The sequence below is a fragment of the Eubalaena glacialis genome, chromosome 13 (assembly GCF_028564815.1).
Source record: "Eubalaena glacialis isolate mEubGla1 chromosome 13, mEubGla1.1.hap2.+ XY, whole genome shotgun sequence".
NCBI lineage: Eukaryota > Metazoa > Chordata > Mammalia > Artiodactyla > Balaenidae > Eubalaena > Eubalaena glacialis.
The window spans coordinates 90,313,248-90,448,593 of NC_083728.1; the positions used below are offsets into that span (position 1 = coordinate 90,313,248).

The 135,346-nt window shown below is 48.6% G+C and overlaps 4 protein-coding genes across 13 annotated transcripts; 2 read left to right on the forward strand and 2 right to left on the reverse strand.

The window, feature by feature from the left end:
- Window positions 1-2,395: 2,395 nt before the first annotated feature.
- Window positions 2,396-19,345, reverse strand: KDELR2 (KDEL endoplasmic reticulum protein retention receptor 2). Its single transcript, XM_061207851.1, has 5 exons — window positions 19,117-19,345; window positions 10,227-10,327; window positions 6,867-7,025; window positions 5,533-5,785; window positions 2,396-4,469 (listed from the first exon to the last, which is right to left on the reverse strand). Exons 1-5 carry the CDS (start codon window positions 19,205-19,207, stop codon window positions 4,435-4,437), a joined length of 639 nt encoding a protein of 212 aa, XP_061063834.1. The 5' UTR covers window positions 19,208-19,345; the 3' UTR covers window positions 2,396-4,434.
- Window positions 19,346-37,972: 18,627 nt separating this feature from the next.
- GRID2IP (Grid2 interacting protein) lies at window positions 37,973-72,045 on the reverse strand. Of its 3 annotated transcripts, XM_061209462.1 has the most exons (22): window positions 71,629-72,045; window positions 63,421-63,575; window positions 55,139-55,387; window positions 54,824-54,909; window positions 52,118-52,187; window positions 51,530-51,624; window positions 51,027-51,210; window positions 48,586-48,740; window positions 47,424-47,573; window positions 47,071-47,168; window positions 46,774-46,891; window positions 45,646-46,001; window positions 44,815-45,231; window positions 42,957-43,044; window positions 42,090-42,167; window positions 41,355-41,551; window positions 40,873-41,028; window positions 40,662-40,748; window positions 39,338-39,467; window positions 39,130-39,248; window positions 38,282-38,446; window positions 37,973-38,044 (listed from the first exon to the last, which is right to left on the reverse strand). In XM_061209462.1, the coding sequence occupies exons 1-22, from the start codon at window positions 72,040-72,042 to the stop codon at window positions 37,973-37,975; spliced, it is 3,639 nt and encodes a 1,212-aa protein (XP_061065445.1). In that variant the 5' UTR covers window positions 72,043-72,045. The 3 variants fall into 3 exon arrangements, with proteins under 3 accessions (XP_061065445.1, XP_061065444.1, XP_061065443.1); XM_061209461.1 differs by lacking the exons at window positions 63,421-63,575; window positions 71,629-72,045 and adding an exon at window positions 62,319-62,332 and having other exon boundaries at window positions 47,424-47,570; XM_061209460.1 differs by lacking the exons at window positions 63,421-63,575; window positions 71,629-72,045 and adding an exon at window positions 58,044-58,078.
- Window positions 72,046-94,241: 22,196 nt separating this feature from the next.
- On the forward strand, window positions 94,242-106,976 carry ZDHHC4 (zinc finger DHHC-type palmitoyltransferase 4). 6 transcript variants are annotated; one of them, XM_061208417.1, is made up of 8 exons: window positions 94,242-94,304; window positions 94,790-94,957; window positions 95,602-95,725; window positions 96,897-96,970; window positions 97,472-97,650; window positions 99,729-99,854; window positions 101,399-101,643; window positions 106,630-106,973. In XM_061208417.1, exons 2-8 carry the CDS (start codon window positions 94,899-94,901, stop codon window positions 106,918-106,920), a joined length of 1,098 nt encoding a protein of 365 aa, XP_061064400.1. In that variant the 5' UTR covers window positions 94,242-94,304; window positions 94,790-94,898; the 3' UTR covers window positions 106,921-106,973. The 6 variants fall into 6 exon arrangements, with proteins under 6 accessions (XP_061064400.1, XP_061064403.1, XP_061064401.1 ...); XM_061208420.1 differs by having other exon boundaries at window positions 94,790-94,983; window positions 106,630-106,972; XM_061208418.1 differs by having other exon boundaries at window positions 94,243-94,304; window positions 94,828-94,957.
- Window positions 106,977-108,432: 1,456 nt separating this feature from the next.
- INTS15 (integrator complex subunit 15) lies at window positions 108,433-120,369 on the forward strand. 3 transcript variants are annotated; one of them, XM_061209478.1, is made up of 6 exons: window positions 108,433-108,917; window positions 109,362-109,583; window positions 111,638-111,803; window positions 114,488-115,012; window positions 115,806-115,845; window positions 119,544-120,369. In XM_061209478.1, exons 1-6 carry the CDS (start codon window positions 108,726-108,728, stop codon window positions 119,743-119,745), a joined length of 1,347 nt encoding a protein of 448 aa, XP_061065461.1. In that variant the 5' UTR covers window positions 108,433-108,725; the 3' UTR covers window positions 119,746-120,369. The 3 variants fall into 3 exon arrangements, with proteins under 3 accessions (XP_061065461.1, XP_061065463.1, XP_061065462.1); XM_061209480.1 differs by having other exon boundaries at window positions 120,062-120,369; XM_061209479.1 differs by lacking the exon at window positions 108,433-108,917 and adding an exon at window positions 108,939-109,158.
- The last annotated feature ends 14,977 nt before the right edge of the window (window positions 120,370-135,346 follow it).

Genomic DNA, 135,346 nt, shown 5'->3' on the forward strand with positions numbered 1-135,346 from the left:
TGCATTGGCAGGCGGATTCTTAACCACTGTGCCACCAGGGAAGACCCAGCGCTATTGTATTTTATTTATTTATTTTTAAATATTTGTTTTATTTGGTTGCACCAGGTCTTAGTTGCAGAAGGCAGGCTCCTTAGTTGCGGCACGTGGGCTCCTTAGTTGTGGCATGTGAACTCTTAGTTGCGGCATGCACGCGGGATCTAGTTCCCTGACCAGGGATCGAACCCAGGCCCCCTGCATCAGGAGCATAGAGTCTTATCCACTGTGCCACCAGGGAAGTCCTGAATTGGAGCTATTTTAAAACAATATATTGTGCCATCATGTGGGTATGTCATACAAATCATAGGCAGCCCCTTATTTTACACAGGTTTTTTTCAATTTTCTATTAAAAATAGCTAGTTTAAAAGTTTAAAAAAATAAAAAAATAACTTTTTTGTTACTTCCAAAATGAGATATCCAAGTCAAAGCATAGCTCTTGAAAAGGTGAATGACCCATCGTGACTTCTAAATGATGAAAATTTTCAAATACAGAGATGTCTGATACCTAAGGACCCACCATCCGATTTAACAAGGGATAACATCCTGCCATATTTGCTTCATCTTGAATTTGGTGGTGGTGGGGGGGAGATCTTTGATATCCTTCCCTGCTTGTTCTTTCAGGTTAATTTCACTATGTAGTTGCAAATAACAGCAGGTATTCTTCAGCGATTTCTTGGCATTTCATTTTATCTTCATATTAACTTGAAGAAACTGATCTTTATTCTGTGTTTCAAACTGATTCACATCTTCCTCTATTTCTCCCTTTAGGACTGGATTTTCTTTGAGTAAATCCCTATGTTTTGAATAGGATTAATATCCTTGGATTTAATGTTTGCTGCTATTGTCTGTGTCAGATGGGGGTTGGGATGGGGAGTTTCAGCCGGGTGATCTTTCCGTCAGTTGGATAGTTGTTTCTCTGAGCATTCTTTAAAGTCCTGAGATCTTCAGTTCTCAGAACTTGAAGTAAACACATCACTTAGTTTTAGGGCACACCAGTTTTCCTATTACAGAACTATTTATTGTCTTAGAAAACTTATGAGTAAATAGGTTCTGTGTTTCCATTCCGTTTTGGTAATGGAGTCAGTGTATAGTGTTTGCCTGAAGACTCACTTTTTAAGTACCCAAGGTCACACTAGGTCGGAAATCTGGAGTATTATGCTCTGGTAGTATAAAAAAGTATCCTTGTCATTGTTTAAAAGGACTAGTGCTATATTATGCTGCAACTTGCTTTTAAATTGCAGGGACAAAAGAGGGAATTGTTTCAGAACTGGAAGAGAATGCTCCGGCCAGCACCTGCACAAGACTCCACACTGCAAAGGCTAACCCAGATCAGCTGGCAGGGGAGGGAGCGGTGGTTACTGGGCAGAGTGCAGGTTCCTTGAAGATTCTACATTCAGCCACTAGATGGTGAAGCACACAGGAGAAAAACCCACATGGAGCCCCAATCCAATCAGCCCTCATCAGACCTCACTGACAGCAAGTTTTGCCAAGGTACCTGGGAGTCAGTTTCTGAAGATGCAAGCTCTCTAACAAGGGCAAAACTACTAAAGTTGTCAAATGGGTCAAAGGAACTCTGGCTGAACTGGTTCCAGCCAGCTTTCAAGGCAGCTGTCCCAAGTTAAGCACAAAGAAAGGGAGGGGAACGAGGGCCCCTCAGGTCCTGAGCACTTGATGTACCCCAAGCTCTGTGTTGTGAGCTTCAGGACATGGGCTCATCTACACCTCACAGAAATCCTATGGCAGGAGTCTCTGCTGGTAACTGAGCGGGAACAAGGCTCATGTTAAATCCAAGGTCAGAGCTAGAGTGTGGGGAGCCAAGACTCAACACAAGTCTGACCCCAAAGCTTTTTGTGCTTTTCCTAGCGTTCCCACAGATCACTTACGATTTCTATTGAAATGGAATCTTTGCTTGATCTTTCCAGGAAACTGTCCAACCAATTGGTATCTTTGGAAAGGCTGGGCTGGATCTTCCCTAGCAAGGCCTTCCACCTGCAACTTCTTTTTCTCCAGCCATTTCTCTCTTTGACCAGACTATAAGGAAGCAGGAAACCTTCCTCTTCTTCTTCTTCTTTTTTTTGGCCATGCTGAGCAGCTTTGAGGATCTTGGTTCCCCAGCCAGGGATTGAACCCGGGCCACCACAAGTGAAGCACCGAGTCCTAACCACTGGACCGCCAGGGAACTCCCTGGGAAACGTTCTTCAAACCCTGTGATTGAACTGGACAGGGAATGGATTGGTGTCTGTAAGCAGCCAACGGCCAGCAGCTTTACAGAGTTACTTAGTGGGCAAATTTGTTAACTTTGCTTTATTTCTCTGTATGTTTACATTAAAAAAAAATTCACACAAATAAAACAGCTCGATAAAAAGTATGAATTACCTGATAACCTTTATTCGGGAAGTGAGAGTAATTCTGAAACAGTGCTTCGTGAGGTGCATCAGACAATGCCTTTGTTTCCAGCGTGTGCAAGGATGCTGCCCAGTCCTGCGCTCCCCTAAGGCACCTGTTAAGATGTCACCCTGTTGGGCCACAAGATGGTGGCAGCATCTTAGCCAGCTTTACAGTTACGTGGGCAGAACGACTGAAGGAGGCACTGACACTTCATGAATCAGGTGGCGTGCTGAAGTCCCAGATCCTCGCTCTATGCACTGTGCTCTCCAGCGAATGATCCCAGCCTGTGTTTGATTTACATGCACAAAAACAAGCGTGAGACCCCCCCCACCCAGCCCCAGCTTGGGCAGCAAGGAGTCCGCTCCACTTAGGACACGCTTTCCCACCCTTCCTCCACACTATCAGAATCTTCCAAGGAGGATGAAAACAGAAACAAAACTAGGATGCCAGAAAGAAAGAAACTCTGATACACAAAAGCAAAGACATGCGGGGGGTCGGGGGGTGGGAATGAGAGAGAGAAAGACAGGAGGTTAAACTATGCAGTTACACTGCTTATTTAGAAAGATGTTACGAGACACACTAGATAAAAGTAAAACCCATCCAGCTCCCTTCCTCCACAAGATATTTTAATGCAGCAAGCAAGACTACATCCGTCTTGTAGTAAGCACTGTTAGTATTCAACACTTTAACATTTATGGTGCATCACATAAAAACAAAGTCAAATGCTTTTGCATAAATCAAAAAAACACAGCAAACCAATACAATGGCAAAATCAGGAGGAAAATTCCAAATTTTCTAAAAAATACAGAGGGTTTTAGATTATTAAGTGGAGAACAAATGTTTGCAGCCCTATGTAGAGCTTTTGTTGCCAATCGAAAAACAAAAAAACCCATCCTGACATAGGATGTTCCAAAAGCCTAATTCAGAAAAAAGACAATTTATCCTATGCTTAGTAAAATGTTTATTTAGGATGGTAACACAAGATAAATCATGCAAGAGCTCAGTAAAAAGAAAACAAAAAACAAAAAAAAGTAAGAGTAAAAGGAATGGCAATTGGTGCTGCCAGTTAAAAAAAAAAAGTAAATCATTTTGCTATCCAAAAGTGATATCAAAAATCGGTTGAATCTGAGCATAGACATGGTTGTAGTAATCTTTTGCAACTATAAATTAAAGTGATAGGTAACTACTTGTGTTCCATTTCTCAGAGGAGTCCTAAATCCAAAATAATCACAAATGCTTCTTGCACCTCACGCTCAGACGGCAGGCAGCCCACAGCCCCTGCCCACCAAGTTCTTTGACAGCCTTGGGACAGTCTCAAACTGACACTTCTTAGCAGGGGAGGAGGGCAGGCACCTTTGGTGACTCTTAAATGAGACTCCATCGACATTCAGAATCTTAAAATTTTGGTAATGAAAACCTTAAGACTTGCAAGTCACCCCTACCAGCCTTAAATATAGTGTTGTGACGTCCAAGGAAGGATTTCCACATCAGCTGGGAAGTGATTTGAACAGATGTACCAAACTGGACATAGTGTCTCAGATTTCAAACAAAGATAACTCATCTTTTGGCAAAAAAATAAATATAGTGGAATGCAAGTTTGATAGATGGAGGAATATATAATCTACCAACTGTCAAGGAGTACGATTTCATTGCAGACACAAAGAATCAACAATTTCAAAGAATTTTAAAAAAGTTTGCACTTATTCCTCACAAAATCTTCACTTTTGCAACTACCCCAATTGAAGCTACACACTGACTTTATTAATACAGCATTAAGTTTCTTTGTGTAAAAAAATCTTTGTACATAGTAATAAAAAAAGATAAGGCAAGATGCATTGAACAGAAACCTTCTGGTTCTTTCCCTCTGGGTTCTTACAGAGCCATAGATGACTATCTGCAACAAAAGAGTTAAGTTTCTGATTTTCCATATGAAGCATCTTGTGCCTTTGCTGTGATAAGAATTCTGTCCGAGCACCCTGAAGGACAGATGCTGGTCATGGTCTTTGGCACTTACGCTGGCAGACTGAGCTTCTTTCCCTTGAGTACTAGAATTTTCAAGAGAGGGAGAAAAAACAAAAGGTTACTGATCCTGACAAGCTTACAGTTTCCTCCTTCCCATTCCCAGAAGTCTGTCATACAAGATACTACATAGTAAGGTACAAGGAAATAAGCTTCTGACAACCAACAGGCATCTGATTTTGGTGTCAATAAACAAAGCCCTCTGGACTATGAAAATGTCATGCACACACAGACTGGAATTTTCTCCATGTATCTGGATGCCACAGCAATTGAATTTAAAAATAGTAATTCAATTGAAATTGTCACTAAATTCATAGCAGCTTTTTTTAATCATGACTTTCTTCCCTAATTAACATGTACTGAAATATAACTGTTATGATATTTTATCATATTCCACCATTAGGAGTTTCATTGTATAGCCAGGATTCTTAGCCTGGGATCTGTGGTTGGGTTTCAGAAGCTCCTGAATTCCCTAAAACTATACGCATACATTTGTGTGAATATGTCTAACTGTGCATTTTTTTCTCAGCAAGGACCATGGCTTTCATCAGATTTTTGTGACGTTCACATGTCCTCTATTCATACAAATGCAAAAATATACACATACAAGGATGCTGATTTAAGCACTGGATTTTTAAGCCCAAACACCCATGAACAGGGGGCTGAGTAAGTAAATTATGGTAATCCACATAATACTCTATCGCTATTAAAAATTATGTAGACGTCTGGGAAAAAGAGCAGATTATAGAATAACATGTTTAGTTGAAATCATGTATCATTAAATCATTACACTTACTGAAGCATTAACAATGATTATCTCTGAGTGGTAGGATTCTGGGTGATTGTTTTCAGAATTATTAGTTCTGACTGATTTTACAATGAAAATGTGTCATTGTAGAAAACAATAAAGTTACAGAAAAGAAAAAAAAAAAAAGACTGAAAACCCTGACCCAGAATTTAACTTGACAGTCATTAAAATGTTTTTCTGAAGCCAGTTCTGCTTTCTGGCTTAGGAGCATGCTAGGCAAGGGAGCCCCTAGAAGAACACACGGCCGTAGAACAAAGCTGGCAGGACGCAGCCTAATGTACCTTTTGTAATGTACAAGTAGAAGAAGTCGCAGTATAGGATGGTCTGGACAACGCCGGCCACCACAGCGATGAGGTCAAAGAAGCCCTCAAAGTAGAAGCGCCAGATCCAGTTGACAAGATACAAAGCACGATAGAGGCCCAGGAAGAACAGGTAGTGGGTGGTGATGGTCTCAGCCTCCCCGGTCTTGCTGATCATGAAGAGCTGTGGTAGGATAGCCACTGACTCAAGGTAAATGGAGAAGGTCCACAAAATCTGTAAGAGAAACAGCACGCTTTGGTCAGCATCCAGTGCCCGCCATGAGTTCACAGGAAACGCTCTTGCTTTACTGCGAAGTAGCACAAACAGAGTAGGGAGTCTAGCATCAGAGCCCAGGACAGAGCAGCTTTGCAATTTAATAAGTCACAGAAACTTCAGCCACAGATAAAAGGCATGGACACTCCCAGTGACAAGCTGGATAACCCGGACACCTCTGCCTCTTTGGACTTTCATCACCCTGTCTCTCCAGTGTTGCATTCTTCAATTTTCTGGGACTCTACATATATGTTGTTTCTCCTGCATCAGCTTATCCCACTCTGAATCTAGGGTCCCTAATTTCTGCTTTCTGCCAGGGTTGACAAGACTGATGACTGGGTCCTTCCACTCCCTCACTGCTGTTTTTCCTCACCAACTGGGTCTCCTTTCCAGACTATTTAAATCGTCTCACTATTTTTCTTATCCTTCAGGCTTTTTTAGCATGGTTAAATCAAAGGGGTAACAAGTCAGAGTGGTAATCATGCAAACTCTCTGCCCAACACAGCACTTTATTCACGCTGACGAAAGGAGGACTTGTGAGTAGTCCCTGGAGTGTTTCAAAACCCAGGAGCTCCCTGCACCATCAGATGACCACCATCAGTGCGGTGAGTGAATCAACCCCAGGACGCTCAGGGGTGGACGGAGCGCCGGGGCACCATGCAGACTGCGCTTCCTAAAGACGAGGACTGAAGCAACGCTGCTTAGGTGGTTCACAGACGGCATCAATGAGCGAAGCCTGCACACCAAGAGTGGGAGTGGGGAGAAGACCGTGTGCTTCAGACACTCGGACAGGCAGCGCACTGCGCTTGGAATCACAGAAGCCAAGTTTATATTCTAAAGGAGAGTCAGAGACACCCAAAGCAGTGTCTAACCTGGGTGCGTAATTCCTGCCCACGATTTATTTACACCAAACCATGTATGTCTGCCAACCCACCTCCCTGCCCCCCAAAAAAACCCAAACCAAAACAGAATCCCATTATCTGCAAATGGGTCTATTTCCCTAGGGAACCAGACAGGACTACTAAATAGCCTCTTAACTAACCTCAAGAGGAGAGAAATCATGATTGACTAGAAACGAGAGGCCTCCCACAGGGACCACCAGAAACTCCACTCGGAAAGTATCATGATTTCCATCGTAGGTTGCCTTAAATTTCATGTAGATCAGGTACACCGTGGCATAGGAGCAGGCAATGTAGATAAGCTACAAAGAAAAAAAATACTGGGTCATCAATATCTTAAAATTGTTCAAACTCTCTTGGCTGTCTACATCATCCATATGTATACACACACACACACACATATATGTGTATATATATATTTTTTTTTTTTTAAATTTAAAATATATACTTTTTCGGGATATACAGTTCTATAAGTCATAGAACCACAACCACAATCAAGACACAGACCAGTCCTAACACCCCCGCCGCCCCAAATTCCCTCATGCTGCCCCTGCAGAGTCAAGCCTTTCCCCCAGCCTAACCTCTGGCAATCACTGATGTGTTCTTGGCCCCTGCAGTTTTTGCCTTTTCTAGAATTCCATTCCATAAATAGAATCATAACTATATGTCAACTTTAAGATCAGCTTCTTTCAGTTAGCATAACGATTTGAGATCCAAATGTGTTGTCGTGTGTATTAAGAACGGGTCCCCCCATATTTCAAAGCAACAGCCCATGTCTGGGTGCCACAGCTGTTCATCCACCCAGCAGTTAAAGGACAGGTGGGCTGTTCCCAGCTTGGGGGATGCTGGGTAGAGCTGCCGTGAACATTTGTGTACAGGCTTTTGTGTGAATGTAAGTTTTCATTTCTCTTGGGTAAATACCTAGGAGTGGGATTGCTGGATCATATATTAAGTGTTAAGTTTAACTTTACATAAGAGACTGCAAAGAATGTATTTTTAATCTCATTTTAAACTATTAGATAGTAGCTTTAGAAAAAAAGTGAACGGGAAGTTCAATACAGTTCAAAACCAAGGCACTTCCTTACAGCATGAAGATATTTCTGAGCTAGTGCTTTTTCTAAAGATAAGATAAACAGTGTAACTCATGTTAAACTTTGCAATGATGGTTTTAACTTATATATTGCTGCTATGAAATTTTGCCTGGTAACATAACAAAAGCAAAACCAAAACTAAGTGGTAATTTGTAAAACACTGCTGCCTACATGTTCACCTTTCACATTCAAAAGGTAAAACACTATATATTCATCTGAACCCAAGGAGAAGTCTGATATTCTGAAATTACACCAATTTTCAGACTGCACAATTTTAGGCTCAAGAAGCAAATGGCAATTCCAGCCTATAAACATAGACAACCAGGATGTCAGCCGCGTGGCCTGGTGCTACTTCTCTCCAGGAAAGGCAACCTGTGAAACCTGATTAGGAAAACATTTGGGCAAAACAACTTCAGAGGAAAATGGGAGCAACCATTCAGTCCACATACGCTTAAAAACAAAACAAAACAAAGACCTAAACTGTCCCTGGCATCTTATCATGAAGTTATATTTACAAATAAATAGTCAACACAATATCAGTATTAAAATTGTTGATCATACCCATACACCAAGAAGTAACCCACACACTCCCCTCCCCAATGCAAAGTCAAAGAAGATCAATATCTTATACCGTTAGAGGAGTTCTCTCCACATGAAAATATATGCATATATGTATATGAATAAAATAACATATAATCCACATGTATAAACAAAATACACACACATCTATGTACAGAGGGCCCCCCCACCCGCAGAACATCCTGTGAAGGCACACGGTGGCCGGGGGTCCCTCCCCAGCCCCACTCCTGCAGTCAGCCCAGACTGCACCCATAAAGGCTTAGCAGCCACTGGGAAAAGCAGCTGCTTTTCTCCTCTCACCAGTGCTTGGCATTTAAAGTAAAAAGCTATGAGCACATAAAACTTGGCTCTCACTGCCCTGATTTTCAGGATATTATGTTTGGAAGCAACAATTAAGCAAGTAAGGATTCCTCTGAAAGCTAGGCGTCCTGGGGTGAAGGGGACTCTCACTCATACACTTCCAGTATCTACAGTTTTAACTCGCCTGCACAGCAAGCAAAGACCTAGGCTTTCTGTTTTGGGCAGCGCCATGCAGCTTGTGGGACCTTAGTCCCCCAGCAGGGATCGAACCCGGGCCCCTGGCAGTTTGGCAGTGAAAGCGCAGAGTCCTAGCCACTGGACTGCCGGGAATTCCCGGACCTAGCCATTTTTAAGGAAGCTAATTATTTCCTGATAATGAGGCTCCCATCACTTAGTAATAAAGAATGGAATGATTACAGGTAACTCAAATTTGCTTCTTAGTAAAGACCACAGGCTCAAATATTGGTTTGTCTACTTTGACCTGTGCTTATAAAAATGCTTTTGAACACAAAGTGTTGGGGGGAGTTGCTTTAAATACCATACCCATGGCTTTAGCTTAAACGTTGCTTCCCTGGGTACCAATAACCAAGTGCCTACCACAGTGCCCAGCATGCAGGTGCGGCTAAGCATTTGAAGAATGAATGAATGAAACCAGACATCCTTTACACATGCTGAGAGCCCCATACTTTTCCTTCATGGCACCAATCACAAACTGCAGTCATCCATTTAGTACTGCTATGATTGTCTGCTCTCCGCTGCCAGACCGAGTGCTGCTTGCTGTCTGCCCCGCCCTCACTGCGCCCTGGCGGTCCTCACCAAGTGTGAGGTCAGTGCCTGTGGGAAAGAACTGAGGCTGCCCGAAGCGTGGAGCGCGTACCACCAGTGGCACACAAGAGGCTAGGTGGTATACAAACATTTTGTATTTAGAGAGTTATACATTTGTTTTCATGCGGGATATATGACACCAAAGGTGTCATGGATACTAATACTTAGGACAAGTTAAAAGGTTTAAAATCCATATTAAGTAAATTATGGTGCAGATGTTGCTTAAGCACAGCAAAAGTAACACCCAGATGGCAGGCCCAGGCCCTCACAGGGCAGCAGGACAGGCCCGTGTGGCGAGGAGCCCCGGCTTTCGTTTCTTGTTCTGAACCAACTTGCTGGGTTTCCCAGGGAGTCTGTAATTTCCCACTGCTTGAAAACATAATAGTCACCCCTCTTTCTTATAGGGTTTTCAAGAGCTTTAGAAGTTTATCATAGTTGAGGAACTTAAGATTAAGAAATATCTTAATCTTAAGTGTGAAGCACTTTCATTAAATAGATACTGCTTTGATATAGAAAAAAATTATGCTTAATGATAACTATTCCTAGTTATATGTACTAGGTGGTCTAAAAGTGCTTACGTCAAGAACAGCATATTTAGACATTATTCTTGAAGATGTTTAATTAAGTGCACAGGTGACATAAATTTAACAGTTTCCAGAGGTCTGTGAATTATGGATAAAATACATTCCATTGGATGCCACACCATACCTTCATAGACGTATTATATAATGAAATAAATGAAGTAAAAAGATCCAGGTAACGAGTTGTGAAGACCAGTGCAAACAGAAGCTGGCTTTTCCCAGAAATACCTAAAGAAACAAAAGGAAAGCATTAGAAATGCCTCCAAGAGCTTTATGATTCTTGTAGACAACACCGTGCAGGAAACGCAGGAAAGTGGGACACCAGGGGTCAAGGCTGATGGTCGGGATGACTCTAAATAAATGACAGCAGTTTCAGTTTTTCTTTCCCTTAACATTCTTGAACATAATCATTTGGGAAGGTTCTAACAACCTTTCTGTCTTACTATGATGGGTGACCATAGGAAAGTGACTTAATTATGCCAGCTCCAATATACCAGGATGTGCATTGTTCAAAGGGACATTAAACTTCTCAAATATCTCTAAGCAGGAAGAAATTTATTTCAAAAACCCTGCTGTTACTTAGTGTTGTAACTTGTCTGTTACCTTTAGCATCTTTCCATTTTAAAACAATATCTCATGGTGACAAATCTTTCGAGGATGGAGCTGGAATCTACCTGGATTAAGGAACCATGTGGTGGACACCGCTTCCGGGCAGAGTTTGAGCAGTAATCCTCCTGGATTGGCCTCCCAAGGTGACTTCTTTTGTGAGGGCAGCATTTACTTGGACAGGTTAAAAACTTAAAAATAAGTTCTCTTAGATGAATCACACAACCAATCTCAGACTCACATAAAAATGCTCCTGGATGCTATGGCAACAAGAGGGTGGGAACCTGCTCGTCTTCCAAAGCAGCAGTCTTTTATTGTTTTAACATCTTGAAACTGTTTCTCCCTCCAGTCGCCACCCCCCTCCAGAGCACTGTTGTGGCACATGGAGACACAGCTGGGGACGTCTAGTAGGTCAGGTGGCGTGTACCCGACATCTGGATTTGGCCAAGTATTTGTGTGACAATAGACTGTGAACTGTGGGTTTCAGAGTTGGAGAAAGAGTGAATTCATTAAGGAAACTGAGTCTTATTAGGTGTCAGAACCGGCCCAACCTCACCTACATTGCAAACTTCACACCATTAGACGTTTAAGCAAGTTTGTATTTAGCAGAAATGTCACTGCACCCAAATCATTAGCAATATTCTTCCAGAATGTGAAAATCACATTGTTTTAAATGATATTTTACAAACAGCACTACTTTACAAAACAATTTTATAGCCTGTTGAAGCGAAAAGCCTGGATCTAAAAATGTTACTTTCTACGTATGCGTAACTGCAGTTCCAACCTATTCACAAAAATACCTAAATAGAAACCGAAGAAAAAGTTGACTCTATCCTTCTGGATCCATCAGTAGTAACCAATTTCAAGGGCCAAAGGTGGAGATACAGATAGTCAGCCTGCCCCTTCTAGTCTTTTCTCCAGTAATAGGGAACTTTTTTTTCTTATCAAAGATCAGTGTTCCAAAGGAGAAACAATGAGGCTGCCATTGACATAGAGAACATGGGAGAGAGAAGACAAGATGGGGGAAAAGGACAGGGAGCATGCAGTTCAGGTTTGGTGACTGCTGAAGCCTTGAGTGAGAAATTTCCAGTTCATTTTCTATATGGTTCTTTCCAATATTTTAAATAAAAAATTATGGAATACACATGGGCCAATTTTGTTGTAAAAGGTTTATTCTAATGGAGCTTTGGAAGCCAGGCAAATTTGAAATTTGTCCTCATTTTCAGCATTCCTATACTAAACATGAGGGACTATCATATTGCTTTTACCACTCCCCTTTGCGACCCAATTCACATCACTTCCTCTGGGAAGTCGTCTTTGAAGACACCCTCCCTCATTGCTGTTTATTCATTCAGCAAGTGTATACTGGGAACTACTTCATGCCAGCTGCTGCCCTAGCTCCTGCTACAGTGCTTATAAAACACACTGTGATTACCTGGTTGCCTGTCTCCCTCTCCCCCAAACCCCCACCACACACAGAGACCTCCGAAGGCCGGGGCCATGCCTGACTCCACTTTGTGTTCTCTGTGCTGAGCACTGGGCCTGACGCACAGCAGGGCCCAGAAAATACTTGCTGAATGAATGAACAAATGGAAAAAAGAAAATGTAATTTATTTTATTTTCATGTCATGGGGGTAAACTCTCATTTTATGGTATTTGGGGATAACATTTCCAAAGAGTTTCTAAGTCATACTGTGTCTCTATGACTGTAAATAGGCGACATGCTCTGGGCTCTGCCCTAATTTACTGCCAGCCAGAGGGTGGGGCAGAGGAGCAGGGGACAGGCAGCGAGTGGCCTGCAGCTTGTCCCGTGGTGCAGAATCCATGCAGGAACTGCCATGCTGGAAACCTGAGTATGCTTACAGTTTTACCCTATTCTTCCTGGCCTGGGATCCTGATTAGCAGGTAGCAGCTTTTCCCTTTAAAACAGAAAAACTGTTCTGTCTCCCCAGGAAGGCAGGGATCCCAGCTGAAGACAGATCAGGCAGGGGCAGGAATCTCCTTCCAGGGGGAATACTTGCTATAAGCCAGAGGGGCTCCCACGGTCAGTTTCTGTGTTGAGACCAAAGCACGCGAAGGCTATCGGTAACAAGCTCTCAAGAACACTCACTCTAAATGCTTCTGTAACAGCCATCCCAATACCAAATGCACCAAATATCCAGAGTAAGGAGTATAGCTTGTAAAATGGAAACCAGTCATTAAACTTAACACCATTCCTGTCTTTTCCCACTAGGCCAAGTTAAGTTTAATAAAAGCCTACAACTAAATACTCCACTGTATGTTACTTTAAATCAAGCTGGTTAAAAGCTGCACTTCTCATATTCCCATTGTTTATAAAACAAAGCCCTCAACCAAACAGAAAAGCATTCAATGAATTATTTTTGTCCTGGCAACAGCTGGGATGCAACCAAGCACTGTAGGTCAGACTACCAGGATAATCTGCATGGCAGCATTCAACAAGGGTCCCAGGCACCATGCTCTGACCCACTGTCTCAAAGGATCCAGATGCTCTCCTAAAGGCCATTAACCTACCCTGGAACCAGCAGCCCGACAGTCAGCACCTGACTCATAACACAGCTCTTGGGACTTGGGGAAAGAGAGGCTTTGGAGCCAGAAGGTTTGGGTTCAAGCTCAGCCCCTGAATGCACCAGGTAAGTCAGGGCCCATTACATTCTTGCCCCCCTAAACCTCACTTTCTGCATCTGTCAAATGGGAACAAATTATGCCAAATTGTGGGACTACTGGAAAAAGTGTTTTTGACTATACCTGCCATGCTGCAAATGCTCAGTAAATGACAGCTATTACTATGTATCGCTTTGCCATCTTTTCTTGTTTTCAGAGAAATCCATGCTATTTTACTAAAAATACCAACTGGATTAACATACATGGAATAAAAATCAAAAGGACCTTTTTAACACCCCTCCCACCTCCATTTTAAGTGCAATGTTCCAGGCTTTTTGTTAAAGCCGCTTTCTATATGTGTATTTATATGTGTACCCACACGTTTGCCCCTTAAAATGGGGCCATACAATCTCTTGCTTTACAATGTGCTGTTCACTCAGTGTTGCAGATATACCTTCTCCTGTTAATACTTCTAGCTCATTCTTTTTAATGGCTGCATAGTGCTCCACAGTGTGCAGCTACCGGCATCTGTGTGACCCTTCCACTAATGGACATTTGGGTTGTGTACAATTTTTGTTCTTATAAATACTGCATGAATATCTTTGTATCTATAAACAGTGTTTTGTATTTATCTATGTACAACAAACATCTTTATACCTATATATAGTTTGTTCACATATATGACAATTTCTGTAGTTCAAATTCCCTAGAAATGCTGGGATAAAATACTTTGTTTTGAAATACTGTCAAATTTCCTCTACATAGGCTGTGCCAATTTACATATTCCTTAACACCAGATGAGAATACACCTTACTTCACACCCTTGCCTACATCAGATCTTGTAAACCTCTGACTTTTTCCCACCCGGCGGCAAATGATGGCATGCACTGCTATTTTAATATCCAAGTTCCTAACTACTAGTGAGGCAAGGCATTCCTTCATGTTTAACTGGCCTTCTGTTATTCGTCTGTGAACTGCCAACATTGCCCATTTATCTATCAGGTTGGTTTTTTTAATTTGTAGGGGTATTTTATTATGGATATTAACCTTTTGTCACTTAGATATATTGCAGATTATTTCTCTCAGTTTATTATCTTTTAACTTTGATGATATTCTGAATTAGTAAGTTAATTTGGGAGACAAATCATCTTGCTTCCTCACCAGCCTGCCTGGTCCTATCCAGGACACTGGTATGAATACATTCAAGGTCACCTTCTATGTCCATTAGCAAAGTTTCATACTTTTCCTCATAGAGGTCTTATACCCTCCTTGTTGGGAAATTAAGGGAGCCTTCCCTAGGGTCCTTCTTGCCACTTCACATCCATAGGATTTACTGCCTATATGGTTTGATACCCTGTGTTTTTATCTTTTTATGTATGTCTTATTATTTCAACTAAATTGCAGCTTTCTTGAGAGCATAAACTTTGACAGCAACCAGCTGCTGCTCTGGACTGTGTCCCCGGTGCCTTGCACATGGTGGGTGGTCAGTAAGTGAGAGCAATGATTACTCACGAGACTGGCACTCAAAAGAACAAAGGTGACAGCTGCTACCAAGAGGAAGCTGGCACTGTGAGGCAAAAGCTTCCTGAAGTTCTCAGTGACAATAAAAGAGGAGGTCTTTTCCATGTACTTCAAAAATATAAAGTGTCACAAGGACATAATGTATAGCACAGGGAACTATGCTCAATATCTCGTAATAATCTATAAGGGAAAAGATTCTTAAAAAGAATATATATATATATACGCATACACACACATATATATATTTATCTGAATCACTTTGCTGTACACCTGAAACTAACATAACACCGTAAACCAACCACACTTCAATAAACAAAAAAAAACAAAAAAAAAGAGGGAAAAAAACTCCCCACATCTGGAAAAGCAACTACAAAAATCAATCAATCAAAATACCAGACACTGCATACCACTTAAGACAATTTAAGACGAAATATATTAAAACCTAAAACTTCAACACATTTAAGAGCCAAGAAAATGGCTGCTTTTTGTAAATTAGATACATTCATTGCAAAAAAACTATCTCCTAATAAATTCAAAATATAAAGGCAAATATATGTATAAATATATATATACACACACATATATACACACACACACACATATATATATATATAAAAACTGTCCAATTACAAGAAATACAGGGACACTGTACATTACTGTCATCTTCAGGAGAATGAAAAGTCTGCAACTTACATGACAACAGCTAACAACAATCTAAGCAATAGGTGGAGGAGGGAAGGGGAGGACTAGGGGAGGATGGCTGGGAGCCTTGGAGCTCAGAAGAACTCCACCAGTACTTTAAGCACAATAGATACAGTACTGATAATAACTATCAGCCGACAGGAAAATGTAGATGGGAACTCCTTCACCTACAAACCAAGGCTTGCTCTCCCAACACTACCCAGGTCAGTGGTGAAGACAACAAAGTGACAACCTGAGCATACTGCGGCTCCAGCTGCAGTCATAGTTCAGGAAGATGAGGAACTCACACTTCATTTGGGTGCCCCTCTGTCACGACAACGGCGGACGCCGGAGAATGCCAGTTCAAACTCAACCAAGATCAACTCCCCTGCCCTCACTTTAAAATAGGTCCTTTAAGGCAGTTGTTCAAGAAAACAGAATCTTCCTCACTCACCTGTCTCATCCCTTACCATAAGGAGAAAAAGCCCCGTGGTTCTATAGCTGCAGCTATGTTTCTATTTATTTGTTTGTTTGTTTATTTGTTTATTTATGGCTGTGTTGGGTCTTCATTGCTGCACACGGGCTTTCTCTAGTTGCGGCAAGCGGGGGCTACGCTTCGTTGTGGTGCGCAGGCTTCTCACTGCAGTGCCTTCTCTTGTTGTGGAGCACAGGCTCTAGGTGCGCGGGCTTCAGTAGTTATGGCATGTGCGCTCAGTAGTTGTGGCGCGCGGGCTCAGTAGTTGTGGCACGCAGGCTCTAGAGCACAGGCTCAGTAGTTGTGGTGCACGGGCTTAGTTGCTCTGCAGCATGTGGGATCTTCCCAGACCAGGGCTCGAACCTGTGTCCCCTGCATTGGCAGGCGGATTCTTAACCACTGCGCCACCAGGGAAGTCCCAGCTGCAGCTGTGTTCAAAACAAATGCCAAAATCCTAAAATGAACCCCAATACCAGTATTTTCAAAGTGAGAAATACAACCTGAATGTACACGTCTCGTATTTTAGTTGAGAAACTCATATCAAATTCTTACTCTTTCAAAAGTCTCTAAACAACTTTAAATTAGGATGGAAAAACAAGGCAGCTAGTCAAATTCATAATTTAATTCTGAATAAATGATCTTGGTGATTTTGATTTTTACAAGGCCAGGAAATCTCACATATAAGAACTAAAACGATCCTAAGTCTGATAAAGAGAATAGTTCAATAACTATTGGAATACCGGGCAAACGCACACAAACTTAACTCACTTATTTACCTTCCTTATTATTTTGGCTGAAGTATTTTATATTTTCCTAAATGCTCCTAAATCTCCCAAATGAGAACATTTAAAAATGTTCTAAATGAATATTTAAAAACAAACAAAACAGCAAACCTCCTTACTTTCTCCTATTACTCAAGGTTCCCTTAAGAATTCTATATTCAGCATTGCACTAACTTCTCTCCAACATCTTAGTTTAGATACACATTTAGGAGATCGCGTGCTTCAACATTTAATGATTTGACAGAGGAGGGGATTCTGAGGAACATATGAAGGATAAAGAGATTCATACAAAGATTTTGGAGCAAAAATAAAGATTAACAGTAACATTTTCTGGTGGGGGGATGGGCAAAATGGGTGAAGGTAGTCAGGTAAATCCTGGGGATGTAACATACAGTGGTTAACTGTAGTTAGCAACACTGTATCGTATGTTTGAAAGTTGCTAAGAGAGTAGATCTTAAAAGTTCTCATCGCAAGAAAAAAAAAAAATGTAGCTATGTGTGGTGATGGGTGTTAACTAAACTTACTGTGGTAATCATTTCACAATACACATATCAAATTTTTACGTTGTACACCTAAAACTAATATAATGTTATATGTCAATTACAGCTCGATAAAGCAGGGATAAAAAATAACATTTCCTGAGTGCAACAGAAAATGACCTAAACTACTCACCTGAATAATTTTGAATAATTTAAAACAAAATTATTCAGGCCAAACAGATATTTATTCAAATCCTTAATTGTGAGTTACTGATCACCTGTGTTCCAACCCTGGCACTAATTTTCTCACCTCCCTGAGCCTCAGTTCCCTGGTCCACGGAATGGGGGCAACAGCACTCACCTCATAAGGTTATTTCAAGGACTACGTGGGATAAGCCATATAAGGTACTTAGCTCACTACTTAATACATAGCAAGCGCTTAAATGTCAGCTATCACAATCGCAGAAATTACTTTGCTGTCATTGGAAATCATACAACTGAACCTCTCAGAGCTATACATAAATTGAGAGATCACCTCCAAGCCAAACACACCAGCTTCAGTACATGGACTTTGCAACATCCACTTTGATTGCTCAAAGGTCTTTTTTGGTTTTGCTTACTTCCTGGATTCCAGCTATGTTCCAGGGAGATAGGTGAGGCCTGAAGACAGCAGCCAAAGATGTGGTGTTCCTTGACAGGTGAAAATATTTAGAAATCAGTCAGGTAAATGGAATCTCTGCCACCCACGTCCTTTGGGACCCCATCTTTTACTGCCTCTGCAAAAATTAAGCTCTTTAATTCATCAAACATTATTATACTGAGGCCATGGCATCAAAAATATGTTTAAGGAAGACGCTGTAATTTTAAAAAATCATTTAAAATTCGTCATTCTTAAGCTTTTAGGGTTAATGAAATGCAAAACCCCGCAACTACTGGCCGGGAAAGATTTGTCTCACTGCCTCCCAGCAGTGTGAGCATGAAATGTGTACTCCCGAGGAGCGAACCGCCAACTCACTGGTGACGTGGAGTGAGGAATTACAGGAGACCACCCTAGACCTCGGCGGTACCCGGCGCCGCGCCGCAGGTTGAAGAGAACCCGGTATTAGATGGAAGCACTCGGAGTTTGACAAACTAGATCGTCCCTCAAAGCAGCATTAACTGCCCCAAGAAATTCGCTTAGAGCCCTCCGCATACCCCCTCCCGTGGCAGGCATGATCCTGGACCCGAGAGCTGGGGTGAAACCCACAGGACACGGGGGTTTGCATTCAAAACAGGGACAGGCCTGCCCGGACACCCTAACCTAAAGGCCAGTCCTCGAAGGAGCAGGGTGGGGAGCAGGGTGACCTCTCCCCGCACCAGCCCCACCTACCGGGCTGGGTAGTCTGCCACGTCAGGCCGAGCCGCCGCCGTCCTGCCCATCCTCCTCCCGCGCGTCCCATTGATTCGCGGGCTCCCCGCACCTCGGGACCCCCAGCACAGGCCCTCGGAGAAGCGCCCACTAAAGCCGCGGGCGGAGGCCGCGCCTGCCGGACCCCCGCCCCCCCCATCCAAACTTTTCAGGCAGAACAAGGCCCCGCGCTGTCCAGTTGGCGCCTCCCCCGCCCCGACGGCTCAAGTTCGCGAGCCGACCAAGTGCAGAGCTGGGCCCAGCGCCGCGACACCTCGCCCCGGCCTGAGCTTCCACCCCGAGGGGCCGCAGGCTCCCCCCGGGCCCCGCCGCCCGCCAGGCCGGCCGAGGGGGTGTGTCGGGCCGGCGCAGGCCCGCGGGCCGTGGGGCAGCCGAGGTCGCCTGGTCCTCCCAGAGACCCAGCCCCACGCCCGAGCCTCTCCCGGGCCTCGCCCGCCGCTTACCGGCGCAGGAGCGCGTCTTCCAGATCTTCAGCAGCAGGATGACGATGGCCGCCAGGTGGGACAGGTCCCCGGTCAGCCGGAAGATGTTCATGGCGGCGGCGGTCTGCGCGGCGGCCCCAGGCTCCGCGGCTCAGGCAGCGGCGGCGGCGGCGGCGGCCACAGACAGGAAGCTGCGAAAATGGCGAGAGCGGGCGCGACGTGGCCAGGGACGTGGCCGAACTGCCGGCGCGCGCGCGGGGAAGCTTGGGAGAGCGGGCGGCCGCCAGGCCCCGCCCCTGCCCCGCCCCTTAAAGGGGACGCTCCGGGAGCAGGCCGGGAGGGAGGGCAGGCTCCGGGGGTCCCCTCCCCGGGACTCCGACTGCTTGCGAACTTCCCCCTGCCGGGTTTCCGGCTTCCCCTCGGGTGCCAGCGATTTCCTTTAATTTCTGAAATGACACTCTCTTGGGGATTCTTTTTCCCCTCCCACTGATCTTAAGAGCGCTATAGGCTTACTGTATGAAAAAGTATGAGGGGGGGGGAAATTAATGTGATTGCATCACTCAAGATAAGGTGGATATTGGGGTGTCGGGGAGGGTGCGGCTTATGCGGGGATCTGAAGATTTTACCATTCTGGGGACTCTCTTTGACAAAGAGTGTGCAAAATTAGGTAGAAAACGAACATTTCTGTAGGATGTGAAAATAAATCACAAGAAATTACTAACGGAACGAAGCTGACAAACAGGATACGCTGCATAATTTGCGGGGCCCAGTGCAAAATGAAAACGTGGGTTCCCTGATTGTTCAAAAGCAGGAAAAAAAAAACTGCTGCTAAAGGTTCTAAAATATAAACCTTTTCCCTTTATTTTGCAGTCTCTTTCGACTTGCTTCCTGTTCTCTATTTCGTGTCATTCTAAGTAAAGAAAAAAGAAAATGTTAAACTATGATCATGAATTTTACCGTTTGTCTTTATATTGAGCCATGTCAGTTTTGAATGCAAATATCAGAGCATTTAACACGGGTGCGGAATCGCTGAAAGTGTAATTTGTATTTTATGGCTTGTGCATGGAGGGTGCCTGGAGTTGGCCAGAAGAGATGAACACAGGCCAGACCCAGGAAGGTCGGAAGGAGGAAAAAGGGGTCCCCAGGCACAGTGGAGGCCAAAGGAGCACATCTTTGGGCGTGGGATAATGGATGGGCCAGTGCCGCTGCTCCAGTGAGCCAGGGTCTGCCCTGGACTTGGCTGGAGGACCAGCATGGGCCTGATGGCTGCTGGTTCCCTCGCCCTCCAGCTGAGCCTGCTGGGGCAGCGAGGTGCAACCTGGCACCTCCCCTTACCATCCTCTACCACCTCAACCCATGGCAGAGGGCAACACTCAAGCGTATTGCAACCTTGGTGCCAGGACACATGAGGTACCTGGATCAGGGGTGGGCACGAGGCTTGCCCCTGCCAGGTTGGCCGCTAAAAGGTGGGACAGCCATCACCATGTCCTGCTCAGAGAAGCCGCAGGGCACACGAGCTCAACCCCACCCACTCTGACCCACGTTGCACCTGCACCCTGGCCCCCACGTAAGCAGAGGATGCAGCAGTCACTGGGCAGGAGAGAGAGGAGGAGGCCAGGCTCCCAGGGCACAGGGCAGCAGGCACCCTGAGGGAGCAAGGAGCAGGAGCCAAGACTCCAAGTTTCCGTTGCATGTGCCATTGTCTCATGGGACCTCACTTGCAAAACATAAATCCAAAGGTAAAATTATTAAGAGTTTGAAGAAGGTGATGGTAGAGCATTATGCCTTGATTACGGGACCTTCTGTCCCTGTGAAAATGCATGAAGTCAGCCCTGCCAACAGATACCACAAACAACACTAAATCCTGAAAATGAAACATGCTTTTATTAATTAACTCACTGGCGCACTTCTGTAATGCTCATTTTTCCTACATTTTTTTCATTGAACACTCTTCAGCCACCTCTTCATAGGACGATGATTTTTTTGTATGTCTGTGTGTTGGGATTAACAACCTTAATAATGCAGAACATTGCCATTTTCTTCTATTTTTTATTGAGATGTAATTGACATATAACATTAGTTTCAGGTGTACGATGTAATGATTCAATATTTGTATATATTGCAAACGATCACCACAATAAATCTAGTTAACATCCATCACCATGCATAGTTACACATTTTTTTTCTTGTGATGAGAACTTTTAAGATCTACTCTCTCAGCAACTTTCAAATATACAAGACTCTATTATTATAAACGATAGTCACCGTGTTGTACATTACATCTTCAGGACTTATTTATTTTATAACTGGAAATTTGACCTTTTGACCACCTTTATCCATTTTGCCTAGTCTCACCCCAACAATGATTTTGAAGTATTTTCTATAGAGAGAATAGAAAAATTATGTTTTGTCCAGCATGGTTAATTGAAAAATGTTTTTGATAGTTTGGAAACATTTCTTTCATCTTCTCAACTTGTTATTGGTAATATCATGGACATTATTAGGACAGTTGTCACATTCAGAAAACCTCAATCAAGTTATTTCATATAAAAGCTGCAAGTTTGGGGCTTCCCTGGTGGCGCAGTGGTTAAGAATCCGCCTGCCAATGCAGGGGACACGGGTTCGAGCCCTGGTCCTGGAAGATCCCACATGCACAGGAGCAACTAAGCTCATGCGCCACAACTACTGAGCCTGAGCTCTAGAGCCCGTGAGCCACAACTATTGAAGCCCACGAGCCAAGAGCCTGTACTCTGCAACTAGAGAAGCCACCGCAATGAGAAGCCCGAGCACTGCAACAAAGAGTAGCCCCTGCTTGCCACAACTAGAGAAACCCCACGTGCAGCAAGGAAGACCCAATGCAGCCAAAAATAAATAAACATATTTATTAAAAAAGAAAAAAGCTCCAAGTTTTCAGGGCGTTTTCTAGTTTTCTTGTGCAAGGACTAATATAATACTTTTTGGATTGATGACACTAATTAACTAGCTTGTTGGCACTTCTTGTTGTATTTCATGGTTTTCATACACAAATTCATTGACACTTCCCTTGAGAGGGAAGCTTAATCCCCTCCCCCAACCTTGAATGTGAGCTGGATGTAGAGACTCACTTCTAACAAATAGAATACGACAGAGACGATGTCATATCACTTCCGAAACTAGGTCATAAAAGTTCTTCTTGCTTCCTCCTTTCTCTCTCATCACTCACTCTGAGAGAAGCCAGCTATAGGCCAGGAGGACACGCAAGCAGACGTGCGGAGAGGATCACATGGTAAGAAACTGAGTCTCCTTGTAAACAGCCAGCAAGGAACTGGGGCCTGTTGCCAACAGCCGTGTGAGTGAACCATCTTGGAAGCAGTATCCCAGCCCCAGTCAAGCCTTTGGATGAATGCAACCTCGACTGATGTCTTAAATGTAACTATTGGGGAAATGTAATTAAAAATAAAATCTCCTGCCAACCCAGTAAAACCTCTGCTCAAAATATAGCAAAGAATACAATAGTTTTGTTACTGAATAAGGATCAAACCAAACTGTGATGTGCATCACAGACAATCCACTAAAGAGATTTCGGACAGAAAGAAATCTTACCCTTTTATTAATACATAGCCAGGCAGACACAACTTGTTACATACATATGAATTGTCCTTGTCCAAAAGAAAAGAGAAAACTTATCTTTTCAACAAGCAAGAAGTTATAACTGTGAGCCAGGCACAGCGGCTAAACTCCCACGCAGACGGGAAGACTTGGTGTTTGCATTTCAAAGAGACAGCTCCAAGACCCCCCAAGAAGGACAGTGCTAGGACGCAAAACTGGCAAGAGGCTTATTTAGCTTTTAAAAAGATTTACGTGCCTGAAAGAGACAGAGAAAGGAGTTAAGATGACAAGTTTTCTAAAAGAAATGCTGAAAAAAAAGGTGTGTTGGGGGGAGGGTGTTTTTCCCTTTTGGCACCAGGAAAATTGTAAACTTTTTAGATTTTTATTTACCTAATCTCATGATATTTCCTGAGCCTGAGGCACCCAGCTAAGCCACTCCCAAATTTCTGGCCTTGCAAAACACATATTCATTCCAAAATGAATATTTGCTGTTTTAAGATGCTAAGTTTTGGGGTAATTCGTTGCCCAGTCACAGAAGACCAATGCTGGAGTGATACGTAAGGCATGCAACTTCATCCAAAGACCCACGCGATGTTCGAGTTCCACCAGGGTTTGTGCTTCACACAGAGGTACAGAGGAACTGTGATCATTCTATTTCACTGGATTTCCATAAACGCAAAAATGAATCATGTGTCCATAACTGTATACACTGGGTTATTGAATCTATTGACACAGGAGAGATTTTCCATTTTTATGGAGCATCACTGAGAACCCAATCATCCACTTACCATTTTACACTCTTACTGGTTGGAAGAACTTTTTGCACACTAGCTTCTGGCCCTCTATACTGCACACACTGTCTGTGCCCCACTAGACACAGAGATGCATCCCCAGCTGCAGAAGTGTGGTCAGGATCCAGCTGGCAGCTACAGAGAGCCTCCTCATCCAAGGTCACACCTCACCCAAGCCCATACCTGCTGCCGGAGAGTGAGATGGGGTGTCAAGGCCTGGCCACTTCACTTTGAAGAGGGACATGCTAGTGGACCACACTCAGTCTCAAACTCCCCATCACGTGGCCGTGACTTTGTTGGGCCTGTGTAACCACTGACTTCTCCATCTTCCCAATCCTGCTTCCTCTCCTGCCCTCCATAGGTTCAGATTCCTAATAAACATCTCGTACCCCAAACCGTCTTGGTGGCATCTGCTTCTGGAGAACCCATCCCATGACAGTTGGAGGTGGGGGTCCAAGAAAGCAGGTGATTAGATCCTGGTTGGAAAACTAAGATCCCACAAGCTGCGTGGCACGGCACGGCCAAAAATAAAAAAAAACACACACAAAAAACCCAAAGACAAAAAACAAAACAAATGTGGTGTTCCAAGGGGCCAAAGGGATGGGTCTCTAACAAGGATGCCAATCAGCTTACACCTGCCTTTCCTGCATGCAGAGCTTTGTTGACACCACATGCTGAGAGCTTACTGAGTGCTTGATCTACCAGCATGGGATCCCACGTAATACTACAACCCACCGGAGGATCCACTCCTCAGCAAAGGAAGTAGGAAGTGGGCCCATGACCCCTTGAACCGCTGGTGATATCACACGCCACACCACCCAGAAGCTGCCATCTAGGGGTGATGTGATGGCACAGCCTGTGGAAGGTGCAGCTGAAATGCCAGCTCAAAGGCAGTGCTCGACAAGATGGGGTGCCATCCCCCAGGATGGTGCGTGCCCTAAACCTCTGCCTGGCACTGTGTCCTCACAAGGAAGAATGCATGGACTTGGACACCAAGGGGTGGAAGCAGGGGTGGTCCCATGTATCACATCTGTTGCTGGGTAACACATCACCCCCAAACTTAGCAGCTGAAAACAATGCACATTCATTACCTCACTGTTTCCGTGGGTCAGGAATCTGGTTGCAGCTTGGCTGGGGGCCTCTGGTTCAGGAGCTCTGCAATCAAGGCATTGACCAGGGCTGTGGTCATCTCGAGGCTTGAGTGGAGGATGACTGGGGACGATCAGCTTTCAGGCTCACTGATGTGGTTGTTGGTAGGCCTTGGGCCCTCTCTGGCTGTTGGCAGGAGACATCTGTCCTTTGCCACGTGGGCCTCATCCTACTGCAGCTATACCATGGCAGCTGGCTTCCCTTAGAGCAAGTAGGCAAGAAAGCAAGAGAAGATGCTCAAGGCGGAAGCCACAGTCTTTTTATAACCTGATCTTGGAAGGGATATCCCATCACTTCTGCTGCCGCAACTCTGGGCTCTGCAGGGCTAGAGTCCTGGTCCCCAAAGGGGGACACTTCCACCAAAGGACACAAAAGAGTCTGATGGGATGGTAAGCCACAGCTGCTGCCTGGGCACTTTGGGCTTCTTATGTGCAGAGACCAACTGGCAAGAAGACCCCCCACTTTGACAGGGAAACTGACCCTAATACCAAGAGGAGGTAGGGCTGCTGCTACTCCATAAAATTCGGGTGATCTACTTGGAGCCTCCTGATAGTCCCTTGCACAATTATGACCATAAATCAATGGGTACAGCAACCCCAGCCTGAGAAGGGCATGTCCCTGGGAGATGAAGGTCTGGGTCATGCCCCCAGGTAAGCCATCAAAGCCAGCAGAGGTAGTAACTAAAGGTGAGGGGAGTCTAGAATGGAGGAGGGAGAGGATGGGTATCCCTTGCAGCTTTGAGGCTGCCTACAGTGACAATGGCTACAGTTCATCCTACTAACTTCCCTCTTCTAAGGAAAGCAAGAAGAAAGGCTGACTGAAATCCTGGAGGATCAGAACCCCCAAAATATGAGAGAGAGGGAGAGAGATGTGTGCATACGAACAGCATGGGCTATGAAACCCAACGATGCACCACCAGGATCCCCTTGGAGGAGGAACTTCCCATGTAGCTGTGGAGAGCTTGGTCAGCCGAGCAGAGTGAGGTCAGGGTACAGCATCTGTAACTTCAGTCTGTCCATCCACTGGGAGCTGCTTCATCCAAGGTCATGCCCTTCCCAAGGCAGCCATACCCAGCCACTGAGCATAAAGGCCCTGCCCCTCAGCTCACAGAGGACACCCCCGTGGACAAACCTTGCTCCAGAGCTTCCACCTGGTCGGCTGAGGCTGTGTCAGGCCTGTGTTGAAGTTCACGTTCTCACTCCTTCCCCTCCCAGGCTTCGATCCCCAGTAAACTTCTTGCACCACAGACTCTATCTCAATATCTGCCTCCAAAGAGCCCAACCTTTGACACGTGCTATGGGACGTGTCTGTGTCATGATCTGACCTCTGGTCTTACACCTGCCCCAGGTGAATTGGCACAGGTATTCCTGGAAGCCATGCAGACACCGGGACAGCTAGCAGTCACATAACTGGATGTGTACAGGATTGTGGGTCCTCTAAATGTGTCCCACTAAACCTAAACCGAATATGTCCCCAGTGCAACTTCCCCGTAGCCAGACCACAAAAATGCCTGGGGGCGGGTAGAGTGGAGTCAGTGATCTTAACCAATTGTGGTTCAAGTATCTCACTTTTGCAAAATTTGCAAAAACACATGACCCTGGGAATGCATAGTTAGAGCCCCTCCCAAGGCCTTCAAAGTAGCCTGTGCAAGTGAGGGGCCCTGGAGCTTAAGCTTCATTCACTTCATGGTAAGTAGCCTGCCAACGTGTATTTTGTCCTGTCATTTAAAAAATATGTACTAGGGGCTTCCCTGGTGGCGCAGTGGTTAAGAATCTGCCTGCCAATGCAGGGGACACGGGTTTGAGCCCTGGTCCGGGAAGATCCCACATGCCGCAGAGCAACTGGGCATGTGCGCCACAACTACTGAGCCTGTGCTCTAGAGCCCGCGAGCCACAACTACTGAAGCCCATGGGCCTAGAGCCCGTGCTCCGCAACAAGAGAAGCCAGAGCAATGAGAAGCCCACCACAATGAAGAGCAGCCCCCGCTTGACACAACTAGAGAAAGCCCGTGTGCAGCAACAAAGACCCAACACAGCCAAAAATAAATAAAATAAATAAATTTATTTTTTTAAATGTACTATATATATGTATATATAGTAAAAGGTAAAATTGCACCTTGTTTTTGAATAATTAAAAATTATAACCATTCTTCCACATCATTAACTCTTTCTGAACATCATCTTTCCATGGTACTTCTTAAACTTTTTTTTTTTTTTTTTTTTGGCCGTGTCACAAGGCTTGTGGGATCCTAGTTCCCTGACCAGGGACCAAACCTGTGCCCTCGGCAGTCCCAACCAGTGGACCGCCAGGGAATTCCCTTCTTAAATGTTTTTTAATATCCTTTTTGTAGTAAAAAGGAGTCCATGCTCATTATAGGAAGTTTGAAAATATAAAAAGGTAAAAATAAGGGGGGGAAGTCACCCATAAGTCCAAACTCTAGAGCTGAAGCTCAGAGCAGATGTGGTATCGAGTAGGGGGGCCTCCCCACAATGATTCCCCAATTCCCAGGGGAGATTTGGAGTTGCAGAGTCTTGCTGATTATGGGGCAAGATGGGGGAGGATTTGAACAATGTCTGAATTGCGGTGTCAGCAAATATAGACTTGTCTGGGAAGTCTGGAGGGGAAGTAATGGAAGCCCAGCTCCAGACAATCCTGTGAGCCCATGAGGGGACTCCCTGTATGTGAAGAGTGAGTGGGGTTTGGCTGGTACTGGAACAGCCTCGTCATCATGTTGGAAGGTCTAGGTTGAGGGCCTGGGACAGCTGGACCACTGGAGTCTGTAATTGGGGTTCTAGATATTTTGCTCTGAGGTTGCATTGAAGGAGCAAAATCTGGGGAAGGGGTAGAGAAAGAAGCTCTCCACCTCTTTCCTTCACAATAGCCTGCCAAGGATGGTGTCCATGTGTGGTAACCCCCATGAGCCACGCCACCTGGCATGCATGTGTGTGTGTAGTCTCTCCCACCCAGAGTCTGGGCTGGGCCTGTGACTCACCTTAACCCATAGAATGAAGCAGAGTGATGCTGTGCTGGCTTCACACTATACTACAAACCTACAGTAATCAAAACAGTATGGTAGTGGCACAAAAATAGAAAAATAGATCAACGGAACAGGATACAGAGCCCAGAAATAAACCCACCACCTATGGCCAATCAATCTACGACAAAGGAGGCAAGAGTATACAATGGAGAAAAGACAGTCTCTTCAGTAAGTAATGCTGGGAAAATTGGACAGCTACATGTGAAAGAATTAAATTAGAACATTCTCTAACACCACATACAAAACTAAACTCAAAATGTATTAAAGACCTAAATGTAAGATTGGTTACTATAAACTTCTAGAGGAAAACATAGGCAGAACATTCTTTGACATAAATCACAGCAATATTTTTCCAGATCCATCTCCAAAAGTAAAGGAAATAAAATAAAAAATAAGCAAGTGGGACCTAATTAAACTTAAAATCTTTTGCACAGCAAAGGAAACCATTGACAAAACAAAGAAAACAACCTACTGAATGGGAGAAAATATTTGCAAATGATATGACTGATAAGGGATTAATATCCAACATACATAAACAGCTCATACAACTCAACATCAAAAAAACAAGCAACAAGGAACTTCCCTGGTGGTCCAGTGGTTAAGACTTTGCCTTCCAATGCAGGGAGTGTGGGTTTGATCCCTGGTCAGGGAGCTAAGATCCCACATGTCTCATGGCCAGAAAACCCAAAAAACGTGAAATAGAAGCAATACTGTAACAAATTCAATAAAGACTTTAAAAATGGTCCACGTCAAAAAAATCTTAAAAACAAACAAATGAACAAAACAAGCAATCCAATTTAAAAATGGGCAGAAGAACTGAACAGACATTTTTCCAAAGAGGAAATGCAGATGGCCAACAGTCACATGAAAAGATGTTCAACATTGTTAATCATCAGGGAAATACAAATCAAAACCAGAGTTAGATATCACCTCACACATATCAGAATGGCTATCATCAAACAAAACACAAATAACAAATGTTGGAGAGGAAGGGGAGAAACGGGAACCCTCTAACACTGTTTGTGCGTATGTAACTTGGTGCAGCCACTGTGGAAAACAGTATGGAGGTTTCCCCAAAAAGTGAAAATAGAACTACCATATGACCCAGCAATTCCACTCCTGGGCATATATCAGAAAGAAAAAACAAAAACACTAATTCAAAAAGATACATGCACCCCAGTGTTCACAGAAGCATTATTTACAATTGCCAAGATACGGAAGCAACCTGTGTCCATCAACAGATGAATGAACAAAGAAGATGTGTCATATATACACAATGGAATACTATTCAGCCATAAAAAAGAATGAAATTTTGCCATTTGCAGCAACATGGATGGACGTGGAGGACATTATGCTAAGTGAAATAAGTCAGACAGGGAATTCCCTGGTGGTCCAGTGGTTAGGACTCAGCACTTTCACTGCCAGCGTCCAGGTTCAATCCCTGGTCGAGGAACTAAGATCCCACAAACTGTGTGGCATGGCAAAAAAAAAAGCCAGACAGATAAAGACAAATACTGTATGATATCACCTATATATGGAATCTAAAAACCGCAACAAACTAGTGAATATAACAAAAAAAGAAGCAGACTCACAGATATAGAGAACAAACTAGTGGTTACCAGTGGGGAGAGGAGGTGAGGGACAATATAGAGGTAGGGGAGTGGGAGGTCCAAATTATTGGGTGTAAGATAGGCTCAGGGATCTATTGAACAACATGGGGAATATAGCCAATATTTTGTAATAACTGTAAATGGAAAGTAAACTTTAAACACTGTATAAAAATTTTAAAATTAAAAACAAATAAATAAATAAAAGAGAATGAAATATCTTTCTAGACACAGAAGAATGTCAAGAGCAATGAGAAAGCTTTGAAATCAAGCACAGATGTTTTTCTGTGTATCTGATATATTCATGGTGGAGACATAACCTACTGTACTGGGTCAAATAATGCTCCCTCCCCTACTGCAAATTCTTGTCTACCTGGAACCACAGAGTGTGACATTATTTGGAAATAAGATCTTTGCAGATGTAATTAGTTAAGGTGAGGTCATATTGGATTAGGGTGGGTCCTAATCCAATGACTGGTGTTCTTATAAGAGAAAACAGAGATGCAGACACATACACACACACACACACATACCCTATCATGTGAAGACACTGACAGGCAGGGAAAACACTACATGATGGTGGAGGATAGAGTGGGGCATCTATAAGCCAGGGAATGCCAAGGATTGCTGGTAACCTAATGACCACCAGAGGCTAGAAGGGAGGCAATGCTGCTCACGTGAGTTTGGACCTCTGGTCTTCCAAACTGTGAGAGATTACACCTCTGTTATTTTAAGGCACCCAGTTTGTGGTAGTTTGTTACAGCAGTCCTAGTAAATGAATACACCTACCTTTTACAACAGAATGCTTATTAGACTTACTGCTGACTTCTCAATATAAAAAATGGAAGTCAGAAACCAGTGGAATAACATCTTCAAATTGATGAGAAAATATAACTGTCAACCCAGAACTGTATATTCACTAAAACTGTCTTTCAAGAACGTGGGTAGTTACAAAGATATTTTCAGATGCAAAAACTGAAAGAATTTACTACCGACAGACCCTCACTACAAAAAAAATTCTAAAGTAAAAAATGTACTTGAGGAAGGATGAAAATGATCCCAAAAAGAAGGCGCAAGAAGCAAGACAGAATCACAATTCAGGATGTGAAGATAAGAATTCTGCAGGGGTGGAAACTTTGGAAGCCCCAGGGAAACACAAGAACTCAGCTGCCAGCCTTTCAGTAGGCAGAAGCTCTACAGCAAGGGGACAATGGGCCTGATTGTTTCCCAGGATGGAGTTTTCCACGAAGCATGAGAAGAAACTGACAAAAAAATGTCTCCTATACCAGCGATCCCTTACGACTCAGTAATTCATCTCCTGAACCAGCATTATTAGTGTCCATTTACACAGCATTTTTCAGAAATATCACTTGGTGCTTAGTGTAAGGAAAGGCTAATCAAGATTTTGCGATGAATTTCTTTTTTTTTTGCGATGAATTTCTTGAGCAAATGAGAAATGGCTCTATATTCTTGATACAGGTGTAAATCTTCCAATTTATTTTTGAGATTCTTAGATGGTTTTGGGTAACTAATATGTAACTTATGAAAACTGCAAGTATTTTGTATTTCAAATACTTCAACCTACTCATGAGTGTAAAAATCAGACTACTCAATATTTGGGACCACTTATTGGCAACCGTCACAAAACAAATTGATTTGTATAGTGAGATGTTGCCAAACTGTGTAAATATTTACATACAGCATATACCTGTGTATTTTAGCAATGACTGGGGTCCTGTCACTTCCTTTTTTTCTTCCGTAAGTGAAAAAGATTCAGAGCACATGACCACTTTTCATTCTTAGAAACAAATGCATAAAACGATCTTCTATCAGAGCAGTAGAAAGTTAAACACTGGAAGTACCCAAATACTTTGAAAAAGCTGTCCTCTTTTCATCTCTCCCTCCATTTTGGGTATAGTATGTGTGTATCTTTATTGGTACACACAGACTAGGCTTTGTGAGCTGTTTTTTTTTTGGTTAAAAAATCATGGCTTGGTGGCTCATAATGACATAGTCATACCTAAGAGATTTGTAATTTCTTTTCACTCTTTTCTTGAGCTTATGAGATAGAGTTTCAGTTCTAAGTAAGCATCATCCAAACCTTCTGTACACATTTCAGTTTGCTGTGTAATATAATGACATGAAATCGTACTCCTTTTTCTCTTCCTGTTTCTTTTTGCATGTAAGTTTGTTGTGAAAATGTAAATCTCTGAATGGGTGTGAGGTTAGATCTGAGATTTATTTCTGCACATTATGTATCTGAGTCCATGATTTCTCAGAAGGACTATGTGTGTATATATACACACATGCACATATACACTTTTGAATAATATGAAATTATTTGAAGAGAACAACTTTCTGCAAATGCCTTCACCAGTCAGGATTAATGATTGCTTAAAGACCCTGACGACCTGAGGATAACTTTCTCATGAAGTAGATTCAGTGGCTGATAACAGACCCTTAGAAACAAACAGATGAAATGGCTCAAACTGGCAGGAAGTCTGGTCTTTCTCCTGGGGTTCCCCTCCTCAAGGAGCTTCTGTGGGAATCCCTGAAGGATGTGGCCATGTGCTGGAAATCTGTTCTGGTAGCAGCCTGACACCTCGGCCCAGCTTTTACACTCAGAGCCACTACTTCTGCCCAGGCTATCTGTGTTCTCTGAATCAATTCCCTCCTGACACATACAAGTCCTGCCAACACAAATAAGGTCACCTGATGGTGGTGTCTGCCTAAAGCTCAGAGGGGGAGGGCAGTGCTTCCAGGTTGACGCTCTAATCCCACATCAGGGCCTCTCCCCGCAGGGCCCAGCTTACCTCCTGCTACTGGGGGAGTTCCCAGCTCCTCCCTCGAGGGCTCTCCTCTTCCTCAACTTCCAATCCTTCCAGCTCCTACATGTTGGACTTTGGGGTCATCCATTTCCTTCTGCGGAAACCCCCCACTAACCCCACATGGTCCAAGAACACACCATCAGTGCTTTTATTCAGTGCTGGGGACATCAGGAATCCAGTTAACATCTCTTTAGAGAAAATATTTTCCCTCCCTTTTAGGGCACTATCAAGATAAAGATTTTGCTAATTTGCACAACCAACAGACCCTTAAGCCAATGGTCTATGCCATAGCACTTGGTTTCCTCGTGACGTCACAGTTTCCCCACAGAACACTGCGTGGGTCCTGCCTGCCTGTGACTAAATGGCCCATCATCTGGGTGAATTTCCTAAAACAAAGAGCATCTTCAAAATAAGGTAATCAGCATCTTTCCATCCAGAAACCAGAACGGCCAACTAGCTTCAAACACAGCTCCCTTGCTAACATCTAAAAGTGAATCAAGTCCCCTTTTAGGGGGTACCCCACTATACCCCAGGGTAGTCTGAATGAGTGAACTGGCAGAAATGTTTCATTTCAGGGGCTGCAAACTCACAGCTGGGCTCCATCTGGCTCACAGAAATGTTTTCTTTGGCTCATAATTGATCATCTTCCTTAAAGTTTTGAATTGGTTGCCAACATTTCATTAGGACATTTGAAATAGAAATCTGGATTTCTAGCTTCCTTTGCGAAAGCCTGAAGATCAGGCATCCCAAGGTGTGCCTTCTCACATGGAGGTCCACTGACTGGAGGGTGCAGCGGCGCCCCCGCAGACAGGGCATCCGCTCTCCAGCCCTCCCTATTGTCTCTCCCTGTCCCTCCATGTCAGTTACCTGTCATCCTTGGTCCTGTGTAGTTGTTTTCTTACACCACCCTCTTCATAAGTCTGCATTCCTTGTCCAGCCTCTGTGGACATTCCATCTGCAACCCTTGCCTTAGGGCTTTGGATACACGTGGCCAAACTGTTTCATAGAAAGGAGCCATTCATTTTCTTGAGCAACTTGGTTGCCCTCACCTTTGTGTTATTTGTTTGATTTAATAGGCAATTATTGAACCTTGCTGTATGCAAACGCTAGAAGCAGATGGGTCAATGGGAAATCAGGCTGATGGTAGTAGCCTGATTACTACCTACTAGAGTAGAGTAGACACCTACTAGCTGAAGCCTGGGTGTGTGAGAATTTGCCAAAGGAGGGCAAACAGTGCCCAGCGCTGCTTAAATAAAGGTCAATGAAGATAAGGACAACTAGAGCTTCCTGTGGTTTCCTGTCGGGGCGATAGCAGGTCCAGGGGAGTGACAGGAGAGAAAGCCAGGCTGCTGTGTGCTGAGAGGTGAGTGGATGGTGAGGATGCAGAGGCAGCAAGTGTAGACAACAGCTCTGAAAAATTTGGTCTAAAGGAGGGAGTGAGACGGCACGAGCCACTGGGGTCTAGACCGTTCTTTGAGGGTTGCAGGTAGAGGGATGTTTATTGGTGAAGGGGAAAGAGCCAGTGGAAAATGATTTGTGGTCACAGGTGCATTGGGACCCCTGGGAGCTTGGGGAGGTGGGGATATGGGACAAAGAATTAGCTCAGAATTGCAGTTGAGAGCAATGCCTGAACATCATGGGATGAAGATGAGGGCAGGTACATAGAAGTTGCGGGGGAGAAGGTGAGTAAATCCTGCTTGATTGAAGCCTTTCTCTTTGGAACATCAGCTGAATCCAGAGATCTCTGAGGCCTCCTTGGAACTAGCACTATTATATCCTTGGCACCTGGTAAGAAGGTGGTATGAGCTGAATTGTGTCCCCCTCCCCAAATTCATATGCAGAAGTCCCAGCCCTCAGTACCTCAGAAGGTGACTGCATTTGGAGATGGGGTCTTTGAGGAGGTATTTAAGGTTAAATGATGTCATAAGGATGGGGCTCTAATCCAATAGGACTGGTGTCATTACAAGAAGAGACGCCAGTGATGCACAGAGAAAAGGCAACGTGAGGACACAGCAAGAAGCGGCCGTCTGCAAGCCAAGGAGAGCAGCCTCAGGAGGAACCCAACCCGCTGACACATTGATCTTGGACTTCCAGCCTCCAGGGTTGTGAGGGAATAAATTCCTGTTGTTTAAGCCACTTAGTCTATGGTATTTTGTTATGGTAGCCTAAGCAGATTAACACAGGGAGGAATAGAAGGGGGTGAGAAAAGAGGTAAGGGGTTTCTTTATGTCGAAGTCACCAGCATCTGTGGCCCTTGGAATGCTGATAGACGTTTTTAAAAATCATGTTAAGCAAAACATAGAAGATATTTCCACTAAGAGGATGGGCTTTGGATTTAGACACACTTGATTTTCCATCAAGCAAGTCACATAACCTTCCTGAGTTTTAGACTTTTTATTTGTAAAAAGGAGATAACAAAACCCACCTCAGAGGGTCACTGTGAAAGTAAAATGAAATATGTAAAAACATGGAGCACACTACCTAGTAAACATTAACTGATTGTTAGGAAAGGCAGTGTGTAATTGGGCTATGCTATTTTATTAGTATCATTGAGAGAGAAATACATTCCTGCTTGTCACACCCTGTCATTTGGTGAGGAATGGGGGTGGAGGGTATGGCGCACATATTGGCTCATATATAGGGTTTCATACTGACTTGGGTGTAGAATCACCATGAAATAGAACCCTGGGAAACCAAACTCAGAGAGGCTGACCCATACGATTATCTGCACCCAGCACTGTGCCTGGCACATGGTAGGCGGTCAAATAGTATTGGCAAATGCATTTATGAATGAAGAGAATGCACTGAGAATGTTAAAAGACTGAACATCTATAACGATCTGTTGATGAGCGTGTTAGTCAACCCTTTTCATGTTGCAAGTGACAGAAACCCATTCAAACCAGCCTAAGCCAAAAAATTAAAAGAAATTAAAAAAAATTCACAAGTGGTGGCGGAATTTGTTCGCTTGGAAACTGAAAAGTTGGGATGTCTGCTTCAGGCACAGTTGGATCCAGGGACAAAGAGATGGATGGAGTGGTCTTCTCTCCTTTTCTTCTGTATTGCTTTTACACCCAGGCAGATGCCCTCCACGTGGTAGTCCTGGCAGCTCCTTCCAGAATTCCACCCTCTTTACACCCAACAATTCATCCAGAAGTAAGGAGACTCCTTTTCCACCCAGGCAGATGCCCTCCACGTGGTAGTCCTGGCAGCTCCTTCCAGAATTCCACCCTCTTTACACCCAACAATTCATCCAGAAGTAAGGAGCCTCCTTTTCCAAACACTTCAAACTTGAGTCTTGAATTGACTCTGAGCCACCCAACCAGAATCACAAGATCATCCTTAATCCAATCAGCAACACTCCAAGGCCTGGGAGCAGAGGAGGGATAATTTCCCAAAGGAAAAACAGGGAGCTTTCCTCAGCAGAAGGGAGACTGGTTGCTAGGCAGGCACAAGCACAGACCACTGCTGCCCCTGGACTTAGTGTATCTGGAGAGAAGTCAGGTAACTCATGGGTGACTAGGTAAGAGAGAATGAAAAGCATGGCACCTGCAGGACACATGAAGATGAGTAATCAGAGCTGTGCTGGGTCCAGGGAGGACCGGGGCCACTGAGGATTTTAAGGAGGCTGGGATGTGCACCAGGGTGCCTGGCCACGGAGGTACGTGGTACACTGATGGCAACAATGGCCCTGACTCTCTACCTGACCCTGAATCCACACCCTCTGCCATGTAGTTTTGCAGCATCTCTCATCAAGAGGGGAGCCTATTTCCCCTCTCCTAGAATCTGGGCTGGACTTGTCACTTGCTTTGACAATATAATGTGGTGGAAGGGATGGTGTGACAGTTCTGAGGTTAGGCTTCCAGGGGTCTTCTGTGTCTTTGCTTGTTCTCTTAGGCCCCTGACCTTACCATGTGAACTGTTCTGGCTATTTGGCTGGAGGATGAGAAACCACATGAAGCCATCTCAACTGTCCCAGCCAAGGCCCCAGACATGGAAAGAGCCCTGCATGACTAGCAAAGCTGCCCAGCTGACCCACAGAAGACTATAGTCACACAGGTGAGTCCACTGAACCCAGCTCGGATCAGAACTGCCCAGCAGGACCCATGGACTCAAGAGCAGTAGTGGCTGCTGTTTTAAGTCACTGAGTTTTGGGACAGTTTGTTACACAGCATTGTGTGGGAAATAGGTAACAGTTACAAGGCATTATAGGGCGAAAACCCAGCTAGCGATTGGCTTGCCAACCTGAGTCCCCTGGCGTGGGGCTGGATCTACCTGGAGAGGGTGTGTGTTTCTAAATTGCGGGAAAATGCCATACAGGACACCTGGGCCTGGAGGGTCGTGCCTGTTCATAGCCTGGTGGAGTCTACAGTCTCTACGGATCTCATACCAGGATTTTAATGGACCTTCTGACATGTTTCTCATAGACGAAGGCTTTGGGAAGTTATGGACATTATCCGGCTTGAGCTGCTGGGGAGAAATGCCCTCCACTAGCCAAATCTGGGTTCATTTCCCCCACCTGAATTACACAATTTGGTTTAGCTATTTTTATATGGTGGCTGTGAGTGGGGAACAAAGGAAGAACATACATGGCCTCAGCGAGGGGCCTGTGGGAGACTGGGTAGAACTGGATGGGTCCCGAATACTGTCCAGGAGAACACCAGCTTTCAATAATAGTGGGGGGAGAAAAATCCAAAAGATGGTTTCTAAAGCCCATTTCAGACTTCTCTGGAAGAAAGTTAAGGGAAGAGATAACGGGAAGCTGCCTGATCCAGGATTTGTCGATTGGAGAATGGAAAGGATGAAACAAAGAAAGGAAAGGATGTCCCAGGTGGTGTTACTGCCTCTAAGCCTGCTCTGCTCACATGGCCTGTTCCAGGGAACATCATCATCGCCACCCACCCAGGTGAGAAACCTGGCAGCCGGCCACCAAGTCCTGCTCATCCATCACCTGAACATCTCTCTGTTCTCTCTGCCCCACCGCGACATCCCCCCTCCCACTCCCAGACTCCTCACTTCCAAGTGACCACTTCTAAACTGGATTTAAGTTTGTCTGCTGGGTGAAAACTTCAATTCTGCAGTCTGACATAGTCTTCCTAATGCTTTCCTGTATCTCTGCCCAGCTTCTCTCCTGCCTGCCTCCTCTGCAGCCAGCTGAGGTTTCTTCTGGCTTCCAAGACCCAGGCTAGGTGCGCACCCACCCCCCTCCCCCAGGTCCCTGTACTTGGGGCTCTCCTTCCAGCCTGCCTGCCTTCTTCCAAGCAGCCCAGGAGGCCCTGGGCTGGGTGAGAGACCTCCAGGCCTTATCGTGCTCACTGGTGTGGCATGTTCAAGGGCGTCTGCCTCCTTCTCCACAGTCTAAGGTCTGCGGGGTCCGTGCTCCGCGAGGGCGTCCCCTGGGCCCACTCGGAGCAGGCTCAGGAAAGGTTCAGACGGCCTTCCTTGGGGCCGGGCACCCTCTGGCCAAGACGCCCCCCTAGTGCCGCAGCCATTTCGGAATCCACCGGCTGGTGGCAGCGGCCCCTCCCCGGGACCCCGATGTCCTGAGGGCGTGCACAGCCAGCCCTTGCTGGAAGGCCCGGGAGCGGGGCGGGGGCGGGAGTGGGGCGGAGAAGGGGGGGCGGACAAGGCGCGGGAAGCCGGCGGGACCTGGCGGCGGGTGGTTCACGCGTCCCGGGGCGTCGGCGTCCCAACCCTCGGAGCCCCGGGCTCGGCCCCGAGAAGGGATCCCCGCACCTTCGAGGGCGGCCGGAGCTCGACCGCTGAGCTAGCTGGAGATGCGCGCGTGGCTGGGCCCCACTCCCGCACCCGAGCCGCTCCGAGCCACGCCAGCGGCGTCCGCTCCGCGCTCGGGCCGCCGAGGACACGAGGCCGCCGCCGTCACCAGGAGAGGGGCGAAACCATCCCAGAGCCGCGCGTGCCCTCCCCAGCCTGCAGGTCGCCGAGCGCTCGCTGGGGAGGGAGGAGCACGTGGGGACGGGGGTTGGTCAGTGGTCCCGGGACCCCCCCCCCTCCCTGCGTCGTCTCCCCCCACCCCCTCCCTCGCCGGGGCAGAGACCTACTGGCTCCGCCCCACTGGGGGAGCGTGTCACTCACTAGGCGCCCTTTCCCACCCCGGGCTTCACAGAGGAACCCCCTCGCTGGACCTATGGTCCTGCCCTCTCCTCAGGGCCTCCCACCGTGGCCCACCTCGAACTTGCTCATGAACTCCGCAAAGATGCCGAAAAAGGCCTCAGAAGTGGTGGCTTTGGAATCTTCACCGAAGAAAGCCAGCGCCTTGCCCAGCTCCTCCATGGCCTCCCGCTGCAGCCCGTCCAGCGCCCGCAGCACCGGCTGGGCTGTCTCCAGGAAGGACTGATGGGCCTCTGTTAAGGAAACTGCCCCAGGTCCCTGGGGCAGGTCCCCGGGCAGTGACCCAAACAGCGACCGCTCCAGTCTACCCCAGGCCCTTTGCTCACCTGGGCACCATGCCCTGGTCAGAGGCTCCAGTCCCTTTGCCCACTGCCCTCCAAGCTCGTCCTGACACCTGCCACATCCAGTCCAGCCTCAGGCCTTTCACTTGCTCCTCTCTCTGTGGGGCAGCTCTCTCTTCCCTCCTGGCTCTGCTCAGATGCTACCACCCTCTCTTCCCCAACCATCCACTTAGAGTGGCCCCCTTTCTCTGTCTCTCTCTTTTTCTATAGCATTTGTCACTGTCTGTGCTCAGTCGGAATATTCCCCTCTCCTGACTGCCTTTGGCTGGCCAGGCCTGACAAGTCTGACAAGCCTCTCCCTGTATCTTGTGACTTAAGCCTGGACTCTGCCACCCCCGAGGACAGAGGGGCAATGTAGCCAATCAAAAGAGCTCCTTCTCAGTTACACACAGACTTGACATAAGCACTTAGATTCTAAATGACCTAAGACGGACCCCCTTCCAGAACCCCTGGACCCACAGCAACCTCTGCCCAGAATCTCTGCTGGCCACTGGAGCTACAGCCAGCTCTACCTGACGCACCCCCCCCCCAACCAGGGTCCACTGTGGCACTGGGACAGGATACCGCCATGACCACGGCAAACTTGTCCTCGCTGGCGGGGGACATGCTCTGGCAGGTGGCCTGTATCTCACTGATGGTACCGTGGAGGTCAGCCAGGTCACTGGTCAGGGCCCGTTGGTTCACTGTAGGGAAGGCAACAGAGCCTCGTGGGGCTGCCCTCCCAGCCCAGGACAGCAGTGCCTCTGCCTCCCCACCCATCCACCCAGCCTACCTTTGGCAGCCAGGGGCACGGTGGGCAGGTCCTGAGCAAAGCCCAGGAGTTCGGGGAAGTGCTGGCTCAGCGATTTGGCAAGGATGTGCAGGAAGGTGGACTTCCCATCCACCGTCTTGGTGGAGTTCAGCTGCAAGTGACCCCAACATATATCTTCCTCAAGGACCCCATCAGATTCCTGATCGCACGGGCTCAAGTGCTCTTCCCCCTGCTTCCCCTGGGCTGTGGCGTCAGTTCCCGGACCCTGACACTCTCCAACTCCAAAGCTCCTAAGCTGATGGCTAGTAATCCTTACTCTGAAGCTCTCATCTGCTGGGATGCCACAGGCCTGTTTCCTGGCCCAGATCTTTGAGACCCCCAGGAACCAGGCCCCCAGCCTCCAGCTACGGGAGGACCCTAGGTTTTTCTGTCCTTGTGAGTTTGCCCTTGTCAAAAGATAGAGCCCAAGGGGCTTCCCTGGTGGCGCAGTGGTTGAGAATCTGCCTGCCAATGCAGGGGACACGGGTTCGAGCCCTGGTCTGGGAAGATCCCACGTGCCGCGGAGCACCTGGGCCCGTGAGCCACAACTACTGAGCCTGCGCGTCTGGAGCCTGTGCTCCTCAACAAGAGAGGCCGCGACAGTGAAGAGGCCCGCGCACCGCGATGAAGAGTGGCCCCCGCTTGCCGCAACTAGAGAAAGCCCTCGCACAGAAACGAAGACCTAACACAGCCAAAAATAAATATAAAAATAAATAAATAAATAGAAGATTACTATTTAAAAAAAAAAAAAAAAAATAGAGCCCAAGATTCTCTAACCCCAGGGAAAGCAGGGAGCATCACTCACAGTTCTTCCCTTTTGTGGTTTTCTGGAACCATCTGTGGCCCATCTGAGCCTCAGACACCCTAAACCATTCATATCTATAAAGGGAGTTTTTCTTCCTCTTTTTGGAAACAACCAAAGGCGTCATGGGGAAAAGTCCCAGAAACACAGGGGAAAGGCTGGATATTTGAGCTGTCCCTTCTCTGATCCTAGATCTTTCTGGGGTAGGACTGGCCTGATGGTGGTGGTGGTGTTGAGGGCACAGAATCCACCAGGTGGGACTCTCCCCTTCCTCCTGGAGCCTTCTCTCCCTGCCCTTCTCCTCTCCCACCACTCCATTTTTCCAGATCCTGAGGCTTGGCTTGGAGACTCCACCTTGTCCCCCCCTCCCCTCAACCCCCAAACTTTGCTTCTGTTACATCCTGGCCTGCGGGCAGCCAGCTCTTCCTCCGGGGGTGATGGGGGTGGGGAAGGGCCTCAAAGGTAGAGCAAACAAATCAGTGACTGTCTGACAGGCCCCCTCACCTCTGTCAGGAAGTTGATCTTGAAGCCCGTGGTCTTGTTGGTTTGGGGCTGTCCATCGTTGAGATAGTTGCCCATAGCCAACACAAACTGTAGAGAGAAAGGTGGACAGGTCCTACCCCACGCCCTGGCCCCTCTCAGGATGAACCTCCAGGCTGGAAGTCCCAGGGGACAGAGGGGCAGGTAGAGTGATCTGAGAAGGGGAGGTTCTGACCTCCAGGATCTTGGCGAGCTTCCGGCTGTTCTTGAGCTCGAGGGAGGCCTGGCGCAAGCACTCCAGGCTGCCCCGGATCTCTTCTGTCTTCTCCTGTAGGGTGGCCTGGAAGTGGAGGCTGCGCAGGCGGGTCTTGTACTCGGGAACCGACAGCATCTGACAGGAAGGCAGGGCCAGGATTCATCCATCCCGCCGGGAGACCCGCTGCCCCGGGGCAGCCTGGGGTGGGGGTCAGCGGGCTGCCCGGTATTCCCTTAGGAAAACAAGCACAACCTCTAGGGGGCACCCTCATCCCATCCACCTTGGACCCTGAGTGAGAACTGGCTGTTACAGGTGTAAAACCGGGACTCAGAGGCGTGAACGCGGTGGCGGGAGGGGAGCGAGACCCACGCACAAAGGCACAAAGCGAGAGCCGCGATAGAGGAGGCCGAGGCCGCTGGGCAGCCGCCCCTGACCCCGGGCGGGGGTCACGGCCACAGCACCTGCAGGACGAACTGGTCGGGCTCGCTGAGGCGGCCGGGCGCCTCGCGGAAGGCCTGGTAGCGCTGCTCCTCGTCGGCGTCGGGCGCGAAGAGCAGCAGTTGCGCCAGGTGCGCGGGCTCCAGGCGCCGGGGCTCCATGCTCATTAGCACCTGACGCAGCTCGGCCGGGCTCAGCTTCAGGTGCGCCAGCAGGATGGCTGCGGGCGGGGCCGCGAGGGTGAGCCGGGGCGGGGCCCGGGCGGGGAGTGGGCGGGGCTTCAAGATCCACCCTGGCTCCTGGGTGTGTCGGGGGACGGGGGGCAAGGAACCGGGACGGAGCAGGAGCCTGCCCAGAGGAGGGGAGGGTCCTTCCCGCGACCGACTGAGGGGCGAGGGCGGGGTTCTCGAAGAGATAGACCTGGAATTGAGCGGGGCCGGCGGAGTTGGGGCCACAGAACTAGGGAGGGTCCTGAGACGGGGAGAGTAGGGGATGCCTCTGGAGGCGGGGCCGGAACTGGGGAGCCGATTACAGGATGAGGGCGGGGCCTATGGGGGTGGAGCCAAGGCCGGTACCTGCGCCCGGTGGGATCGGGCTGGCAGTGGGACCTGGGAGAGGGTCTTCACCGCGCGGGAGGCAGGTGTTGGGGCCGCCACGGCCTAATCTCGATCATCCACCGGGGTGGATCCGAGGCTCTGTGGCCCGGAGGGGGGTCGCGTCCTGCCCCCCACAACCACCCGGCACCCCCAGCCCCTCACAGGTGTTGTAGGCCTTCTTGTGGGACAGGATCTCCACCACCTCCTTCTTCCTGAAGGGCTCAGGCCCGGGCACCGGCTCTGGAAGGGAAACTGATGGTTTAATGAGGGGACGCTAGGCTGAGGCTGCTGTGCGAGGGCCCAGGAGGGGTGTGGCCACACTCCACAGCCCAGACGCCCCCGACCATGGACTTGACTGACTCAGCTCCAGGTGTCCACACTCCCCTCACTCATGGACTCTGGGGTCCAGTCTAACACAGTGTGCGTGATGTGGCGTGTGTCCGCCCCCCGCCCCCCATCCTCTCTCCCCTGGGCCCTTGGGACTGAGCTGGCCCCATAAGGAGAACCAATCACCTCTCGACCTTGCAGATGCTTCCTGGACGGACAACAGCCTTTCTCTTCAATCCCGGGACCACTTTCCACACACAGTATCCCTGGCTGCCTGGAGCCCCACCCAACAACTACAGGGAGATACCCTGAGAGGGGTAAGGGGAGAGAGAGACTTGGAAGGGCTATCTGTCTACCTTATTCTGACTGTGTGACTTTGAGCAAATTACCTAGCCTCTTTGTGCTTCCTCATCAGGAGGTTGGGGCGAGGTCCCTACCTTACAGAATTGTCACAGGATTAATTTAGAAACAAGGGTGTCTGACATTCTGTAAGCATGCAATACATGTCAGCTCTTATTATCTCCATTTTGAGGTAGGAAACCTGAGGCTCTGAGAAGTTCAATAACTCAGGGACACAGTAAATAAATGGCGGTCCGTGCAGACCTTGGGGACTCTAAGCCCTGGGACGCCACAGAAGGTAGTGGGTGGGCTGCCACAGAGGACCTGGTATCTGGGTTCCCCTAGGGCCCTCAGGCCACTCACTAGCAGGTTTCTGGGTGCCAAAGTGGAGCTCCAGGTCGAGGTACTTCACCATGTCGCTCAGCTTATCATAGTCAGAGTCTTCCCCGAGCTGCGAGGGAGGGGGAGGTTCAGAGCGAGGAAGAACTGCCGCCCTCCACCGCCCCCACCCTCTAAGGGCTGCCTTGTGAGCTCCCAGAGGGAGAGCCTCCATCAAGCCCTGGGACAAACCCGGCGGCAGGAGGAGACTGCAGGAGAAGCTAAATCATCCAAGTTATCAGGCGGTGAGCCGGCTCCTCTTGCGGTCAACAACCCTCACACCTGGAGCACTCTCCAGGCAGAAGCCAGCAAGTTGCGCTGGAGCAGCGGGTAGAGGGGCTCTAAAGGGGCTGGAGCCGACCAAGGAGGCTTAAGGGGTCTGGGTCTGATTTGAGTGAGTTCACCAGAGCTGCTCTGGGTTCCCGATTCTGGGGAAACTGAAGCAGGGAAATGCCAGGAGCTAGGAACTGGACAGGTGGTTGTAACAAATGACCTGGGTGAGAGGTGACAGTCTAGAAGGGCCATGGCTGCAGGCCAGGGACAGCTGGCGTGGATTTGGACTTGGCCATGTGCATGACCTCTGTCCCTGTGTCCACCTTCAGCATCCAGTGGAAAGACCACTCTTCAGAGCAAGGCTTCATGGACCATCTGAGGCTGGTAGGAGTGAGGTCTCCAGGGGACCCAGTAGGTCCCAGTTTGTGACTTTGTCCTGCCGAGCATCCTTATCAGCAACATGGAAAGCTTCCCTGGAGGTGTGGGCTGATGCCAACTTGGCTGGGAAGGCAGGAGACAGAACTGGGACCCAGGAAGTGGCAATGGGAAAAAATGACAAGCATGCCCCAATGGAGTGTGGCTGCATGTAAGGACATGCTGTTGGTCCCAAGAAGAGGAAGGGACTAGGGTTGAGGAGGATGGTGGGAATGAGCACTGCGATGGGGCAGCCCCAGAAGCTGGAGGGTTCCCAGGCCATGTTACAAGGTGTATGATGTCCAGGTCAAAGGAGATGAGAGCACTGTTTTCTCCTCTGAACTGGTGAAGCTCCATTAGGAGTTCCATCTGGGACCTGCCCTTTGACAGACTATGGGGCTAGAAACCACATTCTAGGGGAATGACCTAAAGAACAGGGATGGGGTGAGCCTTGCTCATGGGAAAGGCTGGTTGGTCTGTGGATAAGGAAATATACTTGCTCTGCCTGATTTCAAAGGGCAGGACAGAAAGCAGGACATGGGAATCTTGGTGAGACAAAATTTCAGAGCAATACAAGGATGGATGGTGAAAACTGTCCAGCAAGGAAAGGGATGCCTTTACAGGTAGTGAGTTCCCCATCACTAAAGGTGTTCAAGTATATATTGGCAGTGTTGTTTGGGAGGAAATTCAAGCATCAGAGTGAAAGGGTGGAGGCTGGTGTGCAGGGGTTTGGAACAGCTGCCCTTTTAAGAATCCTTCAGTCTTGGCTCCTGTGAATAAACTACTGATTGTAGACTGGCAGACAGTTCGAAGGTCTGTGACTCTCTAACCAGATGTCCTTCTCTTGGCTCTAAGAGCCAAAGGGAACTATTCAAATCTCAAGTGATAGGTTTCAAGGGTGAGTGTGGTGCCATTTCTGGATGTCCCCAGTGTGTCATTGGCTTAGGGACGCAGATTGAGCTTCGGTGCCTGTGTCAACCACCAAGGGTGGGCGTGTTCATGGGCTGGGCCTTCATTCATCCTCTGCTCAGGATGGGGACGACCAGAGGATGTTCAGCTGACGCTGGAAGAGGCCTGGAGATGGGTCTTGCCTTCACTGCTGCTGCCCAGACCACCTCCCCTGGTGCAGAGCACTCCTGGTCCCCAGGTCGCCTACCTGTCCCCAGATGGTGCCTTCTGAGTTCTCCACCTGCTCCCACCGCAGGCGCTTGACGCTCATGTGGCTGGTCTCACTGCGGCGGTGGCCCAGGCCCCGGGACAGCATGGGGGGCGCACAGGGGACAGGGGGGGGCAGGGGTGGCGGGGGTGGTGGAGGGGCTGGGTGGCTGAGTTGGGTGAGGGGCTTGGCCAGCGTCGGAGCGGGGCCCCAGGGGCCATCAGGGGTGCGGGAGCTGGGCTTGGGGTCATGGAAGGGCAGGGGTGGCGGTGGCGGGGGGCTGAGTGGGGGCGGGGGGATGTGGTCGGAGATGGAGGAGTAGGTCAGGGAGCTGCCGTCCTCACTGCTGCTGACGCACTCGCTGGCACTGCTCCTCTCATTGGTGACGAAGCTGCCCTGGTCGTCGTGGAAGCTCATCTGGGGGCAAAGAGCAAGGCAAGGGGAGGGTCAGGCTGGGCCCAGGGAGACTGGAGCCTGGGCCAAGGTGAGGGAGAGTGGAGTAGTCTGGGGCAGGGGGTGGCATGGCCCGGGGGTGGGACAGGAGAGTCTGGGGGGTTAGCCTGAGGCTGTGGTGGGACAGCCCGACGGAGTGTAGGGAACCTGAGACAGGGTATATGGGGTGGCCTTGGACAAAGAGTGTCCTAGCTTGAGCCAAGGGTGGGATAGCTCCAGCCAGGGAGTGGGGTGTCCTGGGACAGATTCTAGGATGGACTGGGGCAGGGAGAGGGGGAGCCTGGGGCACGTCCCCAGGGCAGCAGGCCTCTCGCAGGAGCCTGTGGACGCTGTCCCCGTATAGGCCCCCGTACCCTGCACGTCTGCCCGCGTGCTCACCTCTTCGTAGTCATTCTCAGGGCTCAGGAAATCATCCACGATGGTGACCCGGGGCCCCAGCTGCTCACTCAGCGCATCCAGGAAGCGGTCAGTATCCCGGCTTGGCACAGGGCGGGCGAAGGTGAAGAGCTTCCTGCGGCTGGGCGGGCGGCCGGGGTCCGGACTGGGGGTGCTGCTGGAGCAGAGGGGCCCGGGGCCCAGCTGTGGGGAGGGCGCCCTGCTGCTGTCCAAGCTGGCGTAGGGGTGGGACTCACAGCTGCTGGGGGAGGCCAGGCCCTCTGAGCACAGCGGGTAGTAGCAGGGGGAGGGCAGGAGCCGCTCGCTGGGCCACGAGACGCTGGACAGGGTCCTGGGCCCTAGGGTGGGGGATGGAACGTGAGGACCCCTCTTGGGTCAGTACCTGGGTTCCAGGTGCGGGCTGGAGGGGAGGGGCCCCAGGGCGGGTTGGCTCTGTGTCCCTGGGCACCTTCCTTTCCCCTCTGGACACAGTGCAGGAAGACCCTGGATGACGCTGCGTCCCCAGGCTTCCCTTAGGGTGATCAAAGGCCGGAGTGGGCAGGGGGAGCACTGCTTGGCCCCAGGACAGGCAGACCCCAGCTCATCTGGCACAGGATCCCAGGGTCCCACCTGGAACCCACTGAACACAAGTCAAGGGTGAGGGGGTCTCCAGACCAAAGGTCATGGGGCACCTCCCGCACCCAGCAAGCCCTTGGCTCACAGAAACATCACCCAGGGGTCCCGCCTTCTGAACTGCCGAGAAACCATCATGTGTGTCTGTGAACAACCATCTTCCCAGCTGTGCCACTCACAGAGCAAAATGCATGCATTTCATAGTCTATCCGACAGTCACATGCGAACTTGGGGACTCCTATGGGGGCAGCCCTCTGCTTTTCTAGATCCATAGCGGAGGTGAGGATCAGAGGGGACATGGGAGGGGCCAGGACAACGCGGACCTTGATGGCCCCTAGCTATGGAGGTTGCCAGGGTTCCCCAGCATTCAGTCCCATAGCCATGGAGCAAAGAGGGAGGTCCAGGGATATGCCTGGAGGTGGGGGTAACACCCAGCCAGCCAGCCAGGAGGCCGGAGGCCAGAGCTGCCCTCGGGAGCCGGGGCTGGCGAGCCCCTACCTGCTGTGCCTGCCGTGCTGGGCACTGGTGGGGAGGCACGGGATCTGGAGGTGGTCCCCATCTTCCCTTTGAAGCTGCTGCTCAGCCGGGACTCAAGCTCTGCGTAGACAGCCGACATCTTTGGGGAGAGGAGGTGGGGATGGGTCCAGCCTGCCCTTACCTCCCCCACGTGGCCCTAACATGGCCTCAGAGGCCAGGCCTGGGTGGTCTGGGAGGCCAGGGTCTGCCCCAGCTCCGTGGGCCACCCATTCCCAGCTCCCCACTGACACCAAAAGCAGGGCAGAGAGAAGGTCTCACCATCTTGGGGTTGGGGGTCTCGGGGAGGGATGTGCCATCGCCCGCCTGGCGCTCGCCTGGGATCAGAGGAAGAGGCATCTCCGGGCAGTCGCTGGGCCCTGCCGGGGAATCAGGAGGGCCAAGTCCACAACACGGGGGTCTAGTGACCACCTCTGAGCTCTAAGACTCAGGCCCCAGCCCAGACCCAGCGAGGGCCTCTGGAGAAAGAACCGCCAAGCCCTGCAGGCCCAGAGGGGCCACTGCTCAGCCCATTCCCAGGGATGTCTCATCTCGCCAAGCCCATTTTGCAGGTGGGAAAACCGAGCCCTGACGCGCCCTCTCACCCACTCCAGTCTTTTGGTCCGGGGCCTCACCACAGCTGAGGCTGGCCTCCAGGCCCTGGGACCGGAGGCTGCGGCGGCACATGGAGGAGGCCCTCAGGGAGCTCCGCGGCTGGGGCTCGGGCTCTGGCTCCGGCTCTGGCTCCGGCTCGGGCTCCAGGTCCAGTGTGGACTCTGGCTCTGCTGTGGGACCAAAGGGGAGACAGGCCCCTTGTCCTCTCAGCCTGACAAGGAGCCTCCAAACACAGGGAGGGTGAGGGCACCCACCTGTGAGCCCGGGCCTGCTCGGCTCCAGGACAGCTGGGAAGCTTAGGGTGAGAGGCGGGGCACTGGGCACAGGAGGTACCTGGGGGTGGTGCCAGCCTGAGGACAGAGGCTGGGCGGAGGTGGCCACAGCCCACCCTCAGGGCCCCTTCTCATGCCGAGGGCCTAGCACCCCCTGATTCCCAGGTGTCAACATGCAGGCGCTGCTGCCCCTAGGGGCTTGCAGAGTGAAATGGAAGGTTCCAGGTCAGGGCAGATGTGTGGGACGTCTGCTGCCCAGCCTGCACCTGAGCTCAAACCCTCAACCTCCCAACAAACTCTGGGTCCCCAGGACTAGGGTTAGTGGGTGCACAAGGGCCAGCACATAGGAGACGTGCAGGCGAGCAGCAGGTGCCCAGGGTTTAGCCTACTTTCGATGCCCGCGGCCGAGTGATGAAGTGCACGCGTGGTGTGGGCACGGGGGCACCCGGTGACGGGGCAGCAGCGGGGAGCTGAGGCTGCACGGGGCCCCGTAGGCCCTTGTGTGAGTCTGTGGGCTCCAGAGCCCACTAGGCAGGTGTGACCTGGCCGTGTACTCACGATCCAGGTCTGTAAACAGTGTCCACGTGAACTTCTTGATCAGTGCCACACTTCCCAGGGTGCAAAGCACAGCCACTGTGGTCACCCTCATTTTGTGGGTGAGCAACCTGAGACCCCGGGCGTTAGGTAGGGTGTCTAAAGTCTAAGGTTATGCTGCTTTAAGGGTCAAGTTGGGAAAGCACATCCGTGGGGCAAAGCGTGGACCAGCCCCGTGTGCTGGGTGTGTATCTCCAGGACAAGTGGGTGCATCTGTGTGTGGGAGGAGCCCGGGTTGGCTGTAATACCTCACAGGTGAGAACAGCAGGTGTCTGGCCTTTACCTGGCGGGCTGGGCAGGGGGAGGGGCTGCTTACCTGTCATGGCCGTGTAGCCCAGAAAGCATGCGATTTTCTCCTGGCAGAGCTCCTGTTCCTCGTAAGTCAGCAGCTGGTAGATGAACTGCCAAAGGACCTGCTTGGCGGGTGTGTCCAGCACCGGGTAGACATCGACGATCAGGGTGTCGATGTTCCTGGGGGTGGGGTGCAGGAGCAAGGGGTTCATGACTCAGGGGCTCAACAGAGGGGGCAGGGTGGGGGACAAGGGGGCACTTCCAGGCCACAGAATTCAGCCTCATGCCCTTCCCTTCCTCCCCAAGACAGAGAAGTCGGCAGGAAGGTAGGCTATGCGGACAGGCTGCCCAGATTCAAATCCCAGCTCTGCCACTTACCAGCCAAGTGACCTTTCTCGCTACTAATTTCTCTGTCTCAGTTTCCTCCTCTGTAAAATGGGAGATAAAAATAGCATCTACCGGGGAGTTCCCTGGTGGCCTAGTGGTTAGGATTCTGGACTCACTGCTGTGGCCTGAGTTCAATCCCTGGTCGGGGAATGGAGATCCCACAAGGTGTGCTGCACGGCCAAAAAAAAAAAGCATCTACCGCACAGAGCTGTTGTGAAGATTAAAACATATAGAATGTATTAGGAAAGCTGACTCACTATATCAGGGACTGGCAAATGATGGCCCAAGGCCCAAAATTTGGCCTGCCACCTGTTTTTGTAAAGCAAGTTTTATTGGAACATGGTTTATATAAGCCTATGGTTTATATTTTGTCTATGGCTGTTCTCAGGTTACAACAGAAGAGATGAATGGTTTCAATGGAGACTATATGGCCTGCAAAGCCTAAAATATTTGCTATCTGGACCTTTCTAGAAATAGTTTGCTGATCGCTGCATTGTACGGAAAAAATAAAACTGATCCTCACATAACACCACACATAAAGGTGAACTCCAGGTGGATAAAAGACCAAAGTGTGGAAGGTGTAATTATAAAATTAATAGAAGATAACGCAGGAGATATCTTTTGACCAAGGGGCAGGGAAGGATTTCTTAAACAAAAATTCAAAAGCCAAAGCCATAAGGCCCCAAATGTATTGAATGTGATGATACAAAATCAAGAACACTTGTTCAAAGAAGCACAACTTGGACCTGTTAATATTAGACATAATGGAAGTAACAACAGAGTAACAAATGGGGGAAGTTATTCACAATGTCTAAAATCAACAAGGAATTGGTATCTAAGACTCACAGAGAGAAACTTCCCTGGTGGCTCAGTGGTTAAGAATCCGCCTGCCAATGCAAGGGACACGGGTTCGAGCCCTGGTCCAGGAAGATCCCACATGCCGCGGAGCAACTAAGCCCGTGAGCCACAACTACGGAAGCCCACGTGCCTAGAGCCCATGCTCCGCAACAACAGAAGCCACTGCAATGAGAAGCCCGCGCACCGCAATGAAGAGTAGCCCCCGCTTGCCACAACTAGAGAAAGCCCACGTGCAGCAACGAAGACCCAATGCAGCCAAAAATAAATAAGTAAAATAAATAAATTTATAAAAAAATAAATAAAAAATAAAACAAACAGGGAACTCTGGCAAATTTAAGTTTTGCCATTTGGAACTTTCTGGAATTTTTTCCAAATATATTTGTTCAGTGGTTGGTTGAATCTATGGATGCAGAACCCATGGATATAAGGAGCGACTGTGGGTGTTATAACTTGGATGAATGTTGAAAACATGCTAAATGAAAGAAGCCAGACATGAAAGTCCACATATTGTATGATTCCATCATATGAAATGTCCAGAACAGGGAAATCTACAGAGATAGAAAGTAGATTAGTGGTTATTTAAGGTGAAGGAGGAGTGGCAGGGGGTGAGAGCAATAGTGAAAGGGTTGGGGCTTTCTTGTTGATGAAAGTGTTCTAAAATTGAGTATGATGATGGTTACACATATTTGTGAATATACTAAGAACCAGGGCATTGTACATTCAAATGGATGAATTGTATGATATGTGGATTATATTTCAACAAATATACATTTTTGTTTAAACAAAAAAAGGGAATGAACAAGTGATTGGCTTTGCAGGGACTATGAAACGACCCTCTGGGCTGAGGCGTGTGAGAAACACTTCTGCTGCTGCTGAGGTACAAAAAGAAAGATGCTAAACCAAACCTAACAGGGCGGGGCTGGTGGCAAGTGCCCACAGCGGGGTGTTGTGAGGGTCCCACCAACAACTCTGCAGGGGGTCGCTCCCTGCCTCACTTTACAGAGAAGGCTGTGACTTGCCCAGGGCACGTGGCTAGGAGGTTTCAGAGTCAGGGTTTGTTCTAGGGCAGCCCCGGTGGTCCCCACCCCCACTCGGGATCTTTGAGCCTCCCTCAGGAGAAGGGGGCTTAGGAAGCTCAGGCAGGGAGACCCCGATGGTGAGCCCGGGCAGGAATCGGGGTCTACCCAGGGCAGGTCCCCACCACCACCCTGGCCCAGCCACCTGTGCTGGAAGAAGCTCTCGAGGGCCCGGCAGACCCCATAGTGCTCGGGGGGCGTGAGCAGGTGCTCCAGCTGCTGGCTGAAGGTCCTCCCCTGCACCCGGATGCTGGACGGCAGGATCTCCGCCACCCACTGCAGGGAGGTGAGCGCCGACGACGGGTTGGGAGAATCCATCGAGTCGGAGTCTGCAGGGGCCACGGGAAGGAGAGGCCCGGGTGACCCAGCGTCCCCAGGCCAGGCACGGTTTTCCTGGCAGCTGGGGCCAGGGGACCTCCCGAACTGGGGTGAGCGCCATGCATTGGGAGGCACACCTGGGGATGTGCCCCACTGGGGGAGGAGGGAGAGCCCCTGAGGCCACCCCACTGGGTTTTACAGCACCACCTGGAGAGGGAAGCTGCAGAGATGGGGGACAAGCAGAGTCCTCTGTAGACTCATAAATCCCACCCATGGCGACCCCAGCAGGGTATGTGGGCCAAGGCGGCCAAGGGCCAGTGGGGGTCTCACCGCTGGCGAACGGGACGAGCCCCTCCTCCACCACCAGCGTGGGCATTGCACCACTGCCCTGCAGCATGGACACCACCTTGTCGTGGGAGCAGTTCCTGCCGAGCAGAGATGGCCCAGGAGGGCCTGCCCAGGATGAGCCCTGCCCAAAGCCACCCGCCAGACCTCCCTGTACTGCCAGTGGAGGCCACACAGCAAGCCCACAGCTGGGCCAGGACCAGAAGCCAGGGCCCTGCCTCTCCTGCTTGTTAATCTCCTCTGCAGGAGAAGCTCCAGGCCCAGGGCCAGCTGGACACTTCTGGGTACAGAAGGGGTCATGCCCACGCCACCCTTGGGCAGGGTCCCCCCTTAAGGGTAAGACACACATAATCCATTCAACTCTGTGCCCCCTGCATGGAGCTGGGGTGTTTCCTGGTTGGAAGGACGATTTGACATCCTGGAGAGGGTGGGAGGGTGGATTCAAGACTTCCTGTGAGAAGAGGGACAAACTGGGGACCAACTGGTCAGAGGCCCATGGCCGGGGTATCCCAAGAGTCAGGAGTCCTGGGGACTGTTTGCCACCAAGCTCCGGTGACCCCAATAGCCTCTGACCTCATGTCTAGTCCGTTGAGGAAGAGGATCCGGTCGCCCGATTTGAGGGAAGCATTGTCAGCCGGGCTCCCTGGAAGCAAGGAGAGAGGGTGCGGTCAGCTGAGCAGTGACCCACTCGGGGATCCCTGTGTCGTCCTCCTGTTTTACAGGCGAGAGGTGGGATGGGTGGCAGAGGAGAGCCAAATTCAGGCCAGCAGTCCCACATTAGAGCCAGCGCCCCTCCCAGCTGCTCGAAGCAGGGAGTGATCGCCTGGCGAGGGTGCAAGTGCTCGGGACCCGGCGTGGACCACTGGTCAGCTCTGGGCTGGGGGAGGAGAGCAGAAAAGGAAGGTGTGCACACCTGCAGAGGACCCTACTCTATACTCTATTCTCGACCCCTCGTACAAAGGTCCACATCATAAATTCCTCTGTGCCTTTGTCACTAGGAGAAGATGTGTCTAGAGGGAGGCTCCTCCCTCAGGCTGGGAAACATGAAGAATTAATCGTGTTTCGACATCTTGGGACCTTGCTGACACTGGAGGGACTGTCCCTCCAGGGCTAGCCAATCCCTAGAGATGGTACATGACTGGTCTGCAAGTGAATCTTTCCCGTGCACACCAACCAATCCTTAGCCCATCCCCCCACCCTTCCTCTATGGGACTCGCACAGTCCGGGCCACTATCCCCCTGCCCTCATCACCCCATGGCCAGGTGCCAGACAACTAGGGACAGCCCTTATGCCTCAGAGTCCTCTGAACTTATTCAAACTAGTTGATCGTAAACCTGCTTAGCTGGCTTACCCTGCCTCACCCATTTCTTCACCAAAAAAAAAAAAAAAAAGGGCTCTTGCCCATGTTTTCTCTTGCTCCCTCTGCCTCCTGACCAGTCCTGGTGCTTCCCTGTGTGGCCCTTTGTGGCATGGTGTGCCGTGCCCCTTCCTCTTGGGAGCTGTGAGTAACACACCATCTTTTCAATGGCAGTCATCTCCTGACCTGTTGGCCTCACCATGTCTGAATAATAAAACCTACATTTTCAGCACATGGGAGCAGCTAATTCTCACTCTTTGCCTTCATGGCCCTGCAGGTCAGCCCTAACCCAGTACCTGATACCTGGAGAAGGGGGAGCTGCTAAGTTTGCTCCTGTGGATACAGATATTTTTTTCTTTCTGCCTCTTTCATTATTCATCACTCTAAATTTGATGTGGAAGCAAGTGGGGGGAAATGATAGATGCCTAAATATACTCTCAGACTGTGAGCAGTTGCCTCTCTCTTGAGGTGGGGATTGTCAGGAGAGGAAGGGGAATGATCAGGGAGGACTTCCTGAGAGAGGGGGCCAGGGGGAGTTTTTTTTCCTGGGACTGAAAAGGGGGAGAGGGCGATGGTGACAAATCCAACATGGCCTGCCTGGAAGCTTGGGCCAGGCTGGGGTGGAAAGGCCAGAGAGGTAGTAGCAAGGGATGAAAGATCACTGGATCAGGAGTCAGGAGACCCCAGGTTCTAGTCCTTGATTTGCCAGAGTCTCTCAAGGCCTGTTTCCCCATCTGTAAAAGCTCCCATCGAAGCACCCGTTTGGCTTCCTATGACGAGGAAGGCATGGGGTTACCAGCCTGGAGGTTGGGTTGGGGAGAACAGCACCCCTGGATTTTAACATGGCCCCAGGCCAAGCATCTCTGGCTACACATGTGGGAGAGGCAGGGAGGTGGGGGTGGGGGTGATGGCAAAGTTGGAAGAGACATATCCAAAGAGGAGAGATTAATCATGTCTAGAGGAAGCTCCCCAGAGAGCAGCCTTGGGCCTTTTCTCTACAACAGTGTGTCAATGACTTAGTGATGTCATTGACACAGTCCAAGATGGACTGGGTCTCAGAATGATCCGAAGGCCGGAACAGTGATGCAAAGGCACTGAGGCACTTTCCCAGGGATCGGAAGAGCCCTTCTCACAAATCCATGCACTGGAGATGTGAGATGCAGAAGGGTAGAAAGAACTCAGCATCAGCAGGGGCACCGAGGCGGCTGGTTCACTAGGAGCACCATGTTCAGGTGCTGGGAGGGGATGGGGACAGGACAGAACAGGTGACCCAGCCCTGTGGGCTGGTTACAGGGAGGGACAGCTCAATTCAGTACCAGGAGACATGTCTGTCCACGGAGACCTTCCACAAGGGAATGGGCTGCCTCCACAATAAATGGGTTTCTTCCCTCCCTCCCCTCAATGCCCCACTGGATGGGTGGGAAGAAGGAATTCCTTCACTGAGAAGACTGCCTTTTTCAAGATGCACCATTCCAGGAGCAAGAAGGGGCTGGCCAGGTGGCAGGAGGAGGGGAGTCCAGATTGGGGGGGCTGGGGGCTGGATAGTGGGAAGAGGCCCTGAAGCCCTGCTGCCTGCCCAGCAAGTGCCCAGTTCCCAGGGAATGGGAATGTTGGCTGGGGCTCAGCCTGGGCGGGCACCAGCACTGTCCCGGCTGCCCCAGTGTCTCAGGCAGTGCCCCTAGTCCTCCCTGTGGACATAGGAAAGATCTGGATGGAGAACTTGGCTCACTTGGCGCAGGGGTGACCCTGAACTTGGAGGGGGTTTGCCCTGACTGGGGAAGGTGGATGATTTGGATCTGCTGCTCTGGGACACTCAGAGGACGCAGGCTACTTGAGGTTGGTACCTGAAAGGGGGAGGGGCTGCTGAGCATCGGCCTAACAGACTCCTTCACCCCATCCTGAACAACCCACCCACACCTCACCAGGCAGCACAGACTCGATCCAGACAGGTCCGTGGCCGCGAAGCGTGAAGCCGAAGCTCTTGTTGCCCTTGTAGACTCGGACGGTCCTGGGGAGAAAGAAGGGGTGGGTGGCGGGCGGGCAGCGTGCCTTTCCCTGGGGAGAGGAGCCTGTGGGGTGCAGGAGATGGCGACGTCCAGTGTCCCGCTCCCCTTCACCTCTCCTGGACCCCAACCCCCAGGTGTCCTCGCTTCGCCCCCGCGCCCTCTGCCCGGGTCTCCGTCCCGAGCCCACCGACCGAGAGGCGTCCGCAGCCCGCGCCCACGCGTCTCGGATACCTGCGCGCGCCCCCGGGGCCGGCGCGGCTGCCGAGCAGAGAGGCGGCCTTGCGCTGGGGAGGCTCGTCGGGGCGGCGCGGGGCGGCGCTGGCGCGCGTGGACACCAGGAGGCGCTCCGGCCGCTCCTCGCTGCGGCTCCGGCGCAGCCGCTGCGCGCCCTGCGCCCGCCGGGCGCGGCATAGCTTGCCCAGCAGACCCTGAGACACGACCTCGTCGAAGCGCGCCCGGTGCTTCTTGGGGATGAAGATCCTGTGGGCGAGGACAGCAGAGTCGGGGCGCGCCCCCGATCGCGCCCCGAACTCGGCAAACCTCGGCCCAAAGACTTCTCTTCGTGGGCGCTGCCCTCGGCTCTCCCCTCCACCCAGGGGTGGCAGGGGAATCAGCAGCCCACATCCCAAGTGTACCCCTCGGTGCCCGGACTTGCGCCCCAACGGGCCCGGGCCACACGAAGGCCACGGCGCCCTGCTTGCTGCACTTCGGGAAAGTCTCGTTCCCACTGTCCCCATTACTCTGGCCTCGGGACCTTCAGTGCCCTCAAAGCCTGTCCATGGACCGGTTCCTCCTCTTGCCTCTGTCTTCCCATCTCTGGCCTCTCCCAGACTCCCTCATCTCATGCCCTCCCACCAGCCAGGCCAAACACCAGATAGGGGTCCCCACCACCCACCATCTCCTTGCCTGATTCCAGGCAACTCTGCTGCAGAAAACTGAAGCCACAATCTGCTCCGGGGTCAGACTTCGCCCAGACCCTCATCAGACTCCCCATCTCCCAGCTTGCTTCTCCCAGCAGCCCTCTCTACAGCTGCCGCCTCAGAAAGTGCCAGGACCACCACATCCAGTCCTGTCTTGTACACTTTTGCCCAGGCTGTGGCCCCCACCTAGCACACTCTCTCTGCTCTCCTAGCTAAACTGGGCTCGCCCTTCAACACCCAACACTGGCCTTCCTTCAGTTTTGTCCAACATGTTTTAGGAAGTCTCTGCTATCTGTGCCAGCCAGGCGCTGGGCTTCAAAGCTGAAGGTACTGTGGATCCTGCTCTAAAAGGAGTCACCCTGGAAGTGATGAGAGGCAGTGGGGAGGCTCACACAGTCCCTTGTTGGGGTCCACACCCTGGAATATTTCCTTGGTGCCCATAGGTCTCCTCGGCAAGGCTGGAAGCTCTCAGAGGGCTGGGTCTGAAGCTTGGGTGTGACCCACAGTGACCAGCCAGGGCTCGGCACATGGTTGGGACTCAGAGACTCAGTAAATGGGGGTCTACCAGTGGCCCACCCATACTTCTGAGTAATGCAGCAGTTAACATCCTGGTGGACTCCCTGGCCCATGGCAGAGGATTCTGAGGCTCAGAGAGGATCCCTAACTTTCCAGGGTTACTCGGCTGCCCTCGGCACAGCTGAGATGGAAGCCCAGCCTCTGGACCTCTGCACTGTGGCAGGGCTCTGTCGAGGGCCCCTGAAGGTCTGGTTGCTATCGTGGCCTCCCTGGCTGCATCCCAAGGCTCCCTTTCCTGTTCTTTCGACCAGGAGCCAGTGCCAAGGGCATGGGAGGAGGGGAGGGAGCAGCGGCCTTGCAGCCAGCTGAAATACGCCTCTGATGTCGCACAGTGGCCCCCACTAAGTTCCCCCGATCTCTGTGGGTAGTTTAATAAGGTCAGTGGAGAGACTAAGCTGCCTGGTGGGAGGGAAGGGATGTGGATCCTCGGGGAGGAGGGTGCATCAGGGCCTGCCCCCCACCCCTCAGTGAGCTCTGCTTCAGATCTGGATGTTCCAGGCAACCAGGAGGTTAGAATGATGGCCTGCTCAACTCTGCCAGGAGAGTCATCGCCTGATACACTCATCCTTGCCCACCCCCAGTGGTTCCCGAAAATCTAGAGCCTCAGTCGCATTCCCCAGATGGTCAGTCAAGGTCTCCAGAGCCTGACTTCTCCATCCGCCTGGCCTGCACATTCCCCACATGCCTCATGCTCAGGCAAAGCAGAGATGACAAGCCGGAAACTGTCTACCTTACACTTTGGCTCCGGCCCCAGGCTCCAGAAGGTATCAGCCCAACACCCCCAGCCCCTAGGTCCAACCTGTCACCCTCTAGCAGCAATAAGAAACGCCGCCACCCCGCCCCTGCTGTGGAAACCAGGTGAGTCACCAACTGCACAGATAGGAGAAGGTTGGGTGGCCCATTCCCTCCTTGGTGTTCTTGGGGCTGAGATGGAAGCCAAGGCTTCCTGGTGTGCCAGACGCCCTTTCTGGCTGGTGTGGGCCCTCCATGCGGCTCAGTCTGGCCCAGGCACCCCAGCCCTGGGTCTGCTCTGAACTGACTGGCCCAGCAGATCCAGATGCATGGACCACTGTGGCTGATGGCTTTGATGCCCCTTTGACCTGACAGCCTGGCTATGGCTGCCTCAGGACTCCCAGGTCCCTGCTATGCCAAGAAGCTTCTCTGTGGCCACAGGGCTCTTCTGGGTGCCACACAATGACCTTGCACTCAGAGTCAGTTCTGTTCTCTCTGGGGGATCAGGTCTAAATCCAACTCCAGATTCCTACCCGGGGCTCCCATAGGGTCCTCTCTCTCCACCACATTCCTCGCCTTGTTCTCTGCCCAGTTCCCTCAATCAGTCCGGTCGTAGGAAGGAAAGAGGGCTTTTCAAGCCCAGCCCTTGATCCCCGACCCGGATCCCGACCCCTAGGGCCTCGGACGGGTTCCAGGCGCCTAGCGCGGGGAACTCGCCCCTTTAATAACCTTCCGGTTTATGCCTGCCCTCCCAATCCCCCGCCCCCAGCCAGGCTCGGTGGGTGCCCACCTAGGACAGCGAAGCCCCTCAGTGTCCCAGCCCCACCCCTTTTCAGGTCAGCCGGAGGCGGGTCCGTCGCACCAGGGCGCGCGGTTCCCGGGGGCTCGGGGCGCAGTGGGGAAACTACCGAAAGTGCCGAGAGAAGCCCTGGTCCTTCCCCATCTGAAGCCGGCGACGGCGGCGCGGCAGGTGCCGATGGGCAGCGGGTGGCGGAGCCCGCGAGCAGAGCGAGGGCACCGAGACTCCACGCGCCTCTGCTGGGCGAGCGCTCTCGGCCCCTCCCGAGCCGGCTGGGCCCGAGGCCCCGTGCCCGCCCCCTCTCGGGTGGCCCCGCCCCGCCCGGCCCCGCCCCTCCGGGGGACCCTTCAGTCAGCTCCCCGCGAGCTGGGGCTGTCCGAGGCCAACACGCTGCCTCCTCTGGCCCCCTCCACGAGCACCTCCCCAGGCGCCTCGCCTCCGACCCCTCGGGCCGCGGCGCTCCGGAGAGTCCCCAACACCCGGCTGCAGCGAGGCCGAACCCGACCGTTCAGAGGAAGCTCCGACTGCCTTGTGCAGAGCCTGGGAAGGCTTTCTGGAGGAGGTGGCCTTTGCGCTGGGACTCGAGGACTCAGCAGGTGTCGGCCAGAGAGACCCTCCCTTCCCACCCAGGGGGGTAGCTCCAGAGGAGAAGGGGCTAGAGAAGGAGGCCTTGAATGCCGTTGTCAGCTGCTCAAGCTGCACTCCGAACAGTGAGGAGCCATGGGAGGGTATAAGGATGTAAGGGAAGGTGGAGGGACCCCAAAGGTTTTGGTACACCAGGGGAGGGGTGATGCTGGGAGGGGCACAGCAAAGGATGTTGGGATGGGACAAGTGGCCAGATTCTAAAACACAGGAAGTCAAGTTAATGAGATGTGGCGAGTGAGTGCAAGTGAGGAGGGGGCAGCCAGGTTGGGGCAAGTGCCAGGTGAGGGCGGTGGGGGGGGAATAGAGGGCCTCCCTGGGATGGGCGTGTCCTACTGGGAGAGGTGAGGGGAGGACCATCTAAGCGGAAGAGATGGAGATAACAGGAAAGGGGGTCTGGACTCCTCCTCTGACTCTGGGCCTGCCAGGCCTTGGAAGACACAGCAGGAGCAGGCCCCAGGGCCCCCACTGCATTGTCATTTCTTGCAGATCCGAGTCCTAGCTTCAGGCTGGAAAAGGTGAGAATCTGAGTTCTGAGGACCAAAGGATAGATGCCGGGGAGCCAGCCCAGGGCATCCTGGGAGGGGTTTCTCAGGGACAGCCTCAAAGGGGCAGGGCGCTGGGGGCAGGGGGTGGGGGGCTCAGCACAAGGAGGCGGCCACCACCCAGACAGGCTGGAACGGCAGAGGCAGGAAGCCCTGGGGGCTTTGCCTCCGCCTCAGTCTTTGCGGGGAACATCCTCCATGATCCTGCCTGTGGGTTCCTGCAGCCCGTCACAGGGAGGCCCCTGCAGACCTGACGGTCAGTCTCTGTCCTCTATCCAGGCCATGCTGCCCAACACACTTCAGCCCTGCATGCCTGGCCCCAGGGAGGCCACCACTCTGGGGTGACCTCTCACGGCTTTATGTCTCCCCTGCAGCAGCAGGAAGCCAGAGCCAGTCCTCATTCGGAGTCCTCCCCACGCCTGGCCTCAGCCCTGCCAGGGGGAGAAGTGTCTGAAAATCGTCACAGTGAGCACAGCTCCCTGTCATCCACAGGGCCACAGCCGTCCCATCATGATAGAGCCATTTCTGGTTGTTTGGTACCAGCTGTGATGGCCCAGCATCCAGAACCAGGCCCGCCTGAGGCTGTGAAGACTGTCCACGTTGCCATGGGCACTGGAGACGTGACCACAGAGCAGATGCTCCTGCTTGAATCCAGACACAGCAGTGCACTCGCTGCCTTGGGGCCAGGTTCCCCCCTCTGCCACCCCAGCACAGTGAAGGCACCAAAGGGGCCAGCAGCTGGTGCATCTGGCCACATGACCCATGGCAGCATAGGATGGGCCAGGCTGGTCTTGCTGAAATGTCTGCCCAGCAAGAGGGTACTACCAAAGGCAGATCATGGCTAGGGCAGTGTTTCTCAACTGGGGGTCCCCACAGAGGACATTTGGCATTGTCTGGAGACAGTTTTGGTTGTCACAAAATGACAAGTGGGAGGAGGGTGTGCTACTGGCATCTAGTGAGCAGAGGCCAGGGTTGCTGCTAAGCATCCTACAACATGCAGGACAGCCCCCAGCAACAGAGAAACGTGGGGCCCCAAATGTCGATAGTGCCATGGTCAAGGAACCTCTCTAGGGAGAAAGAGACCTTCCCTAGGGGAAACCAATTTAACTGAGCACATACTAGATGCCTGGCACTTCCCCCTACACAGTGTCATAGGACTTTCCAGGGAACTTTGTATGATGGTGTCTCTGACACTTGTCATTAAAGCAGAAAAGGGTGAAGGAGGTGCTCACACCCTATCCCCCAGATTCTCAACTAATCTCTTTTCTGCTTGAAATTGGCAGAGTCCGTTTATATGCTTTCCTACCAAGAACCCAACTGGGAACAAGTAGAAATGACCAACCCCATTTTTATGGATAAAGTGTAGAGGTTAGTGAAACTGCTCAAGGTCACACAGCCAGTGAGTGGACTTGGGGTCCGAGCTAGGTCTGCTGGGATCCAAAACACAGCTTCCTCCACCACCTCAGCTGTTTCCTCTCCCGACCCCCACCCCTGACCCTTTCCTTCTTTGCATTTTTCCCTGAAACCCTAGCAGAGCACAGAGCTGACTTTGCTTCCCTGTTCCCTCCTAACCACATCACGCTTTCCAAACTACCTGGCCTGTCCTAATTAGAAAGTCATTTTATCACTTCATCAAACTGGGATCCCTTTGGGGATAGACCCAAATTAGGCTCTGAGCCACAGGACGAACTGCTGTCGTAAAGAAAGATAAGACCCTTTACTTACAACATCGCCACTGACCCAGATCTCACCCTCACGACCATGCTAAGATGATGAGGCCACGCTGAATATTAAATTGTGTTTGATATTCATTAAATTCAATGTTAAAGAGTGACATGTGGCTAGTGGCTACTGCACTGGATGGCCGAACTTCGTGGTCTCACTGCTCCTTCTCCTTTCTCCCCAGGTCTTCCAGTTTGGCCACTGGGACCACCCCTCAGAGGCCACATGGTGATTTGGGTGGGTTCCAGCCTCTGTCGAGTGTGCACACACATGAGCACAACAGACGCGCACACGTGTATCTTTACCTACCCTTTGCTGCTGCACCTCTCATTCAAACCTTGTCTCTCCTCAGTCGGGGGGTCCCAAGGCCAGAGCCCTTCATGGCCCTCTACCAAGGCAGGGTGGGTCACAGCTAGGCACAGTTGGGTACCCAGGGTTGGGCTGTGTGTGGCACCACCCTCGCCTTGGCTCTCCGGGCTCCACCTCTGTGGCTAGATGCCTGGCCCTGATGAACTATCTTCCCACCTCCACAGGGCACATGCCACACCCCACCGGTCACTGTCTGAGCTCCAGCACTGGAACTTGCTGCCTGCTCCGAGCAGCCTGCCCTGACTGCCCTGTGCTGAGTTCATTCTCAGCTGCCCCCCGGCTGGTGCTCAGCTCTCAGAATCACAGAAAACTGTCTGTGATTCCTCCATGCCTTCTCTGAGCTCTCTCGGGAAGGTGCTGCGTGGGGATCATCACTTCATCCCTGGAACCCAGTACATGGGCACCAGAATACACCAGTACACCAGAGCCTGGTGGAGGGGGGTGGGGAGGTGGGGGGATGGGTGGCTGAAGCCACGCTGCCAGGGTACCCCTCTCCCTGCAGAGCCCAGCTGGGCACCGCCCCCTCCTCCAGCAGCCTCCCCAATTTTCCTGTCGCCCTTGACGCGCAGACAACAGAGGCTGCTGTTTCATCCTCCCCAGCAGCGCCCTGGGGACGGGGACGCCGCGGGGACTGGGCACCCCCAGGTGTCCAGGGTTCCCGCTTCCCAGGCTCTAAATCGAGCGTGCCCAAGGGGGTGCCTCCTCCACCCCGGCTCTTCCTGACCCGCTGCCGGCCGCTCGGGGACGAGCCGCGGACAGGAAAGGCGGGCGTAGGGGCTGTCCCGGGAGGCAGACCGGCTGGCCCGGCAGAGGCGGCAGGGGCGGAAGCCTGGGCAGCGCCGGAGGGAGATGAGGGACCGAGGGGGCCTCCAGCTGAGTCTGGCTGCTAACAGTCTTAAGACACGCATGCCAACTTCCCAGGGACGGCCTGGCCGCCCGGCCCCTGGCCCAGCCCTGGTGCGGAGGGGCGGGGTGGGGGGCTGCCCATCCATCACCTCCCCAGGGAGCCCTCAGCGCCAGCGCATCATCTGCTCTGCAAATTTGGCTCTAGAAATAACTTTTTTTCTCTCCGGATTTTCCCAGCAAGGGGCAGGCCCCTAACTCACCCCAGGCAGCTCATGGTGGCCTCTTTTGGTGGCCTTCTGTGCTCTGCTGCAGAGCGGAGACGCTGCGCCTGGGCTTGGGGAGTGGGGGTGGCCAGCCCGGTCCCTGACATTGGCCAGGCCCAGAGGGAGGGGCAGGCTGCGGGGTGAATGGCAGCGAGGGGAGGGGGCGGGCTGAGCCCAGGAAGGGGGAGGGGCGGGGTGGGGGAGCGTCACAGGCCGTGGAGGCAGGGGGTGGAGAGCCAGCCCCGCAGGATCCGTGCAGGGAACACATCATTCAGGCCCAGGGGGGCCTGATCAAAGCTGTGCGGTGCAGGGCAGGATGGGGGTGGAGGCGGGGGGCCGGTTTCGGGAGAGTCCCAAGGCCACTCCAGGTGTGGACCTACCAGGAGATTTTTTTTTTTCCTGAAGGAGGAATTTAGAAGGTCCAAAGCTGAGCAGAAAGTGCACAGCTAATTGGTTCATGTTCTTGTGACTGCTACTCATTTGCTGTGTGACTTTGAGCCAGTCCCTTAACCTCTCTGAGCCTCAGTCTACCTCTGTGGAATGGGGACAATAATAGTGCTGGTGGGATTCAGTGAGAGAGTGTTCCTCTAGGGTCCTGGCGATGTTCTTGGCATGCAGCTGGCATCATCAAAGGGCAGAGAGAACACACTGTGTATAGGATGGGGGGGTGGTGCCTGGGATGGACACAGCACAGCTCCAGACTTCCTTGTCTTGACACTGCACCATTACTCCCTCTCAATGAAGAACTAGGAGTGTCTTGGTGTCACATTGGAGATTTCTGTGATCTGGGTTTTGGGACAGAGCAGGGCAGACTGTGACTTCAGCTCAGGAGGTGGGTCTTCTCTGCAGCCCGTCCCAGCCCAGCAGTTAGCAGCCCTTTCCCTCTCACTCAAAGTGATGCCCTGGCAGCCAGCAAAGCCAACAGCTGCCCTTCCCAGGGTCAGCCTTCGGGGTCACTGGCCCACCCATATCCTGGGGCTGACGGGGTGTTGGGGTCCAGCTCAGGAGCGGGCCACGTGGCAACAGCAGCAGCAGAGCCTGGGGTGGTGGTGGGAGAGTGGACACCCCTGCTTGCCCATCCTTCCCCCAATTGAGGTACCTGAGGTTCTCCAGGAGGGGCCCACGGGCCTCGAGGGGCAGCACCAGGGTGAGCGCCCACACCAGCTCATCCACCCGCTGCTCAGCCGCGAACTGCTTGAGAGCAGCGAACACCCGCTCCTTGGTCATCGGCTGGTCCCCCAAGATTTCATCCACCTGCGGGGAAGGGTCTGATGAGTGGCCACAAGGGTCCCAGGGCAGAACACCAGGGAATCAGTCACCTCCCTCCCTTTCTCCCACAGGACAGCTGACGTGGCAGTCCCTTCTGGGCCCCCGTGAGAGCTCCTTACCCAGACCATGCCATTTCAGACCTCACAGTAGCCCAATGAGGTGGGCGGGGACAGTATCTTTGTTTTATATCTAAGGAAACTGAGGCTGCTAGGGGTGGGGTGACTTGCTCAAGGCCATGGAGTCAGGATTCAAACCCAGAGACAGCCCTTCCACTGAATATTGTAAGGATTAAAGGAATCCATTTAAGGGCTTAAAACACGTGCCAAGCACTCTGTAATTGCTAGTTACTATTATTATAACACTGTACTCCCTTCCACTACACTTTTCCGCTGAGAGATACCACAGAGAACATTCTGGCTCCACAAAAAAGCCCTGGAGTGCACGCGTCACCCCAAATTCTGGTTCCCTCAATGCTCCCTCTGGAATTTTGTTTTCTTCACCTTAGTGTGCAAACCAGCTGATGCCAGACAAAGCACATCTACTCAAAGGAGCCTACTGGACATGGGCAGTAAGAGTATCCAAAGCCTAAAAATGCACCTGTCATTTTACCCAATGATCTTGCATCTACGAATGTATCCTCGACGTGTCCTGACAAGTGCACGACGATATATGAGTGAAGAGGTTCACCTCTGCATTGTTTATGATACTGAGATGTTGGAAGCAGTATAAATATCTGACATTACAGGCTAAATAATTGTAGCACATCCATTTGGGGGATATTTCCTTGGCTATGCAGCCGAGATGAGAGGAAATCCCCAACCAGGTGAGAGGCAAGATCCTGGGCCTTATGTTGTAGCCTCGGGCAATCGGAGGCTCTTGCCCAGGGCTTTGGCTCCTGAAGGAATGATGCAGAGATGCAGGGACACAGAGCTTGTTCAGGGCAGTGGCAGAGCCCTGTAGCGCGCCCTGAGCAGACTCATCCTGAAGGGTGTTTAGGACAGCTGTGCTCCGGGTGGCCCATCCCTTCTTGCTCCTAAGCCTAGGTCTCCAGCGCTGATTCTATGAACTCTTCCTCCCACAAATTCCTTTTCTGTCTCAGTTAGCGGAGTCAACTTCTGTTGCTTCACAGCCAAGTTCACTCCATACTCTGCAATATTGGATATGGTTGATTCTAGGGTGAGCACTTTTTAAAAAAAAATTTTAACATCTCTGAAATCAGGTTGTGTCCTATGGCTAGTTGTCATTCCTGTGTATGTATGAATTTGGTCATAGGTTTCATATTGTTACTCCCATTGAGTTATATACATTGTGAGTACTAAATATGTCCAAGTAAGTCTAAAAGCCCTCTTCCACTAACTACAAATTAAGTGACAAGAAGATAAGGAAGCATGTGTCATGGGTCAGTTGGCAGGGATTTTTCTTTCTTGGTGGTAAATAAAACAAGTGCATCTTGCAATTGACAGTGTTTAAGGTTTGATGCAATGTGGGACCATTTGGCCAGAGAGAATGATGCTGTAGGTCTTTATTTAAAAACCATGAAATGGGGCTTCCCTGGTGGCGCAGTGGTTGAGAATCTGCCTGCTAATGCAGGGGACACGGGTTCGAGCCCTGGTCTGGTCTGGGAAGATCCCACATGCCGCGGAGCAACTAGGCCTGTGAGCCACAACTACTGAGCTTGCGCGTCTGGAGCCTGTGCTCCGCAACAAGAGAAGCCGCAATAGTGAGAGGCCCGCGCACCGCAATGAAGAGGGGCCCCCACTTGCCGCAACTAGAGAAAGCCCTCGCACAGAAACGAGACCCAACACAGCCAAAAAAAAAAAAAACACCCCATGAAATGGGGAGTGATGGCTAATGGGTGCAGGGCTTCTTTTTTGGGGTGATTAAAAAGTTCTAAAATTGTGGTGATGGTTGCACAGCTCTGTGAATATACTAAAAACCATTGAAGTGTACACTTTAAATGAATAAATTGTATGGTATATGAATACATCGCAATAAAGCTGTTATAAAATACATAGAAAATGTTTGTGATAAACAGGTAAGTGAAAAAAACAGGTTCTCAAATGGAACACACGGTGTTACATTTTTATCATAGATAATTACACATATGTCTACACAGGGAATATGCACTAAGGTTTATAGCGATTTTGATTATTTTTATGTCAATGGTTTCCATTTTTTAAACAGTGAGCTTATATGACTTACACAGTCAGGAAAAGGCATACATGTTGTCATTGCTCCTCTTTTCCCCTTTATTTTTTACTGTGGTAAAAATGCACATAACATAAAATTTACCACTGTAACCATTTTAATATGTACAATTCAGTGGCATTAAGTACATTCACAGTGTGGTGTAACCATCACCACCTTCTATTTCCAGGACATTCTCATCACCCCAAATGGAAACCCTGTACCCATTAAGCGGTCACTCCCTATTCCCTACTTCCTCAGCCCCGGGCAACCACTAATCTATTTTTCTGTTCTATGGATGCTCATACTGAATATTTCTTCTGACTGGAATCATATACTATGTGGGCTTTTGTGCCTGGCACGAAAACTTTTTTTTTTTTTTTTTTTTGCCTCACCGCATGTGGGATCTTAGTTCCCCGACCAGGGATCGAACCTGCACCCCCTGCAGTGGAAGCACAGCGTCCTAACCACTGGACTGTCAGGGAATTCCCACTATTACTTTTAAAAATGCAGCAGTTAACCATTGTCTGTCCATACTCCAGGAGATCCCTGCCTTGTTAGTCCAGGGTCTGGGGGTGCCTCTGGGTACTGACATCCTGAGCTAACCCTGAAGCAGGGGTGGGAGGCTGGGCCACTTGGTGAGCCTGGGAGTTTGCCACGCATCTCTCTCAGGACCGTGCAGGTGCAATTTCAGCCAGAACTGGGGCTGTTCAGTACCCCCTTCCATCCACCTCCAAACTTCTCAACAGACCCAGCATCCCTCCCCTCCACCCTCCACTCTCCTGGGCAAGGCCAACCCACAAGGCCACAGACATTCCACTGCACACACACACACACACACACACACACACACACACACACACCTGCCAGAGTCCCCACCCTCTCTTCCTGCCACCTATTTGTCACTCAGCTGTCAGCCTGAAAGTCCCCTCTTCAGGGAGCCTTTCCTGACCACTCCGTTCAAGTGGCCCCCATCACTCTCTCATCTCCCTGTTTATTTCCTCCCTTCATTGATCATCATCTGAAATAATTGTTCATTGATTTGTCCACTTGCTCATCGTTTCTTTCCCCACAGGCATGTCAGCAGCTATGAGAGCAGGCTCCCCTCCAGTCCTGTTCACAGCTGTTTCCCCAGCCCTTGCTCATCAGAGGGCTGTAATCAACAGAGGCAAAATGCATGGATTTCAGCGTCTCCACAGCCTCCTTCCCTTCAGCTCATACAAATGTTCACATCTCTCCCAGTAAATAAAGTCCTCCCTGATCCCACAACCCCACCATCCTCTTCTTTTTCCTGCTCAGAACTGTCTATACTTGCTCTTTCCATATGACTGTCCTTACCCGCCACAGTTCCCCCCTTGACTTGCCACAAGTGCTCCCTGACACCGCTCTGGACAAGGACCCCAGATGGTGACGCCTAGATCTTGATCTTCAGCCCAGAGCTTGCTCCTGAACTTCAGAACTGTACATCCAGCTGCTTTCTATGTGGTAGCACAAGGGGATTAAGGAAGGCTTTCCAGAGGTGGTGACACCATAGAGGATGAGCAGGTATTAGCAGGTGGCTTCCAGGGCATCCAGCCAGAGGCCACATCCTGTGCATGCCTGAGTCCCGGCGCCTGCACACCACGTCTCCCTCACCAGGTGTGATGGCCCGAGACATAGACCTGACATCTTATTCCTATCCAGGCCCGAGCACAGGGCTTGGTGCACTCAGTGAGCGTTTACAGAACTGAACCAAAGAGCTGGCAAGTGGCCGGCCGTTCTCGAGGTGCATTGCCCACAGCTTCCCCACCGACCTTTCTTTCCCTCTCGGGTGCGTGGGGCAGGCTGCAGTACCAGGCACCCCTTCTCGAGAACCCGCCAGACCGAGGAAGGTTAGTGGCTTTGAAATCAAAGTCAGCTGCAGCCTCGATTCAAAGGAGAACATGGCTAGGGGGAAAGATGTTTTATGTAAGAAAGAGGAAAAAATAGTTCCTCCCTCCTGGGGCCCCTGCCACAGTGCGGTTTTGGTGTCAGCTATTACCGAGATGCTCTCAACCTACATCTAAGCATGATGCGCCATCAAGGGACACTAATGGATTTTCTATTAAATATCAGACTCTTCAAGGAGGACAATCTGGGGCAGGAAGAGTACTGGTGAGAATCTGGGAGCTGATTGTTCAAAACCAATGGCGGGTGGCGGGGGGAGGCGCTCCACAGACACTGTTGATCTTCCTGAGGCAGTCTTTTTTTGGGATTTGTGGAGCTGCTTGGGGAGCTCTAACCAGAATCTACCACTCTCCACTCCTTCTTGCCAGAAAATGCACCACAGCTGACCTGGGCAGCTGGTCAGATTCCTCCCTCGGTCATGACCCCTGGCCCTGCTTCCTGGCCAAATCTGCATGTCCACCCTGCCCTTCTGGGGGCTCTGATGGACCCCCTTCCGACTCTCCAGGGATTGCATGGAGTCTGGGACAGACCTTTGGTTCTACAACAGGTCATCTGGCATTACAGCAGACTTTACTAGTTGCTATGGTCTGAATGTTTGTGTCCCCCCAAAATTTGTACGTTGAAAACCTAATGCCCCAGGTGATGGTATTAGGAGGTGGGGCCTTTGGGATGTGATTAGGTCATGAGGGTGGAGGTCTCATGAATGGAATTAGTGCTCTTATAAAAGAGCCCCAAAGAGCTCCCTCGCCCCTTTCACCATGTGAGGACAAAACCAGAAGTCTGCAATCCAAAGAGGGCCCTTGCTCAACCATGTTGGCACCCTGTTCTCAAACTTCCAGACTCCAGAGCTGTGAGAGATAGATTCCTGTTGTTTATGAGCCACCAATCTGTGGTAGTTTGTTACAACAGCTGGAATGGATTAAGGCGCTAGTGCTCACCAATATTTCTAGGTCTCCCGTCCTTCCTGGACACACAGAGGACTACATTTCCCAGCATCCTTTGGAAGCAGCAGTGTGACTGGTTCTGGCCGATGAGCATTGACGGGAGGTGCAGTGGGTGGGTTCCTCCCTTAAGAGTTGAGGCACAATCTTCTTTTTTTTTTAATGAATATTTTCTTAATTTTTTTAGTAGTTACCATTAAATTATTAACACACGTATTTACCTAAACTTAACAAACAACCAAAAAAAAAAAAAAAAAAAAAGACCCAAAGTCTGACATTAATCTCTGGCCCCTTCCTAGACAAGAAAAGAAATTTACGACACTTTGCTATGGAACACAGCTCACCTCCACTTATCACCCTATCATATTCCTTGTTAGTATTGCTTAGAATTTTAATTTTGTGAGGCACAATCTTCTACGCTCTCTTCCTCTTCTATGGGGAATCTTGGAGCTTCATGTTGAGATGGAGGAGTCTGGAATGCTGGGACCTCATGTAGAGGTCAGTCCTCTGGACCCTTAGAGGACTCTGTGGGGGTGAAAATAAACTGTGGTGGGTGCAAAGGCATCAATATCTTTGATGTTTGTTATTACGGGTGAGCTTATTATGGAGATAGGAAAAAGTCACATCTTTTGAGGAGTTGGACACTGGTGACCTAGGAAGGCCAGAGCTGAGTCCTGTGTGTATGTGTGAGTGACTGCCTGGACCTGGCTAGAGGCTGGCCTGCTTGGGGGCACGGGGCTGAAAGGCTCAACTGAGGTCCTGCCCAGATAAGGGGTTATGCTGGGGCACATGGTAGAGGTGAGGCTCCTGAGGGGGGTCAGTTTAGAAGGAGTGAGGACTGGGCCAAGCTTAGGTGCTGGAAGAGGCCAGGTGGGTGGGGATCTGATACCTGGGCAGTGAGCTGGGAGCCATTTGGGCAATGGCCAAACTCCAGCACAGCTTCCTGGCCCCCTGGCCCCCAAACCCCATAGCCAAATCCTGCCAAGGGCAGGACTGAGCAAATCCACTTCCATGGAGGACAAGGAATGGTATCTGAACTCAAGCGTCCCCAGTACCAAGCAGATACTAAGTTTCCAGGACATTGGGTTTGGCATCCACATGAGGCCTGAACCCTAGGCAGGGAGAGGGGAGTGTCTAGGCTCCAGACTATTTCCTGGCTCACTTGTTGTTCGGTTGGAGTTTCAGCCAAATGAGGGCCTTTGGACCACATCTGAAGGCCCTGGAGGACAGATATATGAGGGTGGATGGCCTGAGGTAGTTGCTGCACTGAGACCTTGCCGGTAGATATGATCATACTGGGCAGCCTCTTCCTCATATATGTGTCACATCCCAGGTTTCTTGGGTTTGCCTGGATTGGTCCAGTAAAGGGATAGGTATCTGCAAATCAGGGATTTCTTGGGATTCTGCCCTGAGGCCAATACCATCCTCAGTCTTTCCTTCCCAGCCCCGGGTCCCCACCTCTCCTGGTGGCTACCCCTTACTTCCTGAAGGTGACTCAGGCCTTGGGCTCCTCTTTTGGCTGGAGGCCTTGGCCATTTCAGGCTCCTAACTCTCAGTCCTCAGGGAAGTCCTAACTTTCCACCTGAGAACACTCAGAGCCTGTTTGTGCCAAAGTCTGACAGGAGATGACTTTGGAGGTTTGGGGGACCCAAACCTGGGCCTCCTGTGGCCAACCTGCCATCCAGACTGCTGTGCAAGTCAGGGCCAGATCCCGGTTTTGTGGGGGCTTGAAATAGGTGTGGCTCTTTTATTTATTTATTTTGGGCTGCGTTGGGTCTTCGTTGCTGCGCGTGGGCTTTTCTCTAGTTGCGGTGAGCGGGAGCTACTCTTCGTTGTGGTGCGTGGGCTTCTCATTGCGGTGGCTTCTCTTGTTGCAGAGCACGGGCTCTAGGCACATGGGCTTCAGTAGTTGTGGCACATGGGCTCAGTAGTTGTGGCTCGCGGGATCTAGAGTGCAGGCTCAGTAGTTGTGGCGCACGGGCTTAGTTGCTCCGCGGCATGTGGGATCTTGCCGGACCAGGGCTTGAACCCGTGTCTCCTGCATTGGCAGGCGGATTCTTAACCACTGCGCTACCAGGGAAGCCCAGGTGTGGCTCTTTTAAAAATAACACTATGTACTATGGTCTGAGTGTTTGTGTCCCCCTCCCCAATTTATATATTGAAATTTTAACCCCCAAAGATGGGGCCTTTGGGAGATGTTTATGTAATGAGGGTAGAGCCCTCATTAAGGGATTAATGTTCTTATAAAAGAGACCCAACAGAGATCCCTAGCCCCTTCCACTCTGTGGAGACACAGCAAGAAGGCCGCTGTCTGTGACCCAGGAAGTGGGTCCTCACCAGACACTGATCTGCTGGCACTGTGATCTTGCACTTCCCAGCCTCCAGAACTGTGAGAAATAAATTCCTGTTGTTTATAAGCCACTCACACTCTGACAGTTCATTATAGCAGCCGCAGTAGACTAAGACACTATGTTACTAATACGGGCAATAGAAAGAATGATCCACTACCACACACAACAGGGATGAAAGTCACAGATATAACATGACCACAAGAAGCCCAGCACCAAAGACTACGTGTTATATAATTCCATTTATATGATGTTCACAAACAGGCAAAAGTCATCTGTAACGATGGAAGTCAGAATAGTAGCTACCTCTGGTTGGGGCAGATAGACAGGGAAAGGGGCACATGAGAACCTTCTGGGGTGAAGGAATCATTCTATGTTCTGCATTCTATTACTGTCTGTATTCTATTAATCTACAGGTGGATCAGGGTGGTAGTTACAAGGGTGTATGCCTAGGTAAGTTTTACTGAGCTGTGGAGCCGTATTACCTCAATAAATAAAGAAAAGCAACTCCCACAAATCAAGCCCCTGACGTGCCCCGCCCACAGTGCCCGCCCCCCAGAACAATAGCCCCTAGAGCCCCACCCCCAGACCGCCCCGCCTCCTAGGGCCCCGCCCGTCCTGCCCTGGGCGCCCTACCTTGCGGCTGAACTCCTGGGCTTTGCGCCTGCGCTCTCGGTGCACGGCGTCGGGGCGTTTGCGGCCGGTCAGGCGTAGCAGCTCTCGGCCCAGAGAGAGCCCGCGGCTGGAGCGAGGGGCCCGCGAGGCTGTGGCCAGGGGTGCACAGCCGGATCCCGCGCCGGGGCCGCCATCGGGGCTGGAGAGCACGCCCAGGCTGGGCGGCACCCGCGGGCAGCGCCGGGCCAGGCGCACGAGGCGCTCGCGGCTCAGGCCGCCCACGGCCAGCCCCTCCACCTCCAGGATCTGGTCCCCGGGCCGCAGACCCCCGGTGTGTGCGCTGCTCCCTTCGGCCACCTCCAGGACGAAGCAGGGACCCGAGCCGCCCAGCCGGAAGCCGAAGTCCTCGGGCCAGCCCTGGTTGGTGGCTGGCATGGCAGTGGTGTCCGAGCAGCTGGAGAGGAAGAGAGACTGCACACTGGGCTGCATGCCGCTCAAAGACTCAAGGCCTGTGCTAGTCTGAGTCTCTACTTCTTCCTCTCTGCCTCCATGTGGAGAATGAGTTCTTAGGATATTGTCTGAACTCTTGGATCCAGTTGTGCCTGATTCACCAACTTGCATGGGACAAAAGGACTTTCCAGTGGTATGAGCTCACAAATTCCTACTGACTTCGGGGGTTATTTGCCCTTTGAATTGCCCTCCTTGAGGAAGCATGATATGGCTGATTCGGGGTCTCTGGGCTCCTGGCCTTAGGACAGGCTCGGGGTAGGGAAGGTGACTCTATCCTCCAAAAGCAGATGATTGTGTGGGCTGGAGACACAAACACATCATGGGGAGGCGAGGGTGACACTTCATAGGTAAGGCTTAGTTTTCTGGGTAGGAGTCCATAGTTCTGAGGACTTCTTGATGCTGGCTTAGAAGAACCTCTGAGGGCTGGATTTTGAAGGCCCTGGTCTTGGTACCCCTCAGCCCTCCGAAGATGTTTGGAGGGCCCTCCACCCACACTATGGGTGTCATCCTCCCACTGGCTCCCTCTCCCAGGAGCTGGCCTCTCCCAGGACACCTGGGGAAACTTCTTAGAACCATTGGGGGCAGGGAGGAGGTCCAAGGTTCCAAGAGCATCATGGACTGGGAGGAAATGTCCCTGAGTGACATTCAGTGAGAACCCGTGTCACCTGCCACCAGAGTGCACGGTGTGAGAACTCACACTTGGTGGGGTGGAAGCTGCCATACCCCGAGGCTGGCAGGCTCACTCCTGAGCCCACCCCAGGGGCCCTGGTCCTCTTCTGCAGGCAGTGGTGCCACCATGGATCCTCAGGGACACTTACTCTGTCACATGGTGGCATCACTGGACTCCTGGGTCCACTGGGCCCAGGCGGGGTGGGGGCATCCCCGTGTCTTGGAAGGGCCTGAGATCAGTTCTTGTACCACAAGAGAAGCAGTCAGCTCCTCCACGATCAAAGAGGGGCGGCTGGAAACTGTGCACACCTATTCTGACCAGCGACCTGTGGCAGGGCTGCCTATCAGAGGCCAGAGCAGGCAACTCCCAACACATCTACACCCAGCCTGGGGAGCCTGCAGAACCAAAGAGGCTGCCAGCAAGCAAACCCTGCCGGGCGTTGGAGATGTGTCTAGCCCTCCAGTGCGTCCGCAGCCCTGCAGGTTGACCAAAGCCCTCTCTCACCCATGCAGAGCTCCCCGTCTGGGTCACTCTCCTCCCTCATCTTCCCCTGGAAACAGGACTCCAGGCTCCCAACAGGGCTTACGAGAGGGAGGCATCCCAGGGCTGCCCATCCCAGAGTACTAGGTCCCCCACCTCCCTCCAGGTTTGCTCACCTTCCTCCCTGGTGACGGCAGTGGCTGCAGTGACAGAGCACAGTGCTCGCGGGACACCTGGGGACACTTGCTTGTTGCCGGCCCTCTGCTGCTCAGGGCCTTGGCATCGGTTACTGATGCGTCCGAGGTGACAGCTGGAGTTTCTAAGGCAAAGTGATCCTCTGAGTAACCCGAGAAGGCCCCGGTTACCAGGTGGACCAGCGGGATGGTTGGACAGCTTGGCCAGGGCCCAGAGTGGCCGGCCCCTGCTGTAGGGTCCTGGGGGATGCGCAGTGGTCCTCAGGCAGGTGTGAAGACTGACTGGAGCTGGGCCTGGGGCCAGGTCCACCCCTGAGGTCCCAGAGCTTGGCAGGTGGGTCAAGAGGATTCAACTGGGCTGTTTGGCGGTGGGGGTGATGGCACAGGGGACTGATGAGACTCACTGGGGCATGGAGATCCAGTCCCCACAGAGGACACCACCGCCGGAGCCCCACAGGCCAGGTTTATTGGCAGGAGAAGGGGAGACCCAGTCCAGAAAAAGAGGTTTGGATGGGAGAAAAGATGCTGACCTAAGTAATTTTGGAAACGAGCAGGGTCTGTAAAACGAAAGGCAAAAGGAACTGTGCATAACAGTGTGCTCTAGTTGGTAAAGTTGTTCCCTACAGGGGTGCAGGTTGACAATTCTGAAATCACAGTGTACATGCACACTGGCACTGAACAGTTAAGTCAGTGGATCATGGGAGCCAGGTTTCTCCCTGTTGGAGTGGGAGATTACCGATGAGCAAAGGGGAAAAGCTAGAATGACCCGTGAGGCGCTGGATTAGAGTCAGGAACAGCAGTATGAACTCATGCTTCGCCTACTATTGCAGCAGATGGATACACACAGAAATATTTACAGATATGCGCATATGCATAGGTTAGTACCTGCACATCAGTTTGCTTGCTCTGTCAGCTGAGAAGGCTTAGAAGCAAGGACATCCCAGCAGCAATGAGCACATCCAGTGCCAGATCTTGATTTCTAATATCATTGCCCAGTAAAAGGAGCCTGGGCTCCCTGGAGAAATGACTGATTCCAGGGCTGGGGCAGGAAATATACAAGGTGAGACTGGAGCATATTCTAGTGCTGGAGAGTAAGGAAGTGCTAAACACACACACACACACACACACACACACACACACACATGATGGGGTTTGTCAAAGGGACACAGGAGCTGAAGGAAAGGGTTCCCTGTGGCCAAAACTGGAACAATTTGAGCAAAAAAGTAAATAACATAGTGTTGGGTTACAACCCAAAGTATAAAATAAGTACCCGCAAGTTTACACTGATATAAACAATTGATTAAATAAATAAGTGAGAAAAGAGACATATCTCCTGTGCAGAAGAATTCCAGATAATTTAGACGGCTATTTCTCCTTAAGGAGGTGGAACGGAACTCCCCACCCTTAAGTGTGGGCTGAGCGTAGTGACTTCTTTCCAAAGAGGACAGATGCGAGGGTGGGGAGACAGTATTTTGCAGTGGAGAAACCCGAAGAACATGACCTCAGTCAGGTGATCAAGGTCACCACAAGCAGGGAAAAATCAGGTTGATAGCACGGACCCTTTATTTGATGTGATGGGAATGGCACTTTGCCTCTGTGGACTTCCTCCGCAAAACCCGTAATCAGTCTGACCACGAGAAAAACTTCAGGCAAACCCAAATTGAGAGACATTCTGAAAATACCTAGCTCTTCAAAATGGTCAAGGTCATCAAAAACAAGAAAAGTATGAGAAACTGTCACAGACTGGAGGAGGCTAAGGAGACCTGATGACTAGATGCAACATGGGATCCTGGGACGGAGAAAGCACATTAGGTGAAAAGTTAAGGAAATCTGAATTAGCTAATAATAATGGGTCAGTATCAGTTCATTAGGGGTGACAAATCGACCACAGTAATGTAAGGTGACAGCAATAGGGGACATTGGGTGCAGGGTAAGAGGGAACTCTGTACTGTCTTCCCAACTTTCTGCAAACCTAAAACTGTTCTAAAATTAAAACTTTATTTTTAAATCCTTTTCTCAGGATGTGGGGAATGGGGATCAGACAGATTAGAAGATACTCTTAATAGGTCACCATGATTGAACTGTATGTTTTCCAGAGTTTGCTTTACCCAAAGGTGCTCCAAGTTACTGTGTGTGTGTGTGTGTGTGTGTGTGTATGTGTGTGTGTGTGAGAGAGAGAGAGAGAGAGAAGTGTATATATGTGTGCTCTAGTCTCATGTACATTATAAACTCTGCTAGGAAGCTTACAGTATATCCTCATTGGAAAAAAAAATAACCGTGAGTGAACAAGAGTGTCCCCAGAGCCTGGTAGAACAGTGACTGATGTTGTAATTGAGTACATCTTCAAGCACAACTCTGAATGCCTGTTAGGCTGCATAACTGTCGTGCTGCATGGTAATTGGACATAAACCAGGGCAGTCACATGGCTGATTTACTTGGGCTGCTCTTTTGTCCTCTTGACTAACAAAGTCTATATGGTACAAAATTAAGTTACCTGACACCACTGATGGGAATGTAAAATGGTATGACCATTATGAAATACTGTTTGGCAGTTTCTTAAAAAGCTAAACATACTAAACACTTTTCAAATGACCCACCCATCCCACTCCTGGGTATGGATTTACCCAAGAGAAATGAAAGCATATGCCCACACAAAGACTTGGACATGAATCCATCGACAGATGAATGGATAAAGAAGATGTGGTACATATATGCAATGGAATACTACTCGGCCATAAAAAAGAATGAAATAATGCCATTTGCAGCAACATGGATGGACCTAGAGATTATCATACTAAGTGAAGTAAGTCAGAAACAGAAAGACAAATACCATATGATATCACTTGTATGTGATCTAAGTATATCAAAATGTGAATCTAAAATATGACACAAATGAACTTGTCTAAGAAACAGAAACAGACTCACAGACATAGAGAGCAAATTGGTAGTTGTCAAGGGGGAGGTGGGGGTGGGGGAGGGATGGATTGGGAGTTTGGGATGAGCAGATGCAAACTATTATATATGGAATGGATAAACAACAAGGTCCTACTGTAGAGCACAGGGAACTGTATTCAGTATGCTGTGATAAACCATAATGGAAAAGAATACGAAAAAGAGTGTGTATATGTATGTATGTATATATATATATATTCTGCTATACAGCAAACTGAATCGCTTTGCTGTACAGTAGAAATTAACACAACATTGTAAATCAACTCTACTTCAATAAAATAAATTTTTTAAAAAAGACTTGGACATGAATGTTTATAGCAGCACTATTCACACAGCCAAAAACTGGAAACAATCTTAATACCCATCTACTGGCGAATAGAGACACAGATTGTGGTCTATCTCTACAATGGAATGCTACTCAGTAATAAAAAGAAATGAACTACTGATACAATCAACAACAAGGATGAACCTCAAAAGCTCCATGGTGAAAGAAGCTGGTAATGAAAGGCTCTATGATTCCATTTATATTAAAATCTATAACATACAAGCTGACCTATAACATCGGAAAGCAGATGAGTGATTTCTGGGGCCGAGGTAGAGGCAAGGATGAATTGCAAAGGGGCGTGAGAAAACTTCTGGAGAAGATGGAAATGTTCTGTATTTTGATTGTGGTGGTAATTTGGCAGGGATGTGCCTGTCAAAACTGACTGAACTGTACGCTTTAAATGTATGCAGTTTCTTGTATATAAATTATACCTCGATAAAGGTGACTTTTAGAAACTTGAATTACTTGAGGGGTACACTCCTAAACCCTGTAACTTACGTAGGATGGGAAAGTAACACACACTGAGCCAGACCCCATCATGTGCCAGCAATTGTCATATATTTGTTATCTCATGTGATGGTCACGACTCTCCCAACAAAGTCAGAATTGTTAGCCCCAGTTCAGAGGGGAGAAAACAGAGCTTCAGAGAGTTAAGTGACTTGTCCAAGGCCACACAAGCTCATGAGTGGCTGAGATGGTGTTTGACCATCTCTGCCCTCCTCTACCTGAGCCCTCAGGGAGACTCATGGTCCTGTAGAACTGACCGCAGATGAATGCACATCTCTGCCCCCCAAGCCTAGATACTTTCTCCATGCTCCTCCAGGTTCCACCTTCTTTTGCCCAGCATGTCCCAGTAGGCTCACAATGTGTCCTGGGCATTTCCCACCCCAATCTCAGAAGGTCCAGCCAAGCTGTGGGCATGCCAGCAGGTGGGGGGAGGGGGAGGCCAGGCCCAGGTTTCCAGGGTTTCGTGGGAGTCAGGGAGGGGGATGTCTGTAGGTGTGGAAGAAGGAACCTCTGGAGACCCTTGGCGGGTGCTGCTGAAAAGGGCAGGCACCCTCGACTCCTCTCTTTATTTTACATCCCAAATTCAAACATCAGCAAATCCTATGGACTCTGTCTTGGACTTTAAAATGATAACCAGAACCTACCTGCTTCTCGCCACTTCCTCTGCTGCCATCCTGGTCCAAGCCGCCATCATCCCTCTCCTGGACTGGTTCCTCAGCCTCCTCACTGGTCTTCCCTTGCCCCCGGCACTCTATTGTCAATGTAACAGCCAGAATGATCTGTTGAACTGAAGTTAGATCGTGTCACTCTTCTGCTCAAAACCCAGCCCAGCACTAATTCCTCACAATGGCCTGTAGGACCCCACCCAGTCAGGCCCCTTGCACATCCCTGGCTTTCCCCCTGCTACACTACACATTGCTCTCTCCCTCTGTGCACGGGCCAGGCATGTTCCCACCTCAGGGCCTTTGCACTAGCTCTTCCCTCTGCCTAGATTGCTTTCCTTCATATGTCTGCACGTGCCCATCCCCCTTCCCCTTAGAATCTGTTCAGGTGTCTCCTGTTCTGTGAGTGGTCCCCTAGCACTCCTTCTGTCCCCTGCTTTCTGTTTTCCCTGCCCCATAGCACTCTCACCAATTGACCTGCCGTGTGGCCTATTGATTTAACTTTTTTATTGTCTGTCTCTACCCATTAAAGTGCAAGCCCCAGGAGAGCAGGGATTTCTGTCTGTTTTGTTCATTGCTGTACCTGTAGTACCTAAAACAGTGCTCGGCTGCGTACCAGGTGCTCAATAAATATTTGTAAAATGAATGAATACATGAATAAAACCTTGGGCTTCCCTGGTGGCACAGGGGGTAAGAATCCGCCTGCCAGTGCGGGGGACATGGGTTCAAGCCCCGGTCCGGGAAGTTCCCACATGCCGCAGAGCAACTAAGCCCGTGCGTCACAACTACTGAGCCTGCGCTCTAGAGCCCACGAGCCACAACTACTGAGCCCGTGTGCCACAACTACTGAACCCTGCGCGCCTAGAGCCTGTGCTCCGCAACAAGAGAAGCCACCGCAATGAGAAGCCCGCGCACGGCAACAAAGAGTAGCCCCCGCCTGCGGCAACTAGAGAAAGCCCGTGCGCAGCAACGAAGACCCAACGCAGCCAAAAATAAATAAATAAAGCCATGCTGTATGCCTCAAACAGAAGGAAGTGCGTTCTCTCCCCAAGGCTGCCGTTAGTAATTTTTTTTTTAATTTATTTTATTTATTTATTTTTTGCTGTGTTGGGTCTTCATTGCTTCACGTGGGCTTTCTCTAGTTGCGGCGAGCAGGGGCTACTTTTCGTTGAGGCGCATGGGCTTCTCTATGCGGTGGCTTCTCCTGTTGTGGAGCACGGGCTATAGGCACACGGGCTTCAGTAGCTGTGGCACACGGGCTTAGTTGCTCCGGGGAATATTGGATCTTCCAGGACCAGGGATCGAACCCGTTTCCCCTGCATTGGCAGGCGGATTCTCAACCACTGCGCCACCAGGGGAGCCCCTGCCCTTAGTAATCTTAAGAGAATCTCAAGGATGGGCCCCAGTATGGCACATGGTAAGTATTGTGATTATTATTATATCCAGTATTATTAGGTTCTTCTGACAATTCAGTTGTGTTCCCCAAAGTCACAAACCACTTAAAAAAGAAACTTTATATTTTAGAGTAGTTTTAGATTCACAGAAAAATTTCAAAAATAGTACAGTGCCCATATACCCCATATTCAATGTCCCCTATCGCTGACATCTTACATTAGTTACATGTTACATTTGTCAAAACCGATGAACTAAAATTGATCCACTATTATCAGCTAATTTAGATTTCCTTAGTTTTCACCTAATGTGCTTTATCCGTCCCAGGATCCCATCCAAGATGCCACATTTAGTTGTCATGTCTCTTTGGGCCCCTCCAATCTGTGGCAGTTTCCTTGGTTTTGATTACCTTGACAGGTTTTTGTTTGTTTGTTTTTGGAAATAGCTCATAAGAGATTCATTAAATACATTCTTTAGTACTTTTTTTTTTTTTTTAACCTTGACAGTTTTGAAGAGGATTGGTCAGCTGTTCCGCAGAATGTTCCTCACTTGGGTATGCCTGATATTTTTCTCATAGTTAGACTGGTTGTGGGTTTTGGGGAGGAAGACCAGAGAAGCAAAATGCGATTCTCATCACATCGTATCAAGGGAACATGCTATCAACGTGATTTACATGCTGTTAACCTTGATCACTTGACTGAGGTCCCGTTTGTCAGGTTTCTCCCCTGTACAGCTCTCCCTCCCCCACCCCTGCATACTGCCTTCTTTGGAAGTCACTTAAAGTTGGGGAGTTATGCTCTACATAAATTATTTGGGATTCTTCTGCATAGGAGACATGTCTCTTCTCCTCTATTGATTTATTCAATCATTTGTATCTGTATAGACTCATGGATATTTTATTTTATACTTTGTTTCATAATCCAGGCCTACATTATTTATTTTGTTGCTCAAATCATATGTGTGTTTTACACTGTCTTATTTTCTGGTACTACAACGCAGGCCAGGCTCATCCCACCGCTAGAATCAGCCATTTCTCCGAGGAGCTCTGGCTTCTTTTCTCGAAGAATGATATTAGAAACTAAGATCTGGCACTGGATGTGCTCATTCCTCCTGGGGTGTCCTTGCTTCTCCACCTTTAGTCGTATAGTCTCCACTCAGTTCCCAAGTTAGTTAGGTCAGCATCTTTTCCCCTCATTCCCTTCATTGAGTTTATTTCATACATTTGTAATACAGTTTGATTTTGGGGAGGTCGCATTCTGTATTTCATCTTGGGATGCCCTAACTTCCTAAATGATTTTTTAAATTTGCATACATTAAGGTTCACTCTTTGTGCTATAACTTTCCATGGATTTTGACACATGATTAATGTCATGTGTCCACCATTACTATAGCATATAGGAGTTTCACTGCCCTAAAATATCCCCTGTGCTTGATCTATCCTGCTCCCTTAGTCCACTGGCAACCACTGATCTCTTTATTGTCTCTTTAGTTTTGCCTTTTTCAGATTGTCATATAAATGGAATCAAACAGCCATTTTAGACTGGCTTTTTTCATTTAGTAATATGCATTTAAGATTCATCCATGTTTTTGTGTCTTGATAGCTCATTCCTTTTTTCTTTTGTCCATCATTCCATTGTTTGGATGGATCACCATCCATTCACCTATGAAGGATATCTTGGTTGCTTCCAGTTTTGGGCGATTATTAGTAAATCTACTATAAACATTCACATACAGGTTTTTGTGTAGACATAAATCAGTTGGGTAAATATCTAGGAGTTGTACATAAATACAAACGATTGCTGTATCATATGGTAAGACAGACTTTAGCTTTGTCAAACTGTCTCCAAAGTGACTGTACCATTTTGCCTTCCACCATCAGTGAATGAGAGTTCCTGTTGCTTCACATCCTTATAGGCAATTGGTATTGTAAAGGTTATTCTGGATTTTAGCCCTGGAAGGTATATAGTGGTATCTCATTGATATTTTAATTTGCTTCTTCCTAATGTCAAATGATGTTGAACATCTTTTCATATGCTTATCTGCCATCTATGTATCTTCTGTGGTGAGGTGTCTGTTCAGATATTTTGTCTGTTTAAAATTTTTGTTGAGTTTTAAGAGTTTTTTGGTGTGTATTTTGGATACAAGTCCTTCACCTGTTATGTGATTTACAAATATTTTCTCCAATGGGTAATTTGTATTTTAATTCTCTTAACAGTGTTATTCACAGAGCCAAATTTTAAATTTGAATAAAGTCCAGTTTATTAAATTTGCAGGGGGGAGATTATGCTTTTGGTGCTGTATTGAGAAACCCATCACCAAACCCAAGGTTGTACAGATTTTCTCCTTTTTCTTCCAGCAAACTTTGGAAACATCCAGCCCAACCCTGGTGCCCTGTTAAGAGTATATTGTAGTTGATCTGACTTCCCCCATAAGAAGATGCTTTTTTCTCCTTAAATAATCCACAGAAATATGACTGCGAACACCACAAAATGGATCTTGTTTGTTATGGCTGAATTGTGTCCCCTCAAGTTCATATGTCGAATTCCTAACCCCTGTACCTCAAAATGTGACTGTATTTGGAGATAAATCTTTAAAGAAGTGATTAAATTAAAATAAGGCTGTTAGGGTGGCCCCTAACCCAATCTGACTGGTGTCCCTATAAGAAGTGGACATTTGGACACAAAGAGACAATGAGGGATTCATGTGCACAGAGGAAAGACCATGTGAGGACAGAGCACCAAGGACAGAGGCTTCAGGAGAAGCCGACCCTACCAACACCTTGATCTCAGATCTTGAAATCTGTGTGTAAATTAATCCCTATTGTTTGAGCCACCCAGTCTGTGGTATTTTTAAGGCAGCCCTAGCAAACTTATGCATTGCTGTAGTGAAGTTTCATCAGAATATGGTTAAAAGGCTCTTCACTCAGGATGTGTTAAGAGCTAGGTAAGTGGCCTTGGCCAAAGAGAGCAAATGTGGGCAAACAGGGATTGATTGGGAAGACCCAGCCATCAGTTTAAAATTGGCTTGTGTCTTCCTCTCTCCATGCCAAGTCTACCCTGACACATCCAGCCACTCAGGACTGAGGACACAGAGTCCAAACTGGGCACTGATATCTTGCAGTCACGTCATGTACTCCTACCCAAAGCCTCTGAGTATATCTGCACTGTATCCTTAGGACCTTGGGTAACAAAGGCAGGGGAATAGGCAACAGCCTACTGAGGGGATGGAGGGGTTGGTCCAGATGATTGTCCATCCCTGTGACATGAGAGCTGAAGTTGACCAGTGTCATAATGGAATTTTGATGACTGGTATCAACTTGGCTAGTGTATTAGTCAGGGTGATGCATGCTGGCTGTGGTACCAAACGACCTGCAGTCTCAGTGGCTTAACATAATAAAGTTTTATTTATTGCCTACATCACCATCTGGCATGGGTTGGGTGGCTTTCCTGGGTCGGGGGTGGGGGCTACCTCCAGGAAAAGACGCAGGGTTCTAGATCCTTCTATCTTGTGATGCTGACATTGTAAACATGTGGTCACTTCTGTAGAAGTCATTATAGAAGGGGAAGAGATTGCCAGAGGGTTGTGCGGGAATGTTTTAAGGGCATGGTCTAGAAGTGACCTACATTTCTTCTGCCTGCTTTTCAATGCCCAGAACAAACTTCAAAGGAGCCTGGGAGATGTCACCTTCCCTTGTGCCCAGGAAGAGGAAGCCCGGTGGTGAGCACCTGGCATTGTCCCTACCACAGATAAAGACACTCATCTTCCCACCCAGCCTGCAAATGTTGGGATGCTGGGGAAGATGGTGGGTGGGGACTCAGCCTCCAGAGTCAGGGATGCTGGTTGCCACAATCGTTTCAATCCAACAAGATAGTAGGAGAGTTGGCTTAGCAGTAAACAGGGTAAAAGTTGGGGGCTTACCTGACCATGGATCTGGTGTGGATTAAGGATGGGGTTCATTGGGGGTGCTCTTTGGAGAGGAGTGTGGTGTGATGAGCAGCATTGGGCACTGTAAATCCCACCACCATGTCACAGGAAGCGTTAGCACAACAACAGCGAAGAACAAAGTAGCTGCCACGCCCGGGTCCAGGCAGGACTGACTCTCTGCTCAGCCCCCCGCACAAGCCTTGGCCTGAGTTGCATGTAGAGCTGGTCTGTGAGCCAAGGGCTGGTAGGAGCCTCTCCTGGCACCCCTGCTTCCACGACGGAAGTGAGATCCACCCACTGGTGCACCTTGTCTTTCTTATGTTCATTTCCCCTTTGTCTTGTTTCCCCTCTACTCACTTGAAAGTTATTTTACCTTGTTTTGTATGTCTATGTAAACCATCTCCAGTCCTGCCAGGGATAAGACAGCACCTGTCCTTAAATAAATGTGGTGGAGAATAGTTTGAGATTTGGAGAAGTCGCCCTGCCTATCCCTTATACCTGTTGCTCTTCCCCCAGTCGTCAAGGTAGCTTTAGATGGGAACTTGGGGTGTGTGTGTGATGGGGAGATTTAGCCTTAAAAGAGCACCTTTTGGTCTTTCAACCTCTTTAGTGGACTTTAGTGTGTCTGGTGAAAGATCAAGTTCTGAAATACAAACTCTTTTTTTTTTTTTTGGTGTCAAGTTGGGGATTTTGGAAGGGGAAAAAAAAATATTGCAAAAGCTTATGGTTTACACCATAAACCATAGAGTGAGACTGCTTTCACTGGGACCAAGAGCCTCTTTCACACCCAAAAGAAGTAAGAATTGGAACAGTGGACAAGGAGGGAGGCTCAGGAGGAGGCTTGGAGGAGCAGACTCACAGCCCCACTAGAACCCGGGCCATGGGAGCCAAGCTCAGTCCAGTTATGGGGAAACGAAGGAGGCTGCGTTTGGCACAGCTGACTGTGGGGGCAGTCTGAGCTCCTCTCAGCTGCACACACTCCCCTCGGCGCCCTGCTCCACTCCTGGGGGCACCATCAGAGTGGGACGGTCGGGGTGCTGCACAATCTCACTGTGTTGTGTGTGCGACAAACAACAAACTCTGTGTATCCCAGGCGCCTCTCCCTCTGGTCCCCCGGCTTCGGGCTAATGTTCAGGACTGCTTCCCAACACGGCAGGATCTGGATCCGCCTTCTCCAGGCTGCAGTTTGTAAGCTGTTAATCCTGCGGATTCTGGAGCTCCTAGCCCGCGACGTGCCATCTGTAGCAAGAGGAGTTGCTGTGGTAGCTCAGGGGACCGGAGGGGCCGCCAGAACTTGTGCCAGGATAGGGGGCACCTTGCTTCCCCAGGGACGTTTCTTCACGTCTGTGGGACGCTCATTCCAGGGCCTCCCATTCGCCTCCCCTGTTGGAGCCCCCCTGGAGAGATTAGAGAACACTTCCTCCTTTGGCTTCCATGGCGGCCCTCTTGGTGGACCAGCCTAACTTGGCTGTCTTTGCCAGCCCCTCTTTTCCTGCCACCCCGTGATGCTGGACAGCCTCTGCCTCTTCTCTCTTTATGCCTTTTGCTCTTCCTAAGGAATTGCATCCGTTCTGGGTGACCTTGCAGAACTGTGAGATTGCAGCTTTGTGGCTAGAATTTCCTCCCTCTTCCTTTGAATACACATTTTCTTGAACCTACACCAGGAGACGGCTTGCCAGGAAGGAATTTTATTAATATATTTGCCTTTGAGTCTGGGAGACGAAGGGCATCCACCACGAGCTCCTGCCACGCCCCACTCATCCCACGTTTCACTGTGGCAACTTCTTTCATCCTGGGCTCACTCTTAATTGGGGGAACATTTTTTATTTATTGTGCCCATCATTCCAGATACAACTTATTAGATACCCACTTATTGAGTGCCTACCCAGCATCCATGCCCTTTCTAGTATTACCCAGGTCTCTGTCTGGAATCTTCCTCTCCCCTGAGCAGCTCATATGATTTGGGAGAAATTGATCTCCCCTGCAGCTTCAGCAGGGTCCTTGTTTAACTCACCAAAAGGCACAGTCTATTTTCCCAGTCCTTCATGGTGCAGGAGTGAGCCTCTGCTTCAAGCCAGCCAGGGTGAATCTCAGCACTCCTACTTGGAACACCAGGGTAAACCTCCCCACTCTCCCCTCATTGGAAGTGAATGTGGAAGCATGAAGCCCCAGCTGGGGCTGGCAGCTATCCCACCACCAGAAGGAAAGCTGGTCTGAGGATGAAGCTGATACTCGGGTGAGGGACAGAGTGAGGGACAAAAAGAACCTCTGTCTTTGATGATGTCACTGAGCTGCTGATTCAAACCATTCCTGAAGCCTGCACCATCTCTGGATATTCCAGTGACAGAGGCCAAGAAATCTCCTTTGTTGTTTAATCCCATTTGAGTTGGGCTTACTGTTACTTGCAACATAAAGAACCCTGATACCCCAAACCTCTTCAGAGGTCAGAATACTTCCCACTTTGTTCTCCTGTATTGATCATATTTGTTAACATCTGTAGGAGTGGCCAGTGTTGATTGAATGTGCTTTACATGCATTATCTCATTTAAGCCTCCCAACAACGCTTTGAGGTAGAGTCTCTTATCCTTCCTTGACTGATGAGGAAACAGACTCACAGAGGTTGAGTAAAAACCATACAGCTAGACGAGGTGGATCTTGGGCTGGAGCCTAGGAAACCTGATTCCTGCGCTCATCTTCTTAACTCCTACATGACTTCCCACCCAATATTTTCCTTCTGAATTTCCTCCTGGAATGACACTCATGTCTGCCCTTCACAGAGCCCAGTGTCAGTCCTGATTTGCTTGGTGTCGAGAGCATTAACCAGGAAGTCATGACTCTGGGACCCTGACCAAGAAGTGCCCCTCATTTCTTCCCCACTGCTCTGAGACAGTATTCACAACATCGTCCCTTGTCTTTCTCCGGCCTCTTTCTGTGTAACATACAAACCAAACAAGTGAACAACAAACTGTATACTTTATATGAAGGGAGGGACCATCCTCCATCAGTCAGCCTCTAATCTCTTGCTCGTCTGCCTTTTCTTTGGGTTGTCAGGTGGCTTCTCTTTTCTGAAAATGTCTCAGGGTCAGCCAGAGACAGCGCAGCCCCAGCTCAATGTCCAGGGCTGGACTCTCCTTTTGCTCAACACTGCTAACCAGGGGATGACCAGATCCAACTGCAAAACTAATTCTTGGTCTCAACTGGGGTAGAAAATGAGAATCTCTGTTGAAAGGCATTAAGATAGGTAGCTGGAGATAGGCTCTCCAGATTTAGGAAATAAAAATACGAAACGCCCAGTTAATTTGAATTTCAGATAAACAAAGGATAATTTTTTAGTATAGCTATTCTTATACCCTCTTTTGAGAGATACCACAGTTGACAGTGGACTGCAGTATTGGTGCCCAGAGTGACAGAGCATTTGGGGTGAGGAGAGCTGAACAGGGCACCGGCTTAAGACAAGATCAGAAGTGATTGGGAAATGGAGATTCTGCTCTGACAATCCCTTTGAACTGAGAGCTGAACACAGTTACCTTAAGGGGCAGCAATCAAGGAAGCAAAGGCGCATTGGAAAGTATTAAGTTGGCCACACCTATGTAATGCTTCAAGCTGGTTAATGGTGACACTCTATGGCCCCACCTACTGGCCAGAAGAATTTTTGTTTTGGTTGCTATCCAGGATATAGATTTTCCTTTGGGTAGAATTCATCCTTTTTCTTTCATTCATTCAACACATTTTTACTGAGCATCTACTATGAACGAGGCACTAAAATAGTTGATACGGATACAATAGTAAGCAAATACAGACCCAATGCTTGTTCTCCAACAAAAATACTTTGGTCATGTTCCTTTATATTTTTTTTCTTTTTTTCTCCATTGTAAAATTCCTCCTGACCAATAAATCACTGTTTGTAAACAAGCATCATGTGCTATATTTGTATTTGCAAGGGTAGCTATGAAGTCCCGTATCCCCTTTCCAAAGTATTGCTTCAGTCATTCCCTTGGGGACAAGAGATGGCGGTATAAAATGTGGTTGATCCTGTCAACCGATCTTGTAGCAGGTAAAAAACTGATACCACAGGTCCAGTTTCAGGGGTTGACAGGAGGGTCTAGGAATGCTCCAAAGATGGATTCTTTGCTACATGTTTCATGGGTGATACAATCCTTCCTATCACACTTGAATTAAAATTTTGGATTTAGGCTTAAGTAGCATGTATTCTCCTCTGCTATTTATAAAAATACAAGTGTCAAGGTTCATGCTTGGAGATTTAGAAGAACAGAGGGAAAAAATAAAATGCCAGAAACACATGAGTTTCAGGAACTGACTGACCACTGAGATATTTGTCCTGAGAAAATAATTCAACTGAATAAAAATAAAAGCTATGAATATGAATACTTGCAAAACTATAATACTGAAAAGTAGGAAATAATACAAATGTCCAATGATAAGATTAAGTTCATTATGTTGTATCCCTGAATAATAATTAAAATTATCTAGATAGACTAAAAGAATTTATGATAAACTAAATTTAAAAAGCAAAATTAGGGCTTCCCTGGTGGCGCAGTGGTTGAGAATCTGCCTGCTAATGCAGGGGACACGGGTTCGAGCTCTGGTCTGGGAAGATCCCACATGCCGCGGAGCAACTAGGCCCGTGAGCCACAACTACTGAGCCTGCGCGTCTGGAGCCTGTGCTCTGCAACAAGAGAGGCCACGAGAGTGAGAGGCCCGCGCACCGCGATGAAGAGTGGCCCCCACTCGCCGCAACTAGAGAAAGCCCTCGCACAGAAACAAAGACCCAACACAGCCAAAAATAATAAATAAATTAATTAATTAATTAAAAATAAACAAATAAAAAGCAAAATTAAAAAATTGTCTAGATACTACGGTTACAGCTATGTAAACCTTTTAAACGAATATAAAGTTCACATTTTCATGTTTATAGAAACACACAATAATAAAGTAGCAGTTATGATAGTAAAATACAGTCTTTTTCTTTGCTGTTTATTTCTACATTTCTATAAAATTTTAAATGAGTTTAAAGAGAAAAATATGAGGTAGGGGAAAAAGAGTTGAGTGACTACCTGTTTCTGTTAGGATTAGGATGTCTTCAATTGCAAGTTACAGAAAATGTAACTCAACATAGTTTAAAAAAATAAAGGGGACATCTAACTAGGAGGTCCAGATGTGGGGTGGGCTTCAGGCACAGTTTGATCAGGGCTCTGACTTCATTTCTCTGCGCCTCTCTTGGGTCTGCCCTCTCCAGTATGTAGGCTTTATCCTCAGGCTGGCTTTCCTCATAGTTACAAGTTAAGGGAAGTGAAGCTACAGGATTCCTCCTTAATATCTTTAGTCAATCTAAGGGAGAGGAGACACCATTGGAAAAGAATCCTAGTTTCATTCTAATTGGTTCACTTTCATCCCAGAGGCTGGTCATGCATTCCAGACATTGGCTTTTGTTTTGAAAAATTACTGTGATAAGGAGGATAGGATTATCCTGATTGGCTGAGACCAATTAAGACCCACTCCTAGAGGTGGAGGTAGTTCAGTCGTACCCAAAGAGCATGCACGGAGGTGTGTGGCTTACATGTTGGGTAGGAAACACCAGTGTTCACTGTTCCATGTGGAACGTGTGCAGAAGATTGCCATGAAAAGCAGGAAGGTGAGTTGTAAGGTAGTTGAGAATTTAATACAAACAGTCCTGACTTAAAATGGTTCGACTTAGGATGGTGCAAGAGAAATCATACTTCGAATTTTGAATTTTGATCTCTTCCTGGGCTAGCGATATGTGGTACAACACTCTCTTGTGATGCTGGACAGTGGCAGTGAGCTGCAGCTCCCAATCAGCCACACAATCTTGAGGGTAAACAACAGATACGCTTACAACCATACTGTGCCCATACAACCATTCTGTTTTTCACTTTCACTACAGTATTAAATAAACTACATGAGATATTCAATACTATTATAAAATAGGCTTCGTGTTAGATGATTTTGCTCAACTGTAGGTTAATGTTAAGTGTTCTGAGCACGTTTAAGGTAGGACAGTCTAAGCTATGATGTTTGGTACGTTAGGTGTACTAAATGTATTTTCAACTTAACGATATTTTCAACTTACAATGGGTTTATTGGAAGGTAACTCCATTGTAAATGGAGAAGGATATATAGATACATAATGCCTTGGCTACACACTTTAAATGTTTCCTTTCCCTTCTGAAATGATCTCAGCCATCAGGGGAAGAAACTCCAGATGAATTAGAGATAAAAGTATAAATCAACTAGAAGAAAACACTGGAGAATATATTTGTGTGTATGAGTGTGTGTGCTTTTTATTTTTGGTATATGTAATACTGGAGAATACCTTGCTTTGGGAGTTTGGGATTGACATGTACACACTGCTATATTTAAAATGGATAACCAACAAGGACCTACTGTATAGCACAGGGAACGCTGCTCAATATTATGTAACAACCTAAATGGGAAAAGAATTTGAAAAAGAATAGATACATGTATACGTATAACTGAATCGCTTTGCTGTACACCTAAAAGTTAAAAAAGAAATAAAGAATACCTTGCTGAATACGATACAAAAACAAAAGCCACTTGGTACTTCCCTGGCAGCCCAGTGGTTAAGACTCCACGCTTCCACTGCAGGGCGCGGCCAAAACAAAACAAAATAAAACAAAACAAAACCCAAAAGCCACAAAAGAAAAGGCTGATAAATGTGAGTACTTCAGAATTTAAAATCTCTGTATAACAAAGACACCATAAACAAAGTTAACAGAGATGTGATCTGTAGGAGAAAATATTTGGAATTTATATCATAGACAAAGGATTAATATCCAGAATAAGATAGAGAATAATTTCTCTCTATTTCTTCCTTTTAGAAGTAACAACCTTCCAAGTGTTAGCTAGACACACAGCAGTACAACCAGAGACTACATTTCCCAGCTCCCCTTGCAGCCAGGTATGGCCATGTGACTAAGTTCTGGCCAATTGGATCTGAGCAGGAAAGGCTAAGTGCAACTGGAAAGTTCCATTCTTGAAAGTGAACAACCTTTCTTTTCCTTCTTTCCCCTACTCAGGGCCTGGAAGGTAGTGACCTTGGCGTAAGGGCAACACCCTAGTGCTGTGGCTCCATACTGTGTCCAAAGTGTGGGGTGGGGGGGTGGTGCCACAGCAAACTCATGGGGATGCTATGGGATATCTTAAAAATTTGAGGTAACATCTGTGTTGTACATGAAATGCTAGCTTGAGTTAGTTCACATTTTCAGCCGTTAGATGGAGAAATTCCTGACGTCTCATCTTTGTGAAGATGGATTTAGAAAGCAAGTGCTGCTGGAATGTGGAGCAGGAATGAGAATGGTGGTTTTCAACCTGTTTTTAAAGTCTGATAAACTGCAGTGTGCAGGGGCACTAAGTTGTTTGGACACAAATACTTATGAAGTTGTTCAGAGATAATTATTTAATAGATGGGATTATTAGATATTTCTTTTGGCTGAGGTGCTCTGTGAAAAAAATTCTAAGTCCCTGAGGGGTGTTGTAATCAGAGAAGGTTTGGAAATTTTTACCGAGTGGTGGAGCAACAAGATAGGAAGGATCCGGGTCTTTGTATGATCGCGTGGATCTCCTGGAGCGGAACTGCCTACCACGCCTGGACTGTCCGCCTACCTCTGGACTATCGCATGCGAAAGAAATAAACTTCTTTCCTAATAAAACCATTGTGTTTTGGGGTCTCTCTGTTATAACAGCAGAGCAGACACTGTAGGTGCCCTGCCTGTATCCCCACAGCCCTCCGTGGAGATGGATGGCTTCCTGAGTGTCTGCCTGAGGTGTCCTCTGTACGTGGGGCTGGGCTGGCCTATGTGTGGGCAGGCCAGAAGGACTAGGGAATTAGTGTCCCAGAAGTAGCTGCTCCTCCATGGGACAATTCTGAGGCGTGTTCTGTGGAGCCTCTCAGATGATCCCCAGTGGGACTGAGCCCCACATGCCCCCCTCTACTCATCAACATCTGCCTTCCTGGCTTTCCTCTCCTTTCTCTCACTCCCCCCAATCCCTCACCATGTTTCTTGGGAATCTCTCCCCAAACAAACTACTTATACCAAATCCTTGTCTTGGGGTTTGCTCTTAGGGAGCCTGAACTAAGAGAAGCACCTTAGGCTGTTCCCTAACAAATACATAAAATATGTAAATAAGTACCACAATGCAACAAGAAAATGGTAAACAAATAAAAGTGGCAAAGGATAATTGTAAGCAGTTCACAATAGAGGATAGACAATTGGCCAATAAACACACAAGATGTTCAACATCACTAGAAACCAGCCAGCTGTAGTGAAGACAGCCCAGCACAGCAATTAAGCACACTGATTCTTTAGCCCAATGGCCTGAGTTTGAATCGTGGCTCTAATATTTTTTAACTCTACGGCCTGAAGGAAAATTATTTAACTTCTCTATGCCTCCATTTCCTCATCTATAAAAGTGGTATTATATTAATAATAGTACTTATCTCATAGAGTTACTATAAAGATTAAATTATAAATATTTTAAAATTTTAAACTAAATAGAACAGTACCTGGAACCCAGTAGGTGCTACATAAGTGTGTAGTGAGCAAATAAATAAATAAAACGCCATTTAACTCATCAGAATGTACATATTAAAGGAGCCGATCTGGGAATTCCCTGGCAGTCCAAAGTGCTGTGGCCTGGGGTTCGATCCCTGGTCAGGGACCTAAGATCCCACAAGTCTCATGGCGGGGCCAAAAAAAAAATAAAAAAGCAGAAGCCGATCTAGCAAATGTTGGCAAGGGTTTGGAGAAACAGGCTCTCTCAGACATTTGTAGTGCAAGAGCAATTTAGTATTTATTAAAATTAAAAATGCCTATATATTCTGTGGCCCAGAAATTCTACGTCCTGTAGCTGTCCTAGAAAAATACACCCACTTGTGTGTAATGAAGTTCATGAAGGTATTTTCACTTCAGCACAGTTTGTAAGAGCAAACTGTGAAATTAACCTAAATGTTTAGTAATAGGACCATTATATTAAAGGTCGCAAATTGGTGGCCCTTAGGCTAGATTCGTCCTGAAGGTATGTTGTGTTTAGCCTGAATAGTGTTTTAAAATCTTGAATTAGTTGCCAACGTTAAAAAATTTGATTTATGTCATAAAAATCCAGGTTTTCAAATACTCTTAAAACACTGGAATTCAAGTCAACAATCCTTTGGTCTGTGTAAATAGCTACTTCTGCTTAGAACAAAACACACTTGCTCCACTTTGTCACTTGACTGATTTGTTACCTGCATATCCCCTGTAGGCACTAGAGTTTGGGACCCTGGCAGATGAGTTATGGCTCACAATGAATTGCTAAACAATGAATTGCACATAATGAGGTAAATACGATATAGCAAATATATACGTATGGGTGTGGAAGGATTACCAAGACATATTTTGGGGAAAATAAAAAGAAAGCAAGATGTAGAACCATTATGTATAAGATAATGCTATTGCGGTAAACAAAAAATTATAAATGTGTATGTACACTCTAGAATGTAAACTATGAAGTTCAGGGATTTTTCTGTTTTATTGCTATGTTCCCAGTGCCTAAAACAGTGCCTGGCATATACTGTGTACTCAATACATATTTGTTTAATAAGTAAATATGTATAAATGTATAAAAGAGTTGTGGAAGATACACACTAAATAAGTGATTAATCCTGCCAAGGGACTGAGATTTAGGAGGGGTGATGGTCAAGGGAGGTTTCTGGTTTTGTTTTGTATAGTTTGACTCTTTTACAAGGAGAACACAATATTGTATTACTTGCATAAATTTTAAGAAATGAAAGAAAAGCAGTCCAGCGCAAAATACCACACGTAATCAAACGAAGATTTAAAGTTAGGCTCAACTGAAACCATCCAGAGAAAAAAATGAATGGGGTTAAAACTAAAATTCGGCATTTATGAGTGAGGAAAGCTAATCAAGATACTTAACCACCAACCAGCTCAGAATTAACCAGCAGGGTGAGGAGTCAGCGGGAGACACTGATGAGGTCCAGCCACTCTGCATACGTGATGAGGCTCCATCCATAACCACACTCCTCCCTGGTGGTATCACGTTTTCTGATTTTGGGGTTTGTTTTTCAACTCCGTGTCCACAAGTTCGTGAAGGCCTTTCACACAATGTATCAGAAAGTGCCCAGCTTGATAAGTTTTTTAAAAAGGAAAAAAAAAGAATTAAGAAGCTGTAAGCTGGGTAGGTAGCAAAGACCGGAAAAGAGAAGCGCTTTAATGTCAGTGTTTGGAGATCACAGACATTTCCCCTCAAAAGGAGGATAGGCCTGGCTCAGTTACAGACAGGTTTTCAGAGGCATCGAGAATAGACTGGTCTCAGCGGATTCAGAGGCGTTCAGGGTAAAAGGGACACCCCACAGGGGACTTGTCAATGCTATGTTTGGAAGCAGCTTTTCTCACTCCAGGTTCAACTATCATTAAACAGCCTTCCTTCTTATCCTCTAGGTTTGGAGTCAAACAATCGTCATGCTCCCAGGGGCAGGATGTTCAGAGGTGTTCTGAGACAGCAGGAGCAAAGACACTGGAACGGTTCAGACAGGTCCCAACAGTGTGACTGGCAGAAGGCAAAGCGAACTCTGTCCACCACTAAGACACAGGGTATGAGCCCCTAGGTGTGCCTGCCCTGGGCCGCCCGGGGTCCCTGCTCGGCTGGAAGCCGAGCCATGACTGGGCTCTACCCAGGCCGGTGGGCGGCTCGGTCCGCTTCACAACACCGGCGTCCTCGCCCGCACCAGGCCTGGGACAGTCTCTTTGTAAGATTTCTGGCAACGGCTCTATAAAGCTGGACCTCCCGGCCGTCAGACTTGACCACATTCTGGAGGAGCCAAGGCGGGAAGCGAGAGACTACTCCGAGGGTGCAGAACACGAGCGGCAGCCCCACGCCCCCCTCGGCTGTCCGCACGCACTTCCGCCGGAAGTCGGTCTGGCCGAAGGCGTCGCGTGATGACGTCACGCCTCCGCCGGAAGTCTGGGGACGCGCCCTAGAGGCTCGGACCAGGTGCAGCTGGCGGTAGACAGGTCTCGGCGGTAAGTCCGCCTCCGCTGGGCTATTAGACACCCGGGCTGGCACGGGGCCCTTTGTCTCCCTGTCTGACCCGCCCTTCCCCCTTGTGTATGGAGCTGCAGCCCCACCTCCACCCCTCCCGGCGCACAGACACCCCCAGTGTCCCCTCCGATCTTTCTGCACCCCCCCATCTCCCCAACCCCGGTTTCGGCTCCCGGGGAAAGCTCCGGCCAGGCCCACCCGCTGGGATCTTCGGACGGAGAGTAGCCTCGGGAATGCTCTTCTGTCGGGTCCCCAGCGTGGGCTCCTCAGGTATAGGGATAAACACCGAGATCCAAGGCTCCCGGGTTATTTCTTCCCAATGAGCTTTTTGTCTAGAAATCTTACAGCCCCGTTCACCCTGCGGGGTCTCAACATCCCTTGACTTCCAAATTCCTTTACACAATGTATTCCGCCCCTGACTCCTAGCCTGTCATATTATGTGAGGGTTGAATTGATGTCTCTGCAGCCAGATCCAGCTTTCTAGAGGAGCCATGTCTCCTGCAGCTTTGGGTGCCACCTGTTGTGCCAGGCGCACGCCGCTGAACAAGAGGAGATGCCGTTTGGATTCTCCGTGAATGTTCGGAGGAGGAATGCCCGAGCTGCCGGCTGAAAACTATCCAAACAAAAGAAATATGTAGGCTGGGGACCCTGAATCACCTCGTGAGAATTGCTGCTCTTTCTTTCCTCTGTCATACCTCGTGAGGAGTTTCTAGTTTGGTTATCTTAATTGGAAGTTCTGCCCAGAACCATATCTGCCAAGGCCAAAAGTAACCATTTCCAGTTTCTTAATACAGGCCTGTGTGTTGACTCTGGTCCCCCTGGGTGATCCCTGATTGTTGTGGTCACTGCCCTGGAGGGATCTTCATAGGACAGCACGCCTGATCCTGGCTGGGGGCCCCTGACTGCCTCTGGTGGATGCTTGTTCCAAGAGCAATGTCAGTAGATTCTTTTGAGTACATTCATATCAATGTCATTGTGAATATTTATATTCAGGGGAGTAAAAGACTGATTTATCGCTGTGGGAGGGAAGGGGGATGCATTTTGCATATTCTTCCCCACTTATTTTGGGATTTGCAGGCAGGAGATGCCACAAGGCAGACCACAGTGGTTTGATTAGGAAACTTTTGAAGGGTGACCAGGTGGGAAGCCCCACTGAGAGGCAGTTTGTGCTTGAAGGATGAAGAATTCTGTTTGGAGTCACTTAGGGAATTGATGTCTGAGAATATGCATTGAACTGTATCCCTCAGTAATAGTCACACTCTTTCTGTTCCTTTGTAGCCCCAGGATGGACTTTCTGGTTCTCTTCTTGTTCTACTTGGCTTTTATGCTGATTGGTGTTGTTACGATCTGCATCTGCTCGAAAACCCATTGCTTGAAAGGCCTGGTCAGAAGAGGAGCACAGGTAACAGTGATGGTTGGAGACCACGGGATTTTGAATACCACCAGTCTAAAAGGCTCACCAGTTTTCTGTCAGAACAAAAAAGAGATGCCATTTTTTATTCGTTCGTTCACTTGTTCTTTCATTTATGGCACTTGCAGTATATTCAAAAGTCTCTATCTTTCTGTTTTTGTTTTTGTTGCTGTTGAAAGTAATCTTTTTTAAAAAAATTTATTTAATTTATTTATTTTCCTTTTTTTTGGGCTGCGTCGGGTCTTAGTTGCGGCACACAGGATCTTTGTTGAGGTTGGGTTTCTCTCTAGTTGCGGCGCTCGGACTTCTCTCTAGTTGTGGTGTGCGGGTTTTCTCTCTCTAGTCGTGGCACGCGGGCTCCAGAGCACGTGGGCTCTGTAGTTTGCAGCACGCGGGCTCTCTCGTTGAGGCTCGTGTGCTCAATAGTTGTGGCACGTGGGCTTCCTTGCCCCGGGGCATGTGGGATGTTAGTTCCCCGACCAGGGATTGAACCCTCATCCCCTGCATGAAGGTGGATTCTTTACCACTGGACCACCAGGGAAGTCCCGAAAGTAATCTTTTGATGATGCTTTAAGAGAAGATAGCATTCTCAAGGTTGGCTGTTTTTCTCTAGAGTTGATGCCTGTAATTGGGCATGGATGTGAGCAGTGTCTGCCTGGAGGGGCCTGATGGGTGAAACTGGGGGTAGTGTGAGTAGAAAGCTGAACATCGGGCTACCCACACTCCTCCAGGGATCAAAGTGAGCAGACTTGGGGTGAGCAGCCTTGGGAAGGGGTTGGCCTGGTGGGGGGACCTGGGCTAATGCTCTGTGATCTGGAGGTGGACTCTGGAACCTAGGATTGAACCCAAGGCAGGGAAAGGCTACATTAACAGTTCACATCAGCATTACCTGATCCAGCCCCTCTGCTCACCTCCCTTTGCCTGAAGACCCAGACTTAGTGCCTTGTTTGGGGTCAGGATGGAAATGGAGGAGTTGACATCAAAGGAAGGCCAGCTGAGGGAAGCCCTCCTCTTTATTCTCACTTAAATCTCTTCTCTGCTCACATGCAGAAACATGCCTTAATATCACCAATATTGCTGGCTGAAAGTGAAGCATCTAATTTGTTTAGGAGTGGGGAGAAAGAGAAATGAAACTGAACCTTTCTCTTTTCTTTTGTTTCAGATATTTTCATATATAATTCCAGAATGCCTTTGGAGAGCCATGCTAAGATTTCTTCATTACCTCTTCCATACACGGTATTTATATTTCAGAGTTTAAGTATTATCTTCTTTTCTGTTTCGATTGTTAACTGTTGCTGTCCTCTAGCTCTAGGAGGTTCCTTGTTTGTTTCCAGCATGACACAGGGAGGGATGCTGGAGGGATCAAGAGTCCTGGGTTCAGAACCTTTACTGACAGATAATCTGCCTTTTATCTCTGGGGTTTTGACATATCAAATTTTAAGTATCAATACTTAAAGAATGGGAAAGTATTGGCATGCATTTCTGTAAAAAGAAATATATACTGATACTGAGACCTCAATTCCCAACAAAGATGATGATGATAATAGATAACATTTATTGAGTACTTACTATGTGGTAGGCACTAGGTGAAATGTTTCACATGATTTCTAATGTAATTTTTACTGTTGTCTCAAACCCAAAGGAAGTGGTTGTCCGTTGGTTCACCTTCTGTAGTGTGGTGTGATTTTTTTCACAGAGAAGCCCCTGTGAACAAGTCATGTACCTGTGTCCTTTCAGAAACCACACCTTTGTTATCCTGCATCTCATCTTGCAAGGGATGGTTTATACTGAATACACCTGGGAAATATTTGGCCTCTGTCAAGAGCTGGAGTTCTCCTTGAATTACCTTTGTCTGCCTTATCTGCTGCTGATTGTAAATCTGTTTTTTTTTGCCCTAAGTTGTGAAACAAACCCTGGTAAGTTGAGACTCTTAGTATAGAAAATGGTGACAGATCAACTGTCTGTCTCACTGACAGTTCTACAAACAAGTAGTGATCCCTCCAAGGGCTTTGGAAAAAATTTGATATGTAGGGTTTGCATGATCTTTCAGTTTTAAATGTTTTCTAGTTTAATTTTTTCTTCTTTGTCCCACAGATTATTTAGAACTATTTAAACATTATCACTTAATTGTGTTATATACAGAGCTTGCAGTCTATATGATACTGTTTCTTTTAAAGTTGTTACTGATATTTGCATTATGCCCAGGCATGTGGTCAGTTTCTGTAAATGATCCATGTGTTCTTGAAAAGAGTATTATATTTTCTAGTTCTTGGGCACAGGCAACCATATAAGTCCATTAGATCAAGATGTTATGTTCAGATTTTTTATATTCATACTGATATTTGTGTTTGATTACTGAGAGAGGTATGTGATCTCATTCTGATGGTAGATTTGACAGATTTTTCCTTCACATATTTTGAAGCTATTATATGTGTGTGTGTGTGTGTGTGTGTGTGTACAATAGTTATATATACTCATATTAGATGTATTCAAGTTTAGAATTAGTATTATCTCTTGAATCTTTTTTCAAAATACAATGAGCCTCTTTGTTACTAGTAATACTCTTTGCTCTCAAGTCTCCTTTGTCTGATACTAATATTTATTATTACACTGTTTTTAGATATATACTTGCTTGGTATTTTTTTTCCCATCCACTTATTTTAATAAATTAAATTTATTTATGTATTTATTTTAAATTTTTGGCTGCATTGGGTCTTCGTTGCTGCGCGCGGGCTTTCTCTAGGTGCGGTGAGCGGGGGCTACTCTTCATTGCGGTGCACGGGCTTCTCATTGCGGTGGCTTCTCTTGTTGCAGAGCACGGGCTCTAGCTGCGCAGGCTCAGTAGTTGTGATGCACGGGCTTAGTTACTCCACAGCATGTGGGATCTTCCCCCACCAGGGCTCGAACCTGTGTCTCCTGCATTAGCAGGTGGATTCTTAACCACTGCACCACCAGGGAAGTCCCCATCCACTTATTTTAATCTTTTCTATCCTTGAAGGACCAAATGTCCATTAATTAATGAACAGATAACTAAAATGCGATATACCTATCCGATGGAATGTTATTCAGCCATAAGGAGGAATGAAGTACTTATACATCCTATAACATGGGTGAACCTTGGAAACATTATGCTCAATGAAAGAAGCCAGATACAAAAGACCACATATTGTATGATTCCATTTATATGAAGTATCCAAAAAAGGCAAATCCATAGAGACAGAGAATAGATTAGCAGTTGCCAGGGGTTGTGGGATTAGAGAGAAATGGAGAATGACTGCTGAAAGGATTTCTTTTTGGGGTGATGAAAATGTTCTCAAGTTGATTGTGGTGGTGGTGGTACAACTCTGTGACTATAAAAACCACTGAATAGGGGCTTCCCTGTGGGTGCAGTGGTTAAGAACCTGCCTGCCAATGCAGGGGACACGGGTTCGAGCCGTGGTCCGGGAAGACCCCACATTGCCGCGGAGCAACTAAGCCCGTGCGCCACAACTACTGAGCCCGCGTGCCACAACTACTGAGACCACGTGCCACAACTACTGAGCCCACACGCCACAACTACTGAGACTGCATGCCACAACTACTGAGCCCGTGTGCCACAACTACTGAGCCTATGCACCACAACTACTGAAGCCCGCGCACCTAGAGCCTGTGCTCCGCGATAAGAGAAGCCACCACAATGAGAAGCCCGCGCACCTCAACGAAGAGTAGACCCCACTCGCCGCAACTGGAGAAAGCCCGCGAGCAGCAGTGAAGACCCAATGCAGCCAAAAATAAATAATAAATAAGTTAATTAATTAAAAAAAAAACCATTGGATGGTACACTTTAAACAGGTGAATTGGGTTTATGAACTATATCTCAAAGCTGTTAATTTAAAAAATAAATTATTTGGAATATTAAATACAGCAGTTTTAGTTGTGCTTTGCCAGGACAGATTGTGTGAACATCTGGTCCACTGTATTGCTCGAAACTGACACTTGTCCTTCCTTTTTTCAGGTACCATAACAAAAGCAAATGAATTACTGTTTCTTCAAGTTTATGAATTTGATGAAGGGATGTTCCCAAAGAACATGAGGTGTTCTACTTGTGATTTAAGGAAACCAGCGCGATCCAAGCACTGCAGTAAGTCTGGTTCTGGCCCCTCCAGCTCTGCCCTCGCACAGCGGACAAGTTGGCTTCGTCTGTAAGGGAATGTTACATAAATCTAGAAGCAGGGCCATTTGACCTCCAGACATGAGGCGGCCTCTGCTGGTAGGGGATAGTTAGATAGTGGTTTCTTTGAGATGCCTAGAGGTGAGGTCTTGTGTTCTCCTGTAGTGGGTAACCTTCAGCTCTGGGCAAAACAGCCCTTCCTTTGCCACGTGGCAGTGCTTGCTGCTCAAGAGATGTTTCTGTAAGATGTTGTGTTTGCAGACTTCAGTCCTGGCAGAGGCTACTCTTCTGGGCAGTGGCCAAGATTCTAGATTAGTGCTGTCCAACAAAAATATAATGTGAGCCACCGATGTGATTTAAAATTTTCTAGTAGCCATGTTGCAAAAGTAAAAAGAAATGGGAAAAATTTATTTTAATTATATGTCACTTAAGGTATCTAAAATACCATTTTAACATGTAATCAGTATAAAAATATCATTCGTGGATTTTTTTATATTCTCTTTTCATACTAATTCCTTGCAATTCCGTGTTTTTTACATTTACAGTACATCTCAATCAATAGACAATAAATTTTTATTGGAAATTCTTGATCTGTATTTAGATTTCATAAAATTTATAGTTGGAAGAGCTGATTCACATACCGAAGCTATTCTAGACATTCTTAAAAGTTTTTCAATGACTGAATCAGTACCAAAACATCATTTTTCTTGGGACTTCCCTGGTGGCACAGTGGTTAACAATCCGCCTGCCAATGCAGGGGATACGGGTTCGAGCCCTGGTCCAGAAAGATCCCACACGCCACAGACCAGCTAAACCCATGCGCCACAACTACTGAGCCTGCGCTCTAGAGCCTGCGAGCCACAACTACTGAGCCCGCGTGCCACAACTACTGAAGCCCACGCGCCTAGAGCCCGTGCTCTGCAACAAGAGAAGCCATAGCAATGAGGATCCCGCGCACCGCAATGAAGAGTAACCCCCACTTACCGCTGTTAGAGAAAGCCCGTGCGCAGCAATGAAGACCCAACGCAACCAAAATAAATAAATAAATAAACAAATAAATAAATAAACCAGCATTTTTCTTTAATATCCATATCTATATTGACATAATGGTTCGTCTTTATCAGAAGAATTGATTTGACTTTAAAGCAAAAGCATCAGTTTTAAAATTATGTCCAAGTTAAGTAAGTTCACTAATTATTTTGTCATCTCAGCATTATTCACATTTATCTCAAAGGAGCAATGCATAATTGAAAAACAACTGTGCATTTATCAATATCAACACAGTATTCTTTCAAGTTTCTCTTGTAGCCACGTTTCAAGTGCTCAGTACTCACATGTGGCTACTGTATTGGCTACTGTATTGTCCCCTTTGGTTCTGAAAGCTTGGTGACAGCAGCTGCCATTGACACTACCAGCTCATACTGCTAGTGTCAGTGTGTGAAACTCTCAGTAGGTGTGCATGGTGTCATTATCAAGGATCAACGCAGGGTTGTGGCTCCCCCATTTCTGTGCAGGTGTGTGTAACCGGTGTGTGCACCGCTTTGACCATCACTGTGTGTGGGTGAACAACTGCATCGGGGCCTGGAACATCAGGTACTTCCTCTTCTACCTCTTGACGTTGACGGCCTCGGCTGCCACCATGGCTGTGGTGAGCACCGTGTTTCTGGTCCAGCTGGTGATGGTGTCGGACTTGTACCTGGAGACTTACGTCGATGACTTTGGACACTTGCAGGTGGTTGACACTGTCTTTGTTATTCAGGTAATTAATATTCAGGTAATTATGTTGTGGGCTGTATGTTTCTGACTTCAGGTTTCAAAATTGGAAAAAGGGCATTTGTTTTCTGAGTCAAAACGTGAAGGCATTCCTTTTTAAAAAATTGATATATAATTTTTAAAAATCGATATATAATTCCCACACCATAAAATTCACCCTTTTAAAGCATACAGTTCAGTGGTTTTAATATATTCACAGAACCACGTAACCATCACCACAGTCTAATTTCAGAACATCTCACCATCCACAAAAGAAACTCTTATCTACTAGCAGTCACTCCCCATTCCCTTTTTCCCCAGACCCAGGCAGCCACCAGTTTACTTTCTGTCTTTATGGGTTTGCCTTTTCTGGTCGTTTCACATAAATGGAATCATACAATATGTAGCCTTTTGAGCTGGTTTCTTTCACTTAGCATAGTATGTTCAAAGCTCATTCATGTTGTAGCATGAATCAGTGCTTCATTCCTTTTTATGGCTAAATAACATTCCGTTGTAATCATTTGAGGAACCACCAGACTGATTTCCAAAACATTTGCATCATTTACATTCCCACCAGCAATCTATGAAGGTTCTAATTTCTCCACATTCTTAACAATACTTGTTATCATCTTTTTTTTTTTTTTATTATAGCCATATAGTGGGTATGAAGTGATACCTTACTGTGGTTTGATTTGCATTTACCCTAATGACTAATGATATTGAGCATCTTTTCATGTGCTTATTGGCCATTAGTATATCTTCTTTGGAGAAGAAAGTTTAAGGAAGAAGCAGCTCATTTTTATTTGGGTTGTCTTTTATTCTTACGTTGCAAGAGTTCTTTTTTATATTCTGGACACTTGACCCTTATCAGATACATGATGTGCAAATATTTTCTCCCATTCTGTTGGTTGTCTTTTCACTTTTTTGATAGTTTTCTTTGAAGCACAGAAGTTTTAAATTTTGATGTTCAATTTATTGTTTTCTTTCGTTGCTTTTGCTGTAGTGTCATAGCTAAGAAATCATTGCTTAATCCAAGATCATGAAGATTTACACTTAAATATTCTTTAAAGTATTTTATAATTTTAGCTCTTACATTTAGGTCTTTGATCATTTTGAGTTAATTTTTATACATTGTGTTTGGTAAGGTTCCAACTTTATTCTTTAGTTTGTGGATATCCAGTTGTTCCAGCATCATTTATTGAAAAGACTATTATTCTTTGCCCATTAATTTACCATAATGTAAAAGTCAAAGCCGTTCTTTAAAAACTCATTTGATTGCTAAAAGATTTCTATTTCATTTATGGGAAATGGCTTATGAGCAGTCTTTTTTTAGGTAACTGCCTAATTCTCCTTGAGTGTTTTTTTCCTTTTGTTTCAAAGAAAATAAAATGAGCAAGTGGGATGTATTAAGTGAATGCAAGGTTGGTTCAATACTGGGAAATTGATTAGTATCTTATACAGCATTATTAAGTATTAGGAACAATGATATGATTATTTCTCTAGATGCTGAAAAGCCTGTCAAAAAATTCAATACCCATTATAATAAAAGCACTTAGAAAATAGGAATTGAAGGATATTGTCTTAATATGATAAAATATGCACATAATCCTAAAGCCTGCATCTTTTTTAACTCTTATTTTAAAATAATGATTGATTTACAGGAGGTTACAGGAATCCTGTGCACCCCTAAGCTCCTCTCCCCATGCCAGAATCCCTATGCAATCACAGCACAAAAGCAAGAAATTGACATGGGCACAGTCCACAGTGCCAGTTATATATGTGTTCGTTTGTGTTGTGTGTGTAGCTCTGTGCAGTTTGTCACATGTGTAGCTTTGAATAATTGCCACCACAACCAAGGTGCTCTTCTGTCCATCACCACAGACTCCCTGTGTTATCCCTGATACCCACATCCTCCTTCCCACATCCCTAATGCCCAGCCACCACTCATCTGTTTTCTATCTCTGTTATTATGTTATTTATTGTTACATACATGGAATCCTACAGTAGCATTTTGTGATTGGTTTTTTTCACTCAGCACGGTTTCCTTGAGATTCATCCTAGTGGTTGCATATATCAGTAATTCATTCCTTCTTACTGCCGTATAGTTTTCTATGGTGAGAATGGATCACAGTTTGTTTAATCAGTTACCCTTTGAATGACGTTTGGGTAATTTCCAGTGTTTGGCTATCACTAATGAGGCTGCTATGAACATTGCTTTAGAAGCTGCTGTGTGAAAAGAAGTCTTCAGTGTGATTGTTGGGTTGTATGGTAAGTCCATTTTAGGTTTTGAAAAGGAGTACCACACTGTTTTGCAGAGTGCTAGTACCTTTCTACATTCTCCCCGCCAGGGACGCGGGAGTAAGTGGTTTCTCTGCATCTTTGCCAGGTTTATCATTATCACTGATTTTCACTTCAGCTGTTCTGATAGGTATGTCATGATACCTCCTTGTTGTTTTAACCTTGAATAGTTTTTATTCTCAAGTTTTTTCCCAATTATGTAAATTTGTAATCATACTGAAAAGTTAAAAGAATAACAGAGTGACTACCCATATACCTTCCACCTAGATTTTAAAATTGTTAACATTTTAATCTGTTTCCTTTCTATACGTGTGTATATATTTTTCTGTATTATTAGAAATAAGTTGGAGACGATGTTGCTTCACCCCTAAATACCTGAGCATGCATTTTTTCAGAATGTCAATGTTCTCATACGTATCTACAATTCTATTATCCCATGTAAGAAAAGTAATAATAAATCTATATACTCTCTAGCCCATATTCAGATCTCCCCATTGTTTCAGCTATATCTTTTATAGCTCTTTTACCTCCTTGAACCAGATTCCATTTTATAGTTATGCATTACATTTGAATATTATGTCCTTTTATTCTAAAATAATGCCCCTGCTTTTTTTCTTTAAATTGACATTTAGCAGTCTAGTTATCTTTTAAAATGTCCCATGTTCTAGATTTTTCTTTTCCTAATTGTCATCTAATTTTTCTCTCTTTCTTTATATTAGTGTAAACTGGAAGTTAGTTCTAGAGCCTTGATTAGATTCAAGTTAAATATTTTTGGCAAAAATGCTTCCTAGGTAGGGATGTGTATTTCATAGTGCATCCCATCAGGTGACATAGGAGCAGTGAAGCCCAGATTGATTCATTGGTTTAAGGAGGTGACCACCAGTTCCCTCCACTTGTGAAGTGCATTTTCCCCTTTGCAATGGGTAATCTTGTGTATATGGTTTTGCTTTTGTATTTAGGACTTTCTTTAGGATAGATTCCCAAGAACATAAATACTGGGTCAAAGATTGACAACATTTATAAGCCTTTCGATATATGTTGTCAAATTGCTTTTTAAAACCTGTGGTTAGAGCAGTGTGTAAGTGTTCCTTTCACTGCATCAGAGCAGGCATTGATGATGCCTGGGATGGGAAGTGCTTCTAGTTTGACAGAATATGGTTTACCCTTTTTTACAAATTACATTTCTTTCATTACTTTTGATTACTTTCCTTGTCTGTCAGTCATTTGTATATCTTTTTTTGTGAATTCTGCCCTTTAATTGTTTACCTATTTGATATTAGAATAACTTTTGATTTGAGGTCTTTGGATAATAATGGTAGTTCATTCTTGTTGTATTTGTTTTCTGTTTGTGTGTCTCATTTTTTGTTGTTTAAAAAGCTTTAGACATTCTTCCTCGTCGAATCTGTCTCTCTTCTTTGTAACTTCAGTTAGCAAGTCTCGCCCGTCGGGAGTTTTGATGGAGTTTTGATAAGTATCTACTTCTTTTCTGCTAACTTTCAAAAATATTGAACTGTTTCAGAATTCTTTGTCTATCATAAAAACGAACTTATAAAAATTCAAGTAGTCCAGAACTTTTACGGGTGGGGGGAGGTGGGGGAAATAAGTGAAGGTAGTTATTCCAGTTGAAAGATGAATAAGTCCTGGGAATGTAATGTACAGCATGCTGACTGTAATTAACAATACTGTATTGTACATTTGAAAGTTGCCAGGAGAGTAGCTCATAAAGGTTCTCAACACACGCACACAAATTGTAACTGTGAGGTGACAGATGTGTTAACTAACGTTATTGTAATCATTTCATTATATAATATATATAATCATTATGTTGTATATTACATGCACCTTAAACTTTCATAATGTTACATTTCAATTATATCTCTATAAAGCCGGGGGGGGGGAGGGGGAAGAAAATTTAAAACATCTTGGACAAAAATAAAATATAAACTGGGACTTATTCCCCTCCCCTCCCAACAGTTTCATTCTCCAAAGACAAACACTTTTATAGTTTGGTGTACATTTCAGGCTTTTTTTCTATGTTTATTTATATGGCCATACACTTTCATCGAGTTAGTTTTGTTTTTGCACAAATAGGATTCCATTGTGATTTTTGCATTTTGTCTTTCTTGTTGGGCAATATATTACCAACATCTTTTCCAAATTAGTACATAGACACTGACCTAATTTAAAGGCTCCTTGTTGTTCCATAGTATGACTATCCCAGAGTTTTACTCTTCCTCCTGGATGGACATTTAACTTGTTTCTTTTGGGAAGAGGGGCTGTTAAAATCAGTGCTACAGTGAATACCCTTGTACATGTATTTCTGGGGTCGTATTGTTTTCAGAGAGAGATTGATCTCTTCTGTCCGTCTGGACTTTATGTTGATGCATGAACTAAGATCTGCATTCATTTCTCTGTTTATTTTCTGAATAGCTAACTGGCATCATCTCCTGAGTGTCCTTCCCCTTTTCCTTCAGTGCACACACTTCATTTATCCCATATGAAATTCTTCCTGGGATGTTTGTCAGTGCTGTTTTTGGTTCTGATTTTGTGTTCAGTGGGTCAGATGTGTATGGAGGTGGGGGAGATGGGAAGGCAGTTCTGAAGTGTATATGGACGTGACCATGGCCGGTGGTTCCTAACCCCGACTCGTGTCACAGCCTAGCTGCCTAACGTGCTGCTTCTTCTTTGCCCCCAGTACCTGTTCCTGACCTTCCCGAGGATTGTCTTCCTGTTGGGCTTTGTTGTGGTGCTGAGCTTCCTCCTGGGGAGCTACCTGTGCTTCTGTCTGTACCTGGCCGCTACCAACCAGACCACTAACGAGTGGTACAGAGGTGCCCGAGCCTGGTGCCAGCATTGCCCCCACGTGGCCTGGACCCCATCAGCAGAGCCCCAGGTTTACCGGAACATTCACTCCCGTGGGCTTTGGAGCAACCTTCGCGAGATCTTTCTACCTGCTGTTGCACATTATGAGAGAAAGAAGAAATAAGAATGGGAAGAGTGTTACTGCCTTTTAAATATAGTATATGTTTATTTATACATATGGATACTTTTTTTAAATTTTTTATTTATTTATTTGGTTGCGTTGGGTCTTCGTTGCTGCATGTGGGCTTTCTCTAGCTGCGTCGAGCGGTGGCTTCTCTTTTTGCGGAGCACGGGCTCTAGGCGCGCAGGCTTCAGTAGTTGCGGCACACGAGCTCAGTAGTTGCGGCTCATGGGCTCTAGAGCGCAGGCTCAGTAGTTGTGGCGCACGGGCTTAGTTGCTCCGCGGCATGTGGGATCTTCCCAGACCAGGGCTCGAACCCGTGTCCCCTGCACTGGCAGGCGGATTCTTAACCACTGCGCCACCAGGGAAGTCCTGGATACTTACTTTCTAAGCATTGGTTTATTTCTTTTTTCCCAGTTTCTGCTGTGTTTATGAATTGGCTCTCAGTAGCTAAGGAAGGGAAGGGAAAACTAGTGTTTACTGAGTGCCTAAGCCTTGCCAGGTGCCATGCTAATAAACCCTGGGGCAAAAATACCCCTTGCTCATCCTCTGTTGATTCAGCCGGCTGGAGTGGAGCATCTCTGAAGTCCTGGTGCCAAGGGGCTCAAAGGTGAATTCCCAGAGGTTCCAGTTGACCTTGGTCTCCCACTGGGCTCCTGGACAGGAGGGGCCTTATGGCTGTGTCCCCTGATGTGCAGGAGGGTCTCCGTGACTTGAAGTTGTCCCAGCTGCACCCTCTTTAATGTCCTTTCCATCTTTCCCTGGGAAAGGCCTTGGCTTTTTTCATCTCCTTGACCACACCCAGCATCCTCTCCTAGGCCCACCCTCAGGCCAGAATGGACCTTTTACAGAAGGCTCATTCCTGTGGCCTCTGGCCTGCCCTCCACTGGCCTCTTGTGGCCACATTCAACTCATTTCTGCCGTTTTTAAAATCCCAGGCTAACCCCCCTTTTCATTCATTGCAGAGAGATGAATGCAGGAAAAGAGATTCATAGAAAGTGCTAAGGGTTTAGGTTTTCAGGTCTTAGCGGTCAGGAGCAGGAGACCTGATTCCTACGGCCCTCCCAGGCTAGGCGGGGCCAATCTGGAGGGGGCTGGGGAATAGGGACTCTCAGGTAGGCAGGCATCATTTGTCGTCGCAGCCCCGAGTTCAGACTAGATATAACGTTAAAGATGAACGGCTGAGGCCTGAGCCACGGCCCTGCACCACCACCCTATCCTTGGAAAAGCTACATGAAGTCACACGTGTAGGCTTTGGGCGCCGCGCAGAGAAAGCAAGGGGAGCTCCGGGCGGGCGTTGCGGGACTGGGGGGCGCGCACAAGACCTAGAGTGTGTTCGCTGCTGGATTTGGCCCCCAGCTCGGCCGCTCGGGACCCGCTCGGCGGTCGCGGGGCCCAGGGGCGAGGTTCAGGGGAGGGGCGGGGCCCTTCCGCGCCCGCGGGCCGAGCCGCCAGGGGGCGCCCTCAGGGGGCGGGCCCTCGCCAGCGCCTCCGCTTGGCCCTTGCGGGCCGCCGTCGCCGCGCTAGGTATCCGCCGCCTTTCGACTCCGCGGCATCGGGTTCCCAGGGCTCTTGGTGGCGCCGGAGTCGCACACCCGGGGCGCCCGCTGGCCGCTGGCGGCGGCGGTGGCCCCCTGAGCGGGCCCGAACGGGGAGCGGGGAGCGGGCGGGCGCCGCGGCCCAGGCCCAGGGTCGGCGGGCGGAGTCCGGCTCGCGGCCTCTTTGTCTCGGCAGCGGCGGGCGCGTCCGCGGGGCCCGGGGCGGAAGTCCCGCCGCGCTCCTGGCGCCCCGGCCGCAGAGGTGGCACCATGAGCGACATCCGCCACTCGCTCTTGCGCCGCGACGCGCTCAGCGCCGCCAAGGAGGTGCTGTACCACCTGGACATCTACTTCAGCAGCCAGCTGCAGAGCGCGCCGCTGCCCATCGTGGACAAGGGCCCTGTGGAGCTGCTCGAGGAGTTCGTGTTCCAGGTGCCCAAGGAGCGCGGCGCGCAGCCCAAGGTGCGCCGGGCGGCCGGCTGCCGCGTCCCCGATAAGTAAACTCCGGCTCCTTTTTCCTTCTCGGTGACAAGCGTCGGCCAGACCACAAACGCTCTTCGGATCGGGGGCTCCGTCCTCGCCCTTGGCCTTGCTCCTTCAGCAGCAGCCAAAATGCCCGTTTTGCGGGGCTTGTGACAACCATGTCTCAATGGTGTTAAAGGAAGAGACTTTAAAGGCCTGTTACCGAGAATCTCAAACCGCTGTAGGTCATCCTGAGCCCCCTAGGGTGATGCATAATGACGTAGAATGGTATTTCTCGAGATTAACAGTAGAGAGTTCTACTCCGTGGGACCCGGGCTCTAGGGAGGTGAAAAGTTCCGTGGGGAAGCCAGTGTTTTCTGTTTTCTCACTGTGTGAAATTAATAGGCTGAATTTCTCATCGCTTCTCCTGGATTTGTTTTACAGAGATTGAATTCACTTCAGGAGCTCCAACTTCTTGAAATCATGTGCAGTTATTTCCAGGAGCAAACCAAGGACTCTGTCCGGCAGATTATTTTCTCATCGCTTTTCAGCCCCCAAGGGAACAAAGCCGATGACAGCCGAATGAGCTTGTTGGGAAAGCTGGTCTCCATGGCAGTGGCTGTGTGTCGAATCCCAGTGTTGGAGTGTGCAGCCTCCTGGCTCCAGGTACGTCTCTAGAGGTAGCCTTCTCCTGAGAGTCTCTGAAGAGGTGTTTCGTGTCAGGAAGTTTAATTTAATTGGATTTCTAGAGAGGTCTTTTCCATATGTTATCTCCTTGATGTTCCTGCCCTGTATGCTGATACCCCACACCTATATATACAGGTGATCACCATTCTTGAGAAAACAGTAGTTTGTAACGGTAAATGAAGGCTCCATCTTCAGAATAAGTGAAAAATCATTTTTCTTAGTTGAAAACAATAAGGTAGGAGTTTGAAAACAGCTATGCATGCAGTCTCAAAGATTGGATTCTTTTTTTTTTTAAAGGTCATTATGTGTCAAACTGTGGCAATGTTTGCTTGTTTTTTATACAGTTAGATCAGTAAACGGAGTTGTTCCAGGGTGCCATTTCAAAGGTGATGGCTCTTCTAATGGATATGAACATAGGAGCCTTCTATAGTGTTTTAAAATATCTAAAAAAAAAAAAAAAAAGTATTTTCATAGTAGACTTCGTGTTAGATAGGTTTTTGGAAGATCTGTTTTGCTTTTTGGTTACTCAGAGTTGTTGAAAAATTCATAATCCACTTAGAGTAATTATTAACTCAAATTTTTGATTAACATGATCCTCAGCTAAGCTAACAAAATTTACTACATTCAGTTTTTCAAACCTGCTTCATTCCCAGGTTTGAAATCATTTGGGTTTTTTTCAGTTTATTTAAATGTTTTTCCTGTGATCTTATTTATCTTTAAAATTTGGCTAGTAAAAATATATTTTGTTCTTTGTAATACGCAGGTAAATTCTTTGTAATACACAGGTAAATCTCAAGGGAATCTGTACCTTAATGGCCACCATTCTGATTTCTGGGACACCTGAATAAATGTTGTGTGTTGTATTTAATGTCAAGATTACTTCTATCCCTTGACAACCTGATGAAGTCAAGTTTAGCATCTTGAAATTCATCATATAATTTTCCATTTATCTCTCATGGTGCTGTTGCACTGGCATTTTGGCAAAGTGAAAGCAGATGTAACAGGAAAGGGTCTTGTGGCTTGGGTCAGGGTTTGCCACACTGTGGTGTAGGGCTGCAGCTTCCTCCAGAGAAAAGGGTGGAGATGGCTGGTTTGGTGCGTGAATGAACAATCTGGCCTGATGCCTCCTTGCAGTTTGCCCTGCAGGCCGTGTTGTAGCCCTGGAACTGTAGCATCCTGAGCAATGGTTAAATGTGGCTACAGATGGGCATCTGAGTGGGAAGGAGAAAGACGGGGGGGTGGTGATGTAGGGTTTAAAAGTATTAACGGAATCCGTAATAGGAAAGGATTGTAGGAGAAATTGAGAAAGTACTGCTCTAAATTATGTGATAGTTCACAGACTCTCCTAAGTCACATCAAAGTGGTACCAACTGTTAATTTTTACCTTTGGAGTCTCACCTGTAGGGTTACAAAAATTGTCGTTTCCTCACTTGAACTCAGGAATGATTTTTTCCCGAGTAAACTACAAAGGTCAGCAGGCCTTTCATGTAAAGGGCAAGATAGTAAACATTTTAGGCTTTTCAGGTCATATGATCTCTCTCTTTTTTTAAAAAAATGTTTATTTATTTGGCTGCTCCGGGTCTTAGTTGCTGCACGCGGGATCTTCATTACCATGTGCGGGATCTTTAGTTGCGACATGCAGGATCTAGTGCCCTGACCAGGGATCGAACCCGGGCCCCCTGCATTGGGAGCGTGGAGTCTTAGCCACTGGACCACCAGGGAAGTCCCTCGGGTCATATGATCTCTGTCACCCCTACTCAGCTGTGCCCTTGTAGTGCAGGAGCAGCCTGAGGCAATAGGCAAACACATGAGCAGGGCTGTGTTTCAATAAAACTTTATTTACAAAAACAGGTGGCAGGGTGGATTTGGTCTGTGGGCTTTCGTTTGCCAACCCCTGCTTCAAAGTAAGCTGTTAACGTCTTCTTCCCCTCTCGGAAGGGGTTCTGCCAGTTCTGATGTTCACCGTGTGTACATAGTTGCTAGTCTCCTGGCTCACGACACCTGTAGTTACGTGGACTGTGGCTTCTTTCCAGCGGACGCCTGTGGTCTACTGTGTGCGGTTAGCCAGGGCCCTCGTGGATGACTACTGCTGTCTGGTGCCGGGATCCGTTCAGACGCTGAAGCAGATATTCAGTGCCAGCCCTCGCTTCTGCTGCCAGTTCGTAACCTCAGTCACTGCGCTGTATGACCTGTCGTCAGGTAAACTTTAAACAGATTGTTAGCCTTAAAGAGGCTTCGGCCGATTGCTAGTTATATTTGCACTGAACACCCAGCCAGCGGATGGCCTTTTTTTTTTCTCTCTCTCTCTGAACTGTGTATTTTATTTCAGGCTGAAAGCTAAAGGGATGGGCCACCTGCACCTCTGGAATTTGCTAACAGGGAACTTTCCTTAGTGAGTCCCATTTGCCTGACTCAGAATGGTCCAGGTGGCAGACAGCTAATAAGCAAGGGTCTGGTGTCTGGGGCAGATGTGGCTTTCTCCCCAGACAGGACCTGCTTTTTGTGTGTGTGTGTGTGGAACATACCACTCGGCATGTGTGATCTTAGTTCCCTAAGCAGGGACTGAACCCGTGGTCCCCGCATTGGAAGCACAGCATCCTAACCAGTGGGCCACCGGGGAAGTCCCCATGACTCGCTTTCTTATTCCCGACTTTTTATTTTGAAAAATTGCAAAACTTCAGGAAAGCTGCAAGAATATTACAACAAAGGTTTGTATATCTCTCACCGAGGTTCAGCAGTTATTAACATTTGCCATATATTCTTTTTTTTCTCTTTTCCTTTTGCTCTCTCTTTCTTTCCGTCTCTCCACATACACACTCACAAGTATTTTTTTTCCTGAACCCTTGAGTTTGTTGCCAATGTCAGGTTCCAAGTACTTAAATGTGTATCTAAGAACAAGAACATTCCCTTACACAAACATGATATCATTATCACATGTAAGAAATTAAATACTGACAAAATACTTTTATCTCATATATAGCCGTTGTTCAGATTTCCTTGATTGTCTCAATAATGTCTTTTATAGCCTTTTTCCCCCCTTTTGAGGGACCAGGAGAATTCGGGATCCAGTCAAGGCTCATACATAGTTGTTATGTCACTTTGGTCCTTTTAAAATAGTTCCCACACAGACGTAGAGAATGGACTTGAGGACACAGGGAGGGGGAAGGGTAAGCTGGGACGAAGTGAGAGAGTGGCATGGACGTATATGCACTACCAAATGTGAAATAGATAGCTAGTGGGAAGCAGCCGCATAGCACAGGGAGATCAGCTCACAGAGCACACGTGTACACAGCATGTGTGCATATGCCACCTTCAGGCTTCGGAGATGCCCCAGCTAGACGTGTGTGGGGCGGGGGAGGGGCTGGGTTGCTGGAGGAGTGGGCCTGAGACTGGCGTGTCCCAGACAGAAACGTCTCGGGGAGTCAAGGGGCCGGACACAGGGTCACCACTGTTTATTTTGCCAAGGAAAGGTCATAGGCGACAACTGCTCCCTGTTGCCACCGTCGTTGCGTAGCAGAAGGGAAGGGCGTGGGTTAGCCCCAGACAGTAGACAATCCCAGGGGAAGGGCCGGTGTCTCCTGAGCAAGAGCAGTTGGAGACGTCACACCAGCACGGGGCCCACTCTGCCCCTCACTCTCGCTCCTCATGCTGGGCTCTGGACCTCAGCAGCCTGGAAGGGGCGCCGTCATCCCCAGCTTCTTCATGAGCTGAGGGGTGCACAGCCTCAGAGGCAGGAGGCTGGGGACCCGCTCCCACGCACACAGACAGCCTAAGGGCAGTGTCCGCTGACCCCAGGGTGGGCGGTGTAGCCTGGTGGTAAGAGCTGGGCCACCTGGGGTCAGGTCTGGGCCCACCACGTAGTTTTTTTTTTTTTTTTTTTTTTAATTTTATTTATTTATTTGTTTATTTATGGCTGTGTTGGGTCTTCGTTTCTGTGCGAGGGCTTTCTCTAGTTGTGGCAAGCGGGGGCCACTCTTCATCGCGGTGCGCGGGCCTCTCACTCTCGCGGCCTCTCTTGTTGCGGAGCACAGGCTCCAGACGCACAGGCTCAGTAATTGTGGCTCACGGGCCCAGTTGCTCCGCGGCATGTGGGATCTTCCCAGACCAGGGCTCGAACCCGTGTCCCCTGCATTGGCAGGCAGATTCTCAACCACTGCGCCACCAGGGAAGCCCCACCACGTAGTTTTAATGAGTCTAGAGGAAATGATTTAACATCTCTGTGCCTCAGTTTCCTCATCCTTTATATAATAGGTGGTTTGTGTGAGGATTAAGTGAGTTCATCTGTGTTAGGACTTAGCCCGGTGCCTGGCATGTCGTAAACTCAGAATAAATGTCAACTTTTGTTTTTATAATTACTGTTCTCTGTCTTGCCATAGAATGTACTAGATCTCAGGGATCACAGGAGGCCAGGCCTTGCTTAGAGGTTCCAGGTTTGGGGCTGGGATGGCTCCTGGCAGCTGACAGATCGTCGTCTGGCCTCTGAGCTGCTCCCTGAAGGCCACCGTAGCTGTCACCGCACCGCTGAGGGGACACCAAACACAGGGATGAAACCTACTCACAAGGGAAGGGAGGAAGTGTGGGGGTGGTAGTTCTGGACATAGATAGTGGACTTTTATTTAAATTGACACATAGGATCACAAGGCATAATGGAGTTCTAGGGAATTGTTGGTTTAACGTGTTGAGCCCAACCATGGCCAGGCATTCCTAAGTCGGATGAGAGCCCAGCCCTCTCGGAGGGGACGTTCCAGGAAAGGAGACAGAGGGTAGGTGAGGACAGAGGTGCGTCATCTGGATGTCGGGTGATGAGTACTGTGAGCTTGAAGGTCCGCCTTTCCCCGTCTCCTGTCCGTGGGGCTGAAGACCCTTCTGACTTTGTTTTGCAGACGATCTCATCCCACCGCTGGACTTGCTTGAGATGATTGTCAACTGGATTTGTGAGGACCCGAGGTTGATTCTCATCACTTTTTTAAATACTCCAATCGCAGCCAATCTCCCAATAGGATTTTTAGAGCTCACCCCGCTCACTGGATTGATCCGCTGGTGTGTGAAGGCCCCTCTGGCTTACAAAAGGAAGAAGAAACCCCCCTTAGCCAATGGCCACGTCACTGCCAAAGTCACCAAGGACTCGGCGGGGCTGGACAGAGACTCCCACCTCTTGTACTCAAAGCTCCACCTCAGCGTCCTGCAGGTCCTCATGATGCTCCAGGGGCACTTGACTGAGAAGAACCTGTACGGCCGCCTGGGGCTCATCCTCTTTGACCACATGGTCCCGCTGGTGGAGGAGATCAACAGACTGGCGGATGAACTGAACCCCCTCAACGCCTCCCAGGAGATCGAGCTCTCCCTGGACCGGCTGGCCCAGGCTCTGCAGGTGGCCATGGCCTCTGGCGCCCTGCTGTGCACGAGAGGTGGGTGACTGCCTGGCCCGGCCTCCCTGGGGCGGGTCACCACCGCCCGTCGGAAGGAAAATAGGGGCTCCTGGACAAGGACTGTTCTCCGCCTTTAGGACGTCTTTCCTCTCAGTGAACGCAGGGGAGGTGGGCGGAAGTCGCAGGACGCGCCCAGCTAGAATCCTGTGGCCGTGGCATCTGGGTGTCTCCTGGCTGTTTTGCCCAGGCCTGGGGATGCCTCCAGAGCGTAGATAATAATGGCTTAATGTCCTTCCTCTCAGGGCATCTTTTCTTTTTCTGCAGTTCTTTTCTGTTGCGGCATAATTTACATACAATGAAATGCACCTGTTTAAGTGCAGGAAACATTCCCATCACCTGTTCAGAGGGCTCCTTAATTCTGCATTTCAGTGCTTGAACTCGCCCAGAAGAATGATCTGATGCTAACGACACACTTGTTTGCTTTTGGACTGCCGGCTCACAGACGTTGCCTGAGGCCCATGCAGTAGTCCCTGGAGATGGGTTTCCCTCTTATCTCGCTCTTAGCCTTGGGCGTCTGATCTCCTGTCTCTGGGCCTTTTCCCAGCCATCTGACAAATTGCCAGTAGAGCTGCCCCCTTTCCTAAGTGATGTCTTCTGTTGAGGGCGTGTGTTAAAGCAAGAATTGAAGAAAAAGAGAGCCCAGCTTCTAAACGATGCTAGGAAGTTGAGCATGAGCTGCTGTTACTGTCTCGCTAGCACGCTTGAACATCAGCAAACCTCTCACCTCGGCATCTCCAGGCCCTTCCTTAATTCTGTGTCTCCTTCATTCCAGATGACCTGAGAACCCTGTGCTCCCGGCTGCCCCATAATAAGTAAGTGCCCTCCCAAGACTTCTAGCTGGGCGGGGGCGGGGGTGGGTGCAGGAGTGGGAGGGTGCAAGGCAGGGCGGACCCCTTGTCGTGGCTTCTTGGGGAGAGCTGGTCTGTAGGGTCTAGAGCTTCTGTGAATAAGGGGCCCCCCAGAACCTGACAGTAAGTGGGGGAATGGATGTGATAGCATAACACAGGAGAGGAAGCCCAAGCAGGGAGTCCATCAACGAGGTAGGAAAAGTGGCCGTCCTTCTGGGCGTCAAGGAAGAAGCCGGAGCGAACTTGGGGGTCCTTTACTGCTCACTAAGTCAGCGTGCGTGTGTGTTGTGGTGATGTCGTGCGCTGTTGGCGACATTGATTGCACAGCCCTTAGGGAAATACTGTGTCGGTTATGCCAGCGCCTTGGTCTCGGGTGGCACAGACCGGGTTCTGAACGTGGTTCTGTCTGTGGTTTGCTGTGACGCCGGGGCTGACTCTTGCCTTGGTTTCCCCCCTTGTAAAATGGGGACCGTAATTCACCTGCCTCACAGGGTTGTAGTGAGGTTTAAACGAGGTGGTGTTTGCGAAGTTCTTTGTCCACAGCACACGGGAGTCTCTCCGTAAGTGGTGGTTATTGTTCTAATCTGGGGGGAAGCGGTGGTAATAGTGGTGAGAAGCAGGAACTGTGTGGTCGTAACAGCTTCTGGTGAGAATTCCAACCCTACTACTTGCTATCTGTAAGACCTTGGGCGAGTTCCCACTACCTCTGTTTTCTCTATAAAATCAAGAAAACAATAGTACCTGCCTCAGGTCCCCCTGCCTCCCCCGCCCTGCTCCCGTGGTAGGATTTTTGTGAGGATTAATTGAGTAAAAACATAGAAAGCACTTAGAATGGTACTTGATGTGTAAATAACCTAAGAAGTGTTAGCTACTGTCACTTTTACTGTTATTTGTGTAACAGGAGTTTCTCTTAATCAAATTAATTTCACTGAATCTTAAGAAGCAAAAAGCTATGTGCACAAAAATGTTTCATGTAAAGGCAGTCTTATCAGTAGCAAAAAGTCAGAAACAAACTAACCATCCCATAGCATAGGGATACTTAGTAAGTTAGTAGTGATACATCAGAAGGATGGAACATTATGTGTCCACTAAAAATAGTAAATGTGGCCACGGTGTGAGGAGATGTTTATAGTTGAAGGCAGAACTCCCCTGCTCCCTGCTGTGTGCACCTGGGCAGCGTTTACAGGAATGAAAACAGCTGAGTTCTTTCTTCAGAGGGTCGCACTGGTTTTTAAGGTGGATAGTGGGGCTCCAGGGCTGGCGTTGGCAGGCAGTGCGGACAGAGGGGCCGCACTGGGCCGCACCCACCACCCGGTGGGTGCCCACCAGGCCCCACGGCACCGTGTGTGCTCCCAGCCGCCCAGGGCCTGACCCACCAGCCCTGCCGGGGCCCGGGAGTGGGGCAGGTGTGGCAGGGTGAGCAAAGGCTTAATTTGAGGCCAGAAGATGGGCCATATGCTACTTCCTGGGCTGACAGGAGAGGAGCTGCAGCCAGAGGGCCAGGAGCTTGGCGTCGGGCTCTAAGGGGCAGGCAGCTCCAGGCAGGCATCTGGGTGGTTAAACAGGGGTTTCTGGAGCAACAAAATGGTCCACCTTGAGATGTGACATCAGCAGGGTGGACAGCTTGTGCAGAGGCCACCTCGCCCTGGGGAACCCACACTGTTCCTTTGTCTCCCTCCCTCCGTCCCTTCCTTCTTTCCTTTCTTCCCTCCAAGAAAGTCTCCTGTGTCTGAGGACATCGTCAGTGCAAGTGGCACCTCTTCACCTCCTTGCACTAATCCCTTTGTAATCTTTTCCTTCTTTGTGCACAGCTTTTATTTAATGTTTAATGTTTTCAGGGCATTAAAATAGTGATAGGGTATGAATCGTTTATCATATTAGTGTTATAACTAGGGGTCCCCGTGGGAATCCTCTGGAACTTCTAACAGCCCCGAGGGACCCCCCCGCCCAGGGGCCTGTAGCTGCTGCTCCTACGTACAGCCCTGGGCCCCAGTCCCCCGGGGGCAGCCTGACACTGACGTGGGGAAAGAGTGGCCCACAGTCGCTTGGACTACCTCTTTGATTTCTGATTGTTCCTTTTGTGTTAATTGTCTTCTGGACTAGACCAGAAACTTCCTGAAACCCCTTCTCTCTGTGGCAGGGTGTGCAGGTTCAAACGAGCATGTGACCTACATTTTGCCTCCACAGTATTCCCTCCTTAGACTTACTTATTTGTTTGCTTATTTTCCTTGAATTTCTTACCCAGAGTTATTAAACCGTGGTAGTTATTAAAACATAGTGAAAAGAGTCAGAAGAGCTTCAAGCCACTAAAAGGCACCAGCTTTCTTCACACCTGGATTTACTGCCTGAGCCCCTCCTGGGGGCCCAGGGTACCAGACTTTGTACTTGGGGGGTGGGAGAGCGTGAGGGTCACTCTGCCAAAGACCTAGGCCCGCCCCCCGCTTCGTCTCAGAGCTCCAGGAAGCAGCCAACCGTAGTCAGTCCGCCCAAGGGTGAAGTGGCCCGGGGGGGTGGGCTTTCGCTGGGCCAAGCAGGACAGCGTGCGGGGAAGGTGTGGCCTCGTGGGACCGGGAAGCTGAAGGGCAAGTGGTGGGCATGAACGGGACCTGGCAGGCGGGGTTTGGTGATGTGGAGGGACAGTGTAGACACTCGAGAGACAGGACCCAGCCGGAGCCACGGCCCTGGGTGAGGCTGGGAGAGCAAAGCACAGAGGCCCGGGGATCCGGGGGGAGGGCAGGGCTGGGGAGGAGCCCTCTGACCTGAAGGGGCGTAACCGGGGGAGTTGGTTATTTCGGGCTGAGTCCGGACAAGATAGAAGTGGTGAGAAAGTTAGGACGCTCTGCGGATCGTGCTGGGAGGGGAGGGTGGTGTTAGGTAGGATGAGACTAATGAGAGGAAGCTCTTCAAGGGGTTTCAGAAGGGACCAGCATAGGAGGTAACACTGAATTCAGGAGGGAGGAGGACTTCCTGGAGGCAGAGGCTGTTGATGTGCTGAACCACAGAGAGCAGAGTGCAGGCCAGGGTGGGAGGGGGGTGGGGAGGGGAGGACTAAGGCTCCTGGGGGTGGGAGTGGGGCAGGAGGGGGCCCTGAAAGTGGGTGAGGGCTGGGTCCAGGCCGGGGCCATTCCTGAGGACTCCGGACGTCAGGGTCATGTGAAAAGCCACCTTCTGTGTGGCTTTGCTTGGAATTCAGTTAGGACTCAGTCATTAGGAATGACTTGGAGAAGCGTGGCCCTCTGTCCTTTTTGCTGTGGCTCCTCAGTCACAACCCCTGAAGGTGTGGACCGGTGAGGCTGACACCAATGCTGACCTGCATGGTCCCCAAGCCACAGATGCCAAGGCTGTGTCCAGAGCTTCTGTGGACTACAGGCCCCCTCTCTCCCTCCCCATCGCTGCCGGCAGGATCCTGGCTTTTCCAACCGCGGCCCCTCACCTCTCCGGGCCCCAGTCTGTCAGTATATCCCGCCGCCTCCAGGTCACCCCCTCCTGCTGCTACCCAGCCGTGAGCCACCCTCCGTCCTTCCTGGAAACTTGGTGTCTGTCCCGGCCCAGGAGCAAGGACCACCACGGCAGCCTAGCCTGCCCCCACCCATAGCGCCACGGGTCGGGCGGACATCACCGTTGGCAGCAGCACATCCTAACCCTTCTCCTTGTGTTTGCAGCCTTCTCCAGCTGGTGATCTCGGGCCCCGTGCCGCAGTCGCCGCACGCGGCGCTCCCTCCCGGGTTCTACCCTCACATCCACACCCCCCCGCTGGGCTACGGGGCTGTGCCGGCCCACCCTGCCGCCCACCCTGCCCTGCCCACGCACCCCGGGCACACCTTCATCTCAGGCATGACCTTCCCGTTCAGGCCCATCCGCTAGGCTGGCCCCCGTGAACTGCTCAGTGGCACCGTGCCTCCCATGCCTGGTTGGAGGAAGCCTTCCCCGGAAAGGATGACCGATCCATAGGAGAGGGCTCAGGGGGCAGCCAGGCGGCCCCTCCTCGCTGCAGAACCGCAGAACCGGGTCGGTGGTGCGGAAGTTCTGCGACGTCGCCGTCCAGGCACCTCCTACCTGTCTCATTCGTAAAAGTCCAGATGGGATCGATGAAAGGAAACGTCCAGCCCTCTGCGGAGCGATGCGGGCATCTGTAAAAGCTGCCAGGGCTGTGAGCCTGTGGTCTGGGGTGTCATTTCAGACGCACAGCCTGAGCCTGTGCCGTCGGAGCGCTGGTGGAGGAGCGGCGCCTGCGAGTCCACGTGTCTGGCTTCCCTCCTTGTGTACGGGCTGCGTCCCGCCAGGAGCACAAGGCACTCCCACGGCTCCAGGAGCGCGAGGCTGAACCGTCGGCATGGCGAGCTCTCACCCAGCACTTGGTCCCCACGGGTCAGGGGAACCTGTGAGCGTGGCCCCCATCAGTGGGGAAAGGAACGTCTCTGTTTTATTGGGGTCTCTAAGTTTTCCTTCCATATGTTCAAATAAACTTTGTCTAAACAGTTTCATAGACTTTGTGGACTGTGTTTTAAAAACTTAGTAGCCGTGAGCCTCGGAAATGTCCTCCCCAGTCCGCAGCAATCCTGGTGAGAAGACTGGATACAATTGTAGGCGCTCCTTTTGGCAGAAACGCTGCAGACGCTCCCCACCCTGTGCAGGGCACCCAGGGTCTGTCTGCTTCAGTTACGGCTCCTTTCTTCCTTCAGGAACAAAACTCAGGCCTCAGGAGTTTTCTCCAGCACGTGGTTGGAAGGTGTCTGCTTGGAGTTCTCACTTACTGGTTTGGCGAGGAAGGAAGGATAATCAGTAACCCCATTGCTGGGCTCCCCTAGGCTGAACGTGAGGAATGAGAGGCGGTGACAGCAAACAGTGAGCATGGAGGACCAAGATTAACTCGAAGGGGTAAAATTTAACCTTGCCGTTGTTTACCCTGCTGTTGCTGAAGTCCGTGCCCTGGAAGACCAGACCAAACCAGATTGTGTGTGTGTGTGTGTGTGTGTGTGTGTGTGTGTGTGTGTCTCTGTCTGTCTCTTTTTTTTCATCTGGAGTTCAAGGCATCTCTCAAGGTAGTGCAGTTTTGCTGTGAGGGCTGTACTTGGCCTCTGGGGTCCGTGACCATGGGTGCTTTCTCAGGGACACGAGCTCGTGGTCTTCCGTGGGCCCCGGGAGTGCTCAGCCAGGCTCCCACCGCCCCAGCCGGTGTGTAGGAACCAGCCTGCAAGTGAAGCCTATCAGGACCCTGCTTTTAAGTTGCTTTTGAGAGCCGTGAACTAGACAGGAAATTACCTTTTCTTTGAGTTTGATTTCATTATCCCAGTGTTTCCTGTTTACGTATAAATCTGCTGATGTCAGGGCAGGAACCAAAGTCAAGTCTCTGCTTCCATCTCTCTTGGTGGGACTCATCCACGGAACTAAGGAGATTAGCACTTGCTGGTTCGTGTTCAACTCTGGTACCAAGCGTTTCTGAAAAGGGTGGAAGAGGAGCTCTCACACTGCTTCCTGGTTGGAGAGGGTCTCTAAACCTGGCTCTGTCTCGGAAGGTGGTTGTCACCATCCGTGTCCAGGGCTAGATAGTCTTAGCTCCTCTCAGACCCAAGGTGGTTTTTGCCAAAATAAAAAGAAAGGGAAAATGTAGGAAATAAAGCCACTAGAGCCACAGACTTCCTTTGTGGTATTTTTAGCAGTATGTGGGCAATTAAGTCAGCATATTAAAAACGATGGACCTCCTGTTGTTATGTGCTAAGTGTTTTACATCCATTAAAAACTGACATGTGAGAAAATATTAGGCAACATATGAAACAAAGTGTATCTACCCAGAGTGTATATAAAAACTACACATTAATCCAAAGACATTCCAATTTTAAAACTGAGTGAAGGACATGAACAGAAAATTCATAGAAGAGAAAATACAGATGGCCAATAAATAAAAGATTCTAACACTGGTAACCAGGGAAATATAAATTAAAGTGAAATGCCATTTTTTTACTTACCCATCAGATCAACAAAATAGAAAGTGTCGCTAAAGGTGTGGGGAGAGAAGGATCGCGGTTTGTGGTAGAGTGAATCAGTTTAGCTGCTCTGGAGAAATTAGAAGATAAGATGATTCTGTGGTCCAGCAATACTAGAAAGAGATGTACAAGGATGTTCAGGGCTGTATTGTTTGTTTTCTAAGTAACGGTTTTATGGGCAGATAATTCACATACCCAGTTCACTAATTTAAGGGGTACAATTCAGCGGTTTTCAGTTTATTTACAGAGTTGTGCAACCATCACCACTATCTGTCTTGGGACATTTCACCATCCCAAAAAGAAGCCTTGCAACAATTAGCAGTCACTAACCCCCTCCTCCCAGCCCTTGGCAACAACTAGTCTACTTTCTGTCTTCGTAGATTTGCCTTTTCTAGACATTTCATATAAATGGAATCATACAGTATATGTTCTTTTGTGACTGGAATATTTCAATTAACATAATGTGTTCAAGGTTCATCCATACTGTAAAGTGTCAGTTCTTGGTTACTTTTTAAGGCCAAATAATATTCCATTGTATGGATGGACCACATTTTGTTTATCCATTAATTAGTTGATGGACATTTGAACCCTTTGGCTCTTATGAATATTGCTGCTATGAACATTTGTGTACAAGGTTTTCTGTGAACATGTTTTTGATTCCTTTGGAGAGAAAGATATACATATATATACACATACACATATATATGGAAATGCTGGGTGCAGTATTTCTTTAATAAGGAAGATCCAGACACACCTCAAATAGGCATCAATAGAGGACTGTCCGACTAGGTGCTGTAAACTTGGATGTCTCTAGGGACCAGGCAGGTGATGTCAAGGGATGAAGCTTCCAGAATTAGACCCCAGCGGGGACTGGGTTCTGTGCTAAACTAGAGAGCACCTAGAGCTGGTCGTTGCCAGACCTGGTCGCTTGGGCCAAGTGAATGTTGCCAGGACTTCTGAGTTTTCACAGAAGATGGAAATACGATTTTTCATGTTGCGTTTTCTTAATTTAAAAACCACATTTGGAAACCAATCTCTGCTGTTAGAAGTCAAGATGGTGGTGGAGGATGGGTCGTGACTAGTAGAGGCTGGTTACACAGTTTTGTGCACTTTTCCATATGTCGTTATACTTTAATAACAAGTGCCTCCCCCCAAAACCCCACAGTGCCATGTGGGCTGACCTTGACATAGTCTTTAACCAGATTTGGCCCAGAGGTTTCCTGTTTCTGCCCCTTGGGCTCCTGATATGGAAAGTTCGTCCAGAAATATTTGCCAAGTGAAAGCCTGGATAGCATTATGAAGAGTGTAATGCCTAAAGCCATGTATGTAAAAAATAAAAGCTGAAGACAAGATGATACTACAGCTTTCCCACAGGTATACATGGATGTGTATGTAAATGTGTTTAAAAATGGTATACACCAGGGGCTTCCCTGGTGGCGCAGTGGTTGAGAATCTGCCTGCCAATGCAGGGGACACGGGTTCGAGCCCTGGTCCAGCAAGATCCCACATGCCGCGGAGCAACTAGGCCCGTGAGCCACAACTACTGAGCCTGCGCGTCTGGAGCCTGTGCTCCACAACAAGAGAGGCCGCGACAGTGAGAGGCCCGCGCAACGCGATGAAGAGTGGCCCCCGCTTGCCACAACTAGAGAAAGCCCTCGCACAGAAACGAAGACCCAACAGAGCCAAAAATAAATAAATAAATAAATAAATAAATAAATTTATTTTTAAAAATGGTATACACCAAACTGAAAACAGTGGAAACCTCTGGGGGGGGTACTAGAAATGGGGTGACGGCCAAAGGACACCTTTCCTTCTCTGTACAGTTTTAAAGTTTCGATTTTATTTTTTAATTATTAATTTAAAAAAATACTCTGGGGACTTCCATGGTGGCGCAGTAGTTAAGAATCTGCCTGCCAGTGCAGGGGACACGGGTTCGAGCCCTGGTCCGGGAAGATCCCACATGCCGCAGAGCAACTAAGCCCGTGCGCCATAACTACTGAGCCTGCGCTCTAGAGCCCATGAGCCACAACTACTGAGCCCACGTGCCAAAACTACTGAAGCCCACGTGCCTAGAGCCCGTGCTCCACAAGAGGAGCCACCGCAATGAGAAGTCTGCGCACCGCAAGGAAGAGTAGCCCCCGCTCGCCGCAACTGGAGAAAGCCCACGCAACAATGAAGACCCAACGTAGCCATAAATAAACAAACAAACAAAATATTCTGAGTCATAATGAAAGACAAGACTTGAATCAGCCCTGACTATAAGTAAGAGAAACCTGCGTCTGGCATATGTACTAGCCAGTACTGCACATATTTTACGTTTTTATGAAGATGATGTATTCACATGTTACTTGTCTAATTAAAAGATAATTTTTTAAGGGAATTTTAGGACTTCTATTTCTGGTAGTGATGGGCTAGATTTTTCAGACCAACCCTTTTACTTTAAATAAAAATGCTGGATAAAATACAAAAATCTATTGACGAGCCAGCAGGTTGTAAAGAACGCCCAGGTCAGGTGCCAAGGGAAAGCAGGTAAGGTGCACTAAGACACTTTTGCCCTGAGGGCCTCAAGTGGCGGTCTACTAGGAGACCCTCTCTCCATTTTGCTGGAACCCCCAGGGCTGTACCTTCAGTAAGAACAGAAGACAGCATGGAAGGTTTCCCTGGTGCTGAGCAGAGCCTGAGAAAAACCAAAGGAAAGTCTGGTTCCTGAGAAGTGAGGGACAGGGGTGGGTCCTCACCCTGGTTGACAGCACTGGTTACCCCAGGGCACCTCCCACTGTGACCTCAGTCCGTGGGGGTCCTAGACTTGCAGTCCTCCCAGGTGCCCAGCAGGAGCAAACACACATCCTCTGGAGGAAAGTCATTCACCCTAGGCTCAGCCCGCAAATGACTGTCCAAGGAGAACGACTGATAAACAATGAGAAGTGAACACGGTGCCAAGAGTGGGAACGAGCAGAAAGTCTTCCAGTGTCACAGTTGTCAGAGTCGGACTAAAACAGTCATGTTTAAAGGAATACAAGACGAATGTGACACTATCTCCAGGGAAAAAGGAATTGTGAATTACCTAGCAGATTAAAAAAAAAAAAAGCCAGCTAGAACTTCAAGAAATGAAAAGTAGAATCACCTACTGAATTCAGTGGAGCTGGTGGGGATGCAAAATGGTATAACCCCTTTGGAAAGAAATCTGGCAATATTTAGCAAAATTATATATGTGTTTGCCCTTTGACCCAGGAACCTCCTTCTAGTTCCAATGGCAAAAATAAGAAATAATACATATACAGGTCGTTTCATTGCAGCATTACGTGTAATAGCAAAAGATCAAAAACTTCCTGTGAGTGTATCAACGTGTTTTTTTATCCACATGGAAGAGTATTATGCTACTGTTTTTTGGTTTTTGTTTTTAAGATATTCTGCCAGGGAGTGACTGCTAGGATTTATTAAGTTAAAAGAAAAAAGCAAGGCCCAGAAAAGTGTGTATAGTGTGCTACCATTTGCAAAAGGAAGGAGGTGGGGAAATATAAATTGAAATGAAGGAAGGATAAAGGAAAAACTAATAAAATAGTAGCTTAGGGGAAGGGGGAGCAGCAGGGTGAAGTGACAGGAATGGAAACGAGGCTGCTGAATGTACCTTGTTTTGTAGTTTTGACTTTGGGACCATGTAAATGTTTAACCTCATTAAATCAGACAGAAACACAAAGCAAACTGAAGCAGGTGAAGTTAACCTGGTATCCGAATCAGTAGCATAACCACACAGAAAAAAAATTTCCAGTTTCTTTAAAATACAGTATTTTAATTATACCTATGCCTTCTTCAACTTACGAAATCCTGTTCAACATCACTGAGAATTTTTTAAAATGCAAATTAAAGCGAGGTCATTTTTGCCCATCATATTGCCAGCTGTTAAAAAAAAATGTGTGGTTAGCAAGTGTATGTGGCAGAATTATTAGCCATCTACCAGCCATCTGTCTCCTAAAGGACCTCAGTTGGGGCAAGTACTTGACAGGCACCTGCTCCGTGGAAGCTGGGCCCCTCCCTTGGAATGAATTGTGGTTGGTCTAAACTGGCATGTCCTACCACACCTCTGCTCAGACTTTGGTTATGTCATGGGCAGGGGATGTGTTTCTGGCCAGGGTGGGGGCAGGTCTGAGAGAATGGCTTTCTGGAAAGTTCTCTAGCCCAAAGGGACCAGAAATGGGGACACAGCCATTTTGGTGTTGGTTGGACACTGTCGTGGAGGATATGGCACCTCTATTCTTAGGAAGTAGGCATCTTGCAGTCCTCTTGGGACTCCTCTTGGTCATTGAGGTGTCCTTGGGCCACTAAATTGACCAACCCTAGAACCCCTTCCATTGCACTTCTTGTTACATGAGATAATAGCGTCTTCCTCTCTAAGCCAGTTTTAACTGTTTCTGAAATTTGGAACTGAAAGTATCCTTGATGTGGGAGAGTGGTTGGGAAACAGGCACTTTTATTCTTGGCTGGTAATGGTTTAAATTGGTACAACTTTGTCAGGGCAATATCTATCAAAATTTAAAATATCTGTTTCCGGGAATTCCCTGGCGGTCCGGTGGTTAAGACTCCACCCTTCCAACTGCAGGAGGTGCAGGTTCGATCCCTGGTCGGGGAACTAAGATCCCTCATGCTGTGCAGTGTGGCCAAAAAAATAAAGTAGATAAAATATCTTTGGCCAGCAATTCCACAAGTAGGGCTGTATCTCACAGAAGAACTCTCACAGTTAAATTAAGTTTCATGTACAAGCATGTTTGCAGTAGCAAAAGATGAGAAACAGCTTAGATAGTCATCAGTATGGGCCCAGTTAAGTAAATTAAGGTATATCCTTGCAATTGGATTCTAAGAGGGATTTTTTCTAATTAGGTAGGTATTTGTCCTACACGGAAAGATGTCCAAAATATATTTAGTTTAAAGAGCAAGTTGGGAGTTCCCTGGTGGTCCAGTGGTTAGGACTTGGCGCCTTCACTGTTGTGGACTGGGGTTCAATACCTGGTCGGGGAACTAACATCCTGCAAGCCACAAAAAAAAAAAAAACTTGTTGCAAGTCAATGTGTATATTATGATCTCCACTGTGTAAACACATTATAAATAAATAACAATATTTTCTAGTTATGATGTATCTCTGTTGTTTCTGCCCATTCAAAATTCTGCCCCTTTTTTCCTACTAGTGATAGCATCCTGACTTCACCCCTGAGGCCCTGGCTCCATCCCTGGCCCAGGCCTGGCCTAGCTGAGCTCTGCAGCCCCCGTGGTGATTGCCTGAAGATGAACCCATGAACCCAATGAACCCTAATGAAACCCAATTCTAAGACTTAAGCCAGGGATTTCCCTGGTGGCGCAGTGGTTAAAAACCCACCTGCCAATGCAGGGGGCACAGGTTCAAGCCCTGGTCTGGGAAGATCCCACATGCCGTGGAGCAACTAAGCCCGTGCACCACAACCACTGAGCCCACGTGCCACAACTACTGAAGCCCGTGGGCCTAGAGCCCATGGGCCTAGAGCCCGTGTTCCGCAACCAGAGAAGCCACCACAATGAGAAGCCCGCGCACCGCAAGGAAGAGTAGCCCCCGCTCGCCGCAACTAGAGTAAGTCCGCACGCAGCAACGAAGACCCAACACAGCCAAAAATAAATAAATTAAATAAATAAATAAATTTATTAAAAAAAAAAAAAAAAAAGACTTGAGCCAGAACTACTGGAAAGAGAATCTGTCTTTTCACTTGAAGCTGGGAGGGTGTAAGTGCACAGTTGGGGTGGGAGAGGCGTGGGGGCAATCACGTGGATGTAGGGTGACCACGCAGAGGAACACAGAGCTGAGAAATGAAGAGACCCGAAGTCCTTATGATGACGCTTGTGCCCTGGATCTTGACACGCCTAAACATGGTTTCTATACCCTGGGCTTCTAAATTATGAGTCAGTAGATGCTTCCCAACTTTTTTTTCCTCAAGCCAGTTCGGGGTGATTTTCTTTTACCAGCAACCAAGAGATTCCTGATGAATTCACAAATACATATACCTATGGATTTTTATAAGAAAGATCTGGAAAACTGTGTTCTTAGCTGTTAAGAGGGGTTGTCTCTGGAGGTTGGAATTTTAGGAGAGTTAAACCTTTTTTTTGGTCATGCCACGCGGCATGTGGGATCCTAGTTCCCGGACCAGGTATCCAACCCAGGCCCTGATAGTGAGAGCACCGAGTCCTAACCACTGGACTGCCAGGGAATTCCCTAAACTTTCTAAATTACGGCTTTGCTGTCCAACATGGAAACCTGTAGCCAATGTGGCAGTTGAGGAGCCCTTGAAATGTGCCCAAATGGAGATGTGCTGTGTGTGCAGAAGACATATATAAAAAGAATGTAAAAGTTCTCATTCATAATTTTAAAAATCAATTACACATTGAAATGATACTATTTTGGATAGATTGGGTTAAATAAAACATATTACTAAAATTAATTTCACCTGTTTCTTTTTACTCCTCTCAATGTGGCTACAAATTTTTCTTTCAATGACTTTTATGGCTTGCATCTGGCATCACACTTCTGTTAGGGCTGGTAAAGAGAGCACATGAAAGCCAACCTGTAAATCTTCGTTGAATGAATATCACGTTTAAAGTGTTTGCAACATGCAGTGTTAACTTTGTGATCAGATCAAGAAAATAAAGTTGAGAAATGTTTAACGCAGTTGCTGATATTTGCGTGGTGACCCCAATCGCACCTCAGCCCCTGGGATTTTGCATCACCTGCTGGACTGGGAATTAGTTGGTGGAGTGATCAAGAGCATGGGCTTTAGAATTCCACAGACCAGGATCTGACCCCAGCTCGCCCTCTGTGGCCTTGGAGGATTTCATTTAATCCTCTGAGCCCTGGTGTTTTCAGCCACAAAATGGGGCGAAACACGCTTTCCTCCATAGGTGTAGCTTGACTAAGGCGTTTGAAAGGAGAACTTCTGCCCCTTTGTTCCCTGGGCTTGAGCTACCACCAAGCCCTAAGGTGCAGTTTCCCTCCTAACTTTGTGGAGCTGAGATTGCTGGCTGTCCACCAAATCCATTTTCTCCTTCCACCAAAATGAGGTGGTAGCTGAACACACCACTAGATTCCTTCCCCCCCCCCCGCCTCCCTGGCACGTGATCCCTGTACCTCGGGCAATGTAGATTGGACAGCCAAACTGAGCTGAGCCACTCAGAGTCTTTCCTAGGAGTTTAGATATGGCGGCCAAGAACATGTGCCTCCCAGGTCTCCTGCTGTGGGAGCACAGCTGACTTACAGCCCCAATCAGATTTTAAACTCAGAACCAGGCAAGCACCTCAGTTCCAGTTCTCTGAGAGTGAACATCGGGGGATGGGAGGGTGGGGGGTTGGACCCGGGGAAGCGATGCCTGACGTTTGCCCACTGGTCACCACCATGCACGCTTTACACACACCCTGGGCAGTCAGTGCTGCCCCCTCATCGGTCACTCTTCCCCAGAGCATATTCTGGACCTTCTCCATCATCCCCAGCTGGAGATGCAACTTCCTGCAGCCCCAGAGTTGCCGTCTGGGTGCAAGTCTGTCACATTCCACTCCCCCTCCAGGCCTGTGTAATTTCCTCTTTCTGTCTCTCCTTCTCTCTGTTTCTTTTGCACACAGTCTCTGCCTCTCTCAGGAAATAGAAAACCAAAAGCACCCATCCACCAGATTTTAGAAACTGGAACACAGATGACCTAGTGGACCTGACTTAGCAGAGTAGAGAAAGCTGAAAGCTAAGCTGTCGGAGGCAGAAGCCAAGAAGCAGCCACCTGAGCTCCCCAGACCCCCAGAAAGCCTGCAGAATCCAAGGCTTCCTAAAAACAGGAAGATTGGTACAAAGTATTAAAAGGAGCCAGTGGGCCCCCAGACCTCCCCTCCCGCTTTGTATCCAGCTAAGAGACCCCTCCTCCTCCACCCTGGCAGAAGCCTGAGACCAAATAGGCTCTGATTTTGGGAACACTGGGCAGAGCCAAAGGCAGGGAGAGTTCATCTTGAAAGCAGGGGAATTTGATGAAATCTGCTTTCTGTAATACGAGAATCCTCTTTTCCCTAGAATCCTCTTTTCCCTAGTTAGGCTCCGAGAATGCTCATGATCAAGTTACTTCTCCAGGCTGGAGCTTAAATGAGTCCTTTCTAGAAAAACTGAGTGGCCTAAGAGAAAGTACTAACAGGTGTTTGAGGACACCCCTCCCCCTGGTGAAGTTCTCCAGTTGTTGAATTCCCTCTCTTGTATGCAGAGTGACTCACTCCACGCATATGACTGAACAACCCAGGGTCACCTGGCATGCTAGGAAATCCTCCAACAGGAGAAACAAAACAAACACATTAAAAAACAAACAAACAAACAACAAAAGGAACTGGAGCAAACAAAGATGACAGAGGGAGCAGGAACAAAGTTAACTGTCCTCAGAGAGATGAGAGCAAGTATTGTAATCATGAAACAAGAACAGCAAGTACGAGAAAAGCAACAGCTTGAGAATAAGAAAGCACTGGGAAATTGAAGACAGGATAGCAGAAATAAAAGCATTCAACAAAAAGCTTAGAAGAAAATGAAGAGAACATCCTCTAGATCTGGGCTCTAGAAAGTGTACTGAGAGTTTAAGTGATGAAAAATGGAAGAGAAGTTAAAATGACTTAAGAGGATGAGAACAGAAGGTCCAATATCTTTTTTTATATATAAATTTATTTATTTAATTTATTTATTTGGCTGCGTTGGGTCTTTGTTGCTGCATACAGGCTTTCTCTAGTTGCGGCCAGGGGGGGCTACTCTTCGTTACGGTGCATGGGCTTCTCATTGCGGTGGCTCCTCTTGTTGTGGAGCATGGGCTCTAGGCGTGCGGGCTTCAGTAGTTGTGGCACATGGGCTCAGTAGTTGTGGCTCATGGGCTCTAGAGCGCAGGCTCAGTAGCTGTGGCACACGGGCTTAGTTGCTCCACGGCATGTGGGATCTTCCCCGACCAGGGCTCGAACCTATGTCCCCTGCATTGGCAGGCGGATTCTTAACCACTGCGCCACCAGGGAAGTCCAGAAGGTCCAAAATGTGAATAATCAAAATTCTGGAAAAGGAGAAAAGAAAACAGAAGGGGGACACTATCAAATAAATAATTCAAATTCATTTCTCAGAACAGAAAAACATGAGTTTCCAGATTGAAATAGCTGCTTGAGTGTCCATTATGGAATTTCAGGATACAGGTTAAAAAAAAAAAAAAAGGTTCCAAAGAGAAAATACCAGTCACATGCAAAGGATCAGGTATCAAAATGGCCCTGGACATCCCCAGTAGCAATACTGGAAGCCAAAAGGCAATGAAACAGTGTCTTTCAAATTCTGAGAAACAATTGCCAATCTGTAATCCATACTCAGTCACATGAGAATGAAGGCTTTTTGTACACGAGGGTTCCCCAAAATTTACTTGCCATATACTTTTTCTGCTGCAAGACTTCAAACTACATTTCCCAGACTCCCTTGTCTTGGCCTCAGGCTAGATTCTATTATACTAGTGAGATGCACTAATGAGAGATGGAAGAGAAGACATTTCCTGTTTCTGGTGGTGCCTTCATGGGTGGCTGGTGGGTCTGGGCTCATGAGATTGCTTTGGACTCACAGTTCCAACAGTGGGTACAACAAGCTTGATGACATAGCTCCCTGAAATATTGTTTTTCCCCTTTGCTCCTCCAGCCCCAAGGGCACTAATTTCTGGGTGGTCTCATCTTCCCTCTTTGTAATACTGAAACCCTTTTAACATGTTTGTACCATTTTCCTGTATTAAATGTTATGTTTAATTACTTGAGAATTCTGCTGTTTTCCTGAATGGATTTTCCGGGCCTCGGGCTGACTGAGATTCCACTCTTGTAGTTGTACCATCTGGAACACATCTCCTCCAAGGCCACACGGCAGCGGAGGAGTGAGATGGAGGAAGCACACCAGCTCATAAGAGCTTTGTCTTAGAAGTAGCATATGTCACTTCCTTTCAGAGTCCCTTGGCCAAATTATTCATTTAACCCCAATTTAACTGCATGGAAGGCTTGGAAATATAGGGGAGCTCTTGGAATATTTGTTGAGCATGAAGTGTCTCTACTACAATGAGAAAGAGAAAGACGTGGTATGAGGAAACAGAATGATGCGAGAGAGAGAGAGAGAGAGAGAGAGAGAGAGGCAAAGGAAAGTCCCAGATTGATGGCAGTGGAGAGTCTCAGGCTTATGGCAGCAGCCCTGAGGGCAACCTGCCCAATTTGGATCCCAAGGAAGGAGGCTCCAGAAGGGATGTCTCTGGAAACAAAATGAAACAAATAGATTTTCTGACCAGTCTCACCAGGTGGAAAGTTGGGTTGAGAGGCATGTATAGAGCTGAAGGAAGATGTGAGGAGACCTAACTGTTGATTCTAAGAATGAATCAAAGAAATTTAAGAGAGAAAGAGAAAAGGAGTGATTAATTCCAGGAAGAACCAAGAGTTGTATAAGAAGGAAACTAAGAAAAATACTAGGCTGAGCAGTGAACAACATTTGTATAGATATAATTATGGAAACAGTAAACATGGATTTACCAAAACTGATAAAATTGTTTTGAGAGGTGTGGTACTGCACTGCAATTCTGATACTGACCACCAGAGTTGGCACAGACTCCACAAGTTAAGGACATGATCCCCAACAAGACTGCCCTGACCTCAGATATCCACTGCAAGTTTGGAGTTTCCCAGGCCACCTACACTTCTGACCAACTGGCTGCAAATTCAGGGGTTCCTATGACCCACTCAGGTTCGATAATGCCCTAGGTCAACTCACAGAATTCAGGAAAGCACTATACTTATGATTACAGTTTTATTATAAAGGATACAAATCAGGACCAGCCATGGGCCATGAAGGGACCCAAGGTCTGGGAGAGTCTTGAATATGGAGCGCTCTGTATCCTCTCTCTGTGGAATCAGAACACATCCCCCTCCTCTGATTATCACTAACCAGGAAGCTCAGCTGAGCTTGGTGTCCAGAGTTTTTATTGGGGTTTCATTACTTAGGCATGATTGACTGAATCATTGGCCGTGAGACTGACTTCAATCTCCAGCTCCCCACCTTCTCCCCAGAGGTTGGGTTGATATCACTGGCTCAAAGCCCCAGTTACAGAATCACATAGTTGGTCTTCGGGGTATGACTAGCACCCACCCTGAAACTATCCAGGGGTCCAGCAGGAATAACAAAGGCATTCCTATCACCGAGGAAATGCCTAGGGTTTGAAGCTGTATCCTGGAAAACGGGATAAAGACCAGACAAATGATTGGACAACAGGAGGATGAGAGGGAAAGTATGCATGTGTCTGTGTGGTTTAAGGAGTTAAATCTGCACCTTCCAAAGTGGGATGTCAATAGATACCATCTAAACTGGAAAAATCGAGTAATAGCACTAGAAGCATGTTATTTAGAAATATGGCAAGAGATATTAGAAGAAATGGGAGTGGGCTCAGAAGTGAGGAGATACTTTTCTTGTTGCTACAGATTTTGTAGAACTAGTTGACTTACACAGCTCGGTATGTGTGTTACCTTGATTAAAAAAAAAAAAAAAAATCAAAGGGAGGGAATTCCCTGGCAGTCCAGTGGTTAGGACTCCATGCTTCCACTGCAGGGGGCACAGGTTTGATCCCTGATCGGGGATACTGCACGCCCTAAGGCGCGGCAAAAAATAAATAAATAAATAAATAAAGGGAAAACGAAGAAGAAAGGGTGGCTGTGGTTGAGCCAGTGCTCAGGTATGGACCAGAGAAATGATGCTCTTAGGGAGAGAACTGCTGACCTGGGAAGACACCTTACTGCAGGTTTGCAGGATGTAAGGGTGAGCAAGGAGCCTGTGGTAGGAAGCAGAGCCTGAAAAGGCAGCAGATCAGGAGGAAGGGGGAACCAAGGGTGTTCTCCCAGCAGCCACCAGAGAGATGTCCCAAGCTGCCTAGAGGTGGAATGAGATGAGAGATTCAGTGACATGGAGGTCCCTGGTGACATTAGGGAGCTATCTGGGTGGAGTGGTGGGGCAGAGGCAAGGCTGCAGAGGGGGAAGGAGGGACAGGCTAATGGGGATATGGATGGAACTATTATGGGTCATCTTTCTGGGAAGTTTGGGCACCCAGGGCAGGAGAGAGAGGGGGTTGTATGTTTTTAAGATGAGAGAGCCATGAGAGTGAGTAAATGCTGTTGGAAAGCAGCCAGCCGAGGGGGAGGTTAAAGATTTAAGGGGTGAGTGGATCCTCTGGGTATGAGGTCTCCCAAGAGGCAGGAGAAGGCAGAGACAGCTCTGCCCTTGGCCCTCCCCGGGGAGCGGAAGGTGCGCACCTGCCCTGTGCAGGAGGGAGATGCTCACTTATCCTCAGACACACAGCTAGTGGGGTGCAGTCCCCACCCCACAGATGGAAGGCAATAATTGGCCTCATTACGTGGCTGGAAGAAGTCCCTGGGAACCCAGATTTTTCTGTCTCCAAAGCTAGGCTCTTACTGCACTTGTTCCGCAGAGGAGGAAGATGTGGCCCTGCCCTCTGGAGCTCCTAGTCTGAGGTGAAGCTGCCAGACAGAGTACAGGCAGTTCAGGCAAGGGCCAGAGGGGAAGCCCCAAACTCCATTGCCTGAAGGGCCAGGAAGAATCCAGAAATGGAACAAGGGGGCCACATGTGTGGCAGCTATGTGAGCATGGAGACAGTAAGGAGGGGAGGGGGCTGTGACCACATGAGGGCTCGTGTCCTCCTCCAGTGGGGCATTCCCATAGTCCACCCCAGGAGCAGCTCCCTATGGCCAGCTCTTTGGGTTTTGAGAGAACTGGAGTATCCCGATTTCAGGGTGAACTCATCTCCAGATCAGAGAGACAGTGCAGTAAAGGGATGGGATATTGAGATGGAGGGACCCCTGACCAGCCGGGAAGTGGCTAGGCACGTCCAGGGAGGCCGCTGCCAGGTGCTGCTGGGGAGGGGACTGGGGAGGGCAGAGGGTGGGGGTGGGGCAAGGGGCCTTGTGCACAGAGGAAGCGAGCAGCGGGCGCAGAGAGGGACGAGCTGACCAGGGTGGCCCGAGGGTGGCCCCTACGACGCCATCTGGTCCTTTGGGACCCACGCCCACCATCCTGGCTGCAACACTCCCCGCCCCCTCAGGCCTGTTCTCGCCACTCCAGGGTCCAGGACCGGGGGTCCAAGGTGAGGAGGGGGAGGCCTCTTCAGGCGGCCCGGGATGGGGCTTCACTAACTGAGTGTCATCTAATTGAGTGCTAATTAAGCCCAATTTGTACCCTGGCCAGGGGCGCCCTGAGGCCGTGCCTGCCCTTCACGGGGCGGCAGGGCCCCAGCTGGGAGCCTCCCGCTACACTCCTGCGGCGACAGTCGCCAACCCCGGCGCGGACGCGCGCACCCAGGGATGCGGCGGGGCGAGTGGCCGGGTGGGGAAGGGTTAAGCCCACCGAGCTCGCGGCTGCCTAGAGCGGCGGCGGCGGCGGCGGCGGCGGCGGCGGCAGC

What these genes read in the sequence shown, in the direction of transcription:
- KDELR2 (XM_061207851.1), bottom strand. Translation starts at nt 19,207, where the DNA reads ATGAACATCTTCCGGCTGACCGGGGACCTGTCCCACCTGGCGGCCATC. An exon ending in TATATAATACGTCTATGAAG is followed by an intron (nt 7,026 to 10,226) that starts GTATGGTGTGGC and finishes TTTTCTTTGTAG; the next exon opens with CTTATCTACATTGCCTGCTC. An exon ending in CTACTTGTACATTACAAAAG is followed by an intron (nt 4,470 to 5,532) that starts GTACATTAGGCT and finishes TGAAAATTCTAG; the next exon opens with TACTCAAGGGAAAGAAGCTC.
- GRID2IP (XM_061209462.1), bottom strand. Translation starts at nt 72,042, where the DNA reads ATGCCAGCCACCAACCAGGGCTGGCCCGAGGACTTCGGCTTCCGGCTG. An exon ending in CTGAGAATGACTACGAAGAG is followed by an intron (nt 45,232 to 45,645) that starts GTGAGCACGCGG and finishes CTTTGCCCCCAG; the next exon opens with ATGAGCTTCCACGACGACCA. An exon ending in AGCTCGCCAAGATCCTGGAG is followed by an intron (nt 40,749 to 40,872) that starts GTCAGAACCTCC and finishes TTCTCTCTACAG; the next exon opens with TTTGTGTTGGCTATGGGCAA.
- ZDHHC4 (XM_061208417.1), top strand. Translation starts at nt 94,899, where the DNA reads ATGTTCGGAGGAGGAATGCCCGAGCTGCCGGCTGAAAACTATCCAAAC. An exon ending in AAGTTGTGAAACAAACCCTG is followed by an intron (nt 97,651 to 99,728) that starts GTAAGTTGAGAC and finishes TCCTTTTTTCAG; the next exon opens with GTACCATAACAAAAGCAAAT. An exon ending in AGCGCGATCCAAGCACTGCA is followed by an intron (nt 99,855 to 101,398) that starts GTAAGTCTGGTT and finishes ATTTCTGTGCAG; the next exon opens with GTGTGTGTAACCGGTGTGTG.
- INTS15 (XM_061209478.1), top strand. Translation starts at nt 108,726, where the DNA reads ATGAGCGACATCCGCCACTCGCTCTTGCGCCGCGACGCGCTCAGCGCC. An exon ending in GTGCAGCCTCCTGGCTCCAG is followed by an intron (nt 109,584 to 111,637) that starts GTACGTCTCTAG and finishes GCTTCTTTCCAG; the next exon opens with CGGACGCCTGTGGTCTACTG. An exon ending in TCCCGGCTGCCCCATAATAA is followed by an intron (nt 115,846 to 119,543) that starts GTAAGTGCCCTC and finishes TTGTGTTTGCAG; the next exon opens with CCTTCTCCAGCTGGTGATCT.